At 27.5% G+C, this 144,179-nt stretch overlaps 4 protein-coding genes and 1 long non-coding RNA gene across 19 annotated transcripts; 4 read left to right on the plus strand and 1 right to left on the minus strand.

Moving 5' to 3' along the window:
- Nucleotides 1-6,789: 6,789 nt before the first annotated feature.
- LOC136091387 (uncharacterized) lies at nt 6,790-22,164 on the minus strand. 11 transcript variants are annotated; one of them, XR_010643955.1, is made up of 5 exons: nt 11,673-11,951; nt 10,449-10,667; nt 9,400-10,340; nt 8,652-8,982; nt 6,790-7,650 (listed from the first exon to the last, which is right to left on the minus strand). XR_010643955.1 is itself a non-coding variant. In XM_065818877.1 (5 exons), the coding sequence occupies exons 3-5, from the start codon at nt 10,040-10,042 to the stop codon at nt 7,635-7,637; spliced, it is 990 nt and encodes a 329-aa protein (XP_065674949.1). In that variant the 5' UTR covers nt 10,043-10,340; nt 10,449-10,667; nt 21,250-21,656; the 3' UTR covers nt 6,790-7,634. The 11 variants fall into 11 exon arrangements, 3 of the variants coding, with proteins under 3 accessions (XP_065674949.1, XP_065674950.1, XP_065674948.1); XR_010643954.1 differs by having other exon boundaries at nt 6,790-8,499; XR_010643952.1 differs by having other exon boundaries at nt 8,429-8,982.
- On the plus strand, nt 12,079-15,566 carry LOC136091593 (uncharacterized). Of its 4 annotated transcripts, XR_010644101.1 has the most exons (6): nt 12,080-12,402; nt 13,106-13,163; nt 13,249-14,044; nt 14,456-14,795; nt 15,098-15,151; nt 15,237-15,566. It is a non-coding gene; the product is annotated as an uncharacterized LOC136091593 (long non-coding RNA). The 4 variants fall into 4 exon arrangements; XR_010644100.1 differs by having other exon boundaries at nt 12,079-12,402; nt 13,106-14,044; XR_010644099.1 differs by having other exon boundaries at nt 12,081-13,163.
- A 3,808-nt stretch (nt 22,165-25,972) lies between the features above and the next one.
- On the plus strand, nt 25,973-84,591 carry LOC100206712 (enhancer of mRNA-decapping protein 4). Its single transcript, XM_065818879.1, has 22 exons — nt 25,973-26,096; nt 39,869-39,977; nt 41,944-42,043; nt 42,908-43,094; nt 43,762-44,005; nt 44,157-44,266; nt 45,790-45,969; nt 46,125-46,151; nt 49,089-49,161; nt 56,141-56,394; nt 59,674-59,774; nt 61,499-61,677; nt 61,951-62,027; nt 62,264-62,285; nt 62,383-62,629; nt 63,557-63,756; nt 67,009-67,068; nt 68,186-68,351; nt 72,787-72,949; nt 73,134-73,272; nt 83,379-83,593; nt 83,769-84,591. Exons 1-22 carry the CDS (start codon nt 26,050-26,052, stop codon nt 83,965-83,967), a joined length of 3,099 nt encoding a protein of 1,032 aa, XP_065674951.1. The 5' UTR covers nt 25,973-26,049; the 3' UTR covers nt 83,968-84,591.
- Nucleotides 84,592-85,304: 713 nt separating this feature from the next.
- LOC100215871 (solute carrier family 35 member C2) lies at nt 85,305-104,399 on the plus strand. Of its 2 annotated transcripts, none has more exons than XM_065818880.1 (10): nt 85,305-85,484; nt 87,571-87,721; nt 88,024-88,087; nt 88,204-88,276; nt 91,844-91,939; nt 92,238-92,310; nt 92,382-92,465; nt 92,661-92,836; nt 101,411-101,534; nt 103,902-104,399. In XM_065818880.1, exons 1-10 carry the CDS (start codon nt 85,374-85,376, stop codon nt 103,997-103,999), a joined length of 1,050 nt encoding a protein of 349 aa, XP_065674952.1. In that variant the 5' UTR covers nt 85,305-85,373; the 3' UTR covers nt 104,000-104,399. The 2 variants fall into 2 exon arrangements, with proteins under 2 accessions (XP_065674952.1, XP_065674953.1); XM_065818881.1 differs by lacking the exon at nt 85,305-85,484 and adding an exon at nt 86,351-86,553.
- Nucleotides 104,400-105,195: 796 nt separating this feature from the next.
- LOC100200064 (cytosolic iron-sulfur assembly component 2B) lies at nt 105,196-106,770 on the plus strand. Its single transcript, XM_065818647.1, has 4 exons — nt 105,196-105,355; nt 105,536-105,741; nt 106,292-106,337; nt 106,543-106,770. Exons 1-4 carry the CDS (start codon nt 105,238-105,240, stop codon nt 106,635-106,637), a joined length of 465 nt encoding a protein of 154 aa, XP_065674719.1. The 5' UTR covers nt 105,196-105,237; the 3' UTR covers nt 106,638-106,770.
- Nucleotides 106,771-144,179: the final 37,409 nt, after the last annotated feature.

Below are 144,179 nucleotides of genomic sequence, written 5' to 3' on the forward strand. Positions count from 1 at the left end.
ATGGAATCAATTATGTGAGAAGAAGGCCCGGTGAAGATCTTTTACCTGAGAGCACATTAGTTACAATGAAACATCCCATACGTGTAATGATGTGGGGATGCGTTGTGGATGGTATTGCCAAATGGTATACGCCATTTACGTATTACCATTACATATACGCATATACGTATTGCCAAATGGTATACGCCAATAAATACCAAGAAAACATATTAGAAGCCAAATTACTTCCATCGATTGATGATTTGTTTGAGGGCAAAACAGAAACCTGTGTGTTCCAGCAGGACAGTGCTACATGCCACACCGCAAACACTGTCAAAAATAGGTTTAAAGCCCAAAAGATAAACGTTTTGAATTGGCCTGGAAACAGTCCGGACCTGAATCCGATAGAAAACCTGTGGTCTTGACTGAAAAAACTTGTAAGGAAAGAAAAACCTAGGAACAAGCAACAATTAACAGAGGCCATAATCAAGTCCTGGTTTCACGTGATCAGCACTGAAGATTTGGGCAATTTAGTGAACTCAATGCCTCGTAGGATTGCTGCAGTAATAAAAAATAATGGATATCCAACAAAATATTAAGTTTTTTTTATAAGCCATTTTTTAATAACATGTTTTGTAAGCTGTAAAACGTAAATTTACAATAATTTGCCACTTTGTCATTAAATTGTTATATTTTTATATTAAAATTGCGAATTTTTATCAAAATTTTAGTTTTTTTTAAATCTAAACAAATCAAAAATAATAATCAATATAGAAAGCCGCATAAATATGGTTATTTTCTTTTAAAATACATACCAAAGTGAAGTTTTCATATATTTTGATGGGGTGTCCATTCCTATGGCCACTAGTGTGTATATACATATATATATATATATATATATATATATATATATATATATATATATATATATATATATATATATATATATATATATATATTTATATATATATACTAATACTTATATAAACACACACACACATTTATGTATAAGGTAAGCGATTGATAAAATGGCCTTAACTATTTAATGGTAGATAATAGATAGCCATGATAGATAAAATACATCAGATATAATATAAATCAGATATAATACATCAGATATAATATAAATCAGATATAATACATTAGATATAATATAAATCAGATATAATACATCAGATATAATATAAATCAGATATCAGATATCAGATATATAATATACATCAGATATAATATTTTTTTGGTAGTTTAAAATCATTACTAAAAAAACCATCAAAAATTAGGGGAAAAAGAGTTTTTTGTTTTAGGTTAAAAATAAATAAAATAACTTAACTTCTGATGCATAACACATTATGCAATTAAAACAGAAATATTAATGGAAGTAAATGAATTCTTTGATTTGTTGCCTGAAAAAGAAAAGATATGATGTATAAAAATAATAATCAAAAAAACTGATATCTATACTGGTTGATTTAAACTACTTAACACTAACATCTTGGTGTATATGCATGTAAAAGGTCATCTTTCTAAGTTAAAACAGTATATCAAAAGCAAGGTGATTGGCAAAAAGCAAATTTTAAATGAGCTTTGGTTTACCATTGCATGTTGCAACCAAGTCAACCCTGGTTGTTGGATGTCGGTAACTACCCGACTACCTAAAGTAAGATCTGATACATAAAAATAATTAATGAAAGAATGAATTTTAAATTTTTTCATAATCTTATCAACAACAACAACAAAAAAGGGTAAGGGAGCATAATATACACATTAGGCATTGAAAAAGTATTATTAACCAAGACACTTACCTAATATCTGTAAATGAAAATTATTAATGCCCATTAATTGTTTGATGTGCAAATGGATTGTAATAAAGTATGTTTTATCGTAAACCATATTATGATTTACAATAACACATACCTTATTACAATCAACTTGCGCAACATTTTTTTAAGATATTATCATATTACCACTAATGATGTCTGCAGAAAGTTGGTGTTTGCTCATTTCACACTCAACAGCATCATTATCCTCATTCTCATTTGGTTTCCGATATGAAACTATGTATACAACACTGTTCTTCTTTTTAATGCTAAGAAGTCTGGCTTAATATACATCTTGACTGTTAGTGGCATTATCAAACCACAAGTGGCAAATATATTTTCCAATAGCAGCTCCAATAAGAATTTCTTCAATATTGGAAGTCTCGTTATTTTCTAGGTCAGGAAATATTTCTTTTATCTGATTAGGCATATAATTTTTTTTTTCTATTTTTCTCTGTTTTTTGTTCTTTTTATTTTGAATTTTGTCAGCCATACGCTTTATAGGTTTTTCTTTAGATAGTTACCATCTAAAGAAAAACATTGTGTATTAGAATCCAGCTCATGCAGCATCTCATCTTCATCAATTTCTATTCACTCTCTTGTACACACAACAATTGCTCTTGTGTTCAACTTAGCAATAGATAACAAAAAATATTTATAAATTATAATATCCAAACTAAATATAGGGATTAATTCCCTGTAAACTACAGAATATATTACATCATAATATATGTTATAATAGCGTTGTATCAAGTTAACATATATGGTGCATGTTTAAACTTTACACCGTTTTAGTGTAAAACAGTGTAAAGCTGTTTTACACCTTTTTTACAAAAGTATAGTTTCAGTTTTTCACTGTTTTACAAAACGGTGTAAGCTTGTTCGGTTACACGATGTAAAACGGTTTATACTGTAAAGCTGCTTACAAAACAATGTTTCACAAAACAGTGCAAAACCTGTTTCAAACCTTTTTATTGAGCAGCTTTATATAAAAGCTTTACACCGTTTTATTAAAAAAGTGTATAAAAAAAATACATCACAATATTCATTTTTAAAACGGTGAAGTGATTAAAAAAAGGTGTTATTTTTTAATATTATTAATTAAAGGTGTTATATAAAGCTTTATAGAAATCGAGTTAAGATTTGTAATTTTGTACTCCATGTTCTGTAGTTGATAAAAGCAAGTTATGAATTTTTAGAGCAGCTGTGGCGCAGTGGTTGGAACGCTTGCTTTAGAAGCAAGAATTCCAGGGTTCGAAGCGAGCTCTTGTTCAAATACTCTTCCGCAGTGCTCTGTGACAAGACCGTTCTACTTGAGTCACCTAAATTAGAATTGAAAATTTTTTTTCCGGTGGATTTTAACGATATTTTGCTGGTTTAACAATTTTGCTGGTTTAACGATATTTTGCTGGTTTAACGATTTTGCTGGTTTAACGATATTTTGCTGGTTTAACGATTTCCGGTGGATTTTAACGATATTTTGCTAACGATATATTTGCTTTTCCTTTATTCTGATCGTATTCTTTTTCCACATGTCAAATAACTGCATTTCCGGCGTAAGACACAAGTAGGTAAACAAATCATTTGATAGCAACTTTCACCTTTTCCAACAAACACAAACCCACTTACACTTCAAACGCATGTGTTTTATCATGGTTAAATATGCGTTCAAATCATGGTGTTTTATCATGGTTAAATATGCGTTTAGTATCTATTATACCGTACCACATTCCTTCTAAAGTTTTTTCACTGTTCTTTATTATACCTGTAATCTAAAGCTCTTCAGCTAGTTCATTTAGACACCATTCTTTTCATCTAGTGTCAAATTTGAAAAAAGGCTTTCATTTTCACCAATTTTAGCGCTATCTAATATGCGATTTATAGTTATAGAATAAACATTATAACCACCTTGCTAACCAATTTGTAGCCTCGACAGTTGTTTTTTTTAACAATAATCCATTTCATTTGATTCTTTTTTGTCTATGGGGTTGTCCATAAAGTACGGACGCTTTTTTTTCGTCTACCCCCTCCCTCCCCCGCATTTTGCAATACGCTTTTTTGAGTACCCTCCACCTCCCTAAAAGTACCTATGCTTTTATCCTATTTATCTAACATTTTATGATATTTTTTTTAATTTAGTGTCTCCTTTCTTTTATAATTAACCTACTGCCCTCCCATCTCATATACGCCATTTGCAGACCCCTCTTCCCCTCCGAGCGTACGTACTTTATGGACGATCCTTGAGAAGAATGAGAGAAGCAGAATAATATTTTATTGGGTCTTAACCTGAGATTGAAATTTGGTTTCATTTTAATATTCTTTAATTGTAAAAATAAGGTTGAAAAGTTTTTTGAACAATTTAAGTTATAACTTTTAAATTCTTTAAAAGTTCTGATCTGCATTTTGAGGTTCAATACCTACATTACTAAGTACAGCTGAAAATCTGAACGTCATTTAAACAATATATTTACATGAATTTAAAATAAAACAATCAAGAAATTATTACACAAAACATCAACAAAAATATAAAGTTGTTCCATAATCAATGCTATAAAATAAATCCTTCATTTTAAGATTCTCATAGTAAAATATGCTTTATTTTGCGTAGCTGTTGTTGATTTATTAAAGAGTGTAAGTGCAACAACTATCCTCAAGGAATTTAAATGACCTGTAGGGATATTTAAATTTTTAAGGTGAGCTTTCAGCTATTGTAACAAATCATTTAATGGCTATTTAAAAGATCACCTTCATTTTAAGAAGTACCTGTACTTGATACTTTTTTGTTATTATTTATTCTACTAAAATCACATTTCTAACCATTAAATTCAAAATAAAGCTTCGTGACTACTTTTATCTTTAACCATCTTTAAAATGAATGACTGCTGATCAACTAAATTTTAATTGTTTTATCACTGGAACGCTTACTTTAAGGGAATCGGGACCCAATCGCAGCGTTAAAAGAAATATTGACATTTTGGATCATTCGACGCAAGCATTCAACCAATTAAATATCGGTAAAAACATTTTTGTGTTGAAAATATTTTCACTCCATTGCACTGGCGGATTAAGTTAAAATTTGAAAAAAATACTAAACTATTATTTAACATCAAAATAAGGGTTTTGGGAGCCTAGGAATTCAAACATGGAGCTGAATTTTTTTTGTTTTGCATGCATTAAACATCCTTACAACGCGCATGCACACGTTGAAACGCGTTTTAGAGAATTTAAACAACTATTTATATTTAAAAATTTTTTATGAACCAAAATATAATATCAGTAAATCAACGTAGGTGCAAACGTGTAATTTTGCACTTAAAACGTGCACGCTAGCACGTGCATAACTCTTTAATAAAGCAAAAACAAAAAAGGGAAACATCCCAGTAGGCACGCAACGTTTTATTCACGTTTCAATCACGTGTATTTTAGGTAACTTCGTCCAGGTTACTATTTTACGTGAATGTTACGGGGTAGGTACAATCGGCTGAGCAGAGCAGATTGGCTGAGCAAATCATTCATATGGTACAAACGGCTGAGCAGATTATTAAATTAATCAGCCGAACTTTGTGTGATCAGCCGAATAATGATCAGCCGAATATTATGTGATATATGTGTGATCAGCCGAATATTATGTGATATATGTGTGATCAGCCGAATAATGATCAGCCGAATACTATGTGATATATGTGTGATCAGCCGAATATTATGTGATCTATGTGTGATCAGCCGAATAATGATCAGCCAAATACTATGTGATATATGTGTGATCAGCCGAATATTATGTGATCTATGTGTGATCAGCCGAATATTATGTGATATATGTGTGATCAGCCAAATATTATGTGATATATGTGTGATCAGCCGAATGTTATGTGATATATGTGTGATCAGCCGAATGTTATGTGATATATGTGTGATCAGCCGAATATTATGTGATATATATGTATTACAATTCTGAAAAGACAATGACCGTGAACAAACGCTTCCGACGATAGCATTGTTTGCTAGAAAGTTGTTGGCTATTTTTGCAACTGATACTGATACTTTGTTTTTTAGTTAAAGTTGCATTAGTTAAAGACTATTTGAAATAATTCGAAATGCTTTAACTACTTAATATTACTTAAATTTATTTGTGTTTCATTATTGTAAATGTAAAGCTTTGTAACTAACAAAAAAACAGGTTTGTTGATATCGAACCGAACCGAACCCGCACTGTGCTTGAAGACCTAACCGAACTCCAACATTAGATATTAACGAACCGAAACTTTAAAAAAAAGGGTATATATATTTTTTCGATAATTCATCTTCCTTAAGGCCCGAGGGGGCCACTACAATCGGGGAGGTTACTTTTTTTTTTATTCGTGGTGCAACCCTCTCGCAACTCTTTAATCCGAAACACGAACCTTGACAAGCAAGTCCGCTGCGCGGATAAACTAAGTTGAGCGCGGTACTTCCAGGGACGTGGTGGGAGTCGAACTCCGAACCTCTCGCACGCAAAGCGAGCGCTCTTACCACTACACCACTACCGCATAATATATATATATATATATATATATATATATATATATATATATATATATATATATATATATATATATATATATACATATATATATATATACATATATATATATATATATATATATATATATATATATATATATATATATATATATATATATATATATATATATATATATATATATATATATATATATATATATATATATACATATATATATATATACATATATATATATATATATATATATATATATATATATATATATATATATATATATATATATATATATATATATATATATATATATATATATATATATATATAATAGTAAAATACACTACAAACTTAAAAAGCAATTAACCGATTTGGCAATCAGCCGAAATTAAATAATTCCATTTGTAATATGCTAAGTACACAAATCTCGTAAAACCGTAAAACCGCAAATGTGTTATAATACAAAAAGTGAAAATATTTTTAATTATTAAAAATGTATTAAAAATAAATAAAATAATCACAAACAAAAATTAAAATCAAGAATGTTTAGAAAATATTTTTTATATACATTTAGCACATTTGTAAATTTTCTGTATATCTCTCTTGTACTCAATAAAAAGTTCCTCGGATAAACCTATGCAAGATGAATGAAACCACTCATTGCAATTTACACTGGACCATCGAGCCAGAAGACATGAAAATAGTGCGACAAACACAATACAAGGTGTTTCTTGAAATTCGAATTACACTCTTCCTCACAGTTCTAAAACTCTCAACAGGAAACTGAGTAATATACTTATTTTCAAGACATGCCAATAAATGTTGGCGCATTACTGACTCTCTGTATGTAAAATTGCAGGGATCTTTGCCTAGGCACAAAGAAACACAATTTGCAATTGCATAAAATCCACATAACATTTCTCTTTGACGGGATACATTGTTAATATGGAGCTCCATCACTGCACACTGTATACGAGCAAATTTTGAAATTGAATGTGTACACTCTTTGCTAGGAATTAACTGTAAACTGCAATAGATGTTTATTTTACCATCTTTTCAATGCTGGTTGGCAACAGTTATCCAATGTCCTTTGGTTTCATCATTAAAAATTTGAACATGACCACGTTTTGAAAGCGGAACACTATTACACTGACCTGCAAAACACAGAATTGGGTCCTCTAAACCGTCAACATCGGGGAACTGTTGTTTACACAAAATCATTGCAGCATAAATAACCTTATCATTGAGAAGGCCATCTGGACTTGTGATTAGATTACGATCAGCAATGCTAACACTCGTTGTATTAAATTGAAGCCAATAGTCTACATCAACTGGAACCTAGAAAACAAAATATTATTGGTTTATATTATTAAAACTGAAAAACACATTGAGAATACGTTTAGCAAACCAATGTCAGTTCTATTATTGTAACTATTTGATACTACTAATGCTATTTTTACCTCCAGCAAAATATTTACTTATGATTAACAATGCTTAGTGTGATTGCTTAGTCTAGTGACATAAGTTTAGTGACATTAGTATGTAGCTTAGTATGAATGTTATTATTAATATTTAATATTATAATTCATGACATTCTTAGTATAATTAGCAAACGGATTATATACCATGTTATAAACTGATTAGATATCATGATATCTTCATGAAGTGTAATAACTATTTTAGAAATATATTGATTTTTTAACCATTTATAGATTTCAATTATACATACAAGTTTCAAATTGAAGAACACTTCAATTTGAATTCTTATTTGGTGCACTTCTTGATAAAACTTGTTATAACAACCAACATTTGTTAAGAACAATAGTATAGCTGTTATAAACAACTTAGTTAACAACAACAGAATTTTGTAAATATTATTATGCTGTGACAAAAACTTCATACCCTGCTGCCGCTTGGTGTAAACGCTTGATATCTGTTAAACACACATACTTTGTAAACATTGCACACAGTTTGTGTGTTGCTTAGTAAGCAACACACAAACCCAATGTGCAATTAAGCACATAGTTAATTTAAACTAGTGCCTTGCTAGCTGATGAAAATAAACACAGATATACTTAGAATCTGAAAAATGAATAAATAGAATTGCATCACTTACAATACACTCCAATTCAACATTAACAATTGGTATCACATCTGAATAAAGTAACGACTGAAAATCAGATGAAACTAAAGAGGCAGAGGGTTGTCTTTTCTTTGGTACATATGCATCAACCAATTTTAATTTACGAATTTAATAGATTTTAGAGAGAAAAAAAGTCTTACGAGAATGTAATCAAACAAAAATTAAATAAACTTGCTACAGAAATTAGTAAAATTACCGTGAATTGCCTCGCAACTTGGTCAAATTCAAAACTCGCCTTTCACTACACTCAACACTTATGCTACGTTTGACTGCCAGTACATGACAGCACATTGTTGAAGAAGGGCATGTGCAACTTTCTTTTGGAAATAATTTCACCACATGTGCATTGCCATCTGGTCCAGAGACTGTAAAGACTTTGATGCTTGGATTATGAACTACTGTCAGCATGTTAGAAAGGACACTAATTGATGGTGGTACAAGCTGTTTCAATGATACATTGGCTGCTGCTTGCAGCTCTGCAATAACGAGCTCAGGATCTTCCATTTTAGGTACTTCATCGATGTTAACTGAAACAGAGAATAATTTAAGGTAATGAATATGCAGGGGTGTACCTTCATGGTCATCTGGTACCTTAATGATTTCATTACTTGTGATTATTTAAAAGAAACCTTTAAAAAATAATTAAATCTTTTTAAAAAAAAATACTAGGTTTAAAATTAAATACACTACAGTGCACTATTTAATTTTACTAAACGTTATAAAAAGCAGCGGATTTTAATTAAAATAGACAATAAATTACAGCACTGTTGATTTTTATAGTGGGCGACTCAAGTAAGACATAAAATTACACACCTGATATGTTGTATAGAATATGATGATGAATGTAATGTGCTATTGCACGATAGAAAAACGACTGCAAAAATAGCAACAATAAGTGACCACAAAAATCATAAATAAGTTTAAAACATGATTTAAATACATACTAGACAGGTGAGTATTTTCATTGAGAGTGTATGGTCCAAAGCCACTGAAGCTGCGTTTAATTTCGGTGAGATAAAAAGTTTGTAAACGGTGCATTGCTATAAGCATAGCATCAACTGGTGCCTCCTCCCATTCCTGAAATCTCTTTATTAGAGTGTTTAAAGATTCAGATATATTGTTTGTAACTAAACCTTCAATTAATCCAACAGATCTCAAATAGCAAATAAAAGCTATAGAAAAACGAGCGCTCAAGTGGTTTTCAAAATAAACAACAAAGGCTTCACTCCAAGAAAGCTTCAATGTATCAATCTTCATTTGGAGCTGGCTTTCACTTTCACACTGTAAAAGTTCCTGGACTTGAGATTTGTATACACTTATTTCTTGTTTTCCAGCATTATGCTTCTTCAACCATATCTCAATATCTGACAAAATATGGTTAGAGCAAGTTACAAGATTCCATTTTGGTAATGCTTTTTCAATAGCCTTGCTTAGACCACTCTCTCCATCTGTTACTATTACAACATTATTTAAAATTGGGAGTTTCATTTTAAGAGTTTTGAAAAAAAATTTATGGACTATATCAAATTTTCGATCGTGTAATAAAAAGGCTATAGGCATACATGGTTTTTCCACAAAATAACTCATTTGTGCCACTAAAATAGATAAATAAAAATCCCCTAAATCCAGGCATAAATAAAAATCCACACAAATCCAGGCATCATATAAGCTAGTTCGTGAAGAGTAACAAAAGAATCAACTCCAAGTCTTTTTCCTGCTGATTCAACACTCCTTATATACTTGAATTGTCTAGGATTTCTAGGTTGAAACTGTATGGGCTCATCTTTGACATCAATAAGCATTTCTTTGTAATTCTTTGATTCAACAATAGCAGTTCGCACTGATGAAGCTGTTGTTAGGAAATTAATAGCTTTTTTAGAGTTTCCTAAAATGCAATAAAATATAATTTAATTAGATATTAGAAATTTATGAAAAATATCTTTTAAACAAACATAAGATAGAACTGTTATTAAATAATATTTGAAAAGATTACCATGTGGCATAAGGACAGCAAGGTGATGGTTTCCCATATAATGAATAACAACAACATCTTTTTGACACAAATCTTTATAAAAAAACTTCTGAAATACAGTTGATGTTCCAGTAGATGTCACTGTGGCATAGTGGAGCTTTGAATAAACTGGCGAACCACGTGGAATTTTACAGCATCCAGTTTGTTTCCATCTATATCCATCATCAGCGCGCCAGTCATCTAATAAATGAAATTAAAAAAGTTTTTCAAAACAAACAGAACAAATAATTACATAAAATAAGGTAGGTGAGTAGCCTTAGCCCTAAGGATGAAAGAGAAGGAAAAAAATTATTCAAAATCTTTATTTTATTATGTGTAGGAAAAGGAGGACAAGAGTTGAAAACCTTGATCACCCAAGCTCATATTAAAAAAATAAAATGCTACTATATCATCTTACATTTTCTTAAATATCCAATTACTATAGACTAAACTTAAAATGTAAATATGATATGCAACACCAAAACATTTGTTAAATGCAAATGTGGTTGAAACATTGCTTTTTAGATGCATTTCATGGTCCTTAAATAACCATCTAGAGCTATTGTGCATCGTCGTTATAGCTATAAAGCTAAAGCTATTGTGCAGCTAATTTATATTGGACATTTTGACCATTCACTTTCCCCGGCTCCTAGGCAAAAAGTATTAAAAGTGGGAATGAGGATTCAAGCTATGCAATTTCTCTAATAAAGTAACTTTTATGAGCAGAAACTAAAAAGCTATGGAGTTACATAACTACTTCATAAATTATTACATGAGTATTTTTAAACACTTATATTTACAATTAACTTTTATATTATAAGTGCAAATATACTAATGAGTATAATGATACACTTTCAACTTACTGGTTGAAGTCTAGGAAAACATAAACAACTTATTAAGTATACTTATAAAGTTTTTTCTTTAATTATCTGGTTATTTACCTTTTTATTATTTGGCATTATACCAACATTGTTGGTATAATGCCACTGGATTACTTCAGCATTGTTGGCAACAATGCAGGTATGATCAAATTTGCTATATAGATAATCTGTAAGTCTGTAAAGAAGCACATCCTAGTTAAACCTGGCTTATTGAGAGTTGCTTATAAACGATTTAAGAAAGTGTATAAAGTATCATTATTTATTTTATCGTTATTAGCTATATTAAAGTTTATTTAATTACAAAAAAATCTTAAGTGTTTATGACCTATCCCATTGTTCACTTGAGCGACATACACTTCTCCTGACTTCGGCTTGTTGAGCAGTGTTGACCTTGTATTAATGTCGCTTTTGGTAATAAGTTCAGCAATAACTTCTATTTTTAAATGAGACAGAATATTTGTAAGTATTGGTATCGCCATTACATAATACACTTACACTTGAAGATATAAGACAAAAATAATAATTTAAATGAGTTGAAACATTTGTAAGTACTAGTATCGCCATAATACGCTCACGCTTGACACTGAAAATACTAATTTTTATTAAAAATACTGTTCCTTGCCGTCCGCACTATTTATGATCTGGTCTGCCAATCTGCTCTGCTCAGCCGATTGTACCTACCCAATGTTACGTGCCAAAATATCGCGTCTTACGGAACTTTTTTTATTCTTAATAAAAACCTGTGATAAGAAATATGAAATAATATTTTTTATTATATTATTTATTTTTTTATAGTATAGTTTTTGTATTCATTATATTAGTTATAATTATTTTACTGCTATGATGATATAATTAATTTTTGTTGTAGTTTAATCATAATTAAAAAAATTGGTCTATATAATATCTTATAACGCAATGCATTTATAATAGAACTAAATAGTCCAATATATTTTAAGTTGTAATATCTAATTTCCAAATTACATCAAATTAAGTTAAATAAATTAGTACCAAGCGTCTCTATTTGCCACACAAATAAGATTAAACTCAAATACAAGGTATGCTTTTTTTCTACTTTATGATAAAATATTTTAGACTGGCGAATTTGTCCATTTTGCTTACTTAATTTAGTACAAAATAAGTTATGTTATAACGAATTTAATATCAAATGGCTACATGGACAAATTATATGTTCTAGCAGAACTTATTCTTGATGTCTGTAGAACTTCTGCATACATTATTGCTCTAGAGTCGATTAGACAAAAATCAAAAATAGATTTTCTTCTATTATTTGGTTTTTATCAACAAGGTTAAAGAATTTATCCAAGATAATATCAATAAACAAATGTGTTATGTTATTTATTATTGATATATGTATATATTATTATTATATACTTTATCTTTTTGTAATATATGAAATCTTGATCTTGTGCTTTACTTGTTAAAAAAGGTTAATACTTATTTATTTCATTTTTTTATATTATTTAAATATTATATGATTAATATATATATTTGAATTGTATTTATGAAATTATTGTTGTATATATTATATGACTTTTATTACTATTGTTATTATGTACAATATAAAACAGGTTATTAATGCGGATTTGTTCAATGTTTTCCCCACAAAAAGATGATTATGATGCTATTGTATTTGAAACTGCATTATACTTATCTTTCAATGTTGACAACCTTCCAATATGTAAAGCAAGTTTCTCTCAAATATAGCATTACTTTTTTAAAAATTGTTTCATGATTTAGGTCAAAGAAATTTCAACACCAGAAAACCTTGTTGCCTAAGCAGTTGGCGACTCACCATGTAAGACTTGTGTTAAAAATATGTGATTTAAGATAATTATTTAATAATCATATTATTATTTAAGTTTTTATTTGTTTCTTTTTAGCTAAATTTGGTGTCACTAGCTAATATTGGAAAAAATATCGACTTGATCATTAGATAAAGTTTTATGCATGCTCTTACCCAGTTTCCTTCTTCATGTTTCAATCATGTATATTTTAGGTGACCTCGTCCAGGTTACAATTTTACTTGATTGAAGCATGAAAGTTACGTTGCCAAAATATTGTGTATTTTAGAACTTTTTTTATTCTCAATAAAAACCTATGATGAAACTTGGAAAGATATTTAGTTTCAGGGATTATTTTTTTTTGGGATATTCCCAAAATACCGGATATTTTTCTGAAATTTATCTTTTTTCAAATATCCGAAAAGTTTTCTATACATACAAGTTAAAGTATATATTATTGTCATCAACTTGGCTGAATGTAAAATTAAAGGAAAAATTAGGGGGAAAATATTCTGAATTTTTCAGGATATTTTCCGCAAACAATTTTCCAAATTTTTCAAATATAAAGATTATATGAAATATGTAGTTTATATATTTATTATTGTAATTACTTTTTATGATACTTTTATAGTAATATAATTATTTTGCGTTGTAGTTTTATAATAAGCAGAAAAGTATTAGGGTATAAGATATCTTATAACATCGCAATGCATTTTTGACAAAAACAAAATGTCACATATATAATATTTTATCTAAACATATTATATTATTTTATATCTAAGTTTTATCAATTTAGGTTTAATAAATATATTACAAAGCTTAGTTCAAAATCGTGTAACGTTATGGCAGATAATTCTCATATTGCAACATGCAAAAGATCTAACCCTAATACGAGGTATACTTTTTTTTCTACCCTATTATATAATATTTTAGACTGTCAAAATTTGATGTAATTAATTTAATAATAAATAAGTTGTTATAACTTATTAATATTAAATTTATTAAACTACATGACAAATGATAAGTTCTGTATAAAATATTATTGACTAGGAAGATCCAATGGTATTGTTATGTTATTGCCTAGGAATATTATTCTGTAGTAAGACACAATAACCTTTTAACTTTTAAAGTTTGAGAAAATTCACTTTTCCCTCTCTTCGTCTTTTTTTGTGGTCGCACCCTGTAGCAAGAATTTAATTTAGTTCATATCTTGTTGTAGAATGCAACTTGATTCTGAGTTGAATTTTCAGCACTCGGTATTTATTGGTGACCTAATTTGACAATACTTTATTATACATACTTTTAGTTTTATACTTGTAACTTGGAATGTTTCCACAGCAAAAGGAGCCTCAAGGTGAAAATCTCACCATGGGTAGGAAAATCATGATATAAAATCCCCACTATAATGTTGTGTGGTTATGTGGTAACTTACATTTTTAAAAATTGTTATAATTTTTCTGCGTGCATTCTAAAATTACATTTGATGTTCAAAACTTTGTAGATTACTCATTTAAAGCAACTTCGTGGGCTGTCACCTTTGCATCTAGTGAGTTAATGTATGAACAAGTTAATGCAGAAACAAGTGCAAATATAAGAAGATGGAAAACAAAGGAAACAAATTATTTAAGCAGATGTTATCACATAAGGTGAGTACAGGTCTTTTTCTAGTCACGTGCATCAGTTATTAACTTTATATATAGATATATATTTATCTATAGACAGATATTAGATATAGATATATATAGATAAACAATATTTTTTTAGACTTGTGTTTTTTATTTTGTACTTCTTTTTTTTATTTATCTGTCAACTTTTTTGTTATGTCTTTTTTTATTAAATTCTTATTTATTTTTTAGCAATAAGAGTATAAAATTAGAAGGCAAATAACTTTTTTTATTTTTCTACATTGTATGTAGTATTGTTTTCTTAAAATTATTTAATGATTTAGATAAAAAAAAACAACTAGAAAATCTTTTTGCCAAAATGGTTGGCAACTTACCAAGTAAGATTTGTTTTAAAAGTTTGTGATTTAAGATAATTATTAAATAATCATATTATTATTTAAGATTTTATTCGTTTCTTTTCAGCTAAATCTGATTCATTAGATAAAGTTTGATGCGTACTCTTATAGGAGAAAATATCAACTGATTTGTTAGATTATGTTTGAAGCGTGCTTTTTTGGGAGAATATATCGACTGATTCGTTAGATTAAGTTTGAAGTGCGCTCTTTGTGGATCGAAGCGTGCTCTTCGTAAGTTGCAGATCTATGACTTTGTACTTATTACTTATTGGATATAAGGAGGATATTTTAACAAAAGTGCAGCTTTTATTACAAATTCAAAATGTTTATGTCAAGAACTAATATACTGACTAATAAAACCATGTAATTTAATACGTATTAAATATTTCCTCGACGATGATTTTTTTTTCTTTACACGAATCCAAACACTTCGTTTTTATAAAGCATAATTATTACCTAAATATTACGTTCCAAAAATATCGTAAAAAGCACGTCTTTTAGACAGTTTATGGGGACCAAAAAGTCACCTAAATGTCACGTGCCAAAATAACATGAAAAACAGGTCCATAAATCACATCGCTGTGCCTACTGGGATCTAATAATTTTTACATTTTAAGATACCAACATATTCAGTATAATTGTTGGCAAAGCTTTCCCTTGATATTTTTAATCATTTGATAAAGAAATTCTTAATCTATGAGTCCGATTTACAAAAAGATATCGGATTTGATCTCTTATAGTGTTAAGTCGTGATTTTTCTCTGTGTGGTGCAAACCAGGCTTATTGGATCGGTTTGTTGAGGATATCAAGAGCTTTCTTAAAATTTTGAGCATTAGACAAAGCAAAATCTTTTTTAAAAAAAATTTGGAAATCAATAATAATCTATTTAGTTCACATAATTTATCATCAAGAACTAAATAAGAAGTTCTAATAAAATCAATAAGAATTTCAAAGTCTTTTGTTTTTTTGTTTCAAACTCGCGTATTAAAATAGATTCAATCTTCTCATTTTTTTTTTTACAAGCTAAAACACTTTATAATCAAATGTCATATTTGCAATGTAAATATTTAATTTATTTTTATATGCACGTCCAAAAACTCCAATTTTTTCAAAAAAAAGAAGGGTGTACGTTGTAATTAACAAAACTATGCATTACTCTATTTAAAATATCTCTTTAAGGAGCAAGAAAGTGTAGCAAACCTTCTAGGGTATTTTAAATAAAGGTTTATAGCTTGTTTTCACCAAAATTAAAAATGAAACAACGTCGAACGTTTATGTTCCACGTCGATATATGAATACATATGTTCATAATTGTGCATTCAAAGTTGCATATTTTAGTTGTAAATCGTAAAGAAACGATATATTATTGTAATAAAAAATAAAATAAAATATATTTTCATTTACTAAGGAAAAAATACTTTAACATATTCATTATTATAGATTTGAAAATTGATTACAAATAAGCTTAAATTAACCTTAAAGATTCATTACATTATAAAAATTTTATGTTTATATTTTTTTTATTTTTACATATTTTATGTTAAAATATAAATTTTGGTATTTATTGAGAAATTTTTTAATATTGATTTTTACCAAAAAGTAGTTTACTTTAACATTTTAAGTCTAAAATTGATAAAACCTAAACTTTATTTGTGTGACTCTTTGCCGTTTTTGACCTAATCTACCTCACTGTTGCGACGATTTCTGTCGGTAATTTATTGGTTACATTGATAATTGGCAAAAGGCTAAATAACAAAATAAACATATTGAATAAAATAGACTTATTGAAGAAGTAGACTTTATTAGTTGTGAATCTGTCAAATATAAACAAATTCACTGTGCATTGTCACAAAGTACAATAAAGTTTATTTGTCTATCCTTTTATTTCAGTAATTATATTTTAAGTACACAATCCTATTTAATAGAAGTAATAGTAGTACGAATGCTGTAACAATTTATGTTGCGGAGCATAAAGTTCAAAATTTATACTTTAATAGCCATCAGCAAATGTTTATCTACTCTAGTTTTGAAATTATTTATTATCTTTGCAGGTACAACTTCTTTCGGTAATCCATTCTAATGAGGTATCTTTCTGCGCGTAAAAAAAAAACTGTCTAAAAGATGTTTTTATAAACTAATTTTATGAATAAGCTTTTAAACACAGGAAAATAGCTTTGTGAAGCTCCTTATACACAAAATCTAATCAATCCCAGTTGTTATTTTACAAAACTTAATAAGATCATCTCTTATTACTTGGGCTCTATGTTTAAACAGAAAATTCTAGGTGCAGTTCGACCAGTAATGTAAACAACTGCTGTACCACTTTATTGTTAAGATAAAATCGTTTTTTTTTTTATTATGCATAAAATATTTTGTGCTTTAGACATAGCTACATGAACCTGTTGGTTCCATTTGTTTATATAAAGCTACTTAAACCTGTTTTTTTTTTTTTTTTTTTTTTTTTTTTTTTTTTTTTTTTTTTGCCATATAAATTTATTAAAGTCGTAAAGCATAATATAAATACAAATAGCAGGGGCAAGAAGAAGACATAATTGGTCTTATCACCAAGCCCCTTAGTCTATACCGTAAATATAAGACAACAAAAATTTAAAAACGTAACACTATATAATATAAAGCATTTTTATAAAGTCTTAATAGAATAAAAATCATCGGTCCTAAAGTCCTACTTTAACTTTTTGTTTTTGTGTTGGTTAAGAAAAATTTTAAAAAAAGAAAAAAAAGGAATTTGTACAAAGAAACTATATTACTAATAAGCAAGCAAGCAAATACGCATAATCCTGAAGCTTTCCTTTTACACCAGCATATACCTTTAAATATGTGAATAATTCTTATAAACCATAATTTTATATATATATATATATATATATATATATATTTTCAAGCCTCATTAAAACTTCAGAAAAAGCTGAGCGCTACGTCGATCATCTGTAGTTTTTGCTTTAATTTATTCTTAAACTCATTTAGCATAGAAATTGTTTTAAGTTCATTAGTTAATATTTTATTCCATAATTTCGGCCCTCTAGTAGAAATTGAAAATTCGGTCGCCGCAAAATAACTTTTGGGTTGGATATAACTGTTATTTGAAAATCTGGTGAGATATCTATTCTGATTTATTTTGAATAATGGGTAAAAAATTTTAGGAGATATATTTTTATTAATTTTGAACATAAATATAAGAACTTGATAGACATTTAATTGATAAACATTCATTATATTTAAATTAACAAATAATGCTTGGGAGTGTGTATAACGGCCCACATTGGAAATGATTCTGATTGCATGCTTTTGTTTATTAAATAGTTTTTTTATTTTATTTTTATTTGTACTGCACCAAGCAATATTTGCATAATTAAGATGGCAATGAATGAACGAGAAATATAAAAGCTTTAAGCAAGTTGGATTTAAAAAAGGCTTAGCTCTGCATAGCAGGCCTATGTTCCTTGAGATTGTATTTTCGAGATATTGTATGTGATCTCTCCACGTCACATTTTCATCAAGAAGCACGCCGAGAAATTTTAAAGTGGTTTCTCTTTTTATGTCCTGATTGGCAATACAAAGTTTTGGAAGTTTCAATGGAATTTTATCTCGGTCATGAAAACGATGGAAAAAAGTATATTTTGTTTTGGTTACATTTAACGATAATTTGTTTGCATTAAACCATTCAGTAAGATTTAATAGCTCTTTGTTTACTGACTTAAACAGAATATTTATATCATTATGTGCATAAAATAGATTTGTGTCATCTGCAAATAATATTGTATCTAGTTCGGTACAAGCTTTGCTTAAATCATTAATAAAAATGAGAAATAGGAGTGGCCCTAATATAGATCCCTGAGGAACCCCACATGTTATGTTCATATTGGTTGTTTTACCTTCATTATAAGAAATGTATTGTTTTCTATTTGACAAATAGCTTTTAAACCACGCAATATTTGTATGTTTAATACCATAGTTTTCTAATTTTGTTAATAAAATGTAATGATCGACAGTGTCAAAAGCCTTACTGAGATCAATAAATACACCTAATGTATATTTATTTTCATCAAATGATTTAAAAATATCATGAACAAGATGAACAATAGCCTGATCAGTAGAGTGGCTCTTTTTAAACCCAAATTGCTTACTATAGAGAATATTGTTTACATCTAAAAAGTAATACAATCTTTTATACATAATGTGTTCTAATAACTTTGAAAAGCATGATAGTATGGAGATAGGCCTGTAATTGGAGACACTAGTCTCATCTCCTGATTTTAGTATAGGTATTACCCTTGCAATTTTAAGTTTATCGGGAAAGATTCCTTGGTTTAAAGAGAGCGTAAATATATGCAAAAGCGGAATTTTTAAATAAGGCATTGATTTAATTACTACATTACTGCTTACATCATCAACTCCATTACCTTTATTTGGTTTAAGTAAGTACATGGCATCTAGCAATTCTGTTTCTGTTAGCATATTATTGTCCATTATATTATTATTAGAGTTTAGGTATGATTTGAAGCAAGTTTGACTTTTATTTATTTTTGATGCTAAACTTGGACCTGTGCTAACAAATGCATGGTTAAACGAATTAGCAATTATTGCGTCGTTAATAATTTCACAGTCATTTATAATTAGTTTTTTTGGTAAACAATTATTATTCATATCTTTTTTACCTATAACCTCTTTTATTATGTTCCAAGTTTTTTGTATATCATTTTTGTATTTTAGCAATTGGCTACTATAGTAAAATTTTTTTGAGCGCTTTACAATCGTCACAAAAAGGCGATTATAGTTTTTATAGTTTGTTTCATTTTTAAAAGTCCTTTTTTTAATGAACTTCTCATACAATCGTTGCTTTTTTTTCGAAGATTTTATGATTCCGGGTGTTATCCAGGGATTTTGTAGAGTTTTTGATTTAATAAATTTAGTTGTTATTGGGAATGCTTTATTGTAGTGACATTCAAATATATGATAAAATTTATCATAAGCTTCATTAACATTTTTTGTTTTCAAAACGGGTTCCCAGTTTGTTGTCGATAAAAGGCTAATAAATGTCACAAGAGAAGCGTCCTTAATTACTCGTTTTTTAGTTTTTACTTTTTTAGAAGGTTGATTTAACGATTTTTGTGCTGTTATAAAAACCGGAAAATGATCAGATATGTCTGTAATAAATATTCCAGTTTTAATTTTTACGTTTTTGAAATTATTAATTATAATTTGATCAATTGAAGTAGCAGTATTTTTTGTAATTCGAGTAGGTTTATTTATAGTAGGAATAAATCCATTTTGAAACATAATATTGAAAAAAGTTCTGACGTCTTTGTTTTTGTTGTATTCAAGTAAATCTAAATTCAGATCGCCTACGAAGTAAACGCATTTGCCACATAATTCTTCGCTTATAATTAAGCTTTTAATTTGTTTGTTAAATGCTTTTTTATTACCAGAAGGCGGTCTGTATATGACGTGTACAACTGCGTTCTTGCAAGTTTTGTTTACAACTTCTATTGATAACAATTCAAAATCATGCGTAACAGCAAAATAATTTTTGCGTAGTTTGAAATCTAAGGAGTTGTGGATAAAAATGCATAATCCTCCACCTGTTTTTTCAGAGTCTCTAATTTGATGCAAAACTTTATAATTATTAAGTTGAAAATTAGAATTGTTTTCAATTTCCTTATCGCGGCACCATGTTTCGGTTAGACATATAATTTGAAAGTTAATTTTGACACTGAATAAAAATTGCTTAAATTTCTCAAAATTTTTTTGGAGGCTCCTTATATTAAGGTGTAGGATAGATAATGCAGTTGAATTTATGTCAGCAGTAATACATGAGATATCTGAACTATAGTAATAAGGACTTATATTTAATAATCCCTCCTCATCATTATAAAATTTAATATTTGATTGATTTTTTAACGGTATATATTTGTTTATTAGGAAAGGTTCAAGATTATTTATGTCAATATTAATCAGAGCGCTATTATCAAAATTATTCCTAAATAATCGATTAGTTTCCATTTTAAAAATATAAATTTAAGATAACAAATATAAATAAAAATAAGAAAAATAATAATTACTATTCCTTTCGAATCCACTCTCGAACGATTAGTTTATCGTAAGATATTATTGCAAACTTGCCAAGCTCTCGTTCCTTTTTCATTCGCTCTTTTAGATCTTTTCTTATTAATATTGTTTCTGTGCAGTAATCTTCATTAACGTAGATTTTTTTTCCTTTTAATTTTTGGACGTTTTTTAAAATAGCAACTTTATCTTTATAATTTAGAAGTTTAATAACAACTGTTCTAATCTTTTTCGAGTCTCTAATCCCAGTCCTATGTGCCCGTTCAATTTTTATATTTTTCAATCCAAGTAAATCTTCGAAGAATTTTTGCACTTTTAATTCAGTCTCATTCCAATTTTCGTTTTCACTTTCTTTTAATCCGTCAATTCTCAAGTTATTTCTTCTTGAGCGGTCTTCTATTTCTCTAAGTTTACTCTTTATTTTTGTGATCTCACTATTATCTTTTATCTTGTTATTAATTTCTTTTGTTTTTTTCTTCAGTAGTTCTAATTTACCTGAGATAATATCATCGTTTGCTTGAATGAATTTCTGCATTTCACTGAATTCAGTTACTAACAACGTCACGGATTTATTTGTTAATTCAAGGTCGTTTGTAATGGCGATTATTTTATTTGAGTTATCAATATTATCTTTATCATTCTTATCAAGTCGTTCAGTAATAATTTTCATGTTTGCAGCTGTTATGGAAGCAAATATTTTTTCGTGCTCTTTTAATAATTTTCTAGTTTCGTTTAGGATGTCGATTTTTTGCTTTTCAAGCATTTCAGAGAATAATTTTTCGATACAATTTATATCCATAACAAGAATTTGAACGATACCAAGAAAATAGAAGAAAAAAGTTTTTAATAATAGTAAAAATAACAACAAAAATAAAAAAAAGTTTCAGCTAAAAATTTTCTAAGCTTTAAACGCGTCTGCTTTCAATTGAATTGAAACTTTTTTAAACGGTTGGTTCCATTTTTTTAGACATAGTTACTTAAACCTGTTAATTCCATTTCTTTTTAAGCAATACTATTACATCTAAGTCTTGTACTTTTTTCTTGGTATATTTATTCTTTTATCTTGTTTCTTGGTATATTTATTCCTTTATCTTGTTTTTTGGTATATTTATTCTTTTATCTTGTTTCTTGGTATATTTATTCATTAAATCTTTCGACGTTTTGCAAATCGTTTTTACGCTCAACACTTTATATAAATTTCAAGTCCTACACTTCTAAAAGAAATGAAAGTTTTGAACATCTACGAATTAATTTTGTTTTAAGTTTACATTTTATGTTTAAATTAGTAAATTTATCTCATTATTGATTAATAAATCTTTTTAATTTTAAACCCACAAATAAATATGAATTGTGTGTTAATAAAAAAAGTTTGCGCGTAAAAGTATTCAATAGCTAAACTAAAAATGACCAGTTTTGTATTTCTCATTGTAGTCCTTTTCTTTGGAGCAAAATATTTGTACCTAATTTTGATTTTTCTTTTAAAGGGACTTGTACTTCTTTTATACGGAAAATAAAAGTAATTATGTTCTAAACACTAAATATATATTTAAGTATTATAACGCTTATAGCATTTGAATATTATAACGCGTATTTTTTTATTTTTTTATTCTGATTCACTCCCAACAAGGCTGCAAGCAACCACTATTAAGTTGGGAGTAATTAAAAAAAAAGAATAGAGTAATTGAGAAAGTAAACGGTTGACAGAAGACTTAAAAAGTTGAAAGTTGTATGAGTCAAGAAAACATGAAGATGTGAGAGAGTTCCAAAGGGTTGACGTGCGGGGAAAAAAACTAGACGAACAAAAGTTTTTGGAGCATGCAGGGACTGATACAGTAAAAGAATGAGACTTTGATGAATGATGAGTCAAGCGAGAATGAGCTTTAGTTGATGGAGCTAGAGACAATAGCTACTTTGAGCAGCGAACATGATAGTATTATTATAGTATTTGTAGAAAAGAGAATGAGATGCAACTTTACAACGATGTGAAAGAGACTCAAACTTGTGAAACTACAATGAGTTTTTGGACCTTGTTTAGAAGAGAAAGAGCATCGTTAGAAGGACCAGCCCAAATGTGACAAGAGCATTCCATACAGGGATGAAAAAAATATTTGTAGAAGTAGAGAATGGAGTATGGAGAGATAAAATGGCGAGGCCGATAAAGAGAAGCAACCTTAACAGATGCTAATTTAGCAATTGATTGTATATATGATTTCTATAAAAATTCAGTAGTAAATGAGTTAGAGGGTTGCCATTCATTAATATAGGATTGTTGACAGTACTGTGATAGTTGTTTGCAGTAAATAACTGAGTTTTGTTGGAGCTAAAATTTACCAGCCACTGTGATCCTCAATCTGCTACAGAAGCGAGATCAGATTCAAGATCAGTTGCCTTTTCTAAGCGATCGAAAAAAGAAGACTTTTTTTAAGACAGGAGTATAAAGTTGAGTCATCGGCAAAAAGAGCTATTTTAGGTGTAAGGTTTCAGCAAGATCATTAATGTAGATGAGAAACAAAATAGGACCAAGGATAGAACCTTAAGAAACCCTAGAAGTTACTAGAAATAAAGAAGAGAGTTGGCCTTCGAGGATGACTTTAACAAAGCGGTCAGAAAGAAACAATTTGATAGTCTCAAAAACTTTCCCAGATGAAACAAGTTTCCCAGATGAATGCCAAACTTTGTCAAAAGTTTTAAATATGTCAATAGTAATAGCTCTAGTCTCTCCGCCTCCATCTAAAGCACAATAAAATCTTTTTGTCACAGTAGTTAGCAAGTCAGCCGTTGGGCGAGAGTATCAAAAACCGTATTGATATTTTGGAAATGCATTAGAAAAAATATTACACCCAACAAAATACTAGAGACAAGGGTGAGCGAAGATTTACTAGTTGGAGTGTCTAGTTAGTTAATTAGCTCACACTGTACCAAAACAGATTTAAACATTTAAATAGAACACATATATACATAATGTAACTTACACATATATACATAATGTAGCATACATATAAACAAAAATAGACAAAACACACACATATAGATAGCAACTTACGGGTGAGTGAACACCGCGCCAGAGGTTTAGACAGAACACAAACATACACATAAAGTAGATAACAGATAAACTAAAGCAGTAGCTAAGGCACCTCTAACTATATAAAAGATACAAACAAAACAAAAAAATAATAACTAAACATATATAAACATTTTAAATATTTTTAATATATATTAATACTTGCGATATAGATTGCAAAATGGCTCCCTAATAAGAATATAGGCTTCCTATAATAATCTTGCTGTATTCTTTAAATCTTGCCAGAAATATATTCAATAAAAATTTATGCGGTATTATAACCGACAAATTGTTTTCAGCATGATATTTAGCTTCGGAATCATTCTGTCTGATTTATTCTGTGTTTTTGAATTGATTTTGAATGCTTTTTTATTGTTTTCATTATTCTATTGTTTTATTAAACAAAAGAAATTCTAGGTTAAATATGGAGTTGCTTTTCTTGAAACCAAGTTATATTTAGGACAGCTATTTGATATTTTCGAAAGTATTTCTGTGCTATTTTATCTCACAAGTTTTTTCTAAACAGATTGTTAATTTTTTATACAATTTGACTATTGGAAAATTAAGGAAATTGATAAGTGACACTGATTTTAAATTTTTTGCTATGTAGGCAGTGTCGTGACTAGTCAGAGCCCCCTCCCCTAAAACCTGCCGTTAAGGACCTAATTTCCAAAAATATTTTTCCTGGCATTACTAAAATGCAAATGAGCCCTTTAAATTATCTGGGTTCCTCCCAATTGGAGGTTAGAATGTACATGTAAGGATGTTGTTGCTAAAAGAATGCTGAAGATGTTTCATAGTTATTTAAATATAAGCTTCGGTTTTGTTTTTTGCGGGAGTGTTGTAATCTTTTTGTTGTTTTATTCCTTATTTTTTCCGAGAATCTAAGTGCTGATCAGACGAATAATTTCAGTTTTAAATATTGTCGAGTAGCTCTATTAAAACAACAAAGTGATAGTTAAAGATTTCTATTTTGTAAACTTGGCATAGATATGTGCTATAGGGTTTTTAATATTTTTTAACAAAATTTATTAGAAGTGAAATATTTTGAGAATAATTTATCTAATTATTATAGTTTTGTGGGTAATTTTTTAAATATTGCCGAAAATTCAACATAAACTCCTCTATATTATAGAGGAGTTTATGTTGACTATAATACTATGTTGACTATTTTTTTAGACTATATAGCAATAACAATAATAATAAAGAAAACAACAATAAACAATAATAATAATAATAACAACAATAATAATAGTAGTAATAATAAACAAATGAATAAATTAGTAAATTTATTGATTTTGGATTTAGTTTATCACACCTATTTTTTTACATAAGTAATGTTACATAAACCTTATTATATATTTTAAATAATACATAATAAAGTTTATAAAAAATGTTTAATTTCCTTGATTTTCCAAATAAACATTTTTTTTTTATATCAAAAAAATAATTTTGATTGAATATGGTTTTAAGCTATGCTTATTTTAGTTCCGAATGTAATTTAAGAACCTAAAAATATTCACGAAAGTTAACATAACAAAGAAATATTAATTTTTTTTGAACTTCTTCAAAAGCTCTATATATGTATAAAATTATATATAAATCTTTTGTTTTTATTTGTTTTATGTTTTTATGTAAATACATTTTTTTAAATGTCATTTTTTTTTTTTTTTAGTTTTGGAATTTTTTTACCAATTATTATACAATTTCTCTTAGTTATTAATCAAATATAAAAATGGAGTTTCTTGTAAGTGAAAGATTACAGAATATACCTCAACAAATGTAAGTATTATCTCAAAGCATTTTAATTTTAAATTATAATGAGGCTTAATTAAAATGTTTACCAATTATCGAGTTTAATTATCAAGTGTTTTGTTAAATTGGTTTAGGATTGTGGGGTTTTTTAAAAAAAATCTCTTTGCTAAAAGTTTGTGTCTTCTTTATAATCTCCTGTAATTAAACAGCCTTTAAAGCTTAAATTGAAATTTATCTGTTTCCATTTTTTTACTTTTTTATATTTTTTTCCATTCATTCAACCAAAAATTGAAAAATTACAAATTTTTTATAGTTTTACAAAATTAGGTTAGGTGTCACTCATATAGTTAAAAACTAGTCATTGGAGTGACACCTAAATAAAATTAAAAAAAAAAAAAAAAATCAACAGCAATAAAAATAAATAAAAACATGCATAAATTAAATTAATAAAAAAGCTTAAAATAATAAAAGGATTAGGCTATAATAAATCAAATAACACAAGAAAAAAATATGAAAACACTCAATTAATAACAACAGCAAACAGTAATAAAAATAATTAGCAATAATAACAAGCTTAATGCAAATGTAAAAGCAAAACACTAAAACTTCAAAATAAAAACAGAAACTACAAAAGAAAATTTTTTGAGAAAATTTTTAAATTCAAGGTTAACTTTTAATGCAAACCTCTTTTTTATTGTTGCAAAAAATTTATGCAAGGTTTTGTCTAACTCTAAAATATGCAAAAATTTATGCAAAGAGGTTTTTTCTGACAGAAAGGTATGCAAAAAATTATGCAAAGGAGTTTTGTGTAACACTAAGATATGCAAAAATTTATGCAAGGTTTAGTGTAACACTAAGATAAGCAAAAGTTTATGTGAGGTTTAGTCTAATACTAATATATGCAAAATTTTATGCAAAAAGGTTTTGTCTAACGCTAATATATTGTTCTCTGATTACTTAATCTTAAATGTTAGCTCAGAAATTAGTTTCCAGAGGTTGTTGAAAAATCTTTAATAGTGTAATTAACGAAAGCAAGTCTAACATCCCCAACTTTCATAACTACTTATTGCAGGAAACTTTTTAAATTATCTCTTGACTATAATGACCCTTTTTTTGGCACCCCAGAAAAGTAGGTTTCTGTTTCTGTTGCTAAAGCTATTTCTATTTGTAAAGTTGTTTCTCATTGAAATTTTTTTACAACTTGTGGTTGGGACAACACTCCAGTTACAGTTTTGCAAAAGTGTTTTTCACAAACCAGGGACCCTTTAAAACTTTCTTAACTGTTTAACAAGTGTTCACCTGTATCTTGATTGCTCGGACACCTTTTACTGTTTAGTTGATACTATTATTATTTCTTAATATTTTTGTTTCCTAAAATTATTCAATTAATCTTCTTACTATTATTAAAAAACTTTTCTGTTTTTAATTAAAAAACTGATCAACTTAAGTCAAACAACTTGCTCTGACTATACAGATTCTTCTTTTTCTCTACTTATTAATTTTAATAACAAAAAATAGTTTTTTGAGTATTGGTACAGATGTGGTTGAACAAGATATTATCTTTAGTCTTACATTGTTTCTCATCTAAATTATTGATCTTTTTGACAACATTGTCTCTAAAGTGGCTTTATTTGCTTATAGTAAAAGTATAAACCTCTTGCTGAGGCATGATTGAGGTGTTGTTTTTAGCCCAAAAATTTTACAAGTTCTCACAAATCTTTCAAAAAGTTGTTCGCAACCTGGAAAGTGAAAATCTTAGTTTAAATTCTCAGCTGCAATAAATCTTTGTTGCTCATCCCAAATCCTTAGCAACTTCTCTAAAAGTAATTTGATTTTTTTTAAAACAAATTATTTTTACTGCTTTAGCTTTTTTATTGTTATTGACATATTGGGGTGTCAAAAGCAAGGTTTATCGTTGGCATCTTTTTAGTCGTCTTGGAAGAGTTTGTGCTACTTATAAACATTTTGTTACACTTAATTTTTTACACAAAAATTAATGCATGATGACCCATTTTTTGAATAGCATAAAATTGCCGACTATGAACATGTTTTTGTATGGCAGATAATTTATAATAGGATAACTTTGATATGACATTTATTAAATTATTTAGGATAATTATTTAAGTTATGGTAATTATTCTGACTTATCAAATGGTTTCATTTTATTTCAATAAAATAAAATGTTTTGTTATTGGCAAGGATTGATCCTTGCCAACAATACAATATTTATCATGTGATTCAGAATAATGTAAAACTAAATCAGATTTTGGGTGTTAATATTAACCAAATAAAATAGTGGTTTATGGTTTATGCCTCTCAATGCTACAATAATCGAAAAAAAGAAAAGAAACATGGATAAAATACACATGGGTAAGTTATTGTGTTCACTAACTTACCCTAAGTAAGTCTGTCATTTTTACTTAAACTTTAATTAAACAAAGAGTTTTAAGAAATATCATAATGTAAAAGCAGATCAATATAGAGTAGGACTACATCTATCAGAACATGTAAAAAATATTTTTGTTTGATGACATTTTTGTGAGGGTAAAAGCATTTTTTGGTGCACCAATTTGAAAAACCATAATTACTTATTTAAAACTTCCTAACTTTTAAATGATAAACTAGTTTTAAAATTTTTAAAGATATGGTTTAATAGAGTTTAATAGAGAATTTCTGAATCTGATGGTAATATTTTTATTTTATTGTAAAATAAAAAAATTCCCATTTAAATTACCTATTTTGTTTTAAAATAAGTAAGTTATTTGATAAAAACTAAAAAATAGGTAATATTCTACTTATATCAGGCAATAAGCAACCAATAGGTGTTTACTTCCTTAGTTCTACTGTTAGTATATAAAGTAGTGATCTACCATACTACTTCCTTTTTAAATTCCTTTCTATTTCTATAAAAAGAACGCCATCTTTTTTTTAATGTGGTAATCTTCTGCAATTTTATATAAAAAATAAAAAACGCCAAACTACAACTACACCAAAGAATATGTTGAAAATGCTTTAAAACATCATCTAGAGCAAGGAATATCATAAAGAAAGTGTGCATTCAAGTTCGATGTATCAAAATTGACATTGGTTGACAGAAATAAAAGTAAAAACGCAGGTTAACGGCTTTATCAGTTGGAACTAAAAAGTTATTGATTCATTTAATTCAATGTTTTAGCATTTAGGGTTAGATTTGACACCAGCAGATATAATTTCTATTATTCAACACTATTTGAAAAACACAAAACAAGAGCATATATTCGAAAATGGCAAACCTTCATTAAAGTGATGGTATCATTTTAAAGAAATATAGAAACATGATGTAGCATTATGCAGAGCAGATAACATTGCATTAAACAGAGCATCATTTTTTCCATTTAATTGAAAAATATTTTAACAATTACAAGAAACAATAAAATAAAGCAAAAATTTTATAATAAAATAACTTAAAAGCTTCACATATTTTGAACTGCTAATGTTGGAAAGGTGCAAATTGAAAATAATAGTAACATTTGAAGATCTAACACAAGAGCTAGCATCACAATCAGCATTGACTTTATCATTGACTGCCCAGCGTTTATCAATTTCTTGCGCACCAATGTCAAATATCTCAGTTGAATATTTTAACAAAGCAAACATTTTTTTTTACCAGTGACTCTGGTAAACATATCAGCAAATTTAAAAGAAACATTGTAAGAATTGCAGAAGCTCTAACTGAAACTAAAATAATGGAGAAAGTTCGATCAATGGATAAAAGACGAAATAAAAAAAAGGCTAAAGTAAGCAGCAAAAAGTACTTCAATGTAAAGAATGCAAATGCACATTTCCATAATTCAATGGTTCGATGTGAAAACAATTTTTTTTCTTTTGTTAATTTACCTCCTCAAGGCTGAGAAGGCCACTACAGACCAGGAGGCTACTTATTTGTGGTATAACCCTCTCTCAACTCTATAACTCCAAAACACCAACCTAGACAAACAAGGCCGCTGTGCAGAGAAACAAGTTGAGCGCGGTACTACCAGGGACATGGCAGGGATCAAACTCAGAACCTCTCGCTTATGAAGCTAGCGCTCTACCACTACACCACTACAGCATATATTTGTTTTTTTTAACAATTTGTATCGATTGTGGTTTTGCAATCAGATATGTACTCCAAAACAATATCAATTAGGCATTGGGTTTTTCTGCACTCAAAAGTGTAGGTTTAGCAGTACCAATATTGAGTAATAGACATATTTTTCATTTTATTAGTTTTCATATATGAATTGATTTTTTCCTCCATTTTAATTGTTTTCTCATTGATTATAATGGTGACCACCTTTAGTTGAAAAATATATAAATCCAGTCAAAAATTATTTCTTGTAAAATTAATTTTAAGAAATAAATAATATATAAAACTTTGTTTTTTTAACATATTATTATAAAAAACAAAGTCTTATATCTATTGAAAAAATAATTACATAAACAACAAATTTAACTTTTTGAATATTGATCGAAATTAATCGTCATAAAAAACATGAAAATAAAAAATAAATGGCATTTAATGTTGTACAAGCATCACCCAATGGCTCCAAACAAAGATTTTTTTAAACGGCCAATAAAAATATTATTTTGATGCAGTTGAGTCACCCAAAACTTCAACTCATTTGCATCAAATTACTTTTAATAAATTAGTAAATTAAATTATTAATTTGATAAAATAAAGTTAACTTACTAATTAAAGTAGTAAATTATTAACTTCATTTTAATGTTGTTTTAAATTATTTGCTTCTTTATTGCATAATAAAAAGTTCTTTTGGTTTCAATCAGCATTAAATTTTTTAAAGATTTTCAAAATTTAGTGATTGACGTTGTTGTAAAAATGAGTTTAAAAAAAGTAACAATTTTTTCTAAATTCAAAAAAAAGCCATGTTTTTAAAAAAGTAAGATCCAATGATGCTTTCTGCTCAAAATGCCCACCAAACAATAACATGTTGTGAATGCATTTCTTTGACAATCACATGTGGGTTCTCAGAACCCCACACAGCAATTTTGGTGAATGGTGAAACCATCAAGTTAAAGATGTGCTTTATCCCTTATTACAATTTCTCTCGAAAAACAGCATTCACTTGTTGATGTTTATTAATCCATTCAACAAATTCTATTTATTGTGCATGGTAATTAGGCTTTAGTTGTTGTGTTAATTGAATTTTAAAAGCATAGAGACAGATCTTTTCTAAGAATGCTTCCTGAAATATTTAGTTTTTATCCACGAAGTTAAATTGGTGTTTTAAGATTTTCATGAAATCTCTCATGCACTGGTTTGACATTGAGTTTTGAAGGGCTAGTTTTTGAACAACCAGTGTGTTTGGTATCTTCAACTGATCCAGTCTCTTTGAATTGTTTAAATAATCTTAAGACCAAATTAAAAAAATATTCCAACCATATTTTGTATAAATTTTTAAACATTGACTGCCAAACTTTCGTTACTTTTGAGGTACTATTCAATAGAAACATGTCCAGTTGTCCAGGTTTGGCCAGAAATTATATGCAAGTACATGTTATATCTGACCACATGTAATATTTTTATATGAAAAAATTTACTGCAGCTTTTTAGTTATGAAAAAGTTTCAAAAATGTGCCAAAAAAGCTTTAATTGACTGACAAAACTTTTACTAAAAAAATATTAAGCAAAAAAAAAAAAAAACTTGAAAAAAAAAATTCAGTTAAAACATAACAAAGCTCAAAATATTTTAATTGTATAAGAAAATTTTAAATTTTACTGTTGAATATTAAGCTGTTTGTTAACCACAATATTAGGCATATTTTTTTTTAAAACTTTTTTTATCAATATATTTTTTTTAAACTTGACTTACTAATGTAATGATTTAAACTTGACTTACTAATGTAATGACTTACTAATGTAATTTTAGCAACTTTTTGAAAGAAATGTTTATTTAAATGTAAATTTACAATTTAAAAATTTAATTTTTTTTTCTTTTCAATAATTTAATTTCACTTAACAATAATTTAAATAAAATTTGTTCATTTATTAAACAATCATTAGAAGTAATTTGTAAAAGTGTTTTGCGTACCTTTAATAAAATGTTTCAAAAGATATGTTTTAAAGTAATTTATTTCAAGTACAATTAAAAATGTAACGAAAAGTAATTTTCACTTCGAGTTTGAGTTTTTTGAGTTTTATTTTAAAGCTATATATATTTTCTTATTCATAAGGAATTGTTTTTTTCTTTTTTCTGTAGTGTTTTAAATTTTTTTTCCTAGTTAGTTTTCCTACTAAGTTTAGCTTAGTGTTTCTTTTTTCAGCGCATTTCTGAAATGTTTAAATCATCAAAACATCTAAACACTTGTGGTCAAGTAGTCTATTAAAATATATACCTTTACTTTACGACTAAGAAAATGTGTTTTTGGTAAAAAATGGCTCATCCCTTGTTTGTGGTTTTAAAGCTGACAAAATAAAGGTTAGATGATGTCAAAACACAATAGTTTAATTGCAGGAAGTAATTAAACCACAAAACCATAAATTAAAAGGCTAGAATGTTTTTTAAAAACATTCTAAATGTTTTTTTTTTTTTTTTAAAATAAAAACATTCTGAATGTTTTTATTTTTATTTTTTAACTGTAAAACATGCGTGGAGTGTTACTACATCTTATAGCCTTACTCGCAACGGAGTGCTGCTACATCGACTGACAAATAACCTGACTTGCAACAGATTGCTGCTACATCAACTGAGGGTTTGGTTTGCGCAGGCAGTCTATCAAATAATTAAAAAAAATATATATTTTCCAGTCTTTAAAATTAAAAAAAACCTAAAACTATATATATATATATATATATATATATATATATATATATATATATATATATATATATATATATATATATATATATATATATATATATATATATATATATATATATATATATACATATATATATATATATATATATATGCAGGCCTTGTTTTAAATAAAAAAGTGCCTAACGCATTAGCTTAACGCGATATTTGACGTCATAGGCTTATCTTTATTTTTTTTTATAGACATTAAGTGTTTTAGCAAATCAAACTTTGCGACTATCAAAATTTTGCGACATTATTCCTGTCACCCATTATAACATATAATTAATAGTTTTGTGAAAATAATTTTTTTTAACAATAACAAAATATATTTTATAAAGTGATCAAACCTATGAGATAAGAACTTATAAGATAATATTATTGAAACATTTTTAGTTTTAAATAATATTATTGAAACATTTTTAGTTTTAAAAAATTGTTATTGAAAAAATATACTATAAATTAAGTTGGGAATCGACCATAAATTACGCAATGGTAAATTTCACTAATAAACAAGACAAAATAATCAAAAGTTTTCACTTGCAGCACCTAAAGTTAAAAAAAAAATGAAAATAGCGTATTAAGTTTAGTGAAAATCGCCAAGTAAAAGAACTTAAGAACTCCTACTACTGTTTTTCAAATAAATTTAGCGTTGCGTAATTTATGGACGATCCCTTTAGAGAATTGAAGGGTTTAGTGCTAAAAGTGCTTAAGTCACAAGTAAATGTTTTGAGAAAATCTACTTTGATCAGCCATTTTGAATCCTTGTTTTTAAGTGTTATATCAAACTAAATTTTCTCAAGACATTAATTTTGTGACTTGAGTACTTTTAGCACTAAGCCCTTCAATTTAACTTGCGATTTTAAGTTATTCAATTATCCGTTGTTTATATTGATCAAATATGTATATTTTTTAATGTTATTTATGTTTTATAATTAATTTTACATTATTAATTGTATTATTTTTAAACTTGCTTGTTTACAAATTAGTTGATAGTTCCAACTTTATTAAACAAGGTTGAAATTAAGAATGAAAAAAGAAAAACATACAATTTAAATATTATATAAATAACAATAATAAGATTAATATACTAAGATTATATAATTTTAAATGCAAAACTATTATAAATAAATACAAAAAATTGAACTTTTTCACTATGCACATTGGGAGATAGAACCTTATAATTCTCATCTACCGATATACTATTTTGTCTTAAACCAATTTATATTACTTAATAAATAATAAAAGATGTGTGTTCTAAGCAATCAATTAAACAAATTTGATGTTTTGATTATTTAATTTAACGAAGTTAACAAATTTTTACTTTTGATTTAAAAAATTTATAAGGGTATAACAAGTTTTTTAAATTCTTTTAACATTACAAAAGTGAGATAGAACCCTAATATTCTAACGTCACGATTTACAAGATTTAAAAATTATTTCAAGTCTAACAACTTTACTTGGATAAATATTTAATTTAATAAACCAAAAATATAATATTTTTTTTTGCTTTTAACTAAAATGGAATTGATTGACAATGAAACAAAAAAATTTAACTAATTTATAAACCCTTACACTGTTGGCTACTCCATCTTCATTTTTGCCTTCATTTTCTAATTGAATTGCATGTTGATGAGTTGCTTCTGACAAATGTCTACAAATACTTTTTTAACATAATTCGTGCCATTTATAAACCGTAGAGCAGCTACCCTCGCGGCACCATTGGTTTTGGATAAGATTTTCTGTTGATGAAGCTTATATAAACTACATATGATTTTAATGACATAAATCTTCCCTTTTTCTGTGAGTGTTTCAATTTGAAAAACATCGGCAAAGTCCCAAGACTTAAAAGTTTTCAAAGTAATTTTTTGGTTCTTCAAAATACAATCCATTATTGAACTTCAAACAATTTGGAGAGAATAAAAATATACTAGGTTTTGATATTTTAGTTTGTCTTATTTTATATAGAAAAATACAGTCATTAGTAAAGAATAAAGACTGTCATTAAACTAAAACATGCCTTAGTTTTAAATTAACGGAGTCGGCAACGTGCGCATGCATAATGAAACCTCCGTTGTATAAATATATTTAACGTAATATTTGTGTCATCAGCGGATGTTATAGTCTACTCGTGATGTCTTTAACTTTATAATATAACTTGATTTATGAAAAAAAAAAAGTTTATTGAATCGCACGCAGTTAAACAAATTGTCTTCTTTCAAAAATTTTGAGTAACAGGTAACTTTCTTTTCTTATGTACCGGCCCCCTCCCCCTGTATATGTTAAAGTTAAAGGTATCCATATACTTTTAACTAATAAAAAAAGCAAAGAGTAATAATTAATGAAGAATTAATTTTATGTAAATTAAAAATAAATTATTCATATACTGGCACATTTTTTTAATATCTTGAAAAAATATCTTCATATTTTTGTTTTCAGAGATTACAGAATATAAATGTTTTTTGTATTATAGATTTGTATTGAGTTTTTTTACTGTATTTTTTATTAAAATCATCTGCAAAAAATATTTAGTTAAGGATTGGCGAACTTTTTTCATTTTGTAAAATATTTAGATAAAAGGTTAGCGTAAAATTACGTTGAATATAATCGTTATAAAAAGATAAGAAATATCATCGCAATAAAAAGTTACAATAATTATTTTTAACGTAACTACTTTCAAACTTTTGTAACAAATATTTTTACATATCGTCATTCAAAAGTTAATGTAGTTTTCTTAAAAATTAATTGCTTCTTTTATAAAAATCGTTTAAGGCGTACGTAAATCGCTCTAGGCGTAATGGTTTAAAACAAGGCCTGTATATATATATATATATATATATATATATATATATATATATATATATATATATATATATATATATATATATATATATATATATAAATAAATGGAAGTTAAGTTAGTTTAATCTGCAAAAAGTAAATTAGTAAAAACATTAATTTAAATTTTTTCTACAGTCTGTTTCACCTTCACCAGGTTCATCAGAAAGATTGTTCCTGATTGGTTGATATTAGTTCAGGGGCTATTCTAGGAAAATTTGGGCGGCAGTACCCCTATGTTGTCACCTTTCCATAAGAAAATTTGTCATATGTAGGCATTTTTTCGCAAAAAAAAACAACAATATTTGCCTTATAGTTAGTCATATGATATTAGTCCCAGATTGAACTTACAGTTGCTTTGCTCAATGGGCAAATCCGCGAGAAAGAGGAGAAAAAAAAGTAAAAAAGTAAAATTTATAAAAATATAAAAAGTAAAAAAGTTATGATAAAGTATACTAAACTCCATAACTTTTTTTTTAACTATTAAAAAATACTTTTGTGCAAAAAAGTTATTAAAATGAATCATTTTATTACAGCATAACAAGGTTTTAAAGGTGTAAAGATTGTATAAATGTGTTTTGATGTTTATTTACAGTTACATTTACTATTGTGTAGCGTTAAAAATTGTATCGTAAACCCTTAATTGAAAACTTTGATAATATTACGTTTTTTTTTTTACATAATTTACATGGTTTTTAATAATAATTTATACTTTTTATCTTGCATCATTGATTGGATTGTTTTAGTTGTTGTTTTTTAATATTGGATTTTTTGTTACGACCGTCATGGTTATGGCTGTCACGGTTATGACCGTCACAGTTACGACTGCTACCACAAAAAAAAAAAATAAAAATGCTTGTAAAACTTCAAGTAAAAACTATGAAACTCAGCATATAATAATATCAATATATGCTATATACACACACCAAATAATTTTTTTTTACCATGCTGTTCAGTGCATTAAGTCTGACAAAGTTGTTTTGTTCAGAAGTGGTAAAATGTAAATGTTAAGACCATCACGCTAAGTAGAGTATATTGAAAAAAGTTTAAAACTTTAATGGTGTAACTTTTGCATACTAAATTATATGATAGTGTTTTATATTTGTTTTATAACGGGTAATGCGGAAGTTATCGGACAAAATAAAAACGTCAATAACTTATTTATAAATAAAAAAACAAACTACTATTATATTTTTTTAAAATAAAGCATTTATCTTTTAATAAAAATATATTAATTTTTATATGAAAAAACACCACCATCTGCAATTGATCTCAATTTTGCTGTGACGCCTTTCATATGCGACTGTAAAAAGTTTAAATCAATTTCTTGTAGTTTTAGTTTAATGCGATCAATCAAAACTTGCTCTGTTGAAGCTTGCCAATCTCCCTCGTAAACCTTCTGTGCCATATGTCCCCAAAAATTTTCAATCGGTCGTGCTTGAGGCATATTTGGGGGATTGGATTCTTTATCAACGTAATAGACATATTGATCCATCCAATTCGGAGAATCTTTAGAATAATGAGAACTTGCTAAATCTGGCCAAAATAAATAGTTAAAGTCTCCATGATACTTGTGAATAAATGGAAGAAGTTGTTTTTCTAAACATTCATTAATATAGATTGATGAATTGATCCCTACAGCCTTGGAAGTGCGAAACAATGGCTCAGACATACCACGGTCAGATATGGCTATCCACATTAATAATTTTTTTGGAAATTTCTCTTTTCCTATAAAACAAACACTTTCTAGGCATTTCTTTTTGTTGTTTGTGTAGTATCCAGAATTTTCAGGCATGTTTTCCCCTGCAAAACAAAAGTATTTTTTGTCATCGATGACTAGAAGCGATTTTATGTTATAGAGTTGGTTAACTAGTTTCCTGCTTCTTTTCTTTGCGTTTATTTGTTGTTTTATAGTGTATTTTGGAGTCTTTTCACGTTTTTTATATTTAATATTCATTTTTTTAACTGACAACCAATTGTCGATTGGTTAACACCGAATTATCATATATTGTACTTTGAGCAAATCCTTCCTTTTCAAAATGATTTACGATTTTTTTTTTTTATATTAGGTTTATTTACAAAAAACATTTTTAGTCGCTTTCGAAAAGATTCTCGTTCAGCTGCATTTAACCTCATTTTAAATAATTGTGTTTCAAATAATAAAGTTTATACTTTATAGAAAGTTTATGCCTACACATAAAACCGCAAAAACTAATTATTTTGCTCAAATAATGAAATCAGGATTTGTCCGATAACTTCCGCATCACCCGTTAACTCTTCCTAAACGACTGAACCGATTTTGATAAAATTTTTTGTGTGTTTTCAAGGGAATTCGAGAATGGTTTAGATTCACAATTTGGTCCACTGGAAAATGTTTTATATATATATATATATATATATATATATATATATATATATATATATATATATATATATATATATATATATATATATATGTATATATATATATATATATATATATATATAGATATATATATATATATAAACTATAAACTACAAACTATAAGCTATAAACTACAGAAGTACTGTTTTACAAGCTTGCAATGCAATAATTGGTGTAGAAATAAATAATTTTTCAAGTCTTCTTGTTGAGTTAAATACTATAAGAAATAGTTGGGATACTATTTTAAATGAATGTAGATTGTTGAGTAAATTTTTATAGATAAACATAGAGTTTTCGGGAAAAAATATACTAAAAGAAAAAAAATAACACACAAGTTAAAAAGGATACCGTCAGAAGAATTTAGAATTAATGTTTTCAATGTTTTAATGGATAGCATTAATGGAAATATGACAAGAAGATTTAATGCAGCAAAAGAAATAGATTCTTTATTCAATTATTATGGTTGTTTTGTGTCTTAAATGATCAAGAAATACAAAGTAAGTGTGAAAAGTTGCAAAAAATGTATGAAAATGATATTGATGATCATCTTAGAGATAAAATACTACCTTTAAAATCAATTTATGATGCCAATATACAAAATATTTCAGAGTCGTTGAATTGTTAAATGAAATTAAAGAAAACAAACTGGATGTGTTGTTTCCAAACATTATAATTGCAATAAGGCTATTTTGCATAATTCCGTGACAGTTGCCCAAGCAGAAAGATCTTTTAGCATGTTGAAAAGAATAAAAAACGTATTAAGATCAACAATGACACAAAATTGTTTAAATGACTTCGGACTTTTATCTGTTGAAACCGAAATGGCTATGAAAATTAATTTTGAAGAAGTTATTAATTTGTTTGCTAGTCGAAAGGCTCGCAAAGCTCTATTATGAAACAGTGTTTAACATTATTTTTAGCACACTTTTTCCTAACTTTAACTTTTAAAAGATTTAAATAGTTTTGACTTTAAAAAGATTTAATTAATTTTCATTTTTAAATTTCAATGACCAGAGCACGCTTCTAACGGTCCTGGGTATATGATTGATCATATTGAGGGCCATTAAGAAAACTTCCCCAGGGCCTGCAATCTCTCTTGGCGGCTATGTACATATATACATAGATACATACATACATACATACATACATACATACATACATACATACATACATACATACATACATACATACATACATACATACATACATACATCTCTCTATATATAAAAGGCAATGTTTAATAAATGTCAACACCTCTGGACCAATCAATACCAAACTTGGCACAGGCACTAAGTAGGTCTGAGCGGTGGTTTTGGCCAGGTTTGGGCCACCAGCGGCCCATTATCACCGCTCAGACCTAATATATATATATATATATATATATATATATATATATATATATATATATATATATATATATATATATATATATATATAGGGTGTCCCACAAAACAACATTTTTGAAAAATATATGCAGAGACCCCCTTAATGTGTTCTATCTAATACAAAAACACTAGATTTAAAATTTTTTCGAATAAAAAATATTTTAACACACACACAACACACACACACAACACACACACACACACACACACACACACACACACACGCACACATGCACATACACACATGTATATACTAAATGTAAGTAATAAAAAAAAATTTGTTTATAAAATTTATATATTTATTAATTTATAATTATTTTATTGATTCTTGTTTAGTCAATGCGAAGGTAAAGATTTTCGAAATTTTCATAATTTGTTTGGTACAGATATTGAAATATTTGCTAGTAATATTGATCCAACAGAAAGTAATACTGCTAGCAACATGGTTTGTTTTACTTTTGATTTCAAAACTGCAAATTTGTTTGTGTAGACTTGCGTGTTTTAAAATAATTAGTTTGATTTTTTCTTGCTTTTTAATCAAAACTTTAAATAAAAGGTTTGTTTTATTTTTCATTTGAAAACTTCTGGCATTAAAATTTAGAGATTTTGAAAACTTTAGCCTTTTTATTTTATTTTGTGACATAAAGCATTAATAAATATAAAAGCATTTTTATTCGTTAATATGATTTTTTAACTTTTTTTATCATGTTGCAAAACTCTAATAGTCTTTTAAAAAAAAAAAGTAAAGTGTACATCAACTAATTGTCTTTTTACTTGAAGAATGCTGATCATTTAATTAAGTATCATTTAAATACAACTCCTTTATATTTTGAACAAATTATAAAAATAATGAACTGAAATATAGTTATTTCTCAAAAAGTATTTTAAAATTTTATCTTAAAATGATTATAAATTTATCTAAATAATTCTATAAATGTAATTATAATAAATATAAAAGATTATACAATATTTAAAACAAATCAAATTTCTTAATGCAGGTGTGCGCCTGTATCAAAGATACTATGGAAAATTTTTAGAGTTCATCTTGTGATACTATTTAAAATTTTTAATCTGGTTGCATTTAGAGATGTTATTATTATTATTGAATAATAATAAAGGATGATTTTTTATCTGGGGCAAAAGCTGAAGAAATCTAATTTTATACTTTGAAATTTTGATTTTTTAAAAAGTATTTTTTTAATTTTATAAAAATATATTTATTGTTATAATATATTTTTATTTTATTATTAAGATTTCGTATATATAAAAAATGCTGAAACTGATATTGAAACTGATTAATATTTATATTGAAATTATAATTTAAATATAAATATTATTAATCAGTTTAAAATATTTTAGCAACGAACTAAAAAACTATTTTTTTTATTCAATGATTAACATTTGTATGTAAAACATAAATCGCTATATTTTTTATAACAGTTCAAACTTGTGTAAGGTAAAAACTAGTACAGTTTAATGTACACAGAAATTTTAAACAACTTTAATTTCGACCCATATTTATTCTGACATTTTTTTATCATATTGCTAAATCTTATACCCAAATCACATTGCTAAATTTTATCCCCTTATCACATTGCTAAATCTTGTCCCCTTATTATATTGCTAAATCTTATCCCCTTATCATATTGCTAAATCTTATTCACTTATTACATTGCTAAATCTTATCCACTTATCACATGGCTAAATCTTATCCACTTATCACATGGCTAAATCTTATTCACATATACCTTTTTTAATTTTGTTTGAAACCGGCTCTTCATTCACATATCACCAAACTCTTATTCACATATATAAAAATATGTGTAATGTGGCATTTATTAGAGATTTATATGAAAATATGCATGTTTATACGTATACATACACATATTTATATGAAGATATATATGCTTATATGAAGATATACATGTTTATATGAAAATAGATCTGTACATCTTTCAAACTGTTGTTGAAGTTGTTTAGACAAAGTAAGTCAAATGAATTTTTTTACAATCGCTATAGTGGAATATGTTAAACAGTAAAATAGATGTTTTAGTGCAGGAATGGTATATTCCACAGAAAATTATTTTTATTAGCAGTTTTCAAAATCATGGAGTGTTTTTCTTAAAGTTCTTGAATTATTTTTTGTAGATTGTTCTTTGTTGGTATTGAATATTTCCACTACAAAATCATAGTTCTAATTTAAAAATTTACAAAAAGTTAATCAAATTTTATAATTAAAAAAAAAGTTTATTGAAGAAATTTTTAGAATTAATTTTATTATTTCATAATTTAAAATAATTTTAGATTAAAACTCAAAATTGAATTGTTATTATATACAAATTATTATTGTTAATATTGTGTAAATTTTAAATGGTTTGTATGAATGTTTTAAAATAAAACTTTATTTCTAGATCAAGTTTAGTCAAATTTCAAAATTTGAATGGGAAGAAAAATATTATAATGGAAACTTGGTGTCATGCAACAATGAATACATTGCATATGTTTTACCTTGTAAAAATTTATTTTCTCCTTTTTTTAGTTTCATTTTGTAATACAAATATTTAAATGTTTATTTTTAATAATTATTTGCTTTGTTGTTTTATTTAATCTGTTTTAAGCATTTACTTCGTTTAGGTAATTTGGTAATTAAGTTAAAAGTCAATTCAGTTACAAATTAAAGTGATATTACATTAAAACCTAAAAACAAATTGTTTAATATAAAATCGAAGTTTTAGATTTTGTTGTGCAAACACTTTCTAGATAACAGAACTAAAAATGATAAAAAAAGGACCTAAAAATGTTTTTTTACTTATTTTATTGTTACAGCAATCAACTATTTATTTTGCTAAGAACTTTCCAACACTGTCAATGATCAAAATGCTTCCATTATGGTGACAAAAATTAAAAAAAAAACTAATGCTTTGTTGGGATCAAATAAACTTTAAAAAATTTAAATTACAAGTATAAATAAAGATACATAGTCAATTATATTGTAATTATAAATAGACTTGTCAATTAATTATTTTTGATTCATTATATATTCTTGTATGTTTTTTGAATTTTTGAAAAACATTTTTAATAAAAAATGCATACACTACAAATATGGTTTTTTGCTATAAATATTGGGTGGTCAGATTTTTTTGACCCCAACAGTAATAGCAATATTATATAATAACAATATTATATAACATTATATAACAATATTAATATAATAATATTTTTTTATTTGAAATAAAAACAAATATTTTTATTTTAAATGATAAAGTTTTATAAATATTTTTTTTAAATAATAAAATTTTATAAATATTTTATATTTTTGATAAAAAAGATTTTGATTTATTTATTTCCGATGATGTCATTTTTTATTTTTCATAGCTAAAAAAAATGACGATCATGTTCGTGTTATTAATCTTCTCACATCCATGCGTGTATTACTTCGAGGTTTTGTAATGAAAGTGGTAGATTTATGCTTTGAATCCTTGACTTCGAATCTTCTTGCCTGTGTAGATCAAGAAGGCACACTTTTTATATTTGAAATTTTAGAAGAAAATGGGAATGTCAAGTATCTTTTTCATTTTGAAGAATCTAACAAATATATTTTATTGCAAATATTTTTTTTATGCGCTAAAGTAAACATAAAATGTTTTTAAATATATTTTTTTTATGCGCAAAAGCATTAAATAAAAATAAGTTTTTAAATATGCATGAAATTGTTTAACTTATTATAATTGTAAAATGTAAAAGATAGATTTACAAAGTTGGTAGATTTACAAAAACTTTCAAATTTGTTGTTAAAAACTAATATCATTTCATAATCATGATAAAAGTACGATCTACAGGTTTGCAGGTACTATCTACAGGTTTGCTCAGCATATTCTTCGTGCAGTGGTCTTGTTTACAACCGCGCAATGGTCTTGTTTAACAAGTGATTCAAAGTTTAGGGTTGAGTGTGAATTTCAAAAAAAAACTAAAAAATAAATGAGCCTAAAAAAAAAAAATAAAGCCTTCTTGACTGTAATGGCCCCCTGGTCCCCTTCTGGAGTCTTAGTGTGTTAACTTCAGTTAACACACTAAGACTCCAGAAGAATAAACCTGACCAGAAAAAGTTTATAAACATATCCAGTACAGCCATCAAAATACAATGTAAATTTAAAAAAACAATGTTGGTGGTAACAAAGAATAGAGTCACATGAATAAAATTAATTTTCTTTAATTGTTTCTAAAAATAGGTCAAAAAATATTCTGACTCTTTACCAAGACCAAATTTTTAACTCTGATATGTACCGTGTTGTTTGGTCTCCAAAAGTACTATCTTCTTTAGATAGTGGTGAAACAATATTAGCCTTCTCTTCAAATACACAGGCATATGTCTATGACTTAAAAAGAATTAAAAGTGCTTACCCAGATAATTTGCCGATTAGACTAAGTGAAATAAAGCATGGCGTCATTTGTGTTAATAACTGTCATTCTAAGGTAATTAATCAATTTGGTAATTTTTTTTGTTATTGTTTTTTTGTTTTTGTTATTTGTTTATGATTTTAGTTTGCTTTTTTTATATCTCTTTTTAAATATTTTTTGCAATTTTTAAATGTTAGAAATATTTTTAAAATTGTTTTTAAAATAGTCAATTACAAGTATAGCTGTTTCACCTGATGTGCGAGTTTTAGCTACAAGCAGTTTAGATGGAGAGGTAAAATTTTGGTCCTTGGACTTTAATGAATCTGATTCAGTGAGGTATGTAATGCTATTTTTTTTAAACCATGATTAATTTTGAAATTTATTAATTGTAAATTATTATTGATTTTAACAAATAGTTTTATTAGTAAGGTGATAAAACATCGGAAAAAAGATTGGTGTCCTTAAGATTTATAAGACTCCATTTTTTTAAAGTTCCATTTTTTTTAAGTTCCATTTTTTTGACGTTCCATTTTTTTTTAAGTTCCATTTTTTTGACGTTCCATTTTTTTTGAGACTCCATTTTTTTGAGATTCTATTTTTTCTAAAATTGAGTAATATGCGTAGTTCTCAGTAGAAATTTTTAAAATTTCCCTGAAATTCAAATAAATTTATGTTTAATTACATATTTATATATTTTTATTTTATTTTAGTAAAATCATTTTATATATGTGTCACTCAGAAATTAGTTAAATATTATTTTTTTAAAAAGAAAACAAATTCTTTTATTAATAAGTTTTAAAAAAATGTTTATGTTTTTAAAATTAAATCAAATTATGAAACAAAAAAAAGTGAACTTAATTTTTATTTATACGAATTCATTTAGAGAGATTTAAATATAACTAATAAGCAATCTTAAATCACTTTTTAAAAATATAATGTAATGAAATTGCAAAAATGAAACTTAGCATTTTAAAAATATAATTTAAATATAAAAATTAAATTAGTAAATTTTAAATCTATATGGTTTTTTGGAAAAATAAGAAAATGAAGAATAATGAAAAAAACAGTTGCTACCCCAACCCAAAACCCTGATGTAGCTGCACTACATTACTTACTCCTAACTGGTTGTCAGAAAGTTTTATTGACAAAAAGTAAAAATTAAAATGCAAGACCGTAATTTTTTTTTTATTATTTGATAGACTGCCTACCCCAACCAAACCCTCAGTCGATGTAGCAGCACTCCCTTGCGAGTCAGGCTATAAGATGGTCGATGTAGCAACACTCTGTGCATGATTAACAGTAAAAAAAACTAAAAAAAAAAACATCTTATTAAAAAAAATTAAAATAAAAACATTTTATTAGAAAAATTAAAAATAAAAACATTATTTATATTATTAAAAACATTCAGAATATTTTAAAAACATTCAGAATATTTTAAAAACATTCAGAATGTTTTCAAAAATATTCTGGTCAATTAAATTTGCGTTTTTGCAGTTTTTTTAAAAAACAATTAATTTGTAATTAAATTAATGGTTTTAACTTTCTGACAATATGCAAATGTTGGACGAAAGTCAGAAGTAATTAAAAGTGATGTATTTGTTCTCCCAAATGCAACAATCTATAGAACTATATATATATATATATATATATATATATATATATATATATATATATATATATATATATATATATATATATATATATATATATATATATGTATATAAATAAATTAAAAGAATTCACTTATCAAACTTTTTATTTTACTTTGTTTTTTGTTAAACAAAATAAAATAAAAAGTTTTTCACTGTGTTTCTTCATTAGTAATTTTGTAAATTCACAAATTGTAAAATACCTTTTAGTTGTCTGCATGAATGGGAACCTCATAATGGTGATCCTGTCACATGTCTGATTTTCTGCGATAATTTGATGTCAACAGATGATTCAGCTCCGTTCTGGCGTTATTTAATTACTGGGACAGCAAATAATTCTGTTCTTAAACTTTGGTGTGCTGTTAAATGGGTCTGCATTCAAACTCTAACGTAAGTAACTTTTTAAAATTAATAAAGTTTTAATATTATGTTACATAAATGAGTATTTAAAAAATTATTAATTAGGTTTATCTTATAATTAATTTACTCTATTTGTTTACTGTTTTACTCTATATTTCATGTTTACTCTATTTCGTACTGTTTAGCTTCAAGTCCAGCCCAATATTTCCAAGGTATTTATTTTCACTTAAGATTCAAAAAAAAGTAGAAACTTTAAGAATTAATTTTATTTAAATTTTATTTACTATTGATTTTTATTTGTTTAATTATATAAAATTAATATATAAAAATTTTGTATTATTTTGAACTAATATCTGATCTAATTTCAAATGTTGACTGGGTACAATGCTTCAGTAATAAAATGTACAAGAAATGTTTGATGAACTGATTTTTTATACTGAGGTGGTATGTAATCATTTTACTCCAATTAAAAAGACATTAACTTCTTCAAAAATCAGACCAGCCCGGTTTAATGCTAGGTTAAAGTTTCTTAATTGAAGCAAACAAAATTTAAGATATAAAAACTGTTCATGTAAATGGAATGACCCGGTTTTGAAATCTAAATACAAAATAATTTGCAAAAATGTAGCAGACGAGATTAAAAAGGTAAGACAAAACTTTGAGTTTAATCTGGTAAAAAGAACCACCAAGAATCCAAAGCTTCTCTATAGCTACACGAACAATCAACAAGCAAAATCAAAGATTCTATAAAAAGTATTAAAGAGAGCAAATGTTGAAAGCACTCAAAATTCAAAAGATATTGCTGATATCTTAAACAAAAATTTTCAAGCTGCATTTGTGAAAGAAAATGATGGTCTGCTGCTTTCTTTTGATTCAAGAACTACTGAAACATTAATTATGAAAAATGAAGATTTAGATATGAAGATGTCTATCTAAGATTATAAAACTTAAAAGATAACAAATCAAGTGGTGTTGATAATTTACATTCAGCTATTTTAAAGAATTGTGCATCAGCCTTCGCCATTCCATTTATGTATATTTTTAAAGTGTCGTTTAAAACCAACAAACTGCCAGTGCATTTTAGATCAGCAAATATCACTCCTCTGTACAAAAAAGGTGACTTGGTCCACTTGTGTTTGTAAATCAGAACTTCAGATGTAAGACTGCTGAAAATACTTTATTTTTTTTTGTGAGACCACTGTTAGAGTTCACATCACCTATTCGAAAGGAAGAAATTGATTTATTAGAAAGAGTCCAACATCGTGCAATTTGATTTTTTTTTTAAATTATTCACCTCCCCAAGGCCAAGAGAACCACTACAGTTGAGGAAGCTACTTTTTGTGGTTACAACCCTCTCTCATCTCTAACTCCAAAACATGAATCTCGACGAACAAGATTGCTGCGCAGAGAAACAAATTGAGCGCAGTACTACCAGGGACGTGGTGGGGATTGAATTCTGAACTTCTTGCTTATGAGGCGAGCGCTCTACCACTACACCACTACTGCGTTAATACCATCGCTTAAAAAAAATCAACTATGAAATCGTCTAAAAGCTCTCAACTTGACTACCTGGAAAAAATACCTGGAGACAATGAGGAGATATGATTCAACTTTTTAAATTCTTCAACGGTTTTAACAATTTGGAAACAATCAAAAAAATTAGTATTTAAAAAGCTCAAACGAGAGGTCACAGCTTTAAATATGTCAAAGAAATCACTAAGCAAACGTGTCGTGAAAACTTTTTATTTAATAGATCAGCCAATTTATGAAATAGCTTGTCAAGCGAGTTGGTTAAAGCACAATCATTTAACAGTTTTAAAGCAAGTCTTGATTACTGGATAAGCAGCAATCTAGTGAATTGGCTGTCATAGTGTGTTAATACCACACTCACTGGCTCACACCAGTTACAGCAAATAATAATACTAAAACTAATACTATTTTAATATTTACTTTTATATAAATTTTTTAAAAACCTCATCATAAATTCAAGCTATGTTTGGGACCATTTTTTTGTTGTTGCTTAGAACCATTTTTTTTTTGATTTAAAAAATGAAGTTACAACAATTTATGTAAAAACCTGATGTAACCAGATGCATTTTCCTTAAGAATTTTCTTATATTTAATTTTTAATTACATCATCAATTTAAATTAAATCTCTGGTTCCAGAGTAGCAGAACCAATTTCAAACTACAATGGAGTCATGGAAACCATTCTTCACTATACATATTTCACTCTCAGTTTTCAGTTACTTAATTTGCTCTAAACTTTTTTTTGGAACTAAAAATTTGGAATATTGATTCCTTATTCTATAGTACATTTTTAAAATTGTATTTATTCATCTATTTATTGTAAGAAAGAAATTACCTAAATGCGTTTATTAAATATTTTTTTTCCAAAAAAAAATAAATCAGGAATCAAACGTCATATTAGCGTTTCTTACTTTCTTAAGACTTTCATACTTTGATACTCTGATGCAATAAAAGGTGTACCTTTTGTCTGAAAAAAAGGAAATAGTAAATGAATATGGACAAAAATATAGATAAATCTTGTGAATATCATTGTTATTTTGATATCTATATAGATGCACTTGTGGGTGCATGCAGTTTTACATTATGGAACTTTATTTGTTATATCTTATTTTATTGTTGTATTTTTTTTTTGCATGCTCTTAACAAGTTTGTTATTTTTTTTGCTTTATTTTTTTAAACTACTCTATAAGTCAACTTCGTCTACTCTGTGTACCCAATTCAACTTATTACTCCGTGCAGCGGCCTTGTTCGTCAAGGTTCACGTTTTGGAGTTATAGATTTGAATGTGGTTTGTAACAACAGTTAGAAAAGTAGCCTTCTCTAAATAATCTAAAAATATATTTTATAAAAATATAAATAAAATTTCAAACCAGATACCATAGCAACCAGAATTTTTTGTGTTAAAATAGTATTAAATGCTTTAATAATATAAAATTTATTAAAATTGTAATGAGAATTATTATAATTTAATATAATTAGGATATTTTTGACAATTTTTTTTAAAATAACAAAAACAACATTTTTAAAGATGTAAATACAAGAATAATGAAAATATATAAATAACTTGAAGGTATTATTTAAGCAATCTTATTTTATTTTTTAATATTTTTTCGTTAATAGCTACTTACCGTGCATGAAAGTTATGTTGGATATTAGTGCAAAATATCTGATTGTTTCAGATATTTATAAAAAGGTAATTAATTTATATACTATTATATATATTATAAATATTATTTTATTTATTTAAATGTATGTATTTAGTTTTATAAATATTTAAAAATATTATTACATTCTATATTAAGACATTTTAAGTTGCTCAAACTAAGAGTACTAAGAATGAGAATGAAATAAAGCTAATAATAAGAATGCATATAATGAAAAATGGCAATGATATTTAATAGCTTTTAGGTTGCTTAGTTGAAATTGAAATGCAAATTTTTATTGCAGAAAATAATATTTAAAGTAAAAGCAGGTTGAATAGTAAAATATATTGAGTAAAAGCAGGTGGGGCACTGCAAGCTACATATCGTTTCAGTATTTTTTATTTTTGTTTAGTACTTTAGTTTATTATCTTAAATGCTTCTTTATTTTTCTTTAATTTAAAAATTTTTTATTGAAGTATGGAGTATAAACTAAAACATGAATATAATGTATGTTTCATATATTTCATAAATGAAAGATTACAAAAAAGGTACATTCTTTTCTTACAAAATACATCGTAACCTTTGTAATATACTTAATTATAAAAAACAAATGTTTTTTATATAAATATCAAGAAATTAACACTAAAAGCTGCTGTTGGATGCTGCTGGGTTTTGATTTAACGAAAAAACTCAATTGCTAGGTTTTGATTGGACAAAAATGCTCCATTGTTCTCAGATTACTAAATCTCAAATTTTTTAAGTTTTTCTTTGCTGTTCAATTAAATTTAATAGCTTTACATGCCATTTAATTGAATGACATGTAAAGTTGAACAAATAATAATAAAAAAGTTACTGTTTAATTGAATACACATTGTGTCACTTAATAGTTTATTAAATTTAATTAAAAATTGTAAACTAGGTAGTGTGGTACTATTCTTTCATCAAATGCAGGAAACATAGATTAAGAAAGAGAACTGCAGGCTAAACTGTAACACTCAAAGCAACTTCTTGTACTGAAGATAAAAAATATTTCAATGCATGCAAGACTCAATTTCTTAAAGCAAAAATCAATTAATAAATGACTTTAAAAATTTGTGTCAAATATCTGAAATTTTTATGATGTTGGCTTTAATGATTAATCAATTGATTCTTTTTAAGTAACCAGAAATAATGAAAAAAGAACTATATTGCAGGCAACTATGTAAATTAATCTGGACATCAGCTATTTATTATTTTTAGAGCCAAACACTTTGACATAAATTGGTGTATTGATTGCCCAAAAAAATACAGAGTTTTCCACTTAACCGACAAATTGGATAAAAAATTAATTCAATGGCTGGCTAAAACATTTATTCCATATCCAAAAAAAATTCTGATACCCATGTATTAGTACATGACGGCTACACTACACAAGATTAATACCAGGTTGCTCAACTTTGTACTAAAAATAGTGTCAAGCTTATTGTTTACACATTCGTCAACCTTTAGATGTTAGAGTCTATCGGCATATTAAAAACATTTAGCGCCAAATATTAAACAAATGTTTTACCATCTTATACAAATTTCAAAAAAAAAAACTTTATTTTAACATTACGCAAAGTAATCACCCATTGAGGAATTATTCCATACAACAAACATTTAAAATATAAACAAAGTTAAGAAAACGCAAGAAATCAAAATGGCTTATGGTTTACAAAATGGCTTTATGGTTTTCTATTATTTTACACGTAATTGAAGTGAGTGATCCTGGTTGGTAGCTTTTATGTACAGCGGAGTGATATTTGCTGATTTTACTTGCACTGGCAGTTTCCTATTTTCAAACAACTTTAAAAAAATCCGCAAGTTAAATAGCAGTTGTGGATTACATGCAAAAGTTTAAAATGTCAAAGTTAAATAGGTTTTGCATACTTACTGAAAAATACAGGTATGACGATGATTGTACCAATTAATGTATTCCAAAAAATATAAAATGAAACTGATTTTTTGTTTTACCTACTCATCTTTTTAATTAATTGTATTAATCTATTTAATTGCTATATTTCTATTGATTGTATAACTTTAATTGTATGGCTTATTAATTTATTCAACTTAAAAAGACAATCATTTTATAATTTAATTTTTTTTTTAAATTTCAAATGCTTGTAACTTAAAAGCTAAAAAAGAATAGTAAAATAAAATTTATAAATTCTCGTAGAACGAATGTTTGCTAATAAATCTTTAGAAAAAAATTATTTTATTTATTTAAAAACTTTTCAACTAAACCTGTTTTTCAATCTATTTAGAAATTCAAAATTTCTTTGCAGCACAAAATATGTATTTTGATAAATAATATTTTGATAAGTTATTTGATAATCTTTGTAAGTTTTAACCTTTTATAGAAATACATGTTTTGATATACAGATAAAAAGATCCAACTACTTATATTTAGTACTTGCAAAGTTCAAAGACACCTTGTCAAATCCTTTGATTGTACTGTCATTTTAATTTATAGTGCATTCACTTTTTGATTCTTTTCGATTTGCGATACAATTCTTTGGTTGCAAATCGTTTGAACAGAAAGCCAAGTCTTTTTCAAAATATTAATTGTGATTGCCTTAAATTTCGCAAAATACACTAAGGCTGTTTGAATATAGTGTTATGCTCTTTGATGCATCACAAGTTTAACAGTTTACAGCACACAAAGCTAATGTTTGCCTGCCGACCTCACTAGCAGATCTGAGAAAAATCTTAAATAAAAAAACAAATAATTAAAACCACCAAGATGATAATAATATTTTAATTTCTGTGTCTTATTTATACCACTTAATAAACACTAAAAACCAAGTGGTGAAAATTGACATATAACAACTTTTGTTATTATGTAAGATCTTTAAAAATTTGTTTAGATTTGAATAGATTTATTTAAATAAATTTTAAAAAGGTATTTGAAATGTTTATATAATGTTAAATTATCGATGTTTGAAATAGCAAGTAGTTTCATCAACATACAAATGACAAATTATTGACAACATGCAAATGACAACATACAAATGACAAATGACAACATACAAATGACAAATGACAACATACAAATGACAAATGACAAATGACAAATTATTGTCAGATCAGGTTTTCCTACTACTGGTAACATGTAACCCAGTACAATCTGCTTCATGTCCTGCTGCCTTGTAAGATACGCCTTTTTAGGCAAAGGCTAGGAGATGCCAACTCCGATTTAAAACACCCTCTGCCTTGAGGCTCTTGGTTGAGTAAAGGCTAGAGATGGTGTCTCGATAAAAATACTCATCTTGGGCAGATGTTAAATGCACCCACCTACTGTCTTGTAGAAGACCTCCTAGGCAAAGACTTAAGGGGTAAACAGTTTCTATCTGTTGACCAGCCTCGCACCCCTTCTTCATCTATTAGGCTGGCGCAGATGTATTTTTAATACATTGTTTCCAGTTTAGGATGTTAAATGCTGGATCTTCTTGACTCAATGCATGGGTTTTGCTTGTGTCTCTGTTTTTATGACTAGGCAACTCATTCTATTATCTCCTAATGAGGGTACAGCTCTAAAACTCAGTTTTATGGTTCTGAGGCCGGCTGGTAGTCAGGTTTCCCGAACTCTGTGGTAGCTCTCAGAGAGGCTGATTCCATCAACAGCTGAAAAATATCAAAGTATTAACAGTGCCATGTTGCGCATAGATGGTGTCCCTGTTTGTACTTTTGGTGTGCAATGCGGAGGCCACATTTGGAGCCCTTTGTTACGGCTTAGGGTTTATTAGTAGTAATGAGACAATTGCTTGGGCTATTAAACAGTGTTCTGAGTACTATCTATGCTTTGAGTCAAGTTCTTCAATCTAATTTAAAAATGAATAAAGTACCAAAAACTATAAATCACAAAAAACCATCATCATCACCAAGTTCTCTAAACCTATCATTCACTAATATTCGTGGTCTTCGAAGTAACTTTTCTTCTGTTAAGTCTTATCTCTTGCAAAGTTCACCAGACCTACTTGCTCTTTGTGAGACTAATTTGAGTTCAGCTGTCTCATCTTGTGATCTTAGTGTTGATGGTTATCTTCCTCTAATTCGTAAAGACTCCAATAGTCACATGCTTGGCCTGGGCATTTACATTCATAAGAATTCACCCATTTGTCGTGAAACTAGGTTTGAATCCACAGACTATTCTTTTATGTGCTTTCGTTTAGCACCACTTCACTCTATTGCCTTTCTTTTTGTTCTATATTGCTCTCCTTCATCTCAAGACTGCACACTTTTTGATGTTATTTCTGATTATATTGACCAAGCCCTCTATCTTTATCCAACAACTAATATAGTTGTTGTTGGTGACTTTAATGCTCACCACTCTGAATGGCTTGACTCTAGTGTAAGTGACTCTGCAGGCATTAAAGCCCACAACTTTAACTTTTCTCAATCCCTAACTCAAATAGTCAACTTCCCAACTCGCTTTCCAGACAACCCGAACCATTTACCTTCTCTACTCGACTTATGTCTTGTTTCTGATCCTAGTCAGTGCTCAGTTTCTCCACATTCACCCTTAGGTGCTTCTGATCACAGTTTGATCTCTCTAAAACTAATATCTCATTCTTCTTCATCACCTGAATCCCCCTATTATCAAACCTCTTACAACTACAGTAAAGCTGACTGGGATTCTTTCCGTGATTTTCTTTGTGATGGCCCTTCGGTAGAAATCTTTCGTCTTCCTGTCGACAAATGTGCTTCTTACATAACTTCGTGGATTCAGGCTGGCATGGAATCTTTTATTCCCTCTCCACGATTCCAGGTCAAGCCTCACTCTCCTCATGGTTTTCTTTACACTGTGCTGCTGCGTTTGCCAATCGAAACCGTTACTTCCATATTTATCAGCAAAACAATTCTCCAGAAAACAGACGTCTGTTTATTACTGCTAGAAACAATTGTAAAAAGGTTTTGTCTAACGTCAAAACCCGCTATTCTCAGGTCATGAAATCTCGTATCTCATCTCAAAAATTAGGCTCTCGTGACTTCTGGAGAATCTTTAATAATATCAATAATAAGGGCAAATCTATAATTCCACCTCTCTTGTATGGTTCAGACTTAGTCACCTCACCTAAAGACAAAGCTGAATTGTTTGCTAAAAACTTTTCATTAATATCATCTCTTGATTCCACTAGTTGCTTTCTACCTGATATTGCCAACAAACAGGTTGATCCATTGCCTGACATTCATATCACTCCAGCATCTGTATCTAAAGTGATTTCGTGCCTAGACTCTTTTACAGCTTGTGGCCCGGACAACATACCTGTTATTGTCTTGCAGAAATGTTCTCCGGAGCTGTCGTCTATACTCTCAAAACTATTAAACAAGTGCTTATCAGAGTCTTGCTTTCCAGCCTGCTGGAAAATGGCATCTGTTATCCCTATCTTCAAAAATTCTGGAGAGCGATCTGATTTGTCTAACTACCGTCTTATTAGTCTTCTTCCTATCATAAGCAAGGTTTTTGAATCTTTAATTAACAAACACTTAATTTCTCATCTTGAATCTAATAACTTACTTTCTGACCATTAATATGGATTTCGATCTTCTCGTTCTACAGCTGATTTGCTAACAGTAATAACTGACAGGTTTTATCATGCATTAGATAAAGGTGGAGAGGTTAAGGCCATCGCTCTTGACATTTCAAAAGCTTTTGATAAAGTTTGGCATGCTGGTCTTCTCCATAAGCTTTCTTCTTATGGTGTATCCGGCAACATCTTTAAGATCATCGAATCCTTCCTTTCCAATCCTAGCATAAAAGTTGTCCTCGATGGACAACACTCTTCTTCTTATTGTGTAACTTCAGGGGTTCCTCAAGGTTCTATCCTTAGCCCTATACTCTTTTTAATCTACATTAACGATCTTCCAGATATTCTCTCATCTAAGGTGGCATTGTTTGCTGATGACACTACCATTTATTCTTGTCGTGATAAAAAACCAACACCCTCTGATTGCTTGGAGGGGGCATTTGAACTTGAAAAGGATCTCACTTCTGCTACAGCATGGGGCTCACAGTGGCTGGTGAGCTTTATTTCAGATAAAACTCAATTTTTTTTCAGCCAATTGTTATCGCAATAATTTAGATCTTCACATATTTATGAACGGTGATGTACTAGATGAGTCACCTACTCTTCATCTTCAAGGATTAACTCTTACTTCCAATCTTTCTTGTAAACCATATATGAAATCAGTTGCAAAATTAGCATCTGCTAAGGTTGCATCTCTTTATCGAGCTCGTCACTTTCTTACTTCGGATTCTATTCTCTATCTCTATAAATCTCAAATCCGGCCTTGTATGGAATATTGTTGCCATATCTGGGGCGGATACTCTAATGATGCCCTTTCTCTTTTAGACAAGGTGCAAAAACGCATTGTAAACATAGTTGGACCTGCTCTTGCAGCCAACCTCCAACCATTATCACATCGTCGTAATGTTGCTTCTCTTTCTCTTTTCTACAAATTCTATAATGGGCACTGCTCTAAAGAGCTAGCGTTTCTTGTGCCATCTACTATAATTCATTCTCGTGTTACTCGTCATTCAATTAAGTGTCATCCTTTTTCTGTGACTGTTCCTAAGTGCTCCAAAAGCGCTTATTTGTCTAGTTTTTTTCCTTGAACATCAGCTCTTTGGAATTCGCTTCATTCATCTTGCTTTCCTGACTCATATAATTTGCAATCTTTTAAGTCGTCTGTCAATCGTTATCTTGCTCTACAATCTTCATCTTTTCTCTTACAGTTACTTCCAACTTTAATTAGTGGCTGCTTGCAGCCTTGTTGGTAGCGAAGATGTTTAAAAAAAAAAAAAAAAATTTCGTGATTTAATTTTACATCTAGATTCAATATTACTGACTTACTGAAGATTTCAAGTTTAATAACACTCCTTTTGAAACACCTTTTAAGTTTATTAAAACCTTTTTTTTACAATTTTTCAAACTTTTTAAATGAAAAAGTAAGAAAACTGCATATTTCTTCATTTAAAAAGTTAGGTAATTTTAAAAGTTTATTTTTTAGGTTGTATATATATGTCAGCTTCATGAAGATAAAGAGAAAGATTCTATAATATTTGTTTCCATCTCAGAATTTATACTAAAAGAACCACAATTAAGTTTTTCTATACATTCTACTAAAGTAAAAAAGAAGAGTTTTGCCACTTTTGGTGATACCACAGAAGAGTTAAATGGTGAATTAGACGATGAACTGATATATGATATGGGCGATGGGAATTCTCATTCATGTATTGTTCATATTTACTCAATACAAAAAAGGTTTGAATTTTTTTAAATCATATTTTATAAATCATATATTATTTTAATAATTTATCAGATTTCTAGGATTTCAAAATTAGGTATTAATTTTCATGTATCTGCCTCATTAGATTAGATTAGATTAAAATTTATTTGAACAGTGATACATGTTCTAAAGTACACACAGGTCCATAAAATGAAGACCTGACAATGTGCCCTACAATCACATAATACTTATGTGAGATAATTTACAAAATATATATATATATATATTAGGGTGTCCCAAAAAACAACATTTTTGAAAAATATATGCAGAGACCCCCTTAATGTGTTCTATCTAATACAAAAACACTAGATTTAAAATTTTTTTGAATAAAAAATATTTTAAGGGGTCCCTCAAGACCCTGGAATATTTAATGGGTCCCTAATATTTTCAAAAAAAAAGTTTTTTAAAAGTATGTCAACCTGGTACTCAAATGAAGCAAAATTATACAAAAATTTTAAAAATAATATTTAATTTGGAAAAATTTTAACTTATCAAAATTGTCATAAAAATACATAAAAAAATGCATCTTTTTGTTTTTTGTTAAAAAACGTAATTTTTCATGTAATAAAACCAAAAATAACAATTCTATATTTGAAATCTATATTTTTTTTGAAATTTTTATATAATTTCGCTTCATTTGAGTACCAGTTTGACATATTTTTGAAATAATTTTTTTTTGAAAATATTAGGGACCCATTAAATATTCCAGGGTCTTGAGGGACCCCTTAAAATTTTTTTTATTCAAAAAAATTTTAAATCTAGTGTTTTTGTATTAGATAGAACACATTAAGGGGGTCTCTGCATATATTTTTCAAAAATGTTGTTTTTTGGGACACCCTAATATATATAATTCAATTATATATAAGAACACAGTTATAAAACAAAAACTAGTTAGCCAGAACAGTATTTTTCAAAGTCGATAGATTTAATTTTAATTTTGAAGCTCTTGATATATTTGGCGTTCACGACATCAGATGGCAAGTTATTTCAAATATTAACAATCCTGAGTGAGAAAGAGTATTTACGGACATCGAGTTTACATTTTAGTTTGTGTAATTTGAAATTATGTCCTTCAGTGTAAATATAGTTGTTAATTAAAAAGAAACTTGATTTATTTAAGCAAACTAAATTGTTCAGAATTTTGTAACATGTAATCAAGTCTTGCTTTAGGCGATGAATTTCTAGTAGTTCCAAACCAAGAATTCTAAGTCTATTTAAATATGAAAAGTTATTTAGGTTAGCAGTTCTCTTGGTAAAACGTCTTTGTATTCTTTCCACTTTTTTGTTCATTTCAGTGTGGTTTGGCAATCAAACCGGAGAGCAATATTCTAAGATCAGTCTTATTTAGGTAGTGCAGGCCTTTACGATAACACGTGAATCACAACTTTTAAAACAATTAAGGATTAGATATCCTCGAATGTTTGATGCGCGGACAATATTTGAAATATGATTATTGTAATTTAAGTAAGAATCCATGGTCACACCAAGATATTTTGGGTTTGTAGACCAGGTTAAATTATGATCTCTTAATTGATAGTTGTAATTTATATCTTTACAAAATGAAGTAGGCGCTATTCTATCAGTAAAGCACTTATTATTGGGTACTTTTAACTGCCATTTTTTTGACCAGAGATAAACTTTATAAATGGCAACAGCAAAGATCGTGACTGTAATCGGCATTCTTAAATGAACTATATAGTTTGATATTGTCAGCATATAACATTAGAGAGCAATTAAGGTCTATATAACAATAATAATAATACAATAATAATAGTATATAACAAGAATAATGTTGGACCCAAAATGCTACCCTGTGGAACTCCACTAAGGATGCTGGTCAGATTGGATAGTGAATTTCCAACCAGAACTTTTTGATATCTGTTGGAAAGAAAAGCTGATATCCAATGAAGCAGGTTATCTATTATGCGGTACATTGCAAGTTTTTTCAAAAGTTTTGGATGAGGTACAGAGTCAAATGCTTTTTGAAAGTCAATGTAAACCATGTCAGTAATTAAATTGCTGTCTAAAGCTTTATTCCAGTCATTAGTTGACTCAAGAAGATTTGTGCACGTAGATCTTTTGAATAAAAAGCCGTGTTGGTTAGGTGTTATTAGATTATTTATATTAAGATAATCAGCGATACATGAATTAACAATACTTTTCATTGCTCGAAAGCTAGTACATGTGAGGGATATAGGTTTATAATTGTTGGCACCTGAAGTAGATCCTTTTTTAAAAATAGGCCAAACCAAAGCTTGAAGCCACTGTTTTAGTTAACAAACTTGATGTAAAACTTGATTCAAATATATATGAAGGCGGAATACATATTATATGTGCTAACTGTTTTAAAAGTATATTTGGTATACCGTCAGGTCTAAATGATATGCTAGGTTTTAGATTTTTTAGCTTTTGATGAACTATCTTTGCTGAAAAATCTACGAAATCCATTCACTAACAAAAGTATTTATTTTAGGCAAATTTCCGTCATCTACGGTAAAAACACTTCCGCGATTTCAACATTGCTAGTAGTAAAGTTGCTATTGATTTTTAGAGGATATATTTTTTCAGGGTTGTTTAGATTTTTATTTACGTAACTAAAAAACTTACTTGATTAATTTTCTTTAACCAGTTTTAGCTCCACATTTTTGTGGTGTGTGGATATGGCTTTTTTACATTTTGATGCATATTGGATAAATGCCTTTTTGTGCAAAATGGTCTTAGTGATCAGTCATCTTTTCCATAAAATGATTTGCGAATTAGCATTTTATAAATATACTTTGGATAGGATTGACTTTTTTCCTTATAGTATATTGTTCTGATTGGAACAAAACAATCAATACCTTTACAAAGATGATCAGAAAAGATGTTCCAATACACTTCAGTTGTAAAAATGAAAGAAAAATCAATGTCTTAACATATTTTTGATAAATGAGAAATAAAACCAATTACATCTGTATTATTGAAATTGTAAAAAGATTCTGAGTTTGTTTCGGGCTGATAATAATCAAAGGTGTTTATATGAAAAAGGACTGAGTTATGTTCGCTTGTACTAAATGGACACTCAACAGAAATATTACTTGATAAGAAAATGATATTTGAAAGAACAAGATCAAGAATATTATTTTCTCGAGTGGGCTCCAGTACATATTGGTGCATACCAATACTATTTACTAAAGTTAAAAAAAGGTTATGACATTTCTCATTCTGTTTTTTTATTTTTAATTTTTACAAGTTTTAGCATCTTGCAATTTTAGTGCTTTGCAAAAGTTAAGCATCAAATTTAATGTTAACTTATCAAATGAACACACTGCATCATGTTTGTCAAATGCAACGTCATCACAAGATGATCTAATATGTAAGTAATATTTTTTGTTCGATAACCAAAATAATTAAAACAATAACATGAGTAATATACAATCATATATATTAGGCACATATGCAGCAGTTAGGGACCTTTTAAATGTGCTCTGTATTATCTAAGAACATTCTATTTAAAAAATTCTCTCAAAGTATTATTTATAGCTGACTCTTATATTATCCCAAAGATAATTTTTTATTTGTAGTGTCTCAATCATTTTTTATCTTGTCTCAACTAAGGTCTCAAAAAAAGTGAAGTATCATACAACTTTTACAGGAACTCTAATTAGCAGTAAATAGAAACAAAGATTTACTTAGAATTAACAGAAATTATTTTGTATAAAAAAAAGTTAAAATATTATTTGTTATAACTAAAATAATAGATTTTAGTTTTAATATTCAAGATTTTTAAAAGTTTTTTTAATGGTGTCTAAACTACACTTATGTGATTTTGAGGGGTTTCCAATAATGCCATTTTCTTATTTAAATATGACACTACATAAATGTTGAAGTAATTTTTTAAAACACGATGTCTTTCCCAACAATAACCTTTTTTTTTAAATTAGGACCAAATATTTCTATTGCCATACTACCTATAAAAAAATTACTATCCAAAGATTTGTTTTAATTAAATAATAGCAACAAGTCATGTGACTTAGTATAAAAACAACCAAATTTTCTGTTAACCAATAATTTTTGTCCATATCTATTAACCAATCATTTGTAATTTTAGAAATATTGTTTCAAGTTATCTAATGGCAACAAGTTTATAAGATATGATAAAAGTATATATGGATAATATTTCTTTTAACCAATAAATCAAGTGACATCAAAATTCAAATCAAGTGACATCAAAAAACTTTTGAGTCAAAACATTTCCTTTAATTTCTTAGTTTAACCAACCAAATATTGTAAATAAACACAATAAAAAGTTAGGCTTTCTGGGTTAAATTTGCATACCAAATAATTAACAGTGTTCTAATAATTTGTTTATAATAAATGTAAGTTTCAACTTTTTAATTTTATTATATATGCATGTTATTTTGCAAAACAAAATAAAAAGTTATTTACTTAATGGGTGAATAAAGTTTTAAGTAAGCAGGACTTGAAAAAGTAGTTATTTAAAAATAAAAATTTGAATGACAAAATAAATCTTTGTTAACCAATCATTTAATTTCACTTATATAACAATCCAATAATTTTAATTAAGTGACATAATAAACCAAATATTTATATTGTTTTAAGTGACAAAACAAACCAATCATTTGACATAACAAAGTAAAACTTTAATTACAGTTAAAAAGATTAAAGTTATAACTAAAATCAACTATAAATTAGCTTATTTAATTTAAAATTGTTAATTAATGATTCTTTTAAAGTTGAATAAGTTAATTCCATTAATGTTCCACTATCTTGATTTGAATTATACTCTAGCTTAAAACAGCTGTACTGATTATCAGTGACCAAACTGAAAGTAGTTTTTATTTCTATTTTTATTAGTTACTTTCAAACACCTTTTTTTGTGTTTTAACATACTTGCTTTATCTTGCTACCATTCTTGTGTGTGTGTGTGAGTGTGCGTGTGTGTGTGTGTGTCTATACATACACACATATCAAATAGTTTGTTTTCCTTTTTTTTCTTAAAGTTATAAGATAGTAAAATGTTCTTGTTATAATTTTTTAGCTTTAATTGTTAAAAATATATATAGATTTTTTTTTTAGCAATGAAAGATGTTTTATCCGATGTTGACAGCTATGTTGAAAGTTTTGATGACAAATTTTGCGGTGCTGTTATTTTAAATGAAAAAGTAAATCAAGTTGATCATCTTTTAAATGATTATTTAAATGAGAAAATGGATAATGTTGTCTTAAATTCATATTGCAATGAAACTGTTACAGATGTAAGAAACAAAAGAAAATTATTATTTTTGAATACTTACAAATAAATTTCTCTTTATTGTTGCTATTGTTGAACTCTTTATTGTTGCTATTGTTGCTATTGTTGATTATTTTTGTTGCTTGTTATTTACTTGGTAACTTATATTGTGAGTACTGTTTCACTATTATACATTATTCTTATTTATGCTAACTGTTATTTTTCATATTTTGGCATTTATATTTGTTATAATGAAGTTATTTTTTTTTTATTATTGTTAAAAAATATATATATTTAGGATTTATTGATCCAACCTGTTGAAGCAGAACCTGTTAAAGCAGAGAAACCTACAGAAGTCAGTATTGAGAATGTGAAGTAAGTTTTATGAAACTGGAAAAAAAATTAATGCAATGGTTTTGTCTCATAATGTTTACTTCTCCTGATGTTTAGTTGTTCAGTTAATGTTTAGTAGCAGTTGTCCATCTTAAGAGTATGATATAAATAACAGAACTACAAGTTTGAAATAAATATAAAATTTAAACCTTGATTCAGAGTATCCATTGTTTAGTTTTTTTAAAATTAATCTTCTCGCATTTTTTTTTCTTTTTAAGATTTGTTGGATCTGGAGAGATGGTATGTTGGATTATATTTTTATAGATTATTGAGAAAGCTAAAAAAAGAAAGGAAATAACAAAAATAATAACTTTTTTAAAAATATATTTTATTCTAGACTCAAGATGCAGCCAATCAAATCTATGAATTGTTGCAGAGTCAGCAAAAACTTATTTCTTCTCAGCAACAGGAACTTCGTGAGATGAAGGATATGTTGAAAATTATTGTTAACCAACAATCAATGAATAAAGATGTAGATTCTGACTACAGCAATAGAGATGATTTAAAAGTATTCATGCAACTTTTACAAAAAAGTGCAACTTCTAATTTTAATAAAGCATGTAAAGATTTTAATAAATCTTGCTGTATCTTTTTCAAACTTTGAAATTATGTTGTACTGATGATGTAATGATAGTAATAATAATAAAGCTGTGAATGAACTAAACAAAAAATAGCTAAGTATAAAATTATGCATAAGTTTAAATATTATGATGTAATAATGATGTAATGATGGTAATAACAATAAAGCTGTTAACAGAGTAGTAACTAAACAAAAAATAGCTAAGTATAAAATCATACATAAGTTTGAATATTATGATGCAATGATGATGTAGTGATACAGTTTTTTTCTTTGTTTTTAGTTTAAGTTTATTAAAACACTTTCTGTAATAAATTAATGTAATGAATAAATGACAGATAAAAACAACATTAGTATTGATGATTATTATTTGAAAAAAATATAAAATTAAATTATTTTTTTCTAAAGTTTTTTTTTTGTTCATTTAAGTATAAGATAATCAAAAATATTTTTATCTTTTTATTTTGATTTGTAAACAATATTTTAAGAGTTATTTATTTATTTAATTTAAAACAAATTTTCTCAATAAAAACTTTAAAATTACTTTAAAAATAAATGTTCTTTTTATGAAACTGAGTTTTTATGAAGCTGAGTTTTTATTTACAAAACATCTTGTGTATTTATAAAATTTTATTTACTTTTTAAGTAAAATATTTTTATTTTTTTGTTTGGTTTATAAAACATCATTTTTTAAGTAAAATATAAGTTTAATATATTTAAATATTTGAGATGTATTAGTTCACTTATTTCTAAATATCTGTTGTTTTAAGCCACTAACTTGGTAGGCCAAAACTGACTTTAAACGATTTGGTACCTAAGGGATACTTTAATACCTTGCAATGTTTTGAAGATTTAAATACCATTGCTATTACATTTTTTATTCTGTTTGAATTTTTCTTCGTGGACCTTTTTTTAATCTTAACTTTATTATAAGCTGAAAGACTTGAGCAAGCAATAAAAGAGTTGACATCTGAATTACAGTTAAAGCAAGATCATTCATCCCAAGTTGTTAATCAAGCAGTAGCTAGCAAAATAGAGAAAAGCATAAAACAGGATATGAAGCATATGATACAGCCAGCACTGGAGAAATTGCACACTAAATATCTAGAGACAATAAATACTCAAGTTTTACAGGTTTTCACTTTTTATTTTGCAACAATAAAATAAATAGTTAAACAATGGTTTGTTTTTTTTAAATTAGATTTATTGTTATATTTAATATTTTTTCTGTGAATTAATTTGAATTATTTTGTATTTTGACAATCGTACCTATTATCTGCCTTATGTTCAGTTATTTGTTCATATATATGTTCAATTATGTATTCATATATGTTTATAATTATGTTAAGTTATGTATTCATATATGTATATAATTATGTTCATATATGTATATAATTGTGTTCATATATGTATATTATTATGTTCATATATGTATTTATATATATGTATAATTTTGTTCAGGTATGTATTCATATATGTATATAATTATGTTCAATTATATATTCTTATATCATAAGTGGTGAAATTGTTCACATCTCTATACTAATTGCTTAAGTTACTAAGCATAATTATTATTTTTGAAGTTTGTATATAATTTTACTTTCTTTTAAGATGTTGAAATACTTTTTAAAAAATTTTTAAACTATTTTATCTATTTTATACTTATTATTTATTTATAAGTACTTGTAAGTATTTGTTTAATCTTAGATTGTATTTAACAAATTTTATTTAGAATTTCCACATTTAAAAATGTTTAATTGTGAGTTCTAAGCAATTTTGACAAATAAGTCTACCGTAAAATGGTAATCTTAAAACTAACCCAAAAAAAATAGGCTCTGCACCAACTGAAATTCAATAATTTACTTCGTAATTAAACAAATTCTTTATCAGAGAAACACATATGTCCCTAGGTACAAGCGAACTATATGGCCCTAGGTACAAGGCTTAATAGTGTCACAAAAATCATAATCTAATAACAAACCCAGATTGAGAGGCTTATTGATTATCAGATTTAGTACTTAAGTAACAACAATGTAATATACAAGAACCTATTGAAAAGCATTTCCTCTAGGATTGTAAAACAATATAAGATACCAGCAGCAAAACTTTACTTTAGACCATCAAAAAGCATTTTCTAATTATAACTTGACGTAGCAATACACTCTGAGAATCAAAAACAGATTGGAAAATAAATTTATTTATAACTAATCACCCGACTGAGAAACATAACTTAGAACTTTATAGTTTTCAAATAAAGAGTTGGCCTTGGCACAAAGAGGTCCTAGGTACACGAACTTCCCTTATATTTATCACACATAAGTATTTTGGTTTTCCTCACACCTGCTTTGTACTACCATTTTACAACTGTTACTCTATGTTATGTTATTTCGCAGCTAAAAGCAAGTTCACTTGATGGAAAGATTCAGGTCTTACCATCAACCATATATCAACATATATATAAAAACTGCACATCAACCATTTATCATATAGTCATAACATATTATGCTAGTATGTTTCAAACTTCCATTTGTTTCATTTTCACATGAAAAATGCTCGCTTTATAACATTATACCAGGTACTTTAAAAAATACTATATAAAAAAGTTTTTTTATCTTTTGTGTTATTGATAACTTACTGAAATATTCTCAAAAACCCTTTAGAAAAATGTAACTCATTTTTTCAGCTGTTTTTAAATTAGAATCAGAGAATTTAAATGTTTTTCAAAAAGGCTTTTAAACAACAAAAACTGTGATGCCCTTTATAACATTATCCTTTCTGTTATTATTGATGACTTACTGAGCTAAAATATTCTAAAAGGTTCTTTTGAAAAATGTGACTCACTTTTTCAACTGCTTCATAATTTTTTCACCTACATAATAACATTTGAAAATCTCTGGCAGACAAAATCTTAGGTTTAAAATGTGTTTAAGTAAGTCTAAAACTTAGAGTCACATGTTGTTTAAGGAATCATTAAAAAAGCATCTTTCATTTTTCTGAGAAATTCCTGAAGGGATATGCAGCAACATGCCAGAAAAGCAAACAGTTGAACAGTTGAACACTTACCAACACAATAATTTAAAATATAAATTAAAAATGCAGCGTTTAAAAATTGTTGACTAGGAGTTAAAAATAGTTAGAGCAAAGTGTTGTCTAAAAAGTCTAAAAATTCAAATTTAATTTTTATCTAACAAGCGAAATAAGAAGGTTTTTTATTATAAAATATATATATATATATGTAAATGAAAAAAGCCTAAAGTTTTTAAATAAAAAAAAATCTTTAATTGTAAAAAAACTAAACATAAACTAGAAAGTATTTTATATGTGACGCTATCCTTTGTTGATTGTCCTTTGTTAGTATCTTTGTCAAATTAAAAAAACCAATTGTTTTTATGTGTTATATGTTTATTTTTAGGCAATATTTTATGCTTTAGGTTTTTAATATTTTATTAGAAAGGTAGAAGACTTAAATGCTCTTGGGTTTAGATTCTTAAGTATTATTTAATGTCTTATTTTTTAAATTCTATATTTCAAATGACAATTTGTTCTGACTTCTGACTGGTTTTACTTTTTGAAATTTTTTTAGTTGAAATCCTTGAAAGTCGTGTAATTTTTTATTATGATAGAGTATCTTGAAAAATCCTGGAAAAATAGGAAACAAGTTCTTGAAAATTTTGTGTTGGAAACCAAGTTCTTCATTCAAATAAAAATAAGATTCATTGTTCAAATAAAAAAATATATTCATTTATTTTTTGATAGAAAAACTATTGTGACTAACAATATAAAATATTTTTTAAATAGTTTTAATAATTGTTTTTACTTAGTTAATTCAAAATCTTTTCAGTTATTGTTATTTTTAATGCACTTGAGATGAATATGGATTTTCTTTGAAAATCCATATTTATCCAAATATTAAAAACCTTAATGTTTGCTTTTGCATTTAGGTTTTTAATATTTGGAATTTATTTTTTCTTTAAAAGTTGTAGCTGATTAGTTACAGTGTTTTGCACAGTCAGCACTGAATTCTCTCAATAAGTCAAGGAAGTCTCTCTGAATTAGACAAGAAAGCTACTTTTTTATGCAAACACTCTACTGCTACCCCATACCCGCTATCCCGCTACTGTATTATTTTATGATGATACCCTTGTAACATAATGCATCATCTGATTAATACTTTTATATTTATACTTCATTTACAATCCTAGTAATAGTTTTAAACCCTCACGAAGTTCCAGCATAAAACAGGGCTTTATTTTTAAAATTATTTTTATTATAAAACGTTAAAAAAATTGTAATTATTTGTAATTATTAAATTAACTTTTTATTTTTTTGTTTTTAATTTTTAAAAATTATTTTATGCTGACTGTTTTCAAAAATTTTTACTTTTAGAAATTAGCAATATGGGAGCGTACATTCTGTGAAAGTACACAAGAATTCATGAAAAGCAAGGTCGTTATTCAAAAAATCTTGATTGCATTTTTAATATTTCAATTGTTATCATTGTTATGCTTGTATTCATCTTTTATTTTAAAATTCACATGAGAAAAAAAAAAAAAATTAAAAAATTAATAGCTTCTCATCACTAATTTCATGGGTTACACTTACTAAGAAAATAATTTGGGGTGTTATGCAGGTTTAGTTAACAGAAGGCTAGAAAGAAGACTAAAGAAATAAGGTAAGGCGTTTTCAAATCAATGTGCATATAAAATAACACAGATGAAACATGATGAAACAGTATGGAATGAAACAAATTTAAATTAAATGTAAGTGTTGTGTCGAATTTCACGTTTAAAATTTCAAATGTAAATTGAATGCAAGTGGTGGTAGCTTTACTTTTTACAGAACGTAAGTGTGAGTACTGTAGAAGTGTAACACTTTAGCACTTTTCCTAAAACATAAAGGACATTAAAATTTTTTTGAATAGTTTAGTGTTTCACGCAAGAATGGCTTTATAAAGATAGAGAGCATCATTTGAAATAACAAAGACATAAGAAAAATTAAATATAGGCACTTCTCTACTAATCTCAAAATGGGTTGGAAATTAAGTGTATGATTTATTTAATGTTGTTCTCAATATTTATGCAGAGTAAAAATAAAAACAAAAAAATAAAAACAAAAAAAATAAAACAGGTAAAAAAAAAAAAGTATGCAGCAAACCTGTTTTTTAATTTTTTTTTTTTTTTTTTTAATTCTTGGTTGAAAGTTTTTGAGCGAAATTTTTTTTTTTTGTAAAAAAAACTTTTATTTAAAGCTACCTATTTCCACAGTTACCCTCTAGCTACGATTATGAAATATTTAAATAACTCCCCATGTAAAAAAAAAATATTCAAATGAATGTGCAAAATAGTATTATAGTTATATTATGACAGTAAATTTAGCAAAATCTCAACAACAACAAAATTTAGCAAAATCTCAAAAATAAAAAATTTTAAACTTTTTGCAACAAAAACATGAGTAATTTCAACATAAGCTTATTAAATAATAAATAAGGTTTTTCAACTTAACATTGTAAACAATTTTTTTTTTAAACTTTTAAAAATAAAAAATGAATTTATAATTTTTTTAGAATTTCATTGATTCTATCAGCTGTGCTGTTGCAGGAGCACTTGAAGGATTGATACCTTCATCATACCGTGAATCTTTTCAGAACATTTTAATTCCGGGTTTTGAGAAAGCTTCTTTAGCAATGTTTATGCAAATCAACCAAGCATTCCAGCAAGGAACAAAACAATGTATTTACTAATCCTATGCAATTTTAAACTATTGTAAAAAACTATATATCATATATTGCACTGTATATATATATATGCATATATATGTATGCATATGTATAAATATATACATATGTATAAAATATATACATATGTAAAAACATATACATATGTATAAATATATACATATGTATATATTTATACATGTGCATATATATGTATACATATGTATAAATATATACATATGTATAAAATATATACATATGTATAAATATATACATATGTATAAATATATACATATGTATAAATATATACATATGTATAAATATATACATATGTATAAATATATACATATGTATAAATATATACATATGTATAAATATATACATATGTATAAATATATACATAAATATATATATATATATATATATATATATATATATATATATATATATATATATATATGTCTTTTTTTTTCAACATTTATAACAAGCTTACCTGACTTGTTAAATAAAAATTCAATTTGAATTTGAATTTAATTCAACAATTTTTCCTGACTATTTTCAAAAAAAGAAAATCAGTTTAAAAAACATGGAGAGAGTATCGGAATAGGATCGGAATATAGGATAAGAAGATATGAGAGAATGGCTTAAAACATTTAGTTCAATTTTTCACCATAAAAAAATCTAAATGTGCCATATAACTCTAGCAATGATTTTTGTTATAAAAGAAGCTTACATTTTTAAAATATTTCTTTGTTAGCTAGGTAAGATGTTTTTATCTATAGTTATGATATTGTAGACAAATAAACATGTTCAAATATTTATTTGCCAAGCAGTGATACAAGTGTTATATTTGTATTTTCACCTAATTTTACTTATTGAAATTAAATAATAATATCGATAATAAATTATTGATATTAGTGCTTATGATATTACCTTTATGATATTTGTGCTGTTCAAAATAAAAACTTTAAATTTCTAGATTAAGAGTTTGATAAAGTCTCATTAACTCCAAATCATAAATTGATCTTCTGATTGGGTTAAAGTTAACTGCAAATCATAAATTAATCTTCTGATTGGGTTAAAGTTTTTTAAGATATTTACAAGTAAACAAATCCATGTATTTGAAAAACAACTCCATGTATTTGAACTTATTGCTATTATTTCTTTTACAATATCTAAGTATTTATTAGAATTTAAAAAATCAAGTCAATTTTAGGTGCAGAAGTTACAGCTTATGCAAATTCCTGAGTTATTGCACTATAGATCATTTAATTTGGCAATTTTTTTGATTAATCTAAGGCAGATGCCTTCAATACGCATTGAGTGTTGGTTTAAACATAGGTGCTTGTTACAAATGATTGCTATATGTTTTTCTATGGTTAAAAGTTTCATGAATTAAGAGCTAGAGATATTGCAAAACATGGGTCAAATGTAAGTCATATCCAAAAAGATCAAGACAAGGTAAGTTTTTCATATTAAATCAGGAGGGATACTATATGATGCCAGGCTTTGGATGCAGACATTCCAGCGCAACATTTTTATGGATGTTTTTGAAATGAGTATTCCACTTAAGATCATTTTGTAATGTCACATGGCAGAGTTTGAGTAAGGGTTTCTTACTTAATGCCAGCATTAAATTTTGGCAAACCCTTGGAATCCTTTAAGAAAAAATCAATTAATTGAGTTTTTGTTTTGTTGACATGAATTTTAGCAACTATCAGAGTCGTTGCATCTGACATAATGTAATAGTTTCATCAGCATACAACTTTAAGAGAACTTTGGATTGGTTAAGGACTAACATACTGTTTACTACCATGCCAAAGAGTCCAAGCACAGACCCTTGTAAAACTCTACTAATTGTAGACAACGACATGACATGACAATGACATGAGGAGACACTGTACACAATGACCTTTTGAAAATGGTAAAATAAATATGATTTAATCCATGTTAAAGAAGTGTCAGGTAGAAGAAAAAAAAGTACAAAATAACTTAAGCAGCTCAAATGTGTTCTTAAATTTTCTACTTTTTTGAAAATTAATTTTTCCTTTGAACTCTCCTGAAATAGTTACTTGGAGAGACTCCTGGAATGGTACATAGTTAAATATGTTTTAAATGTATTAAGTTTAATAGAGATAGAACTGCAGGTCTATATATAACATTTACTTATGTAAAAATTTCATGTTTCAAAACATCATGTTACATCACATTATATACATATATTACATAATGTTACATTGTGCTGTCATCTAATAGTCTCTGACAATCTCAAAAAACATTAGAAGTTAAAAGTGGTTTTCTTTTATGAAGTTTGGCATTGTCACGTGTCAAACACCAGACATGGTTACTTTCATGGATGCATTCTACCTTTCCTTGTATCTTTTCTTCATTGCATAAAATAACCTGATGAAAATGTTCTGTGTGCTCCTCAATCACATCACCCAACATTGGGCCAAAAATTCCAAGCATGAATGCAGGTAATCCAGCATTGACATTCTGTATTTTTTTAATTGCATATTGTACAATTTCCACTTTTTGTAGTTATCACTCTTATTATTCCATGAAAAAACAATGAGCAACTTGTCTAAACACAGTCCAAGCTTCTTTTTCAATAGCAGAAATTTTGTCCTTCAGCTTCTTACATGTCAACATAACTTTGATTTGTGGACCAGTGAATATACCTGCTAAAACTTTTGCATCTTACACCTTCAGAATTATTTACTGAATGTGTCGAAATGCTGCACTAGTCAGATTAAATACTTTAACAAAATACTTAGTAAGACCTAGTTTAATTTGAAGTGGTGGAAGTAAAATCTTCTCAATAGGTACCAAGAAAATATCGATAACAATTAGTGAACCAGGCTATAAATGTTTTCTTACTGGCAACTCTGCAAGCCTGTTATCCCATGAATAAAGCAAGCATGATTACTTTGTGTTATCCCATAAATAAAGCAAGCGTAACTACTTTGTGTATCCTTCTTGTAGACTGGGAAAAAATGCAAGCATCCCAATTTTACTAAATAATTTTCACAAGCAACAACTTTACATTTTTTTAGTTTTCCTTTAGTTAAGCAAAATGAGCTAATGAAATTAAAAGAAATCAGTTTCCATTATGGAGCAAAACTGCTTTATGACTTCTTGTCGAGCTGTCAATAAATAACCTCTAATCTTCAGGATTGTGAACAATACTAATGTCATCAAAAAGACCACAAACATCATGACAATAGTATTAGAACAGTGATTCTAATACTAGATAAAAGGATGCAAATACATTTGTCTTGTCTTTTTTTGATTTTAAGGTTCTACAGCTTGGATCTAATAAATTCCATTGTTTCAAACAAGATGTTAAAAATTTGCATTTGATTTAGTGAGACCTAAATCTTATACTAACTCATCCCATTTTTGATGATTAGAAAAATGAGGTGAATCATTTGGTAACCTAAAATAAGGTCAACCGCTGAGTTCATCCAGTGTATCTGCCTCAGAATGATATGCAGCCTCTTTTCAAATTAAGTTGGAGTTAAAACATGCAATTCATGACTGTGTGGAACTGGTTGAATTGAAGATGGTATACTTTAGACTATTCTTCAGCTTTTTATACTTTGAAATGTTAACCATGCTGAAATAATCATGATGATTTGTCAGTTCTCACAAAATTCTTGAAATCGAAAAGATATTGTCTTTTGGAATCCATACAGCCATCCTTCCAGAATTGATCTGCGGCTACCTCAACAGTTATGTGGCAATGTCACAAATACAAATTAATAATACAATAAGTAATATAATATATTAATGTGCTAGTTTTTATTTGATACTTAAATAATAATAATGATAATAATAATTATAAAATATTCACATAAACAAATAATAATAATAGTAATAACAATATAGTCAACAAACAAAGTAAAGTTGAAATATTTATTAATGCTGAAAATATGTTGTTGCATAATTTACTTTAGATTAAATGTCCTTATGTGGGTTTACTAATAATTATTATACAAACTGCTTCAGGACAGCTTTCCATAACTTTGTAATTGTTAAAAGTAACTAAGATGCTATTATAGCATCTTAGTTTTTTTTAACAATTACAAAGTTGTGCAAATAATAACATATAGTGTTATTATTTTCCATTTTATGCATTATTTGCCATTTTATGCATTTTTATTTTCTATTTTATTATATTTACATTTCTTAAAAATGAAGTCTGTCATACAGCAAGACTGGAAATTTGATAATGATAGTGTTGTACTAAAAGTTATATTCACTTGTTTAGTAACAATCAAAATAGTTTATCCTGTGTAAGAGTAACTGAAAATAACACTTGGCATTTTTTTTTTATACAATAATAAAATTATATAAACTAAAATTAATTAGCTAATTGATTTGAGAATCTCTTTAAGTGTTAAAGTTTTTAGTTTAGTTTTTTATTTATATATTTTTTTATTGTTTAGACTTGGAAAAACTGGAAGGGCATTTAGAATCTAAGCGTCAAAAACATGAAGAAAAATTTGAACCTATGGTAGCAACACTGCATGAAATTGTCACAAAATTCCAACATCCTATAGAACGACAAGGAAGTTTTGATGATCAACAGATGTCTCAGTATGTTGAAAGGTATGAGTTTCATACATTCATATTATTTTTTTGTATTTAATGCAAAAATTTAGTGGTTACTAATTGCTTTAGTTTTTTAAGTAATATAAAAATAAAGTTAATATTATAAGAATATAGCGTAATCCTTTCTCATATATTTATAAAGTTTAATTTAAAAATATTCTGTTATTTTTTGGGTGTATAGATTTCAGCAAAATGTTGTGAAGGCAATAGAAGCTCTTATTGTTCCTGCTGTTATAAACAAAATTTCACAATTTATGGATAAATTATCTGCTAAACCTAATGAAGACGCATCTAATGTTGAAGATCTTGAAACCAAAAAGGTATAAAGGGAATATCCAAATGGCTGTTTTATATATATTAAGATATGTTTATATATATATATATGTGTGTGTGTATATATATATATATATATATATATATATATATATATATATATATATATATATATATATATTTATATATGTATATATAAACATGTATATATATATATGTATGTATATATATATATATATGTATATATATATATATAATCTTTAAAAGTCAGTCTTGTTATACGATATGTATGTAAATAAATTGATTTTAATAAAAAAGGCAGCGTATAACTATTTATCACTAATATATTTATATACTAATAAAATTTATATACTGAATCAAAAATGGTCGAGTTCAGGAGCCACGGATCATTCTAGAACATGCCGTGGTACTTTTGATTGGCTGAATCCTAAAACCTTGGCAGTCATTCCAGAATACAAGATAAGAAAAGTTAGAGAATCCCTGGAGATAAATAAAGCAAGAATTTGACACGAGATAGGTAATGGGCAAACTGTTCTAAATAGAGATGACGGGGATAGTGTGAAAACAAAAACTTGGGGACCAGTTTTGACAAAAATTTAACTGACGTCACTATTATATTATTTGATTGGTTTTTATATTTTATGCTTTTTAATGTCTTCTTTTTTAAACGGTTGGTTTTATGTTGTTTTGTAATGTTTTTTTCGTTACCTGATGACGCTGACCACAATAGGTCAAGGAAATATTGTAAATATATTATTATATCTAAAATATATTTAAAAAAATAGTTATACGCTGCCTTTTTTATTAAAATCAATTTATATATATATATATATATATATATATATATATATATATATATATATATATATATATATATATATATATATATATATATATATATAAGTTTTTGGCTATAAGAGAGTCGGTGTAGCAACACTCCGTTGCAAGTCAGGCTATTTGTCAGTCGATGTAGCAGCACTCCGTTACGAGCCAGGTTATAAGATAGTCGATGTAGCAACACTTTGTGCATGGTTTACAGTAAAAAAAATAAAAATAAAAACATTTTATTAAAAAAAATAAAAATAAAAACATTGTTTATATTATTAAAAACATTCAGAATGTTTTTAAAAACATTCTGGTCAATTAAATTTGCTTTTTTGCGGTTTTTAAAAAAAAACGATTAATTTGTAATTAAATTAATGGTTTTAACTTTCTGGCAACATGCAAATGTTGGATATATATATATATGGGTAGAATTCAATAAATACGGCTGCGAATAAACTTTTTTTAAATATATATATATATTTTTTAATAATATAATTATTTCGATATTTCGCTGAAATATTGAATATATTTTACAAAATATAGAAAGAAAGGCCCTTAACATAGCAGTTGTTTATACATCCGAACCAAAAATTTACAAGAGATATGTAGATGATTGTCACGCTTGCTTCGCTTCAATAAAACAACAACAAATGTTCCTGAACATCCTTAATGAACAACATCCTGCCATAAAATACATAGAGGAACTTGAAAACAACCTCAAACAACTCAATTTCCTAGATATTAATATTACAAACACAGGCTCTGGAGCTTATGAATTTCAAAGACATCGAAAAGAAGCTATTACAAATGTTCAACTTAAACCTAACTCGAACATTAATCCTAACATTATTATTGGCGTTTTCAAAGGATTTTTATGTCGTGCAAAAAGAATTTGCTCTCAAAAACACCTTCAAAAAGAAATTGATTTTCTAATAGACATATTTGTTGAAAATGGCCACGACAAGAACATTCTAAATAATATTACTATAGACTATTTAAAAAACGGTTCAAAAAACACCACATGTCAACCATTAGATACCCAACCCTTTATAAAACTACCTTGGATACCAATTGTTGGTCCAAAACTTCGTAAAGAGTTCGAAAACAAAACATGAAGGTTATTTTCACATCAACTCCCAATTTAAAAAATATTTTTTGCAACAATAGAACTAAACTACCACCAAACACAGACCCTGGCGTATACCAGCTAAAATGTTCATGCGGTTCGATATACATTGGTGAAACTAAAAAGAAGGTGATATCGAGATGTATTGAACACCAGAAAAACAGCTAAAAAGAAAAATGGTCCAGTTCGGGTGCAACTGAACATTCCAAAACATGCCATGGTAAGTTTGATTGGTTGCAACCCAAAAACATTATCTGTAGCCCCAGAATATCGAACTCGGAAAATCAGAGAGTCACTCGAAATAAGCAAAGCTAGGGTTCGACAGGAGTTGAGAAATGGTGATGTGGTTCTCAATCGGGATGATGATGATAACGTGACAACTAAAGCCTGGGGGCCATTTTTTAATAAAATTGGCTGACGTCAGTTATTTGAGAAAAATTTTTTGTATTATATTTTGGCTTTTTAGTGTTATCTTTTTCACGGTTTGTTTTTACTCTAACGATTTCTTTGTAACTATTTTATTTATTATACCTGATGACGCTGATCACGATAGATCAGCGAAATATTGAAATAATTTTATATTATTAAAAAATGTATATATATTGAAAAAAAGTTTATACGCAGCCATATTTATTGAATTCTACCCATATTTTAACGTATAACAAGAAAATGACTTTCAAAGATATTATATATATATATATATATATATATATATATATATATATATATATATATATATATATATATATATATATATATATATATATATATATATATATATATTAGGGCTGTTCATGTGAACACAGGAAAAAAAAATTTTTCTCGGATTTGAATGCATAGTTGTTTATTTTGTGCCATTTGACATAGTAATTGACTGTGGAAAAAAATCTTTCCAATCAGATAATGTTTAGGGGGTGCTCAATGACCATAAAGTTTTACGAAAAACGTCAAAAACGTGTAAAAAGTTCCAAAGTTCCAAAAATTTCTAGAACCTGGTTAGTTAGATTTTTTCCACTGAAATATTGTCTGATTGCGTGCTATATAGATTAATTAAAGTGCAGCAGATTAACTGTCATCAGGGCACCAGACTAAAAAATGTCTGCTAGTGTTTAAAACAACTGTGTTTATATCATTTTGTTAAAATTTGTATTCATAATTTTAATACTATTATTTAACTCAATTTAGAATTTGTTCAAACAGAATAAAAAGGTTTACAAGTATAAATATTATTTTTATTTGGAATTTCAGTTTGACAACAAATGTATTAATATTTTGATAGTACCTAACCTTAGTAACCTATTACAGAAAACTAGCATGGTAGTCTGGTAGTGTATTGTTTGTTATTAAGTGCAGATAATAATAATTTCTAATTTGAAAATATTTATTTAATTTCTTTAGTAATAGTTATTATAATATATTGCTGCAGCTGCATAAACCAACAACTGAATGATAAGTTTGTATAATATGGTATTGAGTTTTGATTTTCTCATAATATTTCAGTTATCATTGAAATGGCAGCATCATCTCGTGTTGCTATCTCTACACGACTTCAAACCAAAATCTTTTTAATTGGACAACCAGAGCCAAATCTTCCAGATAAAGTTCTTCCCTTAACATCTGATGTTTTAAAAACATTTTTTTATCATCTTAATTCAACCAAAAAGTCAGTGCCTGAAAGTCTTAAAACAACTGTTGATGAACTGATTATTATTTGGAATAAAGCCCGTATTCCGACAGCATTTCATCCGAATGTAGTCTTAAAGTTGAAAACTTTAGTCCAGGAATTTAAATTAATAAAAATAAATAAATCCAGATTGTCAGATTCTCAGAAATCGAGAGAGAAATCATTTACAGACACCATTGGCCTACTTTTTGACATTGCCCACAAGGATGCTGAAACCATGATCAGAATTGAAGATAAAGAATTTTTATTGGATCAGAGATGTCAGAGAAAAATGGTGATGTTTGGAGAGGACAAAGAACTTTCACAATTAGAAGAAAGAAATGAAGCAAGGAAACAAGCAGAGAGAGAATGAAAGCTAAAAGAAGAGCAAAGACAATCTGGTGCGAGTGCAATAGTTCCTGTTATTGAACCTTTACATGACGAAAGTTATAGTGATGACAACGATAACGATGCTGTTGATAATGACAAAATGGTTGATAGAGATTTTGAGATAGAAATCCCTGTTTATTACAAACAACAAGTCAGTAAAGCAAGTTCTTCAGGGTCAGCTGAATCAAGTTTAGCAAGTACTCCAAAACGACAATGATATAATGATATCTTAGATACAATTCTTGACTCGCCTGATGTTTCATCAACATTAGACAGAATTAATCTATCTGACACAAAATTTACTATACTAGCAGCAGCAATTGCAAGGGCTGGTGGACAGAACCTCGATGATGGATCATTGTCACGTTCTACAGTCCGTAGAAAACGAACCTATCATCGATCAAATATTGAAGCCACTGTTCGAACTGAATTCTGCGATTTGGACAAACCACCATTAATCGTCCACTGGGATGGCAAACTGATGATAGATCGTACAAATTCTGCAGCCCCTAAAGCAAATGTTGACCGGCTATCTGTAGGTGTGACAGGTCACAATGTTGACAAAATACTTGGAATAGCAAAACTATCAGCTGGAACCGGAGAAGCCCAAGCAAAAGCAGTTATTCATCTGCTTAATTTCTGGGACATAATTGGTGATGTTATTGGAATGAGTTTTGATACTACAGCCTCTAACACTGGCTCCAAAAATGGTGCATGTGTAGTTCTAGAGAAACATATAGGTAGAAATTTGTTTCATTTCGCTTGCAGACACCATGTTCATAAGATCATAGTAGCAGGAGTGTTTGGATCACTATTTGGACCATCATCTGGTCCCAACATACCTCTTTTCCAGAGATTTCAGCAATATTGGCCCAAAGTTAATCAAGGAAATTTTAAACCTCTGGATGACATTCGAATGAAAATACCCCTGGTGCAAGAACTACAAAATGAAGTGATTGCATTCCTCAAAGAAAACCTGCATGTTAAAATGCCAAGGGATGACTACAAAGAAATCATGGATCTCTGTCTGTTAATACTTGGAAAACTGCCTGATCAAGAAGAGAAAAATTATCATTTCAAGATCCCTGGTGCTTATCACATGGCTCGCTGGATGGCCAAGGTTATTTATTGTTTTAAGATTTATTTATTTCGTGAAGAGTTCAAGTTGACCACAAAAGAGGAAAAAAATCTCTGTGAATTTTGCTTATTTGCTAGTCTGGTTTATGTAAAATCTTGGATATCATGCACAAATGCCAGCGATGCTCCAGTTAATGACTTGTTTCTGTTTCAGCAACTTAAGCAGTTTGCATTTGTGAATAAAACGATTTCCGAAGCAGCAGTCAAGAACTTTCAAAACCATTTGTGGTACCTTTCACCAGAATTGGTCCCACTAGCTTTGTTTTCAAACAAACTTCAAACGGAAGAGAAGCGAAAAATGATTTCCAACATGAAATTTCACGGTGAGAACTGGTCTGAAAGGTTGATCAAATTAAAGAACATTGAAAGTCTAGAGAAGAAATCTCTGGACATGCTGGTGACATCAGTTTCAGCAAGTGCGTTGCGGTCAATGAAGGTTGATATTGATTTTCTGTTCAACAACGATCCAGCTACCTGGAATGATTCCCCAGAATACCAAGAAGGAAAAAATTTAGTATATTCATTGAAAGTAGTAAATGATGCTGCCGAACGATCTGTGGCTTTAATGTCGATGTTTAATGAATCGATTACAAGGAATGAATCTGAAATGCAGAGGTTAATTCAGGTGGTTGAGGATCACAGAAAGCGAGTGCCAGATGCCAGAAAGTGTACTCTGAAGAGTTATAGTCCTCGCTAGCATTAACATTGCACGAACTATAACATTACGATAATTAAATGTTAATTGCTCATATGTTTTTTTGTTTATAATTCGTATTTTAATCAATGACAAAGAGTCAAAAATCCTAGTGTTTTATTTTGGAAAAATTCTGATATAACAAAAACCGCAGAACTTTAGTCGTATTGCAGTATTTTATTTCATTAATTTCTCTGCTAATAAACCAGTCTAAAGTGGATGTGGATTGTAATTTGTATTCAGAATTTAATATTTAGAGATAATTAAAACTGATCAAATCTGAAAAATCTAATTAACCGGGTTTTAGAAATTTGTGGAACTTTGTGACTTTTTCCATGTTTTTCACATTTTTCGTAAAACTTTATGGTCATTGAGCACCCCCTAAACATTATCTGATTGGAAAGATTTTTTGCACAGTTAATTACTATGTCAAATGGCACAAAATAAACAACTATGCAATCAAATCTGAAAAAAAAATTTTTTTTGGACAGCCCTAATATATATATATATATATATATATATATATATATATATATATATATATATATATATATATATATATATATATATATATATATATATATATATAGTATATATACATATATATAAATATAAATATGTGCATATATTTATTTATATATATGTATATATACAGTGAGAACAGAATTTAATCGTACAAAGTAATTTTTCAATAAAATTAACATCTTTGAACAAAATACTGTATCGTGCAGTAATTATAAAGAACTTTTTTTTTCCAATTTAGTGAAAATTTAAAAAAAAATTTGTTAAATTTGTCTTTATGGTTTTGAATTACTTGGTTAAGAATTTGAAATAAAAAGAAGGGGATAAAAACACTTGTGCATAAAATAATTAAAACAAGAAAAACTTTATAGGTTAAAGCTAAGAAAAAATACCAGTTTATTAAAATAACTGAGAAACATTTTCAAGTTTTTGTATTTTATTAATATACTTTAATATTTAATTGATCTAACAAGCGTTTCGGCATTGATTCTACTAGACATTTGATTTGATTATTGTCAGTGTTAGATCATGATTTAACAACAGCTTTCTTCAAATCTTCTTTTTTTGTAAATGCTCTATTGCCTATTTTCTTATCTAATAAAGTCCATAAGTATTCAATTGGATTCAAATCTGGACTCTGTGAAGGCCATTCTAAAACATTTGTCATTTTCATCAAAAATGTTTTAGTTTTTTTAGCAGTTGTTTTGGATCATTGTCTTGTTGAAACAAAAATCTGTTTCCAATCTAAGTCATTTAGCAGAAGATTTTAAATTTTATTTCAATATATTGTTATAAAAATCAGCATTCATAGTTTCATCAATAAATTCTAGTTTACCAACACCATTCCATGTCATACAACTCCATAACATTTTACCTCCACCACCATGTTTAACTGTTTCTCTTGTGCAACTCAAATTAAATACTTCACCCCTCTTTCGCCAAACTCTCTGGGTACCATCAGATTTTTTTAAATTAAACTTGGATTCATCAGACCAAAGTACTTTTTTTCAAAATGATGCTGGCATTAAATAATATTTTTTTGCATAATTCGTTCTTTTCTTCACATGATTTTTTGTTAAAAAAGGTTTTTTCTGAGCTATACATCCACTAAACCCTGCTTTATGAATGCAATTTCTTGTTAATGTTAGTGAAATTGTGTTTCCTGTTAAGTTTTTCAGATGATTTGCTATATTTTTTGCACTTTCAAAACATTTTTTTTTAATCATTCTTAAAATTTCATCTTGTGAGGTCGTCTTCAGCTTTCGTCCTCGTCCAGTATGATTTTCAAACTTTTCATATTGTTTGTATTTATTTACAATGGCTCCAACTGTTGTAAATAGAATATTTGTAAGTTCTTCAACTTTTCTATGAGTATTTCCTTGTTTAACTAATTCTATAACAAGTTTTCGTTGAGTAGTATTTAAATATTTACCTTAAGTAATGTTCTAGAAATATGAATTTAATAATAAAATTGATATTTTATAAATTAAAAAAACCATAAACATTCATAACAAATAATAGTTTTGTACAATTAATTTTTGTGCATGCAAGTTAATACCTGTGTAAGTAAAAAATCAAAAAGTTGTATAACAAACACATTTTCTTATATTTTTACTGATTAATTATAAATAAGAAATAGGTGTAGAAAATTAAAAAAAAAATTGGTTCAGTTGTTTTCATTATTAATCAAGATAAAAGCAAGTTTTTTGCAAAATGAAATGCAAAAATTACTTTGTACAATTAAATTCTGTTCTCACTGTAAATATTTATATATATTTATTTATATCATAGCATATATAGACATACATTTACAGGCTTTTTTTGCCTAACTAATTGCTTTCAGTTTTTAGGGAAAAAAATAAATAAAAAAATGAAGGAAAAAAAAAAAAATTATTGCTGCCTCAACCCAAACTCCTCGTTGATGTAGTAGTAACTCCCTTGCATATTCTTTTTAAATATTTTAATGAATGCACTGAAACCCTCACAGCTCCATATATCAGCATGACGTCAAATTGTCGATCTAAGTGTGCATGTATATATGTATATATCTCAATACCTTAAAGCGCAAAAATGCTATGTTGACTTTTTGAAATTTTCAGTAAATGCAAAAAAAAGTTTTATCTCCTCTAAAAACTAAAAGATTGATATTTAAAGTTTATACAAAGTACAACTTTAGTGTAACACATTTTAAAAGAAAATGGTACTAAGATAAGCAGTTTACTTAGAGTTCTTTATTAATTTACGAGTAATTTAGATATATAAACAATAATCATATAAATTTATAGAAGGCTATATTTGAACACAGAGATAACAATGCTTAAATAGCTTACGTTTAAGTATAACAATAGAGCAACACAAAATAAAATTATTTTAAAAACAACATTATGGTAATAAAAGTAAAAGTGCATTTAGCTGTTAAATTAAAGCTTATAGGCATCATCGTAAGAATAAACTGTCTGTAAACAAAGTCAAAATAAAAAATTTCTCAAAAAATTCTAAGAAATCCAAGTTTTAGTTTATTTATTATTTAATTATTATCATAATGCAGGATAAAAATACTAAAATGCCATCGGTTGGAAAATTGGTAAATAAATAAAAAAAGGCTGATACCAATTCTAATAGTGCAAAAAATGGCAGATTAAGCCAATGTCGATTAATTGGTACATCACTTGTAATTGTAATTGTAAAAGTTCAATATCACATAACAGTAGCACAATATCACATAACAGTACCACAATATCACATAACAGTAGCACAATATCACATAACAGTACCACAATATCACATAACAGTACCACAATATCACATAACAGTAGCACAATATTGTATTGTAATACCAGAGATGTAATTAAAATATTTATTGTTATTGTATTACTGTTATGAAAAACAGTTACAATAACTTTTGTATTGTATTGTGTTGATGTAAAACAATTACAATAACTATTGTGGTGTATTTTATTACTATTTTAAAGACCAATAGCTATTTTATTTTAAAGTATTTTGATTTTTTTCCCACGCATTTATTATTATTTGCGCTCTAGAAAATTCTGAGCAGCCAAAATCATTTTTAGCAGTCATTTACATATATAAATTTTCTTTTGAAAAGTGAAGTGAAGCCAGGTAAGCCAAAGAAGTATATATATTATGTATACTTAATAAATATTAAATTTAGGGGTGCCCATGGCACCCATTTCTAACAACTATTTACATATAAAGATTTTATTTATTTTGAGTTTAATAATATAACTGTTTAAAGAATAATTTATTTAAAATTAAGATTAATAATATTCATTCAAAATCATGCAAATATATAATTTATTATATGTTCGTAATTAAATAATTATTTACTATGTGAAGTGAAAATTTTGATTTTGTTAAAATTTTGTCTAAACTGATATTCAAATGTTTTACTGGATGATGAGATATAAACAGGGATTATCTTTTTCCAGATATTTCCAGAAATCCAGATTTTTTTTTCAAATTATAGTTTTTCGGGATATCCAAAACGTTCTCCATACATATAAATTTAAGTATATTTTTGTAATATATTTGTTTTTTTAAGCTTTTTCACTCATCACTCATACAAAAATTAAAAAAAGTTTAAAAAAAAAATGGAAACAACTCAGTTAAAAGCAAAATTAGGAGGAAAATAAGGGAAAACCTTTTCCAGATATTTTACCTAAACAAAGTTTTTATTATTATATTATAGAATATAATTTTATAAAATATAATTTTGTATTATTTTATACAATATTATAGTGTTTTTTTTTTATAGAAACGCATTGACAAGTTTATTGAAACAAAAAACTTTACTGATGCCTTCAATGTTGCTCTTCATGCTGATAACTTATCTGTGGTTGTTCATGTGTGTTCTAAGGTTGATCCTAGTGATTTATTTTCATTAGAAGATCCGTTTCCTCAAAATTATATACTATCTTTAATTCAACAGCTTTCTGTTGATTTGAACCAAGACACTGAGATCAAAACTAAGTACTCATTACTTTCTTTTTTTATTAGATTTTTTTCATTATTATATTTAATATTTTTATATTTATATTTTTATTATACATTTTATCCCTAATTTATATTATTTCCAAAATTATGTTTCAGAGCAAAATTAATGTAAAATAAACAATCAATTATTTAAAAATATATTTTTATAAAGGTATTTAGAAGAATCTATAATGGCACTAAATCCTTCAGATGATGTTACTAAAGATCACATGCCAGGTGTACTACATGGATTAAACGGAATGCTTAATGATACAATTGATTTTCTTTTTTCTAATGATCCTACTAATAAGCAAATAAAACCTCTCAAGATGTTGCTAATGGCATCTAAATCTTTACTTGTGGGTGAATAGAGTTAAGGAAGTATGGATTTTAGCCTTTTTAACACTTAGGCTAAATGTGGAGGTACCAGCTATAAAGTTAGACGTGATTGGTCTACTTGAATAGTTTTTAAAAGCTAAGTAATGACCACAAAGTGATCTGTTATGTCATCATATTCATAGTAAAGTGTTTTACATTGTTTTGTAAAATGCTGAGAAGATACATTTTGTAAATTAGTTGATAGTCAAGTAGTAGAGAAGGCAATGTAAGAGATGAGAAGAGGAGAATGATAAGAAGGCGTTGACAAGAAGAAAACCGTGATGAGAAGAAATTTAAAAAAATGTTATCCTTTATTTTTTGTTTTGTTTACTGTTTTTTTGGGTTCTTTTATGCATTAATGTCATACAAAGTTTTTAGGCTTTTTTATCTTTCTATTTTTCAGTTTACTAAGTTCCAGTGTTTTTTATTACAATCTAAAAGCAATAGCAGTATATTTTTTTATTCTGCTGTAGATAAAGTTGCTGGCGTATTTTTTATTCATAATTTTATTTTTAATATTAAATCTTTATTAACAGTTTGTTCATTCATTTTGTTTGAATTGTTCATTCAGTTTGTGTTTACTCGGATCTTTCAAATTAAAATGTTTTCTTAAGAAATATAGTTGTTTTTTTTCCATAATTTATTTTTGAAGGAAGTTTGTGATCAATGTTGTTATGATCAATTAAATGTTTCTTTACATAAGACATAAAATTATTCATAAGTGAGATTTATTAAATAAGATATTTTAGTTTAAAAATCTTAAATCAGAATAATCAAATACATCTAAAATAGAATAAAACTTCTTAAATTAACGGACTTTACAAAGTCTACTTTATAGTTTAGTTATAATATTTTTACATACAAATTCATTCTCTTGCAAGTTACGAGTTACTAAGAGGAAATAAAGATAGCTGTCAACAGATAGCGGTTGGCATAAGATTTACTTGGGGGATTATATATATATACATATATATATATATATATATATATATATATATATATATATATATATATATATATATATATATATATATATATATATATATAACCCTCAGGTGATATGTACTGAAGATTTTACCTAGCCATATTTCAGTATGATATTTTTAGTAATACTCCATGCAGACCTAGGTGTACTGCCTAAGATTAATTAAATATTTATAAGTTTTTAAATATTTACTTATACACAAAAGTTTATTAAAAAATATTTAAAAATATTTAGAGTTCAAGTTAACATTATTAATAACATTATTAGTTATTAATATTAATAATAACATTCATAATATTATATATAACATTATTATTAATAATAATTAATAACATTAATAACATTAATATTAATAATAACAGAGCTTTAATAAAACTTTATTATTAGATTTAAAAAAACAGTTTCAGTTGAAAAATGAGAAATGCACGTTTGGACCTCTCACGATTTGTCAGCACTTTTTTTTTAATCTTATTTATGTACATCACATCAGTATCTTTGACATTCTATAACAAATGGATGACTAAGGTAAATTTTTTGATGTTGTTATTGTCTGAAAAACTGACTGGGTTAAAGCATTTTAAAACTTGAAGAATGCAAAATATATTAAGCATACTTAAGTGCAATCCAGATTAAAGTTTTTAGACAAAGTAATGAAATCTGCTATGTTTGTAATTCATGTCCTTAGAGATCTAAACACAATTGTTGTAGATCATTACTAATAATTGCAAATTATGGTGCTGGTAACACACTAAACAATCACAATTTGCATGGGTGATTATGTAGCTGTCAACCAATAGGAAAGTATCTTATATCCTTTACATATATGTATATTAAAATTATAATTCAATCATTATTATTATAGAGTATGACTAAAATATTACTTGCTAAACATTCACAATAAAAACTTGTAATGAAAAACCACATGTCTAGATAAACGATTGCTGCATGTTTTAACATGCCTAAGAGAAGCTCTTGTAAAATGAACAGTGCTCGCCATGCAAGCAGCTCCTCTAAATAGCTTTTTACAAGAGTTTTATATATATATATATATATATATATATATTTATATATATATATATATATATATATATATATATATATATATATATATATATATATATATATATATATATATATATATGTATATATATATATATATATATATATATATATTTATATATATATATATATATATATATATATATATATATATATATATATATATATATATATATATATATATATATATATATATATGTATATATATATATATATATATATATATATATATATATATATATATATATATTGGTACCAAAGTGCAGCAGCAAATTAAATAATAGATATGTTTCGTTACGTCCCGTTCACTATAATCCGTTACATGCTTCAACTTTTTATTCTAAGTATTACATTTATTTTTTAAGTTTTATTTAATCAGTTTTTTAAAATTTAAGGATCGGAAACTTTGCGATGTTTTGTCACATGTTTTTTTAACAAATGTGATTTGCACTATCAAATGCAGGAAATTTTTTGGTGTGTTGACTCACATAATGATTTCTTGGCATTAAACTTGACAAAAGTACATGGGGTGGATGTAAGTTTGCAAACTTTAATTTTTCAATCATTTTTTCGATGTGTTTTCCTTTAAAAAGTACATAAGTTTCATTAAGATTTGTAGACAAATTATGATTTTGTATAGTCTTCTTTCTTGTCATTTGATCAAAATGATGTTTTGCCTTTCATGTGGTTTATTGAATAATGACTATTTCATTGAATACGATCATGCTTGTGAAAATCTATAATCAATTGTACAGTTGAACTACATAATGCTATTATTTATAATTCCATATTTGGCTAGGTTTTTTTGGGTATCAGGGTATCAAATTTAACAGAACATAATTTTTTACAACTTGAACTTGCTTAAAATTTTTTAAAGTATTTTAAAGTAGGAAAGGTCTTTAAAAGTTAATTCAACACCACAAAATAGTTTAACACATCTTGCACATATTGCACAGTTCAATATAAACATGTAGTACTTTATATGCTATGAGATGCACAATGGTTGTGACAACTATCTCTTAGAGAAGTTCTATGCACCCAAAATAAGAGCATTTACCCTCCAAATGTTGCCCATTTAAAATATATCTTAGCTTTTAAAACAGCAAAACAAATCTTATTAATAAGAAAATATAAAAAAAACTTTTTTTTGATTTTCACAATTTAATTTGTCATTAACTTAATACTGTTTTGATGCTGACATTTAATGGCCACGCTGATGTTAACATTTAATGGTCGCGTTGACGTTGACGTTTAATGGTCATGTTGACATTGACATTTAAAGCAATATAAGCAGTATAAAACAATGTGACGTTGGTCACATTGTTTTATACTGCTTATATTCTTTATTGCTATGGAAATTTTGAATCTTAATTTGAATAAAACAATTTTTGGGTCTTGAGGAACATTTATAGCAAAACATTTGCTGAATAATGAATCACACCAGATTAAGTTTAAACAACAATTTTGATTTTGAAAATTAAATTTTAATTCTATTTAATTTTTTTTCAGTTTGCTAAAAAATACTTTTATAACAATTTTGGAATTTATTTAGAAGTTTCATTTTCCATTGACTGTTAGTATGATACATTTTGTCGTTGTATTTATTATTGCATCTATAATACGCAAAGTGTATGAAGCTCATTACAAGCAAAAGCGAGTTGTTTTGGATTGGAGTACTTATATAAAGAAATGTTTTCCTACAGGTTTAATTATTTAAATAAAAAATTTAATTAAAAAAAAAAAGTTTTAATTTAAAAAAAGTTAAAAACTTTATCATTATTAATAATGAAGTATTTTACTTTATTATTATATTATTAATTTATTAAAATAAAATTGTATTTCAAAATATATAAAATTTAAAGTTTAGAAAATTTTAAAAAGTAATTGAAAATTAAAAAAATAGTGTTCAAAACAAAAAAATTTTCAGGAACTTATTTATTAAATGTTAAGTTTTAAAAATTATTATGAAGACAATAGTTAAATTGATCCATTTTATTGAGTTTAGCTGTCAGCGGATCATTAGATATTGGTTTGTCAAACTGGAGCATCATGTTGAGCACTGTTTCTTTGTGAGTAATTTTACTTTTTTTTACATATATAAGTATATTACACACATATATATGCAAAAATTTATAAGTTAAAAAAAGTTTTTTAATAAATTTTTTTTGCAATCTTAATTATTTAGGTATACTATGGCTAAATCCAGTACTATTATATTCATTGTTGGGTTTTCACTTTTGTTCGGATTAGAAAAGTTGGTAATAGTTGTTATGTTTTTAGTCTATGTTTTTTAAATTTATAATGTTTTTAAAATTTATAATATTTTTTATGTAAGAATCTATTTTATAAAATTACTTATTTCAAAATATTATTTTTTTAAAGTTGAGACTTATAGAATTATACCAAACTTAGTAAGTTTGGTATATTTTTAAAATTTAATAAAATGTTTCAAAACTTTGGTTACTCTTAAATCTGTAACATCTTAATCAAGTAATCATTTGAAATAACAGCAAGGTATAAAAAAAATACTTATACAAAAATATACTTATTGTGAAATGGTTTATGGAAGGTAAGTTAATTATATATACCAAACTTTTGTTTTAATAATTTTCTGTATTAATAACGTAATAAAAGCCAATTGCTAAAATAGTTGAGAGCAAAATCAAAATTTTATTTTTATTTTGTGATCTTTTAACAGAAAAGCAAAGTGTAAACAACTAAGTCAACTAAGCAAAGTGTGAATAACTAAGTCAACTAAATTTACTTGAAAATTAAGTAATAATAACCAGAAACTTAGACTTAAGTTAACACTTAAAATAATGTTTTAAGTCTTATACTTATATTAAAAATAATATCAAAGTTACATTTATACTTCAAATTCAATAACAAGATTGTATACATACTTCTAACTCTACAACAAAGTTATATATATACTTCCATAGCAAAATTATAAACATACAGTTGAAGTTGAAATTCAAATATAATAAAGCTTTTAAAAAGTTTTTTAAAGAAAAACTAAAAAAACTTTAAAGAAAAACTAAAAAAGCAAAAATAAAAAACATAATTTTAAAAATTGAATTATAAACCAAACTATAAATACTTTAACACATATTGGTACTGTTTGTTCCTTGTTGAAAGTCAAAGAGAAAGCTCATGATTTTTAAGAACTTGCTTAGTTCAAAAAAAAGATCTGTTTTACTTCATGTGCTTAGTTCAGAGAAAGGTTTATTTTACAGAAAACAAAAACATGACAGTGAATGTTTAAAATCATGATTTGCTTTTGTATACTATAGATACAGTTTACACTAAAAAATACAATAGATACAGCATGAATTACACAGTACAGCTTATATAGTAGATTTAATTTTTAAAATTGCAAAACCAAAACACTATAAATTTTACTTTTTTTATACTCTCCTGTATTTAGTTATGAAGTTTTTCAAGTTTTCTTTTTTAATTCTGTTATTGTTTTTCTCAAATCTAGTTGGTAAATCGTTATTCAAAATGATAGCTTACTATAAAATTTATAAATTTTCTATAGATCTTAAGTTAAAGTTATTATGGCGTTTGCCTTATGTTGTTATAGATGCTAATTTTAGGTTAGTACATATTATTATATGCTGCGATTATTTTCTATAGGCACATGTGGATTACGTCTTAAAAACGTACTTAACTTTTATAGTCTATTTCATTAAATTATAAATAAAGTATCAAAAAATAATGAAAATTATTAAAAAACAACACCAAACTTGAAAAGAGGTCAACCATAAACGAATTATAGTCAAAAAATGGCTGACTATTTTCTATAGACGCAGTTCACATTTTTTAATAAAACTATAAAAAAAAATGCTTTTATCACATTTTTAGTACTCGATTGAACCTGCTTGGCGCACTTGATAGATTCGTTTTGGCATACTTCCAACCAGGTTTTCCAGCACTTTTGGCTCCATATCCTCCCAGCATTCTGATACCGCTACTTTTAGCTCTGCCACAGAGTTATATTGCTTCTGGTCAGCATAGATACGTCTTACAATGATTCCCCAGATGTTTTCAACAGAATTCAAATCTGGACTGCAAGCAGGCCACCACATTCACTCAATTTTTTTAGCTTCAAACCAAGTTTTAGTCTTGTTACAAGTGTGAATGCTGGCATTGTCTTGTTTAAAAACAAACTTTTTGCGTCAATATTTGTTTTTATTTGGAATCAAACCTAATTTTAGCACATCAAAGTATTCAAAACTTTTCATTTTGCAAGATGTAAATGCTAAATTTAACTTTCCTGTTGCACAAAACCCAAGCCAAACCATCAAAGATCCACCACTGAAATTCCTTATCGAAAAATATTTGGGCTCTCTCCTCAAATCACGCCCTTAGCCACTAAAACCATCAGGCCCATCAAGATTAAACTTTTTCTTGTCCGAAAAAATCACCTGGTATTGAAAACAAAAATAGTTAGCTATTTAGACATCTTACGTGTTCATGACAATTTAATCTAAAGTTTCTTACTTGTTCCCAATTGTGTGCCATGTTTTTGCGGACGAGTTCCATCCATTTCTGTTTGTGAACGGGCTTCAAATTTGGTGCTTTATTCATTTTTGATCGTACTATGTGTGGGCTGTCTTTAAGAACTTTCCCAATTATCTCCTTGCAAATATTTAAACCCAAATCTGAGTTAATTGTTTTCAAACTTTTTGATAAATTTGATGCGAGTCGAACAATTCTGTCTTTTTCACGGCCTGAAACCTTAGATTTCTTTGGTTTCCTCTTGATTGTTGCATAATCTGTTTGATTTTTCAAGAAATTACAGATAATTTGATTTGATCCCTTCAATCTTCTAGCAATTTCTCAATTTGGAACTTTTTTCTTGATGATAAGCCAATATTTGACCTTTTTCAATATCGGTAAGGACCTTTCCTTTCGGCATTTGGTTAAGTTTAACTTAATTTCGACTCACAAAATAAAAAATACTACAGAATATAAAAAATTTGCGACAAAACTTGTAAAAACTTTAGTGCGTCTATAGAAAGTTGCTCGTCAAAACTCATAAAAACGTTAGTGCGCCTATAGAAAATTGCCACGTGATTATTAAAAATTTTACACATATAACTATAATATGCTTACCACAGTGTATGTGATAAGCATATAGTTATATGTATTAAGTATATATGTTGTTATTTGTGTTAAATATATATGTTGTTATATGTATTAAATATATATGTTATTATATGTGTAAAGTATATATGTTGTTATATGTGTTAAGTATATATGTTGTTATATATTTTAAGTATATATGTTGTTATGTGTGTTAAGTATGTGTTGTTATATGTGTTAAGTATATATGTTGTTATATTTGTTGAATATATATATTGTTATATGTTTTAAGTATATTTTATGTATATGTTCTGAGGACAGGTATTAAAAAAGTAAAGCAAACTTTTATAGTAAAACAATGCATAGACATTATGTATCATTGTTTTTGCAAAGTTATACATAGCATGGTGATACATTTTTTTAATTCCAATTTTTTTCAAACCAATTCTAAATCTTTTTCTATATTATCTTAAAAACCTTAAAGAGAAAAAAAATGTATAATCAATTAAAAGTGTTGAACTCCTTAACTGAATTTTTTTCAATTTTCTTTGATGTTTTTAAAATTATCTTGTAAATGAGTAGATCCTTCTTTTGTGTAATTTCACGTGTAAAAGGTACATTTTATATACTGAAAAGTAGATAATTAAAAAGAAATATAAATAAAAATATAAATAAAAATATTTTAAATTAATGCTTTTAATTATTATATATATGTGACATATTTAAATTCTTAGGATCGATATCTTTGTGCTGCTGTCATTCTTATTTTCATTGGGCTGTGTCTTTTCACTCTAGAAGATCAACAGTTTAGTTTTTATGGTTTCTGCATGGTGAGAGACACTTTTGAAGTATTTAAAAAAATTTTGACCATCATTAAGTAAATTTACTTTTTAACAATGCTTATCTAATTGTTTCATATTCTTTTATTTAACAATTAATGGTTTCGTTTCTCACACTCCAAGTCTATTTGTTTAGAAAAAAGGAATTAATATATATATATATATATATATATATATATATATATATATATATATATATATATATATATATATATATATATATATATATATATATATATATATATATATATTACATGAATTTATTACATGAATTTATTACATGTTTAAGGGTGTTGCTGCATCACTTATGGGTGGTGTTCGTTGGACAACCTCAGAATTAATTATGCAGAAAAAAAGTTTAGGTACACTTTTTTTTTAACATCTAAATAATTTAATAATCGAAGTTTTATATATTTTTAATTTTTGAATTTAGGCTTGCACAGCCCATTTGATGCAATCTACCACATTCAACCAGTAATGGCTATTTCTATGGTGTTTCTTGCTTTTTCTATGGAAGGTTTGCTTTTATTAAAAACACTTCGGTAAATAAAATATTGTTAATAATTTATTAATAAAGTATTAATTAAATTATAATAAAATAAAATTTGAAAAATATTTAAAATATAAAGTAAAATCAATTAATTAAAATATAATTCATAATTTCTTGAAACATATAACATTGATATCTATGTATTTTTTCCATCAACTGCAGGGCCACAACTTGCTACTTCAGAGTTATTCTTTCGTGCTTCCTCTCTAAAAGTTGCATTATCGTCATTTTTAGTGATTTTAGTGGGTGCCACTCTCGCATTCCTTCTTATTGTGTCAGAATATTTAATTGTTTCTAACATGTCCAGTATAACACTATCGATTGCATCTATTTTTAAGGTAATGTGTTCATAAAATCTTATGTTGTTATGATTTATTTTAAAAGCACTTATTGTGTTTAATGTGTCAAAAGTTGCTACCCAAAGTATTTTTTTCATGTTCAGACATTTTACGTGAAGGTGTTTATTATTTTTTTTTTTTATATTTACTTAAGATGGATTGGATAAAAATAAAAATTTCTTAAACAATATCTAATGAAAAATTATGCAATGATGTAAATTGTTATAATGAAGTGATACAGATTTTAACTTAAAATATTGCAAACTATATGAATCAGGAAAACAATATGAATGAAGCAAATTCCAAAGAACTGATGCTCGAGGAAAAAACTGGACGAAGAGGAATTTTTCAAGCACTTAGGAACAGTCACAGTAAAAAGATGAGACTTAATAGAATGACGAGTAACACAAAAATGAGTCGAAATGAGAAAGAATTTTAGTAGATGCCATAAGAGATGCCAGATTGAAGAGTACCCATTATAGTATTTACAGAAAAGAGAAAAAGAAGCAACATTACAACGATGTGATAATGTTTTTGAGGTTTGCTGCAAAAGCAGGTCAACTATGTTTACAATGCCTTTTCGCACCTTGTCTAAGAGAGAAAGAGATTCATGTGAACATCCCCCCTCCCCCCTGATATGACAACAGTATTCCATACAAGGATGGATTTGATACTTATAGAGATAAAGAATAGAATCCGGAGTAAGAAATTGTCGAGCACAATAAAGAGATGCAACCTTAGCAGATGGTAATTTTGCAATTTGATATATGGTTTCCAAGATATGCAAGATATGATATGATATGCAATATGATATGCAAGATATGATATGCAAGTTGATATATGGTTTCCAAAAAAGATTGGAAGTAAGAGTTAATCCTAGAAGATGAAGTTAAGTAGATGAAGGGAATATGCAATATATCCCCAGAAATTTTTTTTTTGATTATCATTAGAAAACATTTCCTCATTCAAAAAATGTAAACGAGTGGGGCCTGGGGAGAAATCACATATTTTAGAGGAGTGCCAAGGAAGTTTGTTTTTAGTGGGGGCCTGGGGAGAAAGCATATTTTAGGGGAATGCTCAGGAAATTTGTTGTTCAAGATAAGTAACTAAGAGGCATGGGGCATACTCTAATTTCTAGTATGTTGATACTAGTGTCAAATGAGAGTGACTTGCAAAAAATTAGGGTAATTATAGCTAAACCAACCCAGCATTAATCCCTAACTGCCCCCTTCCTAGAACTACATCTTCAATCCTAAAATTTTTTTTTTTATTCTATCATAAACTAGATCAAAATTTGTAAAAAGATTTCAAATTTCATCAAAAAACCTCTTCGCTTAAGATTTATAACCATGCAAAGCCTAAAATTACCCCCTGAAATAACTTTAAATGGTCTCAACTTTTAAACGAAATTTTTTTTTTGATGTAATTTGAAATCTGTAGATGAATTTTGATCTAGTTTAATATAAAACAAGCAAAAAATTGAAAAGTGTTTTTAGGAACCATGCCCTAGGGGGGATTTGGAGGATTGTTTTGAACACCACAAAATCATGCCATGCCCCTGTATTTAGATTTTCAGAAATGTTTGTGGTAGACTTATCAATTTTTTTTCAAAGTTTGTAAAAATGTTTGTTTAACATTAAAATTTGCAGACGGACAAGTAATTTTACTTATCCGTCTGCAAATTACTTTCTATTTATATTTATTTCTATTTCTATTTTTATTGAAATAAAAACAAAGCAAAGCAACCTTTAATTATTAACAATTAGTAAAAGCTAGCTGTTATTAACAATTAGTAAAAGCTAGCTGTTTTTAAGAACCATATCCCCAGGATATGGTTCTTAAAAACAGTTTTCAATTTTTTGCTTGTTTTATATTAAACTAGATCAAAATTCATCAACAGATTTCAAATTACATCAAAAAAAAATTTTTCGTTTAAAAGTTGAGACCATTTAAAGTTATTTCAGGGAGTAATTTTAAGTTTTGCATGGTTATAAATCTTAAACGAAAAGAGATTTTTTGATGAAATTTGAAATCTGTCAATAAATATATATCTAGTTTATGATAAAACAAAAAAAAAAAAAAAAATTACGATTAAAGGAGACGTAGTTCTAGGAAGGGGGCAGTTAGGGGTCATGGCGAGGTTGGTTTAGCTATAATTACCCTAATTTTTTGCAAATCATCCTCATTCGACACCAGTATTAACATACTAGAAATTTGAGTATGCTCCATGCCTCTTAGTTACCTATCTTGAACAACAAACTTCCTGGGCACTCCCCTAAAATATGTGATTTCTCCCCAGGCCCCACTTGTTTACATTTTTTGAATAAGGAAATGTTTTCTAACAATAATCAAAAAAAAATTTCCGGGGATGTGTTGCAAGGTTTTAGAGTGTGTTCCTATGCACCGTGATCTGGTGAAATTTAATTCAGAGTTTTCTTTGGGACTCTTAGTGGCTGTTGAACTTTCTTGAGTTAAAGTTCACCAGCCACTAAGAGCCCCATGCTGTAGCAGAAGTAAGATCCTTTTCAAGCTCAAATGTCCACTCCAAGCAATCAGAGAGTGTTAGCTTTATTTCAAGACAAGAATAAATGGCAGTATCATCAGTGAACAATGCCAACTTAGATGTAAAAATATCTGGAAAATCATTAATGTATATTAAAAAGAGTATAGGACCAATGATTAATTAATAGGATTAATTAATAATTAATAGGATTAATGTATATTAAGTAGAGCATAGAACCTTGAGGAACCCCTGAAGTGATAGGATATGAAGAAGAGTGCTGTCCATTGAGGTTAACTTTAATACTACGATTGGTAAGGAAGGATACAATAATCTTAAAGATGTTACCTGATACAACTTAAGAAGAAATCTTATGGAGAAGACCAGCATGCCAAACTTTATCAAAAGCTTTGAAAATGCCAAGAGCAATAGCCTTAACTGCTCCACATCTATCTAAAGCATGATAAAACCTATTGGTTATTATTGTTAGCAAATCAGCTGTAGAACGAGAAGATCAAAATCTATATTGATAATCAAAACGTAAGATATTAGATTCAAGATAAGAGGTTAAGTGTTTGTTAATTAAAGACTCAATAACCTTGCTTATGATAGGAAGAAGATTAATAGGACGGTAGTTAAACAAGTCAGATTGCTCTCCAGAGTTTTTGAAAATAGGGATAACAGATGCTGCTTTCCAGCAAGACTCTGATAGGCACTTGTTAAATAGTTTTAAAAGTATAGACGAAAGCTCCAGAGAACACTTCTGCGAGACTTTAACAGGTATGTTTTCTGTACCACAAGCTGTAGAAAAGTCTAAGCAGGAAATTACTTTAGATACAGAAGCTAGAGTGATATGAATATCAAGCAATGGATCAACCTGTTTGTTTGCTATATTAGGTTGGACACATCTGGTCGAATCAAGAGATGATATTGATGAAAAGTTCTTAGCAAACAATTCAGCTTTGTCTTTGAGGTGAGGTGACAAAATCTGAACCATACAACAAAAGGTGGAATAATAGATTTGCCCTTATTATAAATACTGTTAAAGATTCTCCAGAAGTCACAAGAGCCTAATTTTTGAGAAAAAGTACAAGATTTTTTGACTTGAGAATAGCGGGCTTTGGCGTTAGACAAAACTTTTTTACAATGGTTTTTAGCAATAGTAAACAGACGTCTGTTTTCTGAAGAATTTTTTTTCTGATAGACATGAAAGTAATAGTTATGATTGGAAATTGCGGTAATTGTAGTAGGGCGATGCGAGTAAAACCATGGAGAAGAGTGAGGCTTGACTTGGAATTGTCGAGAGCAAATTCAAGATTCCATGCCAGCCTTAATCCAAGAAGTTATGTAAGAAGTACATTTTTTACCAGGAAGATGAATGATTTCTACCCAAGGGCCATCACGAAGTTAATCATGGAAAGAGTCCCAGTCAGCTTTAATGTAGTCCCCACCACGTCCCTGGTAGTACCGCATTCAATATGTTTCTCTGAGCAGTGGCTTTGTTTGTCAAGGTTTGTGTTTCGGAGTTGAGAGAGGGTTATAACCTCAACTAAAGTAGCCTTCTTGACTGTAGTGGCCTTCATGGCTTTGGGTAGGTGAAATCAACAACAACAAAAAAGTTGTAAGAAGTACAATGATAAAGGGGTTCAGATGATGAAGAAGAATGAGATAATTGTTTTAGAGAGATCAAAGCGTGATTAGAAGCACCTAAAGGTGAATGTGGAAAAACTGAACACTGACTACGATCAGAAACAAGGCATAAGTCGAGTAGAGAAGGTAAATGTTTCGGATTGTCTAGAAAGTGAGTTGGAAAATTGACTATTTGAGTTAGATATTGAGAAAGTCAAAAGTTGTGAGCCTTAACGCCTGCAGAGTCATTTAGTCTGATGAGCATTAATGTCACCAATAACAATGATATTGGCTGATAGATAAAGAGAGAGGGCTTGGTCATTTTGATCAGAAATAACATTGAAAAGAGTGCAATCTTTAGATGAAGGATAGCAAAATAGAACAAAGAGAAAGGCAATAGAGTGAAGTAGTGCTAAACGAAAGCACATAAAAAAATAGTCTATGCATTCAAACCTAGTTTACAGACAAATAAATTTGTTGTTATTTATTAATGTAAATGCCCAGGCAAATCATGTGACTATTGGAACCTTTACGAACTAAGGAAGATAACCATCAACACTTAGATCACAAGTTGAGAAAGCCAAAATCAAATTAGTATTACAACAAGCAAGTAGGTCTAGTGAACTATGCGAGAGATAAGACTCAACAGAAGAAGAGTTACTTCGAAGACCAAGAATAATAGTGAATGATAGATTTAGAGAACTTGGTGATGACGTTTTTTGAATTTTATAGTTTTTGGTGCTTTAGTCATTTTTAAATTTGTTAAAGAATTTGGCTCAAAGCACAGGTAGTACTCAGTACGCTTTTTAATTGTCCAAGCAGTTGCCTCATTACTATTAATAAACCCTAAGCCGTAAAAAAGGGCTCCAAATGTGGCCTCAACAATGCACAAAATATCCTCAAAGAATCCTCAAGGGAGGATTCAAATTAGAGGAATTCACAGAATATGTTCAAATTATATAAGTTTTCTAATTATAGGAGTTTGATTCTAACTATTAAACCCTGATGGGACTGAAAAAGTTAAATTTAAACAACCTTACAAGTTTAGGGAGTCCAAATAACAAAGAGTTCAACAAAGTTATAGACGGGTTGCAAATGTTTACAATGTAAGCGCATGCGTTGTAGTTGGTAAGCAAAATAAACAAGAAATATATAAAAATACAATGAAAAAAAATGTATATATATATTAAAAAATATAAAATAAACAAGAATTCTATTTTGAACTACTTAATAAAAGTTAATCTAACCCATATCTTCTGACTTCAATTCTCTTGCTAATCCTGACGAAGAATTTTATTTTAGAAATTGGTATTAGAAAATAATGTTTTTCTTCTTGATCCTTATGGTATCGAGGAGAAATTGTTGAGAAATAATGCTAGTTTGTTTCCTGTAGTCAGTTATCGTGATATATATACATATTTAGTAGAATCACAAAGTTTATATAGCAGAGAAAGTATGAAAGTGTATAAATCCAGTAAGGGTTTTAACTATTTTGTCTGTAAACATGTGCAAAGTTTTTTTTTATGCTGATTTAAATGAAAAGTCTGAGTTTGTGCTTTATAAACAAAGGTAACAAAACAATTTTAGTGAAATCTAAAATATAACTAAGATTAGAGTAGATAGAAAAGGTAGACAATTTAAAATATAACAGTTTTTTAGTAACATAAAATGAGTATGTTACTTGAGCAATTAAGTTTGGTTTTTTTAATAACATAAAACTATATTATATTATATTAGAATTATATTAATTAGGATAATTTATAAGGATTAATTGGAAATGATAAATAATATAATGAACATTTAGGTTTTTAATAACTTATGTTTTAGATTTGGATCAGCTTGCTGTCTTGCAGCTCTACTTTTTAAAGTTGAAGCCTGCATAAGACTTAAAATCAATAAAAAAATTTTTACAAGTTTATAATGTAAGCGGATTCGATCTAAAAAGCATCTTAGTCCCACAGCATTAGCAAATAAAAATTTTAGCTGCCCACAAAAAAATAAACTGCCCCTAGATAATCAACTATCCAAGAATGTTGATGAAAATTGTTGTTCTTTTAAGCAATATGCTGGTATTTCTAATTCCAAATTTAACAAACTGAAAGAACTTTATGCAAGGACTTTATGCAGCTGTTCTAAGTATTGATGAAACAGATTTTTTGTTTTCTAGTGAAACTGATACAGCAGAAGAAACCGATGAAATCTCAGAACCTTTGACAAATTTATTTGAAGCAAGTTTAACAAACTTTTCAAAAGAAGTTTCAATCAAAAAAGATAAAAAATAATTTAAACTTTACAAAAAATGTTATACACAAAAATCTTTTAACAGATCATCAGAAATAACTTGTGCGCAATGTTTTTTACAGAGTAGGAAAGAGAAAAATTGTGGTAGGATTACTACCTCCTATTTTTATGAAGCATGTCATTTGTTAAAAAATGATAATAAAAATTTTATTAACAAAATCCTGCAGTATAAAAATCTTTTGATATAACAATAGCTACAAAGCATGGATCTGAAAATGAAAGTTAAGATAGAGAAAAATATTTTCAAATTATGTCAGAACAACATAACCATTTTAAAATAACTTTGACAGAATTGCATGTCAATAAAAAATTTCCTGAGGTTGATGCAAGTTCTGATGTGTTTGTAAAATGCTTTTTTCATAGGAAAGACCTTGTGGAAATTAAATGCCCTTACAAATATGTAAATGGTTTGTATATTCAAAGAGTCATAAAAAACTTCAATTGGATCTTAATCATGTAATCAAAATAGAATAGCCTTATTGTGATTTATTTATCCCCAAATGAATTTTACTCCCACTGCTTGTCAAAGAATGAACCATTTTGTGAAGACATGGTTGTTAAGTTAAGTAATGTTTTCTTTGAATGGTTTCACTTTGCCTGTATTAGAATAAAAGACATTCCTAAAAGAAAATGATACTGTCCGCCCTGTCTAAATACAGAAAAGACAATGTAAATTTAAGATTTATTTTTAGATTGTAAATGATAGTATGTTTCAATCTATATTTTCCCCATTTAAAATATGTATTTATATAATTTTGTTAAGAAAGAAGTATTCAAATAATATTTTTTTATTTTATATAGCAAATTGTTTATAATTGTTCAGAAATGTTTGATAATTGGTTAGAAAAAACACTTTTGTTTAAATTAACTATTGCACAAATTAATATCACACTATCATTCAATAAGTCTACGAGTGTTATCTATTTGTCTTTCTGTTCATTTATCTTGTTTTATTGGTCTGATCCAAAAATTTCTTCTTCCTTTTTTTTTGTTGTTGTTGTTGTTGTTGTTGTTGTTTCAAATGGAATTCGATAAAAACTTGAACTATTTCTTTTTTTTTTTCCTACTTGAGTAAACAAATGCACAACTTAAGTAACCAAATGCACAACAAGATTTACAGATTATGTTTCAATGTTTTGTTTATTTAATTTTGTACTACCAACTACTGTGCATGCGCTAGTTTAAGGCAAAAATGTAAAGATTTTCAACTGGTTTATATACATTTTTTGCAAGTCTGTTTGTGATATATTGCATTTTTGTTTCATGCAAAATATTTATTTTTGTTTTTTGTAGGCATAGCAAAATTCTGATATCAAAAAATGTCTCAATATTAGACATCATTGTATAGTGTTGTACTGTTTTAAAGTTATTTTGTGCTATCTGTCGATAATTATTAATCGCAGTAAAAGATGCTGATATGCTGTTATGAAAAATAACTTGTAATTGTTCATGTATAAGTTCTTTTGACCTGCTCATATTTTCATTTTGAAGACCTGCTCATGTTTTTATTTTGAAGACCTGTTTATGTTTTTATTTTGAAGACCTGCTCATGTTTTTATTTTGAAGACCTGCTCATGTTTTCATTTTAAAGACCTGCCATGTTTTGGCTTTGTGACTGATTGTCTTTTTTATAATAATAAGATGTCAGTTTCACACAATCTTTTGCAGAAAATTAAATTTTTTAGTTTTTTAATAAGTTTTTTTCTCAAATGTTCCTGTTTTTTATTCATGTTATCTAAATAATTTATATAAATAATAGAAAGTTTATATTAAAAAAAGATTTATAAAGATATATTAGTAATTATAAAAGCAAAAAATATAATAACCACAAAGCAGTTGAGTAAAAGCATTTTATTTGGATGCAACGCATAAAGATTATGTTATAAAAAAACACATAAAAATTATGTCATAAAACAACACATAAAGATTATGTTATAAAAAAACACATAAAGATTAGGTTATAGAACAACACATAAAGATTAGGTTATAAAACAACACATAAAGATTAGGTTATAAAACAACACATAAAGATTAGGTTATAAAAAAACACATAAAGATTAGGTTATATAATTATTAAAATTATAAAACAATGTTATGACAAAAAAGTTAATAGTAATCTTTTAATAGTTTTTTTTTTTATAAAGGAAATTTGTGTACTTACTATTGCTGCAGAGTTCGGGGGGGATAAGTGGACCATGTTTAATTTCATTGGATTAGTCATTTGTATGTGTGGTATTAGTCTTCATATTGTATCTAAATTGTTAAAAGGTAAATGGTTTTTCTTTTAAAAGTTTTAAAGTTTTTATTCCCTTTAAATATTTTTATAAATTGTTAAAAAGTAAATGATTTTTCTTTTAAAGTTTTTAACGTTTTTTATTCCTTTTAAATTTATAAATAGTCCTGTAGATTTTTAGCCAAAATATTTTTTTAAATATTCTTGTAGAATTTTAGCCGAAGTAGGGTCATATCGGAAAATATTATTATAAAGACATGTTATGCATTATTGTAAAGCTTCTTCTTTTTTTTTTTTTTACATTATTAAATTTTTTTTTTGTAACTATCATAACATAACTACTGTGAAGTAACTATTTTGGCATAGAAGCCTGGCATAACTATCCAGCACAATAATATTTTTTTCCATTCTATTGTTATTTTTTTAATAAAGTAGTTCACTCTCAACAAGACTGCAGTTGACCACTAATTAAGTTGGAAGTTTAAAGAAAATAAATAAGAATGTCAAAGAACAAGAAAGTTGTTGACTTAAAAAACTGTAAATTGTTTGTAACTCTATTTAAGTCAAAAGAGAAATCCAAAGCACCAAAAAAACTAGATAAATATAATGAAAAAGAAGATGAATAAAATAGATGAATAAAAGTTTTTTGAACATAAAGTAGCAGTTACAGTAAAGAATGAGACTTTTTTGAATGATGTGTTGCTAAGAATAAGTTTTTAATAAACAAGTGAAGATACCTCTCTTAAGCAACTAACAGGGTTAACATTTGTAAAAATAAAAAAGAGATGCAGTCTTTTGACAATAGAACACAGGCTAAAGCTTGGCAGCTAGCCCAGGCCCAACTACATAAACAACAGATTTTTTGATCTTGTTTAAAAGAGAGAAATCTTTATTAGAAGAATCAGCCCAAATATGAAAACAATGGGGAATGGGGTATACAAGGGTGAATAAGAGATTTATAAAGGTAGAAATTTGGATTGTAATTTGTAAGTTTTAAAATGATTTGTAATTTTCTTAAGAGGTTAGTAATGAAGGATAGATTCGGAAGATGTAAAAGAAAGCACTAAGTATGAATGTTGATCTATCATGAATTAACAGTGTAACATCTAGTGCGTTTTTCGAGATTTCGCTTGATTTGGGATGTAAATTAAATTACTTAGTGTTCACACCAATATCGACAGACAAGATTGCACGTTTTAAAGACTTTCTAAATAGTGTTCTATGTTGCTGTAAAATCTCCAAATCGATGCTCTTGCAGAAAAAAATGATTTCACTGTATTTCATTATGCATTATGTGTCATGGGATTAACTGAACAAATGTGAAAAAGGAAGATGAAGAGAATGATGCATTCAATATTCATTGACAGTTTTTGGCTGCATCATTTTCATTCAAAAAATGATCACTAGTTGGACGTATTTAAATTTACTTTAAATTTGATTAGTTTTATGAGTTATGAGAAATGTATTTTTGCATATTTCTTAACACGGTAAACTTGTGCATATTTTTTTATTTGGTTGAATTTGTAACTGTAAAAGTAATTACATTTTAAAGTATGAAAATAGTACAATTTACACATAATAAAACATCCCTCCTGCTCCTCTGTTGCTTATAGTAATTTTAAATTTTATTTATTTAAATATATTTTCATATTATATTATTTTTTTAGCGAAAAACTTTTTAATCTTCATAATTTATTTTACTCAAAAAAATCAAGTCATAATCATATCATCATAAGAAACAAACCATCATATCATAAGAAATAAACATATAAATCATATAACAAATAATCCATTATATCATAACAAATAATCCATTATATCATAAAAAATAGATCATTACATCGTAACAAATTAACCATAACATTATAATAAACAGACCATAACATCATAGCAAACAGATCATACGTCATAAGCATTTTTTAATAAAGTTTGAATTATGTTGTTTATTTTTTTATTTAATTTAGGACAAATCCAAAAATTATTTACATGGGTCTAGTTGTCAACAAAAAATTTTTAAATATTTTAATTCCAACTTGTTGTTATTTTATTAAAAATTTTACACTAGAAAAAAAATGCAATAACATACAAACATATAAAGTTATCTTTAACACTAAACATTTCTTGTTTCGCTTTTGCATATATACTAAATTAATTATATACTATAAAAAAATATACTAAAATTAATTATAAACTTTTTGTGATTAATATTTTTTTTTTAATAAATATTTTCATAAACCCGTTTTCCAAACTATTTTATATTTAAAAATATATCTTTTGTATGGAATATTAGGTGTAATGTGTTGGAATGTAATGTGTTGCATGCAGTGGAAATAATAGCAGCAAAACATAACAATATTTTTCGCTTTTTTTCAAAATTGTTTTACATTGTTTTAAACTTTTAGAGCCAGCATATTCTGTGGTAAAAAGTGATGAAAGTGCAATGGCTTTAACTTCCCTTATAACAGAAGCTCAATCTGAAGATGAGGAAACTTTTAATTAAATTTTCGTATTTAGTTTATAAACTATTTAAGATGTTTTTTAAACATATTTTATAATATAAATTATTTATAATAATTTATCTACATACAATAACTTAAAATAATATTTTATAACTATATTACTTCGAATTATAAATTTCTGTAACTTTTGGATTCTTCAAAATTTGGATGGAAAAGTATTTTATAGTTTAAATTTATTATAATTATTTTTTTAAGCTTTTATAATTATAAAATTATTTAAACTTATATCACAGAAATATTACTATATTTTTTGTTTTGAAGTTTCTAGTAATATAAATTTTTTATTTTTATGGCGTTTAAATTATGTATTTTTGTATTTATGATATAGAAATATTGTAAATTTAAAAACAGAAAGAAATATATATAGCCGATAATTTTGAATAGTTTTTCTTTTATATAAATTTTTTTTTTTATAGTTATGTCTTTTTAATATTTAATTTGTGTGTGCAACATTTTTAAGTTTAAACATAAAAAATTATGCATTATTATGTTCAAGCATGCTACATTTATTAATCTAAAAATAATTTTAATTATAATGAAATAATTATAATTTAATAATGCGTTTATTACACATACTAAGTAATTATATTAATATTGATACTCGTTAGATTTAATTTAAAAATTATATATTTCATATATTGACATATGAAACTTTTATTACTTATAAACATTTGTAACTATATAATATTTGTTATATTTGCACAAATAATATGTTAAAATATAGTGTGTATAGTTTATACAAAACATAGATTATCATATTAGTCAGAAACTTTAATAAATTACCATAATTTATTATAAATAAGTTAGGTTTGCAATAAAACGTTTAATACATTTAATAGTAAATAAACATTTAATATTTATTATAAACATTATCGGTGGAATCGCAAAAACTAGTAACGGTATATTTTCAAATCGTACAACGATTCATGATGCCGTTAAGTGTTTTTGATATTTACATCAATAACACTTGACAGTCATCTGGGTCACATTTTCTAATTAGACTATTACGCTGGTTTTAGCATAAATTTGGTTGGTCGGGTGAAGTCTGCTCTAATCTGTGTGCAGTATTTTTATTGAAATAAGAAAAAAAAAAATTCTTAAATATTTAATAAAAATAACATTGACGTGTTATTGCAATTTCATCAAAAGTATTTATATTAAAAACAATTATTTTGCATTATTCTTTTTTTTTTTTTTTTTTAAACTTAGGACTAAAAAAATGAGCGGGCTCCAGAATGCCAACCCAGAAATCTATGAGAGTGTTGGCGATAGAATCGTCACTGAAGAAGAAAAAAATGAAGAGGTTTATGATTGTTTCGATGCTAGAGAAATTTTTGATATCTTTTTATCATTTTTTACACTTTATTCTATTAAATTAAGAATCGTTGTATATGTTGATTTATGATATTATGTATTACAGCTGTCTTCAAAATTTTTATTTTTCGTTTAAGACTTCTTATGTTTTAACTATTGATTTGATGTGATTAATTTTTTTGAAAAATCTTTAACTTTCTTACATTTAATCCGTTATATCAACGATCCTGAACACCCTTTGACATTAGAGCAACTAAACGTGGTGGAAGAAAAAAATATACAAATAGACGATACGCAAAACTCACTACAGGTGTACTTTACCCCTACAATTCCGCATTGTAGTATGGCGACATTAATTGGGCTTTCCATACGTGTTCTTTTACTTCGTTCGTTACCTTCAAGGTTTAAGGTAATATTTGAATTCCCACATAATATCTATAGCTATCAAAATAATATTTAAAGCAATCAAAATAGTATTTATAAATATTAAAATAATAATTATAGCTATCAAAATAGTATTTATAGCTATCAAAATAATATTTATAGCTATCAAAATAATATTTATAACTATAAAAATAATATTTATAGCTATAGAAACAATATTTATCAGCTATCAAAATAACGAGTACAATTGTTTAAGTTTCTGTTTAGATAAATAAGTTTATGTTTTATTTATATTATGTTTTATACTTTTATATTATCATATATTTTAATGATATATTATGTTCTCATACCTTTACATTTTACAATATTTTTTTTGTTATACTTTATTATTATAAATTTTCACTAGAGAAATGCGATAAAACAAAATTTTTATTTAATTGTTTTAATCTTGATGTATCTGTTCTGATGATGTTCTATTCTAATGGTCCAGGGACTTTATCACATTTAGATTAATAATGTATGTCCCAGATTTGTGATATTTTTGATCATTTTTAATGAAAAATTACTAATTGCAGGTTGACGTTATGATTTCGCCAGGAACACATGTTTCGGAGACAGCTGGTGAGTCTAAATTTACCTAATTTGTTAGGAGAAAAACTTTGTTGTGTCTCATTTATTTCTACTTTTGTTATTTAAAAAATACTTTTGTCATCAAATCATTTTATTGGTTTCGAATATTATTTTTTAATCAAAGAAAATGGTTTGTGTGATTTTATATGTACTTTTATTTTCATAGCGAGAATTTTTATTTATTTTTTTATTACAGTGAACAAACAGCTAGCTGATAAAGAAAGAGTTGCAGCTGCCCTCGAAAACATTCACTTGTTAAATGTTATTAATCAATGTCTTAAAATGTGCTGAAGCCCTTGAAATTTAATTTTTTAAATCAATCATTCTCTAAAGAAATTATGTGACCATATTGTGGAATGTTGTGACCATTTGATAGGAACACATGTTGTGTGACCATTTGATAGAAAAACTTGTTGTGTGACCATATTATTCTCTTAGTCGAGACGTTTGGTACAAAATTTTCACAAAACTTAGCTGACATTGGAACTATTATTTAATAATGCTTTATGAATTCAAACTTTATTCGAATCAAAAAGTTAATATTTGCAAGTAATTTTTTTTTTCTTTTATATCAATACTAAATAATAGCTGAAGTAAATTTGAATAAAAAAACACTTTTCGCTTCGGTGAATATTTTTTGATACTTAATTGTTTTTTAATCTTTTAATTACTTCAACAGTTTTATGCAGTAACAAAGTTCAGCAATTTATCAAAATAGGCCGGTAAAAATAGTCGAAAAAATAGTGATAGGTTTGCAATAATTCGCATAGAACTGAAAATTGTTTAATTTTATTAAAAAATTATTAAAAATAAAATATAAAAAGTCCCAACCGATTCCACATCTGCAAAAAAAGTGTAGATGTGGAATCGTTTGTGGGTCGTCGTATCGTGCTTAAATTACTTTGAATTTTTATTTTATTTTTTATTTTATCTAAACTTGTGGAATTTTAAGTCTTGCAAATCAAATTATAATTTTTTTTTTTTCTAAAGTTTTAAATTACTTTTAGTTTATTTTCTTAATATGCAAAGAAATATTTTAGAAAAAATGTAAATAGAAAAGTATAAATAGTAGAATGCCTCGAAATTCACATTTTTCAAATACATGGTTGCAACCACCTGAATATAAAAATTGGATTATTAAAAAAAGTATGACAGTTTCATCTTGTTCTTTTTGTAAAAAAGACATACATTTTAGAAATATGGGTGAAAATGCATCTTAAAAGTAAAATGCATAATAAGTTATCGTCCATCAAGTACATTATGCAATTATTTTTCAGAATCGATTATTTCATCACCTTTAAAAACTAGTACAAATCAGGTTATTGAAAAGCCGTCTACTTCTAAAACATTGGTTATGGTATTTATAAATAAACAAGTAATAACTGCTGAAATTAGATGGGTATTACACGTGGCTTTACCAAAATCTTTTCAAAGATCATGTGAAGGGCTAAACTCGCTATTTATATCAATGTTTTCTGATAGTAATATTGCAGAAAAGTTTCAGCAAGGTCGAACAAAATGTGGATATATTACAAAATTTGGCATTGCACCATACTTTCTTGATTTGTTATATAAAGAAATATTGTTACCACCTGTTTTTGTAATATCGTTTGATGAGTCATTAAATCAGACTATGCAAAATTGTCAAATGGACATTATTGTATGATTCTGGAACCATGAATCAAATCAGGTTTTTACAAGATATCTTGACTCACAATTTTTAGGAGGTGCAAACTCAGAGCAATTATTAAAATCTTTTAACCAAGGTGTATCTTGACTTAACATACAAAAAATGATTCAGATTTCTTCAGATGGCCCTAATGTCAATTTAAAGCTTTTAGGACTTGTAAAAGGAAATCGTGAACTTAATGAGTATCCAGCCTTAATAGATATTGGCACATGTGGCCTCCACACAATATATGGAAACCTAAAAACATCAATCAATAAATCTGAATGGAAGCTTGGTGAAAAATTGAAAGCAATGCGGAAGTTTCTCAATAAATGTCCTTCACGTAGAGAAATCTATGAAAATGTATCCGAGATGAAGGTCTACCCTTTACCTTATTGTGGCCATCGTTGGTGTGAGAATCAAAACTGTTGTGAACGAGCAGCAAGTATTTTTCCTGGATATTGAAAGTTTATTGAACACTTACAAAGTTTACTAAAATCAAAGCAACCTCATGGAAAGTGGTTTATTATTTTAAAAGATACAATAAAAGATCCTTTGTTTATCGCTAAATTAAAATTTGTTGAATTTATAGCTGAAAAGTTAAATCTATTTCTGAAAGGTTTTCAAAGTGATAAACCAATGGTCCCATTTTTATTTGATGTTTTAAAAAGCATATTAGTTAACATTCTCAGTATGTTTTTATTGAACGATGTATTAGAAAAATCTGATACAATTAAGAAAATAATGAAGCTAAATCTATCAGATCCAATGTTATACAAAAGAGAAAATACAATTGATATTGGTCTGTCTGCCAATATGAAAGTTCAAAAATACAAAAGATTATCAACATCAAAAGGAAGCCCAATTTCAAAATTTTACAAAGATGTATGCATATTTCTATCTTCACTTGCAACTCACATGTTAGAAAAATCTCTCATAAAATATCTTATTGTCAGGTGTTTATCTTGTCTGGATCCAATTAAATTAGCAGATAGCAGAGAACTAGAGAGTAACAAATAAAAGTTTTCTAAATTATTACAAAAATTAGTGGCTTTTGGATATTTAAAATCAAAAGTTGGTGACAAAGCAAATGAAGAGTATTTTCAATTTATAATAAACGTTGTTGGTAAACGTGATGCAGAGTTTTTGTCATTCAAAAAAATATGAAGATAGCTTGGATATTTTTCTTACTCAGCATATACCTGTAAATGGATATACATCTCTTTGGGATGTCTGCATAATTTTATTTTGTTTGTCTCATGGCCAGGCTGCCATTGAACGAGGATTCAAAGTAAATAAGGATTATTTAGTTGAGAATGAAAGCAAAGGTTCACTAATTGCCTTACGAATAGTAAATGATCACATGTCATCAAAGGGACAAAAAGCTGCTGATATTCCAATTACTAGGGAAATGGTAAAATCTGTTAAATCATCAAGAATGCGATATGAAGTTGCGTTGGAAAGTGCAAAAAAAGTTAAATCAACTGTAAGTTTAAGAAGAAAAGCTGTTTCCGTTGAAATTGATGATGTTGTTCGAAGAAAGAAACTACTTTAAGCATCAGCTGATGATTTAATAAAAGAAGCAGATAGTTATTCATTAAAAGCTGAGGGAAAAAAGGATTTGAGTTTTCTATTTACTTCAAATGATTAAAGAAAGTTATCAAAGGATAAACTTTTAAAATTGTAAGAGCTTGATAGTTTAGAAAAAGTTTTATATTTAAAAAGAGATTTTATTGCTTAAGTTTTATCTTTTTTGTAAATATTTTTTTTTGATATAGTTCCATTAAAGAGTATGATTTCAATAAAAAAAATTCTGTTTAACTATTATGTATATATACAGGGGCTGAAATCAGAGAAATGTGAGGCATGTATGTATATATATATGTATGTATGTATGTATGTATGTATGTATGTATGTATGTATGTATGTATGTATGTATGTATGTATGTATGTATGTATGTATGTATGTATGTATGTATGTATACAGCCAAATTATTTTAAACTCTAATATTAATATAATATTCTATTCTATAATTCAATCAATATGAATAAATTTAATGTAAAGATAATTGATAATATTCATTTAATAGGATATAAAACGCAACAAAATGTTCTGGAAATGTCCTAGAGTTTAACTTTTAAAATCTTGTGGCCACCATGCCCCCTTCCCCATATAGCGTGAGGTAATTTATTGGCGATCCCAGTGCATTTATTACTATCTACAAAAAAAAGTTTTTGCGGCTTTTTCTTTGATTTTGGACTAAGACAACAAAATGTTGCTAAGTTTTGGGAGTTTTATTGTATAGCCGTTCTAAAATAACATAAATTTAATTAAAGTTAGGCTTTTATAAATATGATAAGTTAAAAAAAGAAATTTAAGAGTATTAATTTAGTATAATTTTTTTAAATATATATATTTTTTAAGCTATTTTTATGACCCCTGTTATGAAAAAAAATCATGGAAAAAATTTTTTTTTTCCATAATTTTTTTAACTAAATTTTCTACTAAGTTTTAAATGCTAAAAGTATTTCATCACGTTAAACTAAATTACGCGCGTTCAGTTTGTCTTAAACGATATTTCGTGTGGCTTTTGCAGTTTACACGTTTGGCCATTGTTAAATATTTCTCATCGATTAAATAGTACAAATCTCAACGATTTGTACTATTTAATACTTTTTTTAAGAAATTTTTTAAAATGTCGCAATTGTGTTTTATTTGTAGTAAACTTTTAACAACAAGAAAAACAGTTGTTGTTGATCGTGGAAAAAAGACTTAAATTGATTCTAGTGTCGATAGAAACGACGGGCTCCTTGAGTACCTAAAAGGTCCGAAGTCTGTAACAATGTGCAGTGCCGTAAAGTGTAAACTTGGAAGAGTACTATTACGACATTTGCTAGACAACAACATATGGATAAAGCCAGTACATTCAAAACCTCGTACCAGAGCTGGCGTGATTGAATCCAATTTTTATTCCAAAAAATGTTTATTTTGCGGCAATGAAGCGAATAAAGAGGCTGGAAAAAAAAAGCGCAAAATGTTCGGCGTTAAATTTATAAAGTTGTTACCCCTGAAATGAAAGAATCGATTCTTAAGGTTGTTTGGAGTCGGTCTGATGACGTAACAAAAAATGTTACTGCGCGCATTGAAAATGAATATAATTTAGTTGCTGCCGAGGCTCGATGAGACCAACCGCTGAAGGTAAAATCGGTCGTCCTCCAGATAAATCTACAAATGATTCGATAGAAGAAATATTTAGATACTTGAAAATTGACGATTGAGTTAAAAAGTATTTGCAAAAATCCACATTTACACAACAGAACAATAAAGAAACGATTGAAATTGAAATATGGTGATAAAATCATCACTGAAAAACCGAGCAGATTAACTTTCATTTGTTTTTTTGAAAGTCATTGCAATATTCTTAAACAAGCTTGGTATTAGCAAAAAATCCAAAATAAACGAGGAAGAACGATTTTGAATCTTAAAAACTGCGGCAACAATCATTCGAGAGGACTTCCAATCATTAGTCTTAGGTAATACCATTTATCCCTTACCAAGTCGAATGTTTGAAGATTTTATCAGCAATTTTGACATTGACAAATGAAGACTAGTAACGAATTATCTCAAAATGAAAAAATATGACCCTGCCGTTTCTTCCCGTGGATTATTTAATATATTGCAGACAACTCTGATATAAATGTAAAGGCATTAGACGGTAATAACATACATAAATGAGTATCATTCAAAATTTTACCCCGAAAAGATCAGTTACACAAGAAGATCGAATACCACGAATATAAAAGTCCCTTCAGCAAAAGACTTCAAAGCAAAACCTCATGTGCCAATACAATTCTATCAAAATGATAGTGTATTCCTGGAATTATAATAATCTTATATGTAACTATAAAAATTAAAAAAAAAAACAAAAAAAATTTTTGAGTTTGGGGTTTGTTAATTTAAAGCAACATTATGCAATAGAGGAAAAACAAAAAAATTTAACATAATTTTTTTCTTTCTAATTACTTGTGAAAATCTTTAAAACAATTAGATTAAGGTGTAAATTACAAATGTACATTATATATCTCACAATTAACCTTAGGGATGCCATCATACCTAGGGTTTTACATCAAGTTTTTTTTCACTAAAGACAGGCCAATGATCAATGCTATTAATTCTAGTTGAAAATTCAGGAAGTAATGCAACAGAACCTTTTTTTCTCTTTGCAACAAGGAGATTTTTCTACTGATTTTGATAAACAACCTCTTTTATTTTTCCCCATAATTTTTTTTTTACAAGTCCATCAATTCCTGATAAAACATAAACCTTAAATCCCTATTTTTTTGGGTTTTATTGGGTTTATTTTTATTTATAAAGAACAACCTGTTCATCAACGCATAACATTTCTTCGTGTTTCAGAATATATTGGGGCTTCTAATACATAAGAAATGAAGTCCTTCAACATAATAATAATAGGTCACAACTTGTATAACTTATCTACATGTTTATTGTTAAATGTATCGCTGTCATTGCAATGATAAAATAACTTGATTTGTTCAAATCTGTTGACAGTCATACCTACTCCATTTTTTTCAAAGTATTACTCATTGCTCCAATACATTCTAGTTGATGACATTCGAACAATGCTCATAGCACATAAAATTCCAATAAATTGCTCAAGTTCATTTTTATCCAGCCAAAGTGATTTGTTAGGATTTTTTTGAACAGCCTATTTATTAGATTCATACTGTATAGGCTCAGCAATGTTTAAATCATCGTCTATTTCATTATGATCCTAATATTGAAAGTTTTTTTTGTGAATATTGTCTGGATTCTTTTTTGTCCATACCAAATTTGACTTCAATGGTTTTTTGCTAGTTTTTTGATGATGAGGTTAGAAGAAAATCAATTTTATCATATTGATCATCCAAAACTTCAATTTCAGTATCAGGTAAAACAATTTTTTAATCAGTATTACTATATAAAGCACTACTATCTATAAATTCTGTATTATATTCTTCATCAGTCTGTAAACAAATCACTAACATCTAAAATTTTCGGATTTTACACTAGAAATTTTATAGAAGCATGATTAAGTCTTGATATAGGTAAAGTCTTCATAAAAGCATTTAGCACTATTCTAGAAAAAAATTAAAAAATCCTTCTAAAACATAAAAATTACACAATTCGTAGGTGTTTTGTTTTTAGGTTTTTTTACATCTAGAATACATGGTGTTGCTTTAAAGCAACAAATGCATTTTTCAGGTCTATATCTTTATAATAAGTGTAAATTAAATCTAAATGCTTCTAAAATATAACTGTAACTTTAAAAAATATATAAGATTGTTTTTTTTATTTATAAACTTGTTCTAAAGTATCAAAACAAATTCATTAAAGTGCAACAATATAAAGTAAACTGTTTTCTCAAAATTAATAATTTCAAATGTTTCCAAAAATGTAATGCATATTTTTATCGCAATGTGGGCACACTTAAAATATTCTGCATCATAACTTTAAACTATTAAAATGATTCTTTGAGTTGCTACCTTTAGCTAAACTGTGTAACAAGCTTATGTGTGATATGTTAATTTAAAGACACGCTATGCAATAAATGCAAGATTTTTATCATTACCCGGTTTGAATGGTTTTGTCGAACGTTTAACAAGTAATATAATGAATTTTTCTAAATCCCACCAACCAGCAAATAACTGCAGTGATATAAACACTACTTTACTTTGTGCTTTACGAAATGCAAAAAATATGGCCACGAAGTATGCATTATTACTTTCAATCAACCTCTGTATGCAAATGCTCGAGAAATCGTATTTACAACAACTGACGGATCTGAACTACCGAAGATCGTAATAATACTTGGAAGATTTTTTGAGGTGCTTTCGTTAATTTATGCACCTAAGTCATTAGAAAAAATGCTCCATGGGCATGCTTACGCTGTTAGATTCTATACATTACTTCAATTTACTTTATCAATAATAATGTTAAAAGATCTTGTTATTTATGACGTTGAAAAAATTAATATTACCATTGAGAAGGTCAGGAATAGCATAATTTTATTTAATTATATCGGAAATAGTAACGATAATAAGGTATGTGAAAGATTACTTTATCACTTTAATAAAAAACTATAAGAATTTGATAAAACGAGGACCTACAGCAAAACTATGGATAAAATATTTTAATATGGTGTCGATTGCAATGAAGTTTATAAGAGCTGAATGCATGGGAGATTGCCAAGTTTATTTGAACAACAATAAAGAAATGCTTCCTTATTTCCACGCATTAGGACATTTTCCTTATGCTAAGTCTGCGCACTTGTATTTGCAGAATATGCTACAATTACAGAAATTAATGAATGTTTATCAAAAGTTTATCAAAAGATTTTTCAGAGTTAACTCGGTTGTGGTACTTCAATGGATATGGTGATCGAGCAATCAATGATGAAATCAATGACGACAAATGGAGATATTGCTTGAGGAAGAAGCACAAAAGACAGTGTTATAAGTTTATGGTTTTATGGCATGCATGCAATGAATACTGTTTGTGAAGGATCGGAAGATCTCGTTGATATTAGAATGGGTACAACAGGTTAGCATGTGGATGCAAATGATTCACGAATAAAGAAAGACTCTAGAGATACTGAAAAACTTTATGAGTGGTTTTCAGTACATGATCCTTTCTCAATAGTTAAAGAAATAATATCTATTTCAGTGGTGTTGTCGGTTGCAAGTGTTTCTATGTCTAAAATGGCCGGGTAAACATTTAATAACAAATTAAAACGAGCTGATAAAAAAATTCCTCTTTTAACCATGAGTAACTGTGAGGATTACATGAGATCTGTAGATCCGGCATTGTTTTTTCAACGTATGAGTATTACTAAGACATTTGAGGATGAAATTGAAGATTTTTTTGTATATGAACTAACCTCCTACCCATTATCACTGTTTGATAAAACTGGAATGCGTAAAACACATAAATCAGCTTTTTACGGTGAATCAGTGAACATTAAAATTGACAAACCAAATGCATCATGACAAACCAAACATCATCGGTGGAAGGTATTTCTTACACCACGTTATGTGTGATTGAGAAGAAACGTTTAACGTTATTTTTGATAGATACATTCAATATGTATGTATATTCAGTGTGTACATAGATATTTTGGTCATCAAGTTCCTAAAGTAGCATTTGGCGGTTATACTGATTATAAGAAAGATGTTAAAGCTGCAGAACAGCGTTTTTGAACAACAAAATCATCTTCATCAAATGATGTCATTTTTGATCAATTTATTACGGTTCCAAAAAGCTAACAGCAATTCCTTTCCAATACTCACAACAATTCTTGGTTCATTTTAATGTTATGCAAAAAGGTAACAGCTTCAATAGTTATAGTGAAGCAAGCTGGTAATGACGCTGATGTCCTCATAATTGAAACAGCCATAGAGCAATCCAGTACATCAAATACAACTATCGTTGTCGGTGAAAATGTTGACTTATTAATTCTACAGACTGTACAAACTCCAATTGATAAAATTATTTATTTGAAATCCGGCAAAGCTCAACAATCAATAAAAATGTATTCATTAAAACGTTTATTTGTTCATCCAAAATGTCAAAATCTTATTTTTTACATGCAATGACTGGCTGCGAAACTATATCAGCGTTTTTTAGAAGAGGTAAAACAATGGTATTTAATATATTTGAAAAACATGGGTTAATTAATTGTGCCAAAGTATTTCAATAGATCGACTCTAATCCACAAGACATCATCACAAACAGAATTTGTTTTCTTCTCACCCTATATGGAGCTTTAAAAAAAATTGTTTGTACAGACAAGTATAGATATTTAAGTTTTATAAAAAATACACGGAACAATAAAAGAGTGCAATTATCTTGTCTTCTTCCAACATCTGGTTCTGCTAATCCTCACTTGTATCGAGTATACTATCAAGTTCAAGTATGGCTAGACAATCAACTGGACCCAGCAGACTGGGGTGGGAAATTATTAGGTAATAAATTGGAACAAATTCAAACTTTACTCCCACCTGCTACGGAAAGACTTCTCAACACCATTTTTTGCTATTGTAAAAAGCGTTGTAATGCAAAATGTAGCTGCAAAAATTTCGAGTTATTGTGTTCACTTGTATGTACTAATTGTCGAGGACAGTCTTCCTCCAATGTTGAATCAAAAGTCAAAAAAGACATAGAAGAACTAAAACATAGCCTAAATTTTTATGAACAACTAAGCGATGAAAAAGTTAAGAAATGTTTTCAGAAAAAAAAACAATTCAGAAATTTCACGCATACAAAAAAAGTTAAAGGAGATTTAAGATCGATCGAGACGTAAAGATTTAAGAGTAAATGGAATTAATGAAAATGAAGGCGAAAACTTGATAATGAAATGATGATGATTGATGAAATGAGGGAGGAAAGCGAACTTAAGGTAAAAAAAGTTTTTAAAGAATTATTAACTGTTAAAAATGTCTATATTGAATGGGCCCATAGAATTGAAAACAGTAGTGATTTTTAGCCTTAAACCTTTAGGTTTTAAAGATAAAGTTGCATTTTTAAGTCAAGCAATCTAAAAGAGAAAAACATTAAAAGAGGGTTTTTCTCACACTATCAAGTATTAATGTCTGGTCAAGATTGTTCCTGGACTATGAATTTTTTAACTTCGAAATCAATAGAAAATAAAAATGAAGTAATTGAAGGTAAAAAAAAAAGAGATTAACCTACTTACTGTGCTAGCTTTTTGAGAAATGGGGCAAGGATACACAGCAAATAATACTTTTTGTCGTTTAATAAATATGCCTATGACTAAACGTGCTTGCCATAACATTAATAATAAACTTTACGTTGCTTACTATGAAACCTCCAGAGAGAGTAAAAAAAAAGCCTTAGAGGTAAGTAGAGAAAAACTTGGTGAAAGTTATGATGTATCATCAATTGTCAATATTGCTGTTAGTTTAGATGAATCATGGCAGCACAATGATGAATGGTAAAGTTACAGCAATATCTCATGGAAAGTGTGTTGATGTTGTTGTCCAGACGAAAAGTTGTTACCCCTGCATAATATGGTCAAGAAGAAAAGGTACTCCAGCTTACAAGACTGGATGATCACACATACCTACAAGATTAATCATAAGGGCAGCAAGATTAGTCATAATCTTGCTGCCCTTATGATTTATCTTGGTATGGAGTCTTTAGGCGCTCTACAAATATTTAAGCAATCTGTCAAGGAGCTTAAACTCAAGAACCTGACATACATTGGAGATGGAGATACCAAGTCTTATATGTAAGCTTGTGATACAAATCCAAACACAGGAGAAAATTTTGAAAAAAAGATCTTGGCATTTTTAAATTGCTCAAGAAATTACCTAGCCAAATTCAAAATGTCAATAAATCGCTAAATAGGATGATTTGGACTCGCGTACTCAAAAGAGTTCATGTGGAAAGAACAGTTGTTGAGTTTGCTTTAGCCTCTGCAATAAATAGCTTCATTAATGGATTTCAGGGTTTACTACCAGTTTTTGAAAAATTTAATGTTGTGCCTGGATATTTTACAACAAAATGTTCTCTAAATCTAAATTATGTACGCGTTAAACAGAATGCGATAAAAAGTACAGGTGCCACAAAAAACACGAGGAAAAAGCTAAAAGCTATTAAAAAAGGCTTTATTGACCAACATAACTTCATTGACCAACATTACATTATTGACCAACATAACGAAGCAGAAGATGTTGCATACAACAGTGGTGGTTTTTTAGTAGGTTTGATTGTATAAAAAACCTAATGTATTTTTTTAAATTGCGTTTTTCTAGCGATTGACTTTTTGTGTATCTTTAAATTTTTTAACAAAAATAACTTTTTAACCACTCATTGGAAGTCTTTCAAATTTTCAGCAACTATTCTTAATCTATTTCTATACCAAAGAAAATTAACTTTTTTTTTATATTAAAGTATTAAAACTTGAATTTTAACAAGCAGTGCTTATACTACTTTCTTTTTAATGATAGAGCTTAATGATTTTAAAATATTAAATGTTGTTCATTGTATAATTTTTAATTCAGCACATTTTTGAACGTATATAAAGTTTGCTTTGTTGAACATGTATGGTTCTTAAGATGTTCTTGCAGGGGTGTGGAGTCATAAAAAAAAGTACTAACTCCAACTCCGACTCCAATCTTTGAAATTTTCAGAGTACGACTCCAACTCTGACTCCAACTCCGACTCCAAAACAAAATTTTTGAAAAGTTCTTCGAATTTTTTTAAAAATATTACGAGATAATTTAAAAATATTTTTTTTGCCAAACAAATGAAAAATTCTTTCAAGATTAAATATTTTGTACACGCACGTACAATACCGAGAAGTTTTACTATTGGAACGCTAAACAAAGTTGCGACCCGACTCCGCTAAAAATGTCGTGACTCCGACTCTACAGCCCTGTATTCTTGTTAAATAAAGATTCATTTGCTTTGCCTAATTTTGCTAATTTATGCGCATAACAATTGAATAAGATGGTAAAAATATTTGTTTTATTATTTTTTGAAATGATTTAATCTAACACTTTAGAAAAACAAAAGTGTTTCCATATAATATCAAGTTTTAATTTTTTTTCCTATTAAAGGGTACTACCACCTTGAGGGAGAAAATAAAAATAGAACAAGCGGCTGGTAAGTTTGCATACATATCTTATGATAAATTGATAATTCGCGATTGGGTGGCAATGAAAAGCAATAATTTATCAAATTTGAAAAAAAAAATTTTCGGATGAAAATGACATTTTTGGTGATAATGACACCGACTCAAATATTTTTATCACAAAATGTTAGAAAGTAAACATTAATCTGTACCTGAATCTTTGCAACATCTTACACAAAATAAAAACCTTTTTTCAATTTTTATATCAATATTCGAATAAAAACTTTGAATATTAGGAAGTATTAAATATTTTCAAATTTTCAAAGTTTTGGAAATTTGGTGTAAAAGTGGTGAATCAAATTATGAATTTGAATTAATTCCATATCAATTCGCTAACTATATACATTTAACGCAGGTAAGGGCCTTAGTATTTTTATCCACAACTCACATAATTATAATTTATCCAACGACCTCTGTGTTAATGAAACAGATTGTGAATCATGCTTTTTTTATTTTATTTTTTACAATGTTTAAGATATAAATGCAAATACAAGAGAAAAATCACAAGTGAAGATATCATAAAAACAAATAAATAAAGAATGCGGGTACTCAAAGAAGACCATCAGGTCTTGTCACAGAGAACCGCTAATGAAGAACTTAAAACTTAAAATTTAAACAAAGTATAAAAGTCGTTATACAAATAAACTAAACTAAAAAAATATAATAAAATATAAATAAACAAAAAATACCCAGGTATTTGATTTAATAAATAAAAAGAAAGAGGACACTCGCAGAAGACCATCAATTTTTCATCAAGAACCGCTCGTAAATTTAAAAATCTCATAAAAATCAAATGCATACATACATGGTCAAGTGTATAAAGCACAAGAAAAATTTAAGTGCATTCATATACATATTCAGTTGCATCACTGCATGAAAAATAAAAAAAGTAAATTGTTCAATGTTTAAAGATAAAAAGCTATATTATTAATAGACAAAATGATTTCCGTAGGCTTTTTTTTGAATGAGAGGTAACTCAATTCCATAGAAAAATCAAAATGTTTTAAAACTATTTTTTTCCGAAGAGAAGCTCCGCGAAATGAAATGTTTGATTATCCAAAATTAGTTTGAAAAAATGGTTGACGAATTAAATTATCGTTTCTTAAGTTGTATTTATTTTTATCTTTTAAGGTATATAAATTATGCAAAGAAACTTGTTTGGAGTTAGTTTTACATTTGTACATAAAACAAAGAATATTAAAAACATTTAGCTGATGATTAACTTACTCATGCCAAGCTAAGGCTTGGCATGAGTAAGTTACTCATGCTGCTCGTCTTATTAATTTCAAAAACAGGTTTACTCATGATGAGTAAACCTATTTTTGAAATTAATAAGACGAGCAGCATGCTTTTGTTGACGATAAAGTAGCCTAAGTTTGGATTTATTAGCACTACACCAAGAAATATTTGCATAGTTTAATGACAATGGATAAAGGAGTAATACAATTGAGTTAAATTACGTTTATTTAAAACACTTTTAGCTTTATACAATATTTCTATACTTTTAGCGCCTTTATTACATTAGTTTAGAATTAGTAAATAAACTTGAAAAAACATAATTATAAATAGTGTTTATAGACCACCATCTGGTAATATGAAAAAGTCAACTTAAAACATTTCTAAACAAAATCTAAAAATTCAAAGAAACATATTTATTTGGTCGGGGAATTTAACATCAACCTAATCAACTATACAACTATTATAATAATCCTCTTTACACAGGTAGAAACTCAGACTGATTTATCGGATCATTTTCCTACATTCTTAGCTTTAAATAATATTTTAATTAACAATAATGCCACAAAATCCTCAATATTTTGGCGACAGATCAATGAAAACTCCTTAAAGCATTTTAAAAACTGTTTAAATAATTTTGTTGATTGGAATCTAGTTTTGCGACCAAGTGATGATAACAATGCTTATAACTTGTTTCTTGGTCAATTTTGCAAGCAATATGAAATAGCGTTTCCAGAATGAAAAAAAATCAAAAGTACCAAATCACTTCGAAATCCCTAGATATCGAAAGGCTTACTAAAATCTTCAAAAAATAATGAAAAATTATATATAAAATACCTTAAAAAAATTATACAAAAATAAAATAACTTAGAAAAATTACAAAAATATATTCGATATAACAAAAAGATACTCAAAAAAGCTTTATTACGCCCATTTATTAAAAAACCAAATGGAAACACTAAAAGAGTATGGAGTGTAATTAAGGGTTTCATTGGAACAAATATTTATAAAAAAAAACATAACTCTCCCAAAAAATCTTTTAACTAATTTTTGATAAATCTATTATAGCTAAAGATTTAAACAACTACTTTTTTAATATGGGTTTAAAATTGACTGCTTAAATTCCACTCCTTTTGATTCATATTTAAAACCTTATGATAAACTTATGGAAAAAGCTAGTTTAAAATTTAGCAAGCTGAGAGCGGCATATAGCAGTCTTAAAAGTAAAAATATTGAAGGTTTTTGATAAAATTAGTGTTGATATTGTCAAATCAGTATTTGATATTATCGAACCTCCCTTATTTAATGTTTTTGATCTTTCATTTAAGACAGGTATTGTTCCTGACAAACTAAAATTGCACGTATAACATACATTTTTAAATCTAGTCAAATATTTTAAATTACAGGCCTATATCTATAATACCTTGTTTTTCAAAATTGCTAGAGAGAATAATATATAATAGGATATACTGAATGAGAACGACATGTTATATTGCAAGCAATTTGTTTAAAAAAAAAATTTCATTGAACATTCAGTAGTTGAACTTTCCAACAAAATATCAAACGCCTTTGATAATGACTGTGTTACATAAGGATATTTCATTTAAGCTTTTGATACAGGAAATTACGGAATACTAATAAAAAACTTGAAAACTACAAAGTGAAAAATAAAAGCTTACTTTGGTTTAAAGGATATCCGACAAATCAAAAGCAACTTTTATACTATGATCAAAATTACACAATTCTAAATTCCATAACTTGCGGAGTTTCTCAGGGCTCCATTTTAGGACCACTCTTGTTTCTATTGTACATATACAACCCATCCGGCATTTGGTCTTAAAAAGACGTCTTTTGAAGTTCAAAAGACGTTCAGAACGTCTTTTGAACGTTCATAAGACGTTCAGAACGTCTTTTGAACGTTCATAAGACGTTCAGAACGTCTTTTGAACGTTCATAAGACGTTCAGAACGTCTTTTGAACGTTCATAAGACGTTCAGAACGTCTTTTGAACGTTCATAAGACGTTCAGAACGTCTTTTGAACGTTCATAAGACGTTCAGAACGTCTTTTGAACGTTCATAAGACGTTCAGAACGTCTTTTGAACGTTCATAAGACGTTCAGAACGTCTTTTGAACGTTCCTAAGACGCTCAGCACGACTATTGAACGTTCATAAGACGTTCAGAACGTCTATTGAACGTACATAAGACGTACAGAACGTCTTTTGAACGTTCATAAGACGTTCAGAACGTCTTTTGAACGTTCATAAGACGTTCAGAACGTCTTTTGAACGTTCATAAGACGTTCAGAACGTCTTTTGAACGTTCATAAGACGTTCAGAACGTCTTTTGAACGTTCATAAGACGTTCAGAACGTCTTTTGAACGTTCATAAGACGTTCAGAACGTCTTTTGAACGTTCATAAGACGTTCAGATCGTCTTTTGAACGTTCATAAGACGTTCAGAACGTCTTTTGAACGTTCATAAGACGTTTTTTTAGAACCAAATACCGGCAAAAAGTCTTTTAGACCTAATTTTGTTTGCTGAAGATTCCAATCTTTTTGTTCTCACAGAGATATTAGGACAATTTTTAAAATAGTTAATGAACAGTTATGTAAAGTTAATGAAATATTCGTAAGTAACAAACTTTCACTAAATGTGGATAAATCAAAATATAAACTTTTCCAAGTAAATAAATCAGAAAACATTCCTAAATTACTAAATCTTATAATTAATAATACTTACACAAAAAGGAAACATACGTAAACTTTTTAGGAGTAAAACTGGAAGAAAATTTATTGTAATTCACATATAAATAGTATTAAAACAACATTCTCAAAAAACGTGACAATAATGTTTAAGGCTAAACCTTTTCTTAGTGTTACATCCCTGTAAAAATTATTCTTTGCATTTATTCACAGTTATTTGTCTTACTGTAATCTTGTGTGTGCTAGTACTGGTCTTACAAAACTTAAGAAAATCTACAACAAACAAAAACATGAGTGCAGAATAGTGTAAGGAGCCTGTAGAAATGCTCCTTAAGAACCACTTTTACGTGCGCTCGGTGCTTTAAATTTGCATAAACTTGATTTACAAGTTTTATTGTTTATGTTTCAAACAAAAATGGAATTGTCCCCAAAAATCTATCAAACTCATTTTAATAAAATTTATCCTAAATATTTAGCAAAGTTTTTAGATAACAACTTTGTTCCTCTTGAAATTAATTTGAAATTACGGGGTTATTCCTTTTTATATGCGCGTCTATTCATTTTTATATGCGTGCTTATTCATTCTTATATGCGCATTTATTCAATCTTATATGCGGATTTATTTATTCTAATATGTGCATTTATTCAATCTTATATGCGCGTTTATTCTTTTTATTTTTTTTTAACATTATATTTTGCCGTTTAATAAATATAACAGTTTCCATAAATTTACATTTAAGTTAATGGCCGGAGCAAGAAGAAGACATTGATTTGCCATATCGCCGAGCACCGTGTTACAATTTATAATTTTTACAAAGTTGTTTCAAGAATATATAAAAGAAAAATTGAATGAATGTTCACAAAAAATATATAAAAAATAAACTAAGATATCGTTTAATACATAATATCATAAAAAGATTGGGTAAAAGTAAAAGTAATATATAATAACTTTATATATATATATATATATATATATATATATATATATATATATATATATATATATATATACACATATATATATATATATATATATACACACAAAATAAAAAGGGAGAAAATGTGATTTTTGATAATGGTTGTTGTCAAAAAATTTTAACCTTTTTTAATGATTACAATAAATAATAACCTTGTTTTTCAGTTTTTAAATTATATATCTGATCTATTTGTAAAAGAAAGACTTATAATAATATAAATCAAAATCTGCGTTTAATAAAAACTGTTCTGATTCAGTTTTAAATTGATGTAGAGATTTTTTTTTTCCGGAAACAATGTTAGGGAATCTTTTCCACAAAAGTGGTCCGCGATTATGATTTTGTTGTTTGCGGAAATTTTTGTAGCATATTTATGGTTAATTTTTTTGACATAAGTTTTAAATATTTTGGGGGACAGTCCATATTTTGTTTTATACATGAACTGTAGAACAAGATGGATATTAATTTTAAAAATATTCAGGGCAACAACAAGACGTAAAAGAGGTTCACAAAGAACCGCTCTACCAGCTCCAAATATGATTCTAACAGCATGTTTTAGCTTGCTATAAAGTTTTTTTTAGCTTAATGTGATTAGTACTTGCCCAAATGGTGTTACCGTAAGTTAAGTAACTATGTATAAAGGAAAAATATAAACTTTTTAAGGACTTAAAATTTAAAAGTGGCTTAACTCTATAGACCATGCCAATGTTTTTTGAGATTTTTTTTCTATAGAACTTATATAAGCTTTCCAAGATAGATTTTCATCAAAGTTCACACCTTAAAAATTTACAGATATTTGCCTTTTGATGTTAGTTTTATTCATCAAAAGATTGGGTAGAATTACTGGTATTTCTTTTGTTTTGCTTGGTTTATGGAAAAGAGAAAATTTAGTTTTTTGAACATTCAAAGACAATTTGTTGCATATAAATCATTCATTCACTACTGTAAAAATTGTTTCAATATTTTTGTGAGAATAAAAAAGATTCGAGTCATCTGCGAATAAAATAAAATTTAATAGGTTTGATGTTGAAAACAAATTATTTATGTATAGTAAAAAAAGTAAAGGTCCAAGTGTAGAACCCTCCGGGACTCCGCAATTTACAGTTTTTTGGTCGTTTTTTAAATTTTCAAATTGTACATATTGCTTTCTGTTTGAAAGGTAATTTTCAAACCAGAGTAAGTTTGTCTCCTTTATTCCGTAATATTCCAGTTTTTTTATTAGAATGGAATGATTCACCGTCTCAAAAGCTTTCGACAGATCAATGAAAACTCCCAACGTAAAACAGTCTTCTGTAAAAGCATCAGATAAGTGATTAACTAACTCTATTATTACGTGTTCTGTTAAATGTTGTTTTTAAAGCCAAATTGCTTACTGTATAACATGTTGTTTTCAGTTAAATGATTATACAGCCTATTAATAGGCTGTATAATCATTTGAACGTATAGTGTACAATATATTGTACACAATACGTTCAAGCAGTTTCGAGAAACAAGATAAAACAGATATAGGCCTGTAATTAGAAGGTTCTGACTCATCTCCAGACTTAAATACTGGTGTTACTCGAGCAATTTTTAAATTATCCGGAACTTTACCTGATTTAAGTGACTGATTGAATATATGAAACAAAGATGGTTCAATTATACCATAGACTAATTTTAATATATTAGCGCTAACTTTATCCGATCCAGCACTTTTGTTACTTTTTAAGCTTAGTAATGCAGTTCGCAACTCATGCATATCTAGCTTTGACTCATTCATTTTTTTATTAGAATTTGTTATATAACAATCAAATGTTGAAGAAGTTAAAGGAATACTTTGTGCTAAATTATAGCTAACATTAATGAAGAAACTGTTAAATTCTTGAGCTATTAGTGCTTTATTATAAATTGATTCACAGTCAATTAAAAGATTTTTGGCGGAGCGTTTTTTTTATAGTTTTGTCCAATTATTTCTTTAATAGCATTCCAAGTTTGTTGAGTATTTCCATTTGCATTTTCTAGCAATTTCGAATAATATAATTTTTTAGAGTATTTTTTGATTTTTTCAAATATATTTTTATAGTTTTTATATTTTGCTTCATTTGAATATGTTTTTTTTAAAGAAATTTTTCATAAAGTTTTTGTTTTTTTCTTGACGATTTTAGTGAGTCTTTTGTTATCCTAGGCGATAGAAGTGATTTTGAATTTGTATAAAACTTTTTTACAGGAAACGCTTTATTGTATTGTTTACAAAATTGCGCAAGGAAAAGTTAACAAGCATTGTTAGCAACTCCAAATTAACGAAGTTAACTAGAAGGTTGCGAGTTTGTTGTATGGAGTTTTTATTGATCTGTCACTTGTAAATAATGTGCTTTGTGGAAATATTATCAGGGGTTATGCTTTTTCTTATAAGAAATGTGGGAAAATGGTCTGTCAAATCAGTCTTTATTATACCGGTACTAAAGCAACTATTAGGAAAATTATTAGTAATTATGTTATCTAGTAAGGTAGGGGAACTTTTTGTGATTCTTGTTGGCTTAGCTATTGTTAGAATGAGGTTATTTTGTAAAAGAGTGTTTACAAAATATTTAACACTGTTACTTGACGCATGATTCAAAAGATTATTATTCAGGTCACCGACTAAGTAAGCATGCTTTTGTTTTTTATTAACTTTTGTTAAAAAAGTACGTTAGGAAACTTTAAAATTTTTTAAATTACCCGCTGGGTATCTATAAATAACATCAACAGTTGTGTTTTTAGAATTTTTGTTAATTACTTCAATACACAATGACTCGCAATCTTTATCATTCACGTTGAGGTCATTACGTGGTATAAAATTAATTGAGTTATGAATAAAAATGCATACACCTCCACCGGTACGGAAGTTTCGTGGTTGATGAATTGACGCGTAATTTGTCAATTCAAATTGAAAATTATGCTCGTCATATTTACACCAGTAAGACAGATTATTTTAAAATCGATTTAATTCATGCATTAGAAGTTGAAAATCTTCACAATTTTTGTTTAGGCTTCGAATATTAATGTTTAAAATTGAAAATGTGTTTTTATTTTGTTGAAGATAGAAATTAGATTCAGAAATTGAATAGTATTTGCTTTCTAACGATTTTAGGTTAAAATAATTTGTGACATCATTATTACAAATTGTGACATTTTCATCACAAAGTTTAATTAATAAATTATCACCCATTTTAAAATATAAAATTAAGATTAGGGAAAAATTAGTTAAAAAAAAAAAAAAAAATGAATACTTATATAGATTCAGTGGAAACAGCATCTCGTTTCTTCGCAGTCCTATCACGAATGACTAGTTTGTCTTATGATATGACCGCAAATTTGCCGGATTCCCTTCCTTTTTTCATTCGTTCTCTTAAACTCTTCCTTATTTCTGTAGTCTCAGCACTAAAATCTTTATTTATAAAGATGTTTTTTCCTTTGAGTTTACACGATTTTTTATATGCGTTTTTATATTCATTCTTATATGCGTGTTTATTCATTCTTATATGCGCGTTTATAGGCGAGTCAACCCCCCATAAAATCTCTAATATAGTTTTATGTAGACAATAAATGGGCTTTTATGTGTTTATATAGATTTATTCAAAATATAAATTACTCAACGCCGTTTATGCAAGTTCTCAAACTTTTTTGTCTTGTTTGTTCTCGGTGATAACAAACATATTTTTTTTCCGGTCTGCAACATTTGTTTCTAAACAATATGATATGTTGAGTTTTAAAAGATATGTTAAGTTTAAACAATATCTATATATATTGTTTAAAACTTAACATATCTTTTGCGATGGAGTATGAAAATATGTATATATATTTTCTACAAAAAAATATATATATATTCAATGGAGTATGAAAATATGTATATATATTTTCTACAAAAAAATATATATATAAAAAATATATATATATATTCAAATAAAATATATATATTAATCTATGATAATTTAAAGACCGGAATTTTAGTTAAATAGTTTTATAGCATTATAACATAGGCATGGCTCACATCACAGTAATGTTTGAATTTTGAGCTTAGACTTTTAAATAAACCTTAAGAGGTTTAACTTTAAAAGTCTACCTAGTCGTATGTCAATTTGTGTGTTCTTCACACTCATATTAATAAAAACTTTCATAAAAAATGGAAAAAACATATTTTATACTTGAAATAATTAATTTTTTTCGGCCTTTAATATGTTTGCAGACATATGACTGGTTAGAAATTAAACATATAACTTAAAACTTGTTTGAAAAAGTTGTTTTCTCAGTTTAATGTTTTATCTTCATTGAGAGCAGCACTATTTTATACCAAAATATGGTCCATTAACTATAAAGCAAAATTTTATATCTAAACTTGAGTAATTTAAAAAAAATTTAACTTTGTTTGATTTTAGACAAACTAAAGCACTAGGAGAAAAAAAAATTTTTTTTCTAAAAATTATTTGGGTTAAAAAAATGCAGTGAAACATAACCTTTTTATAAAAACGCAAAATTCGTGTATTTTCCAGTACATGCATAATGTACTGGAAATAGCAGTAGCAACAACCTACTCAACCGCGTTGAGTAGGTTGTTGCTACTGCTATTTATTTGAAAAATAGTTGCTGAGCCAGCGCTGGCTAGCTAGCTATTCACGCATATGATTGTAAAATGGAATTAAATTAAACTCTGAAGTATCCATAATCTTTTTTAGTTTCCTGATTACCCCAACCGTATTTCGAGGCCTTTCTCCCTGTTTGTAAATATGCTTTAAAGAAGAAGAAAAATTCTTCAATTGGATTAAGCTGTGGCGAGTATGCTGGCATATACTTAATAACTATGCTATGAGAGGCTTTTGTTTGCCTAAGCAAACACCTCTATCATTACTACGAAATTTTGTACTCTCATTAAATGAAAGTACAAAATGAAATCAGAATCATTTTGTACTTTCATTTTACTAATGAAATTACAAAATGAATCTGCATTAACCCAGCCAACATTGACATACGGGTATCGTATGGGGTCAATACGGGTCGTCAACTGGGTCCCATATGGGAAGACCAACGGTATCCCGCCGGATCTTAGCCGCGGTTTCCATATGGGGCCTATATGGGTATGCCCGCCGTGTATCCCGTATGGGTCCCAGTCAAATCTTGTACTTTAAAACCGTAAGGGGCCTATATGGGTTTGCAACTGGGACCCATATGGGAAGCCCATCGGGAACCCACCGGATCTTGGCCGCGGTTTTTCTCTGGGGCCCATGTGGGTACGCCCGCCGGGTATCCCGTATGGGTCCCACGCGGTTTATCAATTGCAAATCTTGCAAAACTACGTTTAAAATGTTTAAAATTTACAGAAAAAGCAAATTTATATAACTTGATTGGTTTATTTCAAATATAATACTTAGAATTACAATGTCGAAATTAAGCAAACTTTTAAACGATTCTTTAAATCGAATGCTTTCACGGTTATCTCGCGAATTGGAAGCTTTTCAATTGTTGTTAAAACGACTTCATTGGAAACCTCTGTCTTTACACAAAATTTTTTTCCAATATAAGCTGTAAAAAAATTAAATTTAACTGTTAGTCTTAAATTTTATAGGTAACACATACATTAACTTTAATGTTATAAAACTCCTATGATTTCTCCCCAACTCTCTTCAGATAAAAAATGTAATTTTCACCATGAAAGGTAGAAAAGTATAACCTTTAATTTTATAATCGACATTTATTTCAATGTTTTAAAATGTACTTGTAATAAATAAGAACAAGCTTGTGATTCATAAATAATAAAATTTTATATCGAATATATACATAGAAGACAAGCTACAGAATGAGCGTTGTTTCCTATCTTACGCTTGAATACAAAGATATTTATAGCTCATACAATCAATGTACCATTGATTTCAGTATCAGCCGTTGTTCATTATGAGAGACACACAACCAATCATGCGTAAAGCTATAAATTTCTTATGCAGTGTCTGACTTGTTTACGTTCTTAGATTGATTCACGTGCATGTGTAGACGTCTGCTAACACGCTTTACAGGTTAGAAATTTCTATTTTTGGACTCTAAATACAACTTTATTTTACGTCCATATTTTGGAATCATTTCAAACAGGTAGAAATTATAAATTATATTTTAGAAGGAGTGAAGGTTGATTTTTATGTTCAATTTACCTTGTTTTACTTAGTAGTTAATTAAATATTAGTAAATATTCTCTAAAAAGAGAATTTCAGCCATTCTGGGGGTGTCCCGATCGGCAGTCATCAAAGGGATTGCTAGAGCAACAGAGTTGGGTACACTGAATTCACGCAAAAGATCTGGAAGACCACCAGTAACTTCATTATCAGCTGATCATCTCATCCGAAGGGCCTGTATTGCTCATCCCACGTGGTCCTCGTCAGCTATATCATCATCCATGTCGGACCCACCAAGTTCCCGAACAATCAGGAGGCGATTGGTAAACGATTTCAATCTCCAGTGCTATCGTGCTGCAAAAAAAGCCAAGTTGACCGCTAAAAAGATCAAAGACCGATTGGCCTTCTGCAGGAAGTACCGGCACAGGGTGAAGTACCATCACAGGCAGAAAACTGGAGGAACATGATGTTTTCGGACGAAGCTACCTTCACTCAGTTTCAATCAAAGTCATGAGACAACCAAATCAACGTTTCAATGCCAGATATGTAACACCAACGGTAAAGAAGTCAACTACGGTCATGGTTTTGCGCAAGCTTTAGCGCTGCGGGCAGGGGAGGTATCTGGTTCATGCCACGAAATACAACGATCAATGGTCAGGTCTACCTTAGTATCCTACAAGAGAAACTTCCCCATCATATAGGGATACTCAATTGCACCACATTTATATATATATATATATATATATATATATATATATATATATATATATATATATATATATATATATATTTATTAGGGCCCTGCGAATCACTATTTTTAGCTTTGAATCGAATCACGATTTGAAGCAGCCCTTGATTCGCAAATCGAATTGAATCACAATTCCAATAAGCATTTTGAGGAAATCTAAGTTTAACTAAAACATAGATATCCTCAAAATCAGAGTTGTTACGACATAATATGTCTGGCAGATCTGTCGACATATTTTCAGACATATTTTCTGCCGACATAAAATATGTCCCACATATTTTCGATTGACATATTTTGACATAGTTTTATGTCTGAATTATTTTCTGCTGACATAAAATATGTCAGACATATTTTCCATTGACATATTTTGACATAATTTTATGTCTGAATTATTTTCTGCTGACATAAAATATGTCAGACATATTTTCTATCGACATATTTTGACATAATTTTATGTCTGAATTATTTTCTGCTGACATAAAATATGTCAGACATATTTTCTGTCGACATATTTTGAAATAATTTTATGTCTGAATTATTTTCTGCTGACATAAAATATGTCAGACATATTTTCTGTCGACATATTTTGACATAATTTTATGTCTGAATTATTTTCTGCTGACATAAAATATGTCAGACATATTTTCTATCGACATATTTTGACATAATTTTATGTCTGAATTATTTTCTGCTGACATAAAATATGTCAGACATATTTTCTGTCGACATATTTTGAAATAATTTTATGTCTGAATTATTTTCTGCTGACATAAAATATGTCAGACATATTTTCTGTCGACATATTTTGACATAATTTTATGTCTGAATTATTTTCTGCTGACATAAAATATGTCAGACATATTTTCTGTCGACATATTTTGACATAATTTTATGTCTGAATTATTTTCTGCTGACATAAAATATGTCAGACATATTTTTTGTCGACATATTTTGACATAATTTTATGTCTGAATTATTTTCTGCTGACATAAAATATGTCAGACATATTTTCTATCGACATATTTTGACATATTTTTATGTCTGAATTATTTTCTGCTGACATAAAATATGTAAGATATATTTTCTATGGACATATTTTGACATAATTTTATATCTGAATTATTTGCTGTTTGATATTCTTGAAGAAAAAATCAATCTAACAAATTTATTGCGCATTTCAACTTAATTTACAGAGTTAAGTAAAAATAGTTTAACAAATTTGTTGCTAATTAATACTATCAAATACTATCAAATACTATTAAAATTAGGGGTATTTGGGGTAAAGTCCCTAATATTGTCGAAAAAAAAGTTGTTCAAAAGTATGTCAACTTGGGTCTCAAAAAAAGCGTATTTTAGAAGATAGTATAGAGATTTTAGAAAATATAAAAATTTTTCCTTAAAATTTTTTGGCAAATAAATTATTTGAAAAAATGCTAAAGACTCTTAAAAAAATGTCAACAAAATGTTTTTCAGCAATAATACAAAAAATACTTATTTTTATTACAAACGAATAACATCTTTAAAATCTCTATGAAAATACGCTTCTTTTGAGACTCAGGTTGACATACTTTTGAACAACTTTTTTTTTGACAATATTAGGGACTTTACCCCAAATACCCCTAATTTTAATAGTATTTGATAGTATTTGATAGTATTAATTAGTATGGATTAGTATTGGCGATTTCCCTTATTAGAATGTAAAAACCATCTCAAGCTGGGTTTTTATTACTGAAAATGGTTTTTATTAATATGACTAAACTTAAAATTATTCTCTTGATTAAAATAATATTTAAAAAAAAACATTTTTAGTTATTTTTAACAAATAGTTGATTCATTCAATAAATTATTCGCCATTTTTGACTTTAAATCGTAAGGAAAACGAAAAAAAATAATTATTCCAATATATATTTCACTCAAAACATTTTATGCAAGTTTATGGCAGTTAATTATGCTGTTATAATGCAATTGTCAATTATTTTTTTGTTAAATAAATCATAACTATTATAACTAAAAGTATATTATTCGTAATTAGTTATAAATTATTACCGGTTAGTCTTCTTAATATGAATTTAATGAGCTGAATATAACTTATGTGAAACATTTCAAATTCTTCAGCTTAAATGAATTTAATTTGGCACGAATTTTTTGAAATTCTGTGAACCATTTTTTTGAAATCTTTTGAATTCAGTTTTTCATAATGAAATCTATTTCAGGATCAACTAATAATTAAAAATAACTGTAAAAGTTTTTTTTTTATTATTATTTTAATCAAAAAAATATTTTAAGTTTAGTCATACTAATTAAAACCACTTTCAGAAATAAAAACTCAGTTTGAGATGGTTTTTACATTCTTATAAGGGAAAGCGCCAATACTAATCAATACTATCAAATACTATCAAATGATGCCTCAATACTAGTCAATATTAGTCAATACTATCAATGTCAATATTAGTCATAATCAATAAATAAGTCATAATCAATAAATAAGTCAATAAATGCCAATATTAGTCAATACTATCAAATGATACATCGCTAAAAAGGGCAGAAAAAGACCTTTATGAAACATCGGATGTTTGCTTATAGGGTTTAAAGTAATAGTTTTATGAAGCATAATTGATTGCAAAGACATAAAATTATGTAAAAATATGTCGACAGAAAATATGTCTGACATATTTTATGTCAGCAGAAAATAATTCAGACATAAAATTATGTCAAAATATGTCGACAGAAAATATGTCTGACATATTTCATGTCAGCAGAAAATAATTCAGACATAAAATTATGTAAAAATATGTCGACAGAAAATATGTCTGACATATTTTATGTCAGCAGAAAATAATTCAGACATAAAATTATGTCAAAATATGTCGACAGAAAATATGTCTGACATATTTCATGTCAGCAGAAAATAATTCAGACATAAAATTATGTCAAAATATGTCGATAGAAAATATGTCTGACATATTTTATGTCAGCAGAAAATAATTCAGACATAAAATTATGTCAAAATATGTCGATAGAAAATATGTCTGACATATTTTATGTCAGCAGAAAATAATTCAGACATAAAATTATGTTAAAATATGTTGACAGAAAATATGTCTGACATATTTTATGTCAGCAGAAAATAATTCAGACATAAAATTATGTCAAAATATGTCAATAGAAAATATGTCTGACATATTATATGTCAGCAGAAAATAATTCAGACATAAAATTATGTCAAAATATGTTGATAGAAAATATGTGGGACATATTTTATGTCGGCAGAAAATATGTCTCAGACATATTTGACAGATAACAACCCTGCTCAAAATGATGATTTGATTTAAGATTTGACTTGATTTGTAAAGCAACGCCTGATTCGATTCGGATTCGATTCGATACCATAAAAGGTGATTGGCAGGGCCCTAATATATATACTAATAATTTTAAATGTATTCTTAAAAATAATGAGCTCAATATTCTTAAAAGAACAGAGTAATAGCAGAAAATCACTAAGAAAACTTTTTCATTTTAAATTGAGGTTTCATCAATTAAGACTTATCTGAAATATACAGTGCCATGGTTAATAAATCCAAGCAGGATTTGTCTTCTTTTCTTTTAAAACGTTTTAAACTAAACCATTTTTTTTGTAATTTCAAAATAATTATCACCTTCATTAGATAAAACAAAACACTCTAAACCTTGATGATGAAATATGTGGGAGTATTATCTTGCCACACCATTCTCCTTTCTGAACACAATGGTCACATCAGAACATTTCCAAAAAATCGCACACAGAACATTGCATCTGTTGCATTAATAATTTAAAAAAAAATGCAATTTGTAATTTAAATAAAAATCTCAAACTTATTTTAATGACATCTATGTATATATTTCCTATACAAAATATGGTAGCTATGGGTTGCTCATTATAGAATAAATTGATCATTTAAAGGAGTCACGCACATAACAGAAAAAAGCAAAACAAAAAAAATAATAATGAATCCTATTTTTTCTGAAAATGTATCAGTGACGGGTGTTTTGTTTTTTATAAGTAATTATACAAGCATTCTTAAAGATTATTCAAAAGTTACAGCATTCTACGATGTACCTTTGCTCCACAATAGTAGTTTAAACCAAAATCACGCACAGACAAAAAAAAAAGTAACAAATGGAACATGCAAACATTAGTCATTTTTGAATTGTATTTTTGAAAGTAAATCAATTATGACTATCATAATAATAATAATAATAATAATAATAATAATAATAATAATAATAATAACATATATATATATATATATATATATATATATATATATATATATATATATATATATATATATATATATATATATATATATATATATATATATACAGCGGTGGCCAAAAATTAAAGACCACTCATTTTTTAGTTGGTTTCTTAATCTTTAAATTAAAATTAAGAAGATTCTAATTGACATATTAAATTTTTTTTTTAATATCTTGTTAATTAAAGCATACGGATTATAGTGGTATAATTTTTTTAATCTAATTCTAATTAAATAGCGTTTAACTTATTAAAAAACTGATGAGTACTTATAAATCTTCTTTAAATAAATTAGACAAAATTTAACGACCACTTTCAAATCTTTAATTTGCAATTATTAAAAATAATAATCCATTATTTTTTTTAACTGTCTTAATTGCTTATTACGTTGGCTATAAAATAAAATGTTGAAACCTGAGTTTCGATATCAAATAAACATTTATTTTTTGAATTGCAATAAGGATATAAATATATTGCAAAAATGCGTGCAAAGATCGAAGAAAAAGACAGATACGCGGCTCTTGTATTAAAAGAAGAAGGCTATAGCATCAGACAAATAGTAGAAAAGCTCGGAAGGTCTCATTCTTGCATTATCAACATAATTCAACGATACAAAGAGACCCGGTCAATTAATGATCGTCATAGGACTGGACGCAATAAAATTTCAAATGACCGTGATGTTCGCTCGTTAGTGAGATTAATTAAAGAAAACAGACAAGCATCATCTACAGACTTGTCTACGAAATGGACACTGTCAAATGGTCTGAAAGCAAGCCCTAGAACTGTGCGAAGGGTCCTTCACAATTTAAATTATTTATGGCGTGCTGCTGCAAAAAAACCACGCTTAAATAAAAAACAAAAATTTGCCAGGAAAGAGTGGTGCAAACTACATAAAAATTGGTCAGATAAGTGGAGCCGTGTGGTCTTTAGCGATGAAATGAACGTTGAGGTAGACAACAGAAAAGGTCGCGTAGTGTTGCGTAGACTTCCAAGCGAACGGTTAGATGAATCATGCACTTTGAAATGAACAAAAGAAGGCAGTGGTTCAGTAGGCATTTGGGCCAGTATGAGTGCCTGTGGAGTTGGCGTTTTTCATTTATTCGATGGTAGACTCAACAAAGAAAGGTACATCGAAATTTTGGAAAACTCACTTATTCCTAGCATTGATTTATGGCAGTTGCAAGTTGGATTTATTTTCCAGCAAGATAATGCGCCGTGTCATAAAGCGCATGTTGTTAGCGATTGGTTCAGTTCTAATAAAATTCAAGTGCTTCCATGGCCTGCCAATAGTCCAGACTTGAATCCAATAGAGAATTTATGGTTGTGGCTGATCACAAGCTTGGTAAAGAACAACTTTACAATTTGGAAGATTTGAAATCTTCTATCTCTCATCATTTGAAAAATGTGCCTGATGAAGTAATCAAAACTTTAATGAATTCAATGCCAGAACAAGTACAAGAGTGCTTGAAAACAAATGGAGGAACAACACGTTTCTAAATTATTTTTTTATTGCTTTTTGAAATATTTTTGAAACTGGTTTTAAAATTTTGTCCAATTTTTTTTCCCATTTATATTTTTTACTAGTCAGTTTTTTAATTTTTTAACATTATTTTGTAAAAAAATTATAAATTCTTTTATAATAAATATAAAATACAATAAAAATTCTTTCTAAAAATGTTTTTCTTTTTTTGATACCTTTTTCCAAAATAAAATTATACTTAGATTAAAAATAAATTTTGAAAAAAAAATGAGTGGTCTTTAATTTTTGGCCACCGCTGTATATATATATATATATATATATATATATATATATATATATATATATATATATATATATATATATATCAACACTAATCATATTAAATACACATTTAATTAAAAAACAATATTTTATTGTATTATATTAAAGATAAATAATGTATTATATAGTTAAAGTATTATATTAAAGATAAGTAAATTATAATATCAAATTTTTAACAATAAGTTTAGTAATAACACATCGGCTTGATAATAATGTGTTTACGGTTATCAAAGTGTGGTTGCAGTACTAACGGTTTTAACTTACACCAGACATGCCAAGAGAAGTTGTCTACAGACGGGTATATAAAAATGAGTTCCGTTTGTTCTTTTAGAAATTTAATATGTGTTATATTATCTACAATTTCTAATACTTCGGCAAAGTCTTTGCTCTACTAGCAGAACGCAATTCTACAAAGACAAATATTCCTGGGGAAATAGTATTAAATTTGTATCTTTCAGATGTAGATGAAATAGCATTTACCAATAATGCATATAGCCTCTACCAATAAGGAAGGTGATGATTTTTTAACAACTTTTACCATTTCTGATTGGTTACAAATTGCCATAAAAACACAATCAATATTGAAATCAAAAAAATGGTGGTGACGAAAACCCTTGACTTAATTAAATTTATCTAAGAGAAGCGTCTCATCAATCTCACTTTGGTTTGCAGTAATACACTCATTTACAATCGAGATGATCTAAATGAATAAATGAGATGATCTTTCTCTTGAGATCTTTTCGACGTACTTCATCCCTTTCCTTGATGCTCATGTTAGCTCTTCAATATTTCATTTAATTAGTTTCAGCAATCCTATATTTCTTCGGATGTTTCTTTCTAAATTTTTCTACAGATGTTTCTTTCTAAATTTTTTCTAAATTATTGAATGCTTAATTTTGTTCATTTTAATTTTAAATTCTTTTAAGCAACTATTTTCAATCTAACTAATCTATACTCAAACTAATTAATCAGCAAGTATGCGAGTCGAACTAATTATCATGCACAGATGAATATTTGTCCATGGGTGATGATGTGCATTATGCAAAAAAACAAGACTAAAATGTCATAGAAGAAAAAAAAAATACTTTTACCATTCAATTCAGTAACCTAAAAATATGTAAAGAAAAAAAATCAGTTTCATCTAAACTTTTTAACACTTCTTTTTCCAAATAATTGGATCTTCTAAAACACGCACTGAAATTCAAAAAGCCATTCACTTTGGCATAAAATTTAAGATACTTCCAAGATACTTAGTTGCAATTTATGATAATGAAATATTAAAAGACATCATTATCTTTAAGAATTAAAAAATCTGAGCCATGAAAAAATTCTTATTACATGAAATCTGAATAATTAAAAAATGAAGAAAAACTTTTATAATTTAATTTTTCTTTTGGATAATCAAAATATCAAAAGTATCTTATTTTGAATTCCATTTTCCAAATTGAAAAAAAAATTGTTTTTAAATTTTTTTTTTTTTGACTCACTTGAATGGAAATGCTCATCAGTTATCAACATTGTGTCCCTTAATATACTTAATAAATGCTTTAGCTAAGGCATCACATATAATAACAGCATGATTGATTTTGTATTCAATATTATCAAAGATAAAACCATCCTTTGCAAGAACTTTGAAGTCTACCAAAAAATAATCTAGATAATCAAAAAAGGAATTAGGTATTTTCAAACAAATCTCTAAAAACCCAATTTGGGTCTCCCAAAACTGTGAGTCCTTGGCCTAGACTCTGACAGCAACATTTATAAACAGCAACATCTTTTGGCAAATTTTATTTAAAAGATTTTATGAGTAAGTTTAAATTGTGTCACTATTTTAGATTTTGATTAAATAATTTCCTACATGTTTTTTTTATACAAGAAATTTATAGAGCATTATTCTATTTCACTATCAGCTAGCAAGCAGTTTAAATTGACTTGATCACCTTCAGCTTTAATCTAAAGCTGATGAGTATAAAGCTTTAAATTGAGACTGAAATATCAGCTGAAACCCCTACTTTAAAGACAACATAGTTGTTTTGATGTATATACTTTATCACAATACATGTGCTTTTTTTATACTTGAATTCTTATTTTTTTTTATTTTATAATACATGTTTTTTTCTTTAATATATGTTTCTTTATAATAAGTGGTTTTTTTTATAATATTTTATTACTAAAGAAAATATTTACTTTTGCCCAATATTCAATAGCTAAAAAAAATATTTTCTTACATTACTCTAATCGTGGTAATAAACAAAGGTAATATTTACTCCAATCATTATATTTGTCTCCAAAGTTCATGCAATTCTATCATACATAAGTCTTTCACTAATTCTAATAAATAAAAGTTATTACCATTATTATTATAATTATATTTACTAACCTGTCATTACTTATATTTAACAAAAATACATTCTGGTAGTTGAATTCACTTTTACTTGTATCAGTATGCAAATATTGTCAACAGTCAGTGTGCACCAAGCAGAAATATTCTTAAAAATGCTGCAAAATACAAGATATACATAAGATACAAATCATATGGGACCTTTTTTGTTCCTTTAACTTGGAACCAAATATTTTTATCCCAACATTTTAAAATTAAGTTATGGAAAACAAAAACCGTGCAACTCAGTTATAACAAATAAGCATTTGATCATGATCTGTATAATAACTATTATCTTCTTTTAGTTATCATTATTTATGTTAAAGTTATCAAGTTAAATTAAAGTTTTATAAATAAAGTTTGAATGCAAAAGTTTATATCAATAAATATTTTATCAGTATCGTATATATAAGTTAAGTATTATAAGTATTTACAAGTATAAGTATTGTAAGTATAAATTATTATTATGTATATTATGATATTATTGCTGATATTACAAGAGAAATTTTAAATCAAAGTAAAAAAATTTCAATTATTTAAAAATGCAGTTGATGCATAACAATAAAACCATTTTTGCATTAATTTGTAAACACTTGATATTTATATTTGACAGAGGGTAAACTTTTTAATATCAGTCATTTCGCTTGCATAAAATATAGAGAAATCAATGGAAGAGTGGATCTGTAAAAACGATTTAAAAGCCTTAAATTCCTTAAAAAGTGGAAATACGGCTTCTTGTTATTTTTTCAAAATAATTACTTAAGGGGTGTTATTAAAACTTGCATAACTTTTGAAATATTTAAGATAATTTCGTTCTGTAAAAAGAATATGAACACAAATTAAATGTTTTATATTTTAACATTTAATAAAATAATCAAAGACTGCTTTGATTTTTGAATAAATGCGCTAAATGACGAACTTGGCTAAATTTCGAAATTTTTATGGTACTTTTTAGCAAAAATAATCGGAAAAATTGTATTTCTGTTGACTTATATGTAATATAAACATAGTTAGACCAATTTTAAAACACGTAAACTTTATTTACACTAAATGTGAACTGATACAGGCACAAAATTAGCTGGGGGAAAAAATACGCAAATTTTTTTTTTTTAAAGATTAAAAAAAAACGTTTTTATTTGTTTTCGATTTCGGTTGTATAATGTCTTTACACTCTTTTCTGTAGAAAAATAACAAACAACTTTTTTTTATAAATAGACATAGCAATAAAGGCAATTAAAATAACTCGTTTTTGTGGTTGTCATAAATATATTTTTTTAAGTTAATATAATGGTATATGTTATATAAGTAGTAAATCATCTTTGTACATGCAATTGATAGTGTTATTTCCATTCCGTAACGAAAATACTCTTCATAATCTTGCTGACTTCTAATGTTAAATGTACTTCATGCTTCTTCAAGAGTAATGTTTAACAAATGATGCATCATTAAACAACTTATGTTTGTTCTTGTTAGTTGTTCATTCATAAACAAACAATTTCTTTACGATCAGACGGAAACAAACTGTAATGCTTATGTAGCTGCAGAGGCTTATCAGAATCATTTATTTTGTGGATTCTGATAAGCAAGAAACTGTTTTAGTTGTCTGTTGGTCCAATAATCTGTTCTTGAGGTAGCAGAAGCACTCTTTGTACAAGAAGTTAAAGCTATATTGTATTCCATTCTATCACCAGAAAGAAAATATTCTTTATAAAACTGAAACGGTAATGCTAATGTAGCTGTTGAAGCATATTCGAATCAATTTCTAAAGATAATAATGGGTATAATACATAATTTTATTTATAATGTTACACATTATAAATAAAAGTATTTTAATTTAAACATACTTGATCCTTTTATAGCATTGTTAAATTTAATAATTGAATATTTTATTCTACTATTACTTTTTTTATAAATTAGTTTTGAAATTTTTGTTTTTACAATTGAATTCGATGGCCACAAATAAGACAAAGACCTTTTCTATAAAAAGATTTTTCGCCATGCTCAGAACACACAACACACTTTCTAACTTTAGCAGCTTGAAGCTTCCTGTCAGCTATGCTGTGCAATTCAAAGCGTTTTAAAACAAGACGCAGCTTCTGTTCCTGATTCCTTACTGAATGCAACTGTCTTAATTCGTGATTAACGCCGCGATGCAAACTCTCTCCTTCTTCTTCATTCAGTAATCCAATAGTTTTATGCGATTTAACAAATAGTGGCACATTAAAAGTGAGTTCATGCATTTTTCGCGTAATACTTTCACTAGGAAAGCAAGCATGAAACTCACAAGCAAATAAATCTGTATATTGACATAGCTCAATAATTTCGTCATCAGAAAGAAATTTTCGCTTAAAAAGAATTGGCTGCAACTTATTAAAAACGCTAAACACTCGCAAAAACTTATTTCTAATTGCCGCATCATCAATAACACTACAAAGTTTCAAGTGGTTTCTTAAAACTATTTTGCAATGATTACCAACAAATACATTACCATGGTAAGCTTGCCGCTGAACATTCATATCATCAAGGGCCTGCAGAAGAGCCTTCTCATGAGTGCCCATGTCGCCTCTTGATTTTTTCTCAAGATCCTTGCATTCAATCTGCAATCGTGTATACTCATAATCTAAAATTTCTCGTTGTGCGCGCATAAAAGAAATTTTCTCTGAGATATACAGATGAAGATCTTCTATATCTTCACCCTGACAAGCTAAACATGCATAATCTTTTATGTCACACAATAAACTCTTTTCAGAATCACCAATAATTTCACAATATTGATGAAACCACTCTTGACACGTACCGCACTGCACCCAATCGATGTGAGAATCATATTTTGTAATTAAACACCTAATGCTAGCACAACTTTCAGGCTTTTTAATACTAATTTTTTTATTGGAGGAGTTTAGTGATATGGATTCTAATTCAGAAAAATCATTTTTATTACTGGCAATCCATCGAGCCTGTAGATTTACTATGTCTACAAACTGTTCCCCGGTTAAACGCAAAGCTGCTGCTGTTTTAGAAAATTCAACGCTTTTAGCAGCCCACATTTCACCTGTTTTCACAGCTTCATTATTAGATAAAGATAAATCAAAATTTAAATCTTAAGTCTTACATTCCTTCAATAATAATTTATACAACTTTAACACTACTCCTAACATAATATGCAAAACAGGAGGCACTACATTATCTAAAGATATTATGGGGAAAATCACAGGAGAAACAACTGAATTATGAAACTTACCTAGAGCTCTTAAGTTTCCTACTTGTCTATTTTCACACAAGTTCTCATTGTAAGCACCTTCTAGAGATTTTATAGTTCTCCTTATGATATTACAATTTGCAGGTGTGTGAGGCATAGAGGCATGGCTTCTTAGAGAATTTAATTCAACTAGGTCTGTAGAACTAGGAAAGCTAGCAGCTGAACCCTGGTGTCCTAGAACATCATCGATGAAATGAAAATCTCCGCCTAAGAACAACTTAATTTTATTGCCTTTTAGCGTGAATAGTGACGACTGAATTCTTTTAATGTCGTTGGCATAATGCCCAAGAATTAAGGCAATATTCTCACGACAGTCTGAACCCTGGTACATACAAAACAAATGAACATCATACATAAACCCAGATGATTTAGAATTGACAACTTCAAAATGGAATTTCATATATGTCCCACCCTTATCGCCTGCGAAAAGTAGCCATACCTCATTATCAAAACCAACATCAGCGTTAAGGTGGTCGCGAATTTGAAGATTGTTGTAAACCTCTTCAATATAAGTTGTCAAACTCTTAACCATCAATACAGATACTAAACAAGGGGCTTCATTTGCAGATGGATAAAGCAACATGGACTTTACAGTGACATGGTCTTTATTGACATGCATTGTCCGCCTTTCTTGTTTTTGTCTAATCTTGGGCTCAGATGGGAGAATTCTTGCACCAAGATTACACAGAATACGCCTAAGCTTACGGAATTCAGCCGTGGACATCCTTAATTGGCTCTGAAGCTCTACAGCATCAGAAACACTTAACTGTGAAACAAAACCTAACTTATTTCCAATACAATGCAATATTGACATTTCACAAGACAGGACATCACATAACAACATAGACAAATCACTTTTTACATCTGAACCAGCTAACAATTGAAGGAATATAACGGCAACTTTAGATCGCCAAGCTGCACAACGCCTACTTAACTTCGAATATCGTTTAGCACAGCTTAACTTAATATAAATATTTTTTCGAACAACTATTGGGCTATCTACTGATGAGTTATGTGGCTTAATCCACTTAAACCCAGAAAACAATTCAGTAGAACCAATGTTATCATAGTCTAAATATGAATCCACCACAATGAAATCCTTACCGCTAACCAAACATTTGCAAATTTGGCAACTGTTCTGGTTTGTATTAACTTTTCCGCTTTCTTTTGCAATTTTTATTTTTTTAGCAATTTCGAATTACAGCTACGAGCAGATGCAAATTTACGATGTGCTGTTTTAAGTTGTCTTTTTAAAATAAGTTGGAACTGCTCCTCCTCTCCTAGCCTAATACTCATAGTCTCTAGTTAAGAACTTAATGAGTTATTATGTGTGTCAAGAGTCTTGTTTTTAGAATTCAAATCTGTAATTTCAGTTTCCAACTTTATTACCTGCAATTTTAATTTATCCATTTGCTCCATATAAGTTTCTTCTTTAGAAGATAATTGGTCAACTTGACTACTTAGTTCCTTATTAATATTTAAAATTGAAATATAATCTGCATCTGCTGATTTTCTTTTTTTTGTTAGTGGAGCTGGAGACAGTTGCATTTTAAAAAATGCTTTGTTTTTTAAAGCTTTAAAATCTTTTGCTTTATAATTATTTTTTTGGCGAGCTAACTTTAGGCACATTTTATCGAAGTCATTAAAAGTAGGCAAAGTAAAATCAGATGGCAAAATAAAACTCACAAAACTAAATAAATCCCCTCTTAATTTAAAGGCTGTCATTAAAATAGAAATAACATTATTAGTGATCTTATCTGCGTTAATTATTCTTTTAACAAAAGGAAAGTTACATTTATCTTCCCAACCGTCTTCCCATCCAATGCATACTTTCAAAAATTCCTTCTCAGTTGAATACATATTGACGTAGTAATAATAATATAATAAAAGCAAATAAAATAATATTGACTGACAAATAAATGCACTAGATAAAAG

Source organism: Hydra vulgaris, chromosome 15 (genome assembly GCF_038396675.1).
Source record: "Hydra vulgaris chromosome 15, alternate assembly HydraT2T_AEP".
Taxonomy (NCBI): domain Eukaryota; kingdom Metazoa; phylum Cnidaria; class Hydrozoa; order Anthoathecata; family Hydridae; genus Hydra; species Hydra vulgaris.

Bases quoted from the DNA above. Each gene is read 5' to 3' on its own strand.
- LOC136091387 (XM_065818877.1), bottom strand. From the start codon at position 10,042: ATGAGTTATTTTGTGGAAAAACCATGTATGCCTATAGCCTTTTTATTA. The intron at 8,983-9,399 runs GTATGTATTTAA...TCTCTGTTTCAG, and splicing joins TGAAAATACTCACCTGTCTA to TTAACATCGATGAAGTACCT.
- LOC100206712 (XM_065818879.1), top strand. From the start codon at position 26,050: ATGGAGTTTCTTGTAAGTGAAAGATTACAGAATATACCTCAACAAAT. The intron at 67,069-68,185 runs GTCGTTATTCAA...TAATTTTTTTAG, and splicing joins AAGAATTCATGAAAAGCAAG to AATTTCATTGATTCTATCAG. The intron at 83,594-83,768 runs GTACTCATTACT...ATTTTTATAAAG, and splicing joins GACACTGAGATCAAAACTAA to GTATTTAGAAGAATCTATAA.
- LOC100215871 (XM_065818880.1), top strand. From the start codon at position 85,374: ATGAGAAATGCACGTTTGGACCTCTCACGATTTGTCAGCACTTTTTTT. The intron at 91,940-92,237 runs GTGAGAGACACT...TACATGTTTAAG, and splicing joins GTTTTTATGGTTTCTGCATG to GGTGTTGCTGCATCACTTAT. The intron at 101,535-103,901 runs GTAAATGGTTTT...TTAAACTTTTAG, and splicing joins TGTATCTAAATTGTTAAAAG to AGCCAGCATATTCTGTGGTA.
- LOC100200064 (XM_065818647.1), top strand. From the start codon at position 105,238: ATGAGCGGGCTCCAGAATGCCAACCCAGAAATCTATGAGAGTGTTGGC. The intron at 105,742-106,291 runs GTAATATTTGAA...TACTAATTGCAG, and splicing joins CGTTACCTTCAAGGTTTAAG to GTTGACGTTATGATTTCGCC. The intron at 106,338-106,542 runs GTGAGTCTAAAT...TTTTTATTACAG, and splicing joins ACATGTTTCGGAGACAGCTG to TGAACAAACAGCTAGCTGAT.